At 42.8% G+C, this 126,500-nt stretch overlaps 3 protein-coding genes across 8 annotated transcripts; all 3 read left to right on the top strand.

Moving 5' to 3' along the window:
• Positions 1-20,951: 20,951 nt before the first annotated feature.
• Positions 20,952-25,513, top strand: LOC110491677 (phenylethanolamine N-methyltransferase). Its single transcript, XM_021565302.2, has 3 exons — positions 20,952-21,373; positions 23,342-23,552; positions 23,968-25,513. The coding sequence occupies exons 1-3, from the start codon at positions 21,172-21,174 to the stop codon at positions 24,407-24,409; spliced, it is 855 nt and encodes a 284-aa protein (XP_021420977.1). The 5' UTR covers positions 20,952-21,171; the 3' UTR covers positions 24,410-25,513.
• A 3,008-nt stretch (positions 25,514-28,521) lies between these two features.
• On the top strand, positions 28,522-70,959 carry LOC110491676 (integrin beta-3). 2 transcript variants are annotated; one of them, XM_021565300.2, is made up of 15 exons: positions 28,522-28,711; positions 31,826-31,911; positions 33,672-33,879; positions 34,219-34,471; positions 48,321-48,483; positions 48,581-48,742; positions 48,881-48,976; positions 49,133-49,222; positions 53,030-53,164; positions 58,111-58,570; positions 61,044-61,266; positions 61,657-61,757; positions 62,263-62,382; positions 68,046-68,212; positions 69,288-70,959. In XM_021565300.2, exons 1-15 carry the CDS (start codon positions 28,630-28,632, stop codon positions 69,357-69,359), a joined length of 2,418 nt encoding a protein of 805 aa, XP_021420975.1. In that variant the 5' UTR covers positions 28,522-28,629; the 3' UTR covers positions 69,360-70,959. The 2 variants fall into 2 exon arrangements, with proteins under 2 accessions (XP_021420975.1, XP_036802463.1); XM_036946568.1 differs by lacking the exon at positions 28,522-28,711 and adding an exon at positions 30,804-30,942.
• Positions 70,960-86,522: 15,563 nt separating this feature from the next.
• Positions 86,523-125,942, top strand: LOC110491674 (serine/threonine-protein kinase tousled-like 2). 5 transcript variants are annotated; one of them, XM_036946564.1, is made up of 21 exons: positions 86,523-86,817; positions 93,276-93,637; positions 101,382-101,464; positions 109,095-109,166; positions 110,325-110,426; positions 110,631-110,729; positions 110,839-110,961; positions 111,299-111,391; positions 112,329-112,439; positions 113,141-113,277; positions 113,449-113,658; positions 116,175-116,241; positions 116,360-116,457; positions 117,009-117,090; positions 117,492-117,583; positions 118,133-118,222; positions 118,377-118,546; positions 121,513-121,651; positions 122,723-122,834; positions 123,168-123,275; positions 124,770-125,942. In XM_036946564.1, the coding sequence occupies exons 2-21, from the start codon at positions 93,568-93,570 to the stop codon at positions 124,947-124,949; spliced, it is 2,238 nt and encodes a 745-aa protein (XP_036802459.1). In that variant the 5' UTR covers positions 86,523-86,817; positions 93,276-93,567; the 3' UTR covers positions 124,950-125,942. The 5 variants fall into 5 exon arrangements, with proteins under 5 accessions (XP_036802459.1, XP_036802462.1, XP_021420971.1 ...); XM_036946567.1 differs by lacking the exon at positions 110,631-110,729 and having other exon boundaries at positions 86,528-86,817; XM_021565296.2 differs by lacking the exons at positions 86,523-86,817; positions 93,276-93,637 and adding an exon at positions 95,464-96,169.
• The last annotated feature ends 558 nt before the right edge of the window (positions 125,943-126,500 follow it).

Below are 126,500 nucleotides of genomic sequence, written 5' to 3'. Positions count from 1 at the left end.
GAATGCTCAAGGTTCTTGTATATCTTTGTAATGAGTGATATTCAAGGCAGTAACACCAAATGAAATAAAACTTAGGGACACATCTTATATTGGTTTTAATATCATTCTTATAAAAGTATTCTAATAGCATTCGTTGTTTTTATTGATCTATACAATATTTAAATAATTTGGTTGACTTTCTAGCATTTAAAATAATTGATAGATATCTCTAAATCCCCAAAACATGTCACTACTACTCTACTTATCGCTACTGGGACAAGCCAATTTGCTTGCCCTAACGACTTTAAACAATGCATACAGGGCATTCGGGAAAGCATTCAGACCCCTTGACTTTTTCCACATTTTGTTACATTACAGCCTTATTCTAAAATGGATTAAATCGTTTTTTTCCCCTCACCAATCTACACACAATACCCCATAATGACAAAGCAAAAACTGTTTTATAGGAATTTTTGCAAATGTATTATAAATAAAAAACTGAAATATGACATTGACATAAGTATTCGAACCCTTTACTCAGTACTTTTTTGAAGCACCTTTGGCAGTGATTACAGCCTCGAGTCGGCTTGGGTACAAGCTTGGCACACTTGTATTTGTGGATTTTCTCCCATTATTCTCTGCAGATCCTCTCAAGCTCTGTCAGGTTGGATGGGGAGCATCACAGCACAGCTATTTTCAGGTCTCTCCAGAGATGAATGATCGGGTTCAAATCCGGGCTCTGGCTGGGCCACTCAAGGACATTCAGAGACTTGTCCAGAAGCCACTCCTGCATTGTCTTGGCTGTGTGCTTAGGGTCGTTGTCCCGTTGGAAGGATAACCTTTGCCAAAGTCTGAGGTTCTGAGTACTCTGGAGCAGGTTTTCATCAAGGATCTCTCTCTCTGTACTTTGCTCCGTTTATCTTTCCCTCGATCCTGACTTTTCTCCCAGTCCCGGCCGCTGAAAAACATCCCCACAGCATGATGCCATCACCATGCTTCATCGTACGGATGGTGCAGGTTTCCTCCAGACATGACGCTTGGCATTCAGACCTAAGAGTTCAATCTTGTTTCATCAGAGCAGAGAATCTTGCTACTCGTGGTCTGAGAGTCCTTTAGGTGCCTTTTGGCAACTCCAAGCGGGCTGTCATCTGCTTTTTACTGAGGAGTGGCTTCCGTCTGGCCACTCTACCATAAAAGCCTGATTGGTGGAGTGCTGTAGAGATGGTTGTCCGTCTGGATGGTTCTCCCATCTCCACGGAGGAACTCTGGAGCTCTGTCAGAGTGACCGGTGGTCACCTCCCTGACCAAGACCTTCCTCCCCAGATTACTCAGTTTGGCCGAGCGGCCAGCTCTAGGAAGGGCCTTGGTGGTTCCAAACTTCTTTAAGAATGATGGAGGCCAGCCTCCCGGGTGGTGCAATGGTTAAGGGCGCTGTACTGCAGCGCCAGCTGTGCCACCAGAGACCCTGGGTTCGCGCCCAGACTCTGTCGATGCACAATTGGCCTAGCATTGTCCGGGTTAGGGAGGGCTTGGCCGGTAGGGATATCCTTGTTTCATCGCGCACCAGCAACTCCTGTGGTGGGCGGGGCCCAGTGCACACTAACCAAGGTTGCCAGGTGCATGGTGTTTCCTCTGACACATTGGTGCGGCTGGCTTCCTGGTTGAATGTGCGCTGTGTTAAGAAGCTGTGCGGCTTGGTTGGGTTGTGTATCGGAGGTCGCATGACTTTCAACCTTCGTCTCTCCCGAGCCCGTACGGGAGTTGTAGCGATGAGACAACATAGTAGCTACTAAAAAAACAATTGGACCCCATGAAATTGGGGAGAAAAAGGACCAAAAAAAAGAATGATGGAGGCCAATGTGTTCTTAGTGACCTTCAATACTGCAGACATATTTTGGTACCCTTCCCCAGATCTGTTTTGCTCTGACATGCACTCTCAAATGTGGGACCTTATATTGACAAGTGTGAGCCTTTCCAAATCATGTCCAATCAATTGAATTTACCACAGGTTGACTCAATCAAGTTGTAGGAGCATCTCAAGGATGATCAATGGAAACAGGATGCACTTGAGCTCAATTTCGAGTCTCATAGCAAAGAGTCCAAATACTTATTTAAATAAGGTATTTCTGTTTTTTTAATTATACATTTGCAAAAATGTCTAAAACCTGTTTTCGCTGTGTCATTATGGAGTATTGTGTGTAGTTTGAAGAGGAATTGTTTTTATTTAATCCATTTTAGAATAAGGCTGTAACATAACACTGTGGAAAAAGGGGTCTGAATACTTTCCGAATGCAGTATATGTTTATCATTGATAAACAGCTCGTGATAAACAAAAAAAACATGTATGATGTGTAACTATTTGACATTTTTTAAGTGTTTTTCATGGTTGCAAACGCGGGGGACACATATGCCTGACGCAATTCAAGAAAGACCCTTCTCCGGGCTTTGTGAGTTCTGATTTTCTGCACAGTGCATATGCAATAAACATGGCCTGGATCGCGACCATTACATTGAGGGCTAGTTTCATCTGCTTTGATATGTAGAAGTTGTATTCTTTATTTTTTTTAAACTTTGTTGAAAGGGGTCCTGAACTCACAGTGCATGCTCTGTGCACAGTTAGCATGTAGCCTAGCGTGTTGTGCATGGTACTGAAGAAAAGTGAAAGTCATGTTTTGTTTAACCATGTCTGCATATTTAAAGTATATGGATACTCCAATCTCTGTTAACAATACAATTTCTATGTTACTATAATGTGTGTGGGTGTGGGTGCTTTACATTTCCAGCACAGTCTGTATTATACTACTGTTGGCCACTAGATGTCAGTCTACATTAGTAGCAGGACAAATAATTGACACTATACTCCCCCTCTTCTCAAGTCAGTGCATCTGATTTTTCGGTGTAGGGTGAAGTTGCCCCTATACACTGATCTTGGGTCAGTTTTGCATTTACTTCACTAATGGTTAAGGTTAGGAATAGTGAAGGGGAAGTTAATCCTAAAATCAAATCAAATCAAATGTTATTTGTCACATACACATGGTTAGCAGATGTTAATGCGAGTGTAGCGAAATGCTTGTGCTTCTAGTTCCGACAATGCAGTAATAACCAACAAGTAATCTAACTAACAATTCCAAAACTACTGTCTTATACACACAAGTGTAAGGGGATAAAGAATATGTACATAAAGATATATGAATGAGTTATGGTACAGAGCGGCATAGGCAAGATACAGTAGATGGTATCGAGTACAGTAAATACATATGAGATGAGCATGTAAACAAAGTGGCATAGTTAAAGTGGCTAGTGATACATGTATTACATAAGGATACCGTCGATGATATAGAGTACAGTATATACGTATACATATGAGATTAATAATGTAGGGTATGTAAACATTATATTAGGTAGCATTGTTTAAAGTGGCTAGTGATATATTTTACATAATTTCCCATCAATTCCCATTATTAAAGTGGCTGGAGTTGAGTCAGTGTGTTGGCAGCAGCCACTCAATGTTAGTGGTGGCTGTTTAACAGTCTGATGGCCTTGAGATAGAAGCTGTTTTTCAGTCTCTCGGTCCCAGCTTTGATGCACCTGTACTGACCTCGCCTTCTGGATGATAGTGCGGTGAACAGGCAGTGGCTCGGGTGGTTGTTGTCCTTGATGATCTTTATGGCCTTCCTGTAACATCGGGTGGTGTAGGTGTCCTGGAGGGCAGGTAGTTTGCCTCCGGTGATGCGTTGTGCAGACCTCACTACCCTCTGGAGAGCCTTACGGTTGTGGGCGGAGCAGTTGCCGTACCAGGCGGTGATACAGCCCGCCAGGATGCTCTCGATTGTGCATCTGTAGAATTTTGTGAGTGCTTTTGGTGACAAGCCGAATTTCTTCAGCCTCCTGAGGTTGAAGAGGCGCTGCTGCGCCTTCTTCACGATGCTGTCTGTGTTCAGTTTGTCTGTGATGTATATGCCGAGGAACTTAAAACTTGCTACCCTCTCCACTACTGTTCCATCTATGTGGATAGGGGGGTGTTCCCTCTGCTGTTTCCTGAAGTCCACAATCATCTCCTTAGTTTTGTTGACGTTGAGTGTGAGGTTATTTTCCTGACACCACACTCCAAGGGCCCTCGCCTCCTCCGTGTAGGCCGTCTCGTCGTTTTTGGTAATCAAGCCTACTACTGTTGTGTCGTCCGCAAACTTGATGATTGAGTTGGAGGCGTGCGTGGCCACGCAGTCGTGGGTGAACAGGGAGTACAGGAGAGGGCTCAGAACGCACCCTTGTGGGGCCCCAGTGTTGAGGATCAGCGGGGTGGAGATTGTTGTTGCCTACCCTCACCACCTGGGGGCGGCCCGTCAGGAAGTCCAGTACCCAGTTGCACAGGGCGGGGTCGAGACCCAGGGTTTGGGTCGAGACCCAGAGCTTGTTGACGAGCTTGGAGGGTACTATGGTGTTAAATGCCGAGCTGTAGTCGATGAACAGCATTCTCACATAGGTATTCCTCTTGTCCAGATGGGTTAGGGCAGTGTGCAGTGTGGTTGAGATTGCATCGTCTGTGGACCTATTTGGGCGGTAAGCAAATTGGAGTGGGTCTAGGGTGTCAGGTAGGGTGGAGGTTATATGGTCCTTGACTAGTCTCTCAAAGCACTTCATGATGACGGAAGTGAGTGCAGGCTGCCCAATTCGCAGGCTGCCCAATTCTGACATGTTTTTTCAAAAATCGGCCTTTTGACCAATCAGATCGTCTCTGAAAAAGATCTGATATGATTTGTCAAAATACCAGTTAGTGTGGTAGTCGTTTAGCTCAGTTACCTTAGCTTTCTTGGGAACAGGAACAATGGTGGCCCTCTTGAAGCATGTGGGAACAGCAGACTGGGATAGGGATTGATTGAATATGTCCGTAAACACACCAGCCAGCAGGTCTGCGCATGCTCTGAGGGCGCGGCTGGGGATGTCGTCTGGGCCTGCAGCCTTGCGAGGGTTAACACTTTTAAATGTTTTACTCACCTCGGCTGCAGTGAAGGAGAGGCCGCATGTTTTGGTTGCAGGCCGTGTCAGTGGCACTGTATTGTCCTCAAAGTGGGCAAAAAAGTTATTTAGTTTGCCTGGGAGCAAGACATCCTGGTCCGTGACGGGGCTGGTTTTCTTTTTGTAATCCGTGATTGACTGTAGACCCTGCCACATACCTCTTGTGTCTGAGCCGTTGAATTGAGATTCTACTTTGTACTACTCTGGTTGCGCAATCGATATGCTGATAAAATTTAGGGAGTCTTGTTTTCAGATTAGCCTTGTTAAAATCCCCAGCTACAATGAATGCAGCCTCAGGATGTATGGATTCCAGTTTGCAAAGAGTCAAATAAAGTTTGTTCAGAGCCATCGATGTGTCTGCTTGGGGGGGAATATATACGGCTGTGATTATAATCGAAGAGAATTCCCTTGGTAGATAATGCGGTTGACATTTGATTGTGAGGAATTCTAAATCAGGTGAACAGAAGGACTTGAGTTCCTGTATGCTTTTGTGACCACACCACGTCTCGTTAGCCATAAGGCATACGCCCCCGCCCCTCTTCTTACCAGAAAGATGTTTGTTTCTGTCGGAGCGATGCGTGGAGAAACCAGCTGGCTGCACCGACTCCGATAGCGTCTCTCCAGTGAGCCATGTTTCCGTGAAGCAAAGAACGTTACAGTCTCTGATGTCCCTCTGGAATGCTACCCTTGCTCGGATTTCATCAACTTTGTTGTCAAGAGACTGGACATTGGCGAGAAGTATACTGGGGAGTGGTGCACGATGTGCCCTTCTCCAGAGTCTGACCAGAAGACCGCTACGTTTCCCTCTTTTACGAAGTCGTTTTTTTGGGTCGCCGGCTGGGATCCATTCCGTTGTCCTGGGTGAAAGGCAGAACACAGGATCCGCTTCGCGAAAGTCATATTCTTGGTCGTACTGATGGTGAGTTGACGCTGCTCTTTTATTCAGTAGTTCTTCTCGACTGTATGTAATGAAACCTAAGATGACCTGGGGTACTAATGTAAGAAATAACACGTAAAAAAACAAAAAACTGCATAGTTTCCTAGGAACGCGAAGCGAGGCGGCCATCTCTTTCGGCGCCGGAAGTACCTGGGGGAAACTTCAGCCTGGGACATTATTCTCTCTTATCAGGGACTGATTCAGACCTGGGACACCAGGGCTGCGTTCACGCAGGCTGCCCAATTCTGACATGTTTTTTCACAAATCGGCCTTTTGACCAATCAGATCGGCTCTGAAAAAGATCTGATATGATTTGTCAAAATACCAGTTAGTGTGGTAAAATATAATAATTGGGCTGCCTGCCTCTCATACAGTATGACTAATAAAACCTTACCTTGAACTTGCACGTGTATAAAGCAGCCTATGTGATTGGAATCTGGCCAATCCCTGATATTAAAGGAATAATTCAGCCAAATTACACATTTACAGATTTGTTTCCTTACCTATAGTCAGGGAGAGACTGCAATTGGTTTTGCAAAACAAGTAACTGCCAGCAACTGATAATATTTAGGAAAACTAATATTCAAAAACCACTAAGTCAATGTCCCACCAGTGAGCATGTGTTACGTTTCATACCCAAATCATCTCAAAGTAACTTCAAAGTCATTGAGCTGCACAATACATTTCGGAAATGAATTTGACGTCTGCTTTCAGGTCATTGAGTCTAATTAACATCCATTATTTCTTTATCTGCCCTCTCTTTTTCATCTGTCCATTTCTGCTCTATTATCATTGTCTGCCTGTTTCTTATCTTCCTCCTTTCTCTACCTCCCTACCGCTCGCTGTCTATCTCTCCATCTCCCTCTGTCCTAAGGGGAACCCAACTCGTACCTGGCTCTGTGTGTGTGTGTGTGCGTGTGCACAGAGCCTCCTCTTCCTATAGGCAGACTAAGCGCTGTGTGTAGAGCCCCTAACCACTAGGGAGCCAGACCATTTAAAATATATATATATATAGGATTTTTAAGCAATAAGTCCCGAGGAGGTGTGGTATATGGTCAATATACCATGGCTAAAGGCTGTTCTTATGAACAATGCAACCCGGAGTGCCTGGAAACAGCCCTTAGCTGTGGTATAGTGGCCATAAACCACAAACCCCAAAAGTGTCTTATTGCTTCATAACTGGTTACCAATGTAATTAGAGCAGTAAAAATACATGTTTTGTCATACCTGTGGTATATGGTCTGTTATAAACTGGGTGGTTGGTTGGCTGATTGGCTGACAGCTGTGGTATATTAGACCGTATACCACAGGGCACTAATGCAGAGTTGTAATGTACTGTGGCTGGAGGGTATTTTGGAAGGATTTGGTCTCCCCCATTGTAATCCCATGTGTGTGTGTGTGTGTGTGTGTGTGTGTGTGTGTGTGTGTGTGTGTGTGTGTGTGTGTGTGTGTGTGTGTGTGTGTGTGTGTGTGTGTGTGTGTGTGTGTGTGTGTGTGTGTGTGTGTGTGTGTGTGTGTGTGTGTGTGTGTGTGTGCGTGCGTATGACAGCGAGTTCTCCGTCTTTGCTGGTTTCCCCTTTCCCCGACATCTCTCTTATTATCTCTGGTGTGTGTGTTCCAACTTTTTAAATTGGTGTACAGTGTCACCAATCCCAGGGTGTGCATTGTGCCCCTCTAAAATAGCAGCAGAGGGGTATATAATCCTCTCAGTACTCATAGCTAGCACACACACACACACAGCTGACAAAGTTCTCCATCCACACATCTACAGTGGGGAGAACAAGTCTTTGATACACTAACGATTTTGCAGGTTTTCCTACTTACAAAGCATGTAGAGGTCTGTCATTTTTCATCATAGGTACACTTCAACTGTGAGAGACGGAATCTAAAACAAAATCCAGAAAATCACATTGTATTATTTTTAAGTAATTAATTAGCATTTTATTGGTATATAGCCAGCCGGCCAGCAAGAACTAGGGAAAGACCGACAGACAGAGACAAAGAGACAGACAGACATAAGGAAGGACAGACGAACAGACTGAGCGACAGACAGACATTGTGACAGACAGACAGAGACGGACGGACAGACAGATAGACGAAGTGGGAGAATGCAGAGCGTCAGCATGCTGATGGGTAAGGCAGGGGGCAGTGTGCGGGTGACCGAGCTGGACTGCAGTGTTCAGGAGGACTGGGAGAGATGTCGGAGCTATAGCATTCATTGGCACAGCCTCAGCCTCATCTCGCACCCACAGGACAGGTAAGTGGCAGCTTCCATGCACACACACTAGCCTAGTGGTTAGAGCATTGGTCCAGTAACCGGAAGGTTGCTGGATCAAAATCCCCGAGCTGACAAGGTAAGAATCTGTCGTTCTTCTCCTGAGCAAGGTGCATAACCCACTGTTCCCTGAGTGCTGTGGATCTCAATGAAGGCAGCTCTTTCATTCAGAGGGGTTGGGTTAAATGCAGCAGACACATTTAATATATTATGAATACTTTCAGTTGGACATCTGACTAGGTATCCTTTCTACTGCAGGCCCACCCACTCATGTTTTTCTATAGAAATGTTATGCTCTTTACTTGTCAGTTTTCCAAATAGGACATTATTTTTATTTTTACCTAGACATTTAAAAGCCATCAGATAGAATTCATAGCAAGCAGTGCACTGGGTTAGTCAGACTTGATGAAATGTAACAGAACAGATGACCTGGAATGACATTCACTCTCACTGGATGGGTTGCCAAAAATAACTAACTGAAAGGCATATGTCACTGTGCTCCTATGGCTATATGCACCATGCCACTGACTACTTAATTTGTTCATTTAGCAAACAAGACAGCTCATAATCCAGCGCCTGTATCACAGTCAACACACCTACTGTATATTTTAGCTTTAATTAGCTTTATAAATGCTAAATGTTCACTCAGCCTCATGGCAAATTGTGTAGAATACCATGAGATGAGCAATAAAACTGCACATTTTCCACTCTGCCCCATGGCAAAATGTGTAGAATTGCAGGAAATTTGTTTAAAAATGGCAACATTATATTTCAGCCTGAATGGCAAAATGTGTAGAATAGCATGACATTAGCTATAAAAGCCACACACATTTCTGCAGGCCCACCCAACTAACACGTTTCTGGCTACGTCATTGGGGGGGAAGTCTTTGATAGAAGACAGTGTATCTTCTCTATTTTATTTTACTAGGCAAGTCGGTTAAGAACAAAATCTTATTTTCAGTGATGGCCTAGGAACAGTGGGTTAAGTGCCTGTTCAGGGGAAGAAGGACACAACCTTGCGGTTAGTAGTGCAACACTCTGACCACTGGGCTACCCTGCCACCCCTGTCAGTGAGGATGCAGAGCCAGGGCGGCTCTGGCAGTGAGGATGCAGTGCCAGTTCTATGCTGTGTCTAAGCATTTAAGTGGTCAACAGAAATGTGCATTGCACCCCACAGTGTTATGACATGTCATGTAATATTCTAAATTGTACATAACTTCCTTAATGTTGCTGGACCCCAGGAGGAGTAGCTGCTGCCTTGGGTGTAGTTAATGGGGATCCATAATAAATACAACATACAAATACTTTTTTTCACTATAGACCCAGATTTGTACTGTTTCATACACCCCCCCCCCCCCCCCCCCCCCCCTGCAGACAAACAGTGAGCGAGATGGATCTCTCCCTTCGCCATTCCCTCTCCAGATATTGGGAGGCCCGCAGACTCCCAATGGAGGAGGTGTGTTTCATCAGTGGGCTGAAAATGGTTGATTTCTGTAACTTCTTCTTTAAGAGTCTCCTCTGTCCTCCACTCGTTACCTGTATTATTGGCACCTGTTTGAACTTGTTATCAGTATAAAAGACACCTGTACACAACCTCAAACAGTCACACTCCAAACTCCACTATGGCCAAGACCAAAGAGCTGTCAAAGGACACCAGAAACAAAATTGTAGACCTGCACCAGGCTGGGAAGACTGAATCTGCAATAGGTAAGCAGCTTGGTTTGAAGAAATCAACTGTGGGAGCAATTATTAGGAAATGGAAGACATACAAGACCACTGATAATCTCCCTCGATCTGGGGCTCCACGCAAGATCTCACCCTGTGGGGTCAAAATGATCACAAGAACGGTGAGCAAAAATCCCAGAACCACACGGGGGGACCTAGTGAATGACCTGCAGAGAGCTGGGACCAAAGTAACAAAGCCTACCATCAGTAACACACTATGCCGCCAGGGACTCAAATCCTGCAGTGCCAGACGTGTCCCCCTGCTTAAGCCAGTACATGTCTAGGCCCATCTGAATTTTGCTAGAGAGCATTTGGATGATCCAGAAGAAGATTGGGAGAATGTCATATGGTCAGATGAAACCAAAATATAACTTTTTGGTAAAAACTCAACTCGTCGTGTTTGGAGGACAAGGAATGCTGAGTTGCATCCAAAGAACACCATACCTACTGTGAAGCATGGCGGTGGTAATATCATGCTTTGGGGCCGTTTTTCTGCAAAGGGACCAGGGCGACTGATCCGTATAAAGGAAAGAATAAATGTATCGTGAGATTTTGAGTGAAAATCTCCTTCCATCAGCAAGGGCATTTAAAAAAAAATTGTAAACCTTTATTTTACTAGGCAAGTCAGTTAAGAACAAATTCTTATTTTCAATGACGGCCTAGGAACAGTGGGTTAACTGCCTGTTCAGGGGCAGAACGACAGATTTTGTACCTTGTCAGCTCAGGGATTTGAACTTGCAACCTTTCGGTTACTAGTTTAATGCTCTAACCACTAGGCTACCCTGAAGATTAAACGTGGCTGGGTCTTTCAGCATGACAATGATCCCAAACACACCGCCCGGGCAACGAAGGAGTGGCTTCGTAAGAAGCATTTCAAGGTCCTGGAGTGGCCTAGCCAGTCTCCAGATCTCAACCCCATAGAAAATCTTTGGAGGGAGTTGAAAGTCCGTGTTGCCCAGCAACAGCCCCAAAACATCACTGCTCTAGAGGAGATCTGCATGGAGGAATGGGCCAAAATACCAGCAACAGTGTGTGAAAAGCTTGTGAAGACTTACAGAAAACGTTTGACCTCTGTCATTGCTAACTAAGGGTATATAACAAAGTATTGAGATAAACTTTTGTTATTGACCAAACACTTATTTTCCACCATAATTTGCAAATAAATTCATAAAAAATCCTTCATTGTGATTTTCTGGATTTTTTTCTCCTCATTTTGTCTGTCATAGTTGAAGTGTACCTATGATGAAAATTACAGGCCTCTCTCATCTTTTTGAGTGGGAGAACTTGCACAATTGGTGTCTAAATACTTTTTTGCCCCACTGTAGATGACATTTTCTTGTGTTAGAAGGTACAGTATCATGTATGTAGCAGAACGTATCACTACACTCAAAGTGGGTTGGTGATTAAAAAAAAGCCTTTTGTGTGTTTATTGTATTTACAGTCGCCATGAGCAAAGGCAATACACTACTAGCACAGCTGTCCCATGTTATGCAAGTGGAATATTTTTGCAGATAGAGCTTTAGAGCCTTATCAGCCATGCTAAAAATGGCAGACATGCAGTTGTACTGTGCCAACCACTTAGTTCAAGGGTTTAAGCCGGCATCTGTTTTAAGAGTGTATATTGTTTTACTGTACGATTGGGTATCAGTTACTTGCAATACACTTCAATCAGTCTTTAATATAGTAAGGTTTAGCTTATTTTTATGATGTACAACATTGGCAGGTAAAGCTGATTTGCAGTGTTATAGCCTTTTATTTTGTATTACTGTGATAACCTTTTGATAGCAACTTTCATCTGCCATCGTAAAACAAATAAACAAGCTAACTTTAAGCAACTTTCAAGAATGGTTTGCTGTAGGACTGTTTCCCGTAATAAAGCTTGTCTTCGCTAGGAAAAGGTGTGATATTCTGCACGGTGCATGCAATAAACACAGCCTGGAACGTGACCACGACATTGAGGGCTAGTTTCGTCTGCTTTGATATGTGGAAGTACTATTTTTTGTAACATTGACGAAACAGTTAGCATGTAGCTTGTTGCGCATGGTACTAAAGAAAAGTAAAAGTTTGTTTTTTGTTTAACCATGTGCATTGTCTGCATTTTTTACAATTATATGGATACTCCCATGTTTGTTAATAATACAATTGCTATGATACGATAATATGTGTGTGCGTGTGCAGGCGTTACATTCACAGGACAAAGTATGTGCGATATCACTGTTGGCCACTAGATGTCAGTATAGGACAGTAGCAGGACAAATGACTGACAGTATACCTCTTCTCAAGTCAGTGCAGCTGATTTTCGGTGTTGGGTGAAGTTGCCCCGAGACACTGATCTTGGGTTCATTCACCGCACTAAGGCTTTAAGGTTAGGATAGGTGGAGGGGAAGCTGATCCTAGATCTGTACCTAGGGGAAATGTCACCACGGCCATTGTTCTCTCTAATCAGGGATTGATTCAGACTTCGGACACAAGGGCTGCGGTCCAAACACTTAAAAGACACCCTCGTCCACTTACCCTTGCCATATGCCCTTGGGGGAAATCCCTGTCGCCATCTTGGAGGGTGGTCTAAATGATTAGCCAAGCAAGGGAAGTTTGCAACGTAAGCCCCATATCCCTAATTTTTTGTCTGTTTTACGAGTGTACAATTATGTTCACTGCAGAGATAATCTGCAGAGATATAGCCAGTGGTGGAAAAATTATTTAATGTCGTACTTTAGTGAAAGTAAAGATACCTTAATAAAAATGACTCAAGAAAAAGTGGAAGTCACCAAGTAAAATACTATTTAAGTAAAAGTATTTGGTTTTAAATATTCTTAAGTATCAAAAGTAAATGTAATTGCTAAAATATACTCAAGAATCAAAAGTAAAAGTATAATTATAAATAATTTCATATTCCTTATGTTAAACAAACCAGACAGCACAATTTTCTTGTTTTTTTTATTTACGGATAGCCAGGGGCACACTCCAACACTACGACATAAACATTTTGTTTGCGTCCGCCAGATCTGAGGCAGTAGGAATGAACAGGGACATTCTCTTGATAAGTGTGCAAATTGGACCATTTTCCTGTCCTGCTAAGCATTCTAAATGTAACGAGTACTTTTGGGTGTCAGGGAAAATGTAAGGAGTAAAAAGTACATTGTTTCTTTAGTAATGTAGTGAAGTAAAAGTAAGAGTTGTCAAAAATATAAATAGTAAAGTACAGATACCCCAAAAAACTACTGAAGTTGTACTTTAAAGAATTTTTACTTAAGTACTTTACCCCACTGGTTAGCATGGGTTACATTTCATACCCAAATCATCTCAAAGTACTTTCAAAGTCATTGAGCTGCCCAATCCCTTTCAGAAATGAATTTGACGTCTGCTTTCAGGTCATTGAGTCTAATTAACGTCCATTATTTCTTTATCTGCCCTCTCTTTTTCATCTGTCCATTTCTGCTCTATTCTCATTGTTTGCTTGTTTCTTATCTTCCTCCTTTCTCTACCTCCCTATCGCTCGCTGTCTATCTCTCCATCTCCCTCTGTCCTAAGGGTAACCCAACTCGTACCTGGCACTGTTAGAGTGTGTGTGTGTGTGTGTGTGTGTGTGTGTGTGTGTGTGTGTGTGTGTGTGTGTGTGTGTGTGCAGAGCTGCTGCTTCCCATGTGCAGACCACACACTATACATTGTGTAATTAACTGATGGACCTTAACCTGCCCCATAGGGATATTGAATTCCTAACCAAATTGACCATGGGCATTACATTTGGGTTGCATGCAGCTGTGCTCCGAATTGACGATTACTTGGGTGCTGCCACTGCCAGCTGTGGGCATGTGAGAAGGATTGAAATAAACCCAACCCAAGGTTGGAAAACTGTTACGGTGTCACGTCCTGACCTTAGATCCTTTTTTGTCTCTATTTTAGTTTGGTCAGGGCGTGATTTGGGATAGGCATTCTATGTTTTGTTCTGTGTGTTATATTTCTATGTGTTTGGCCTGGTATGGTTCCCAATCAGAGGCAGCTGTCAATTGTTGTCTCTGATTGAGAACCATACTTAGGTAGCCTGTTTTCCCATTTTTGTTTGTGGGTGGTTATTTTCTGTTTAGTGTGTGTTGCACCTGACGGAGCTGTTTCGGTTGTTCTCTTTTGTTACTTTGTATTTAGTGTTCAGTAAAGTTTATTAAAATGATGAACACTTACCACGCTGCACCTTGGTCCTCACCTTCTTCTCCCAACAACAGCCGTTACATACGGTGCCCTTCCTTACGTGACAGACTGACTTTATGACCAAAATAATACTATTTACATTTTGCAGTCAATTTTTGACATTAGAATAAATGTTTCTGACTCATATCGATGCGACATAGCTCATTTGTAAACAAGAAGTTGCTTTTTAGGGGCAGTCGCTCAACACGGTGTAAGTCATGGCAAAATGTGTAGAATTGCAGGAAAATAATTTTGAAACTGCAAAAATATCTCTCCACCCCCATGACAAAATGGGTAGAATTGTAAAATGCTTGCTTTAAAACAAACATTTTCTGTACATCCATAGCTAAATGTGTGGAATTTCAGGAAATGAAGGGGGGCCACCAAAAGGTTTAGCCCCCCTTAGGTGGGGGGGGGGGGGGGGGTCCCCAACCAAATCTCACTTAGGGCCCCCAAAAGGCTAAGGCCGGCCCTGAATTGGTGGCTGTGTAAACATGGATTCAAAAGCTAAATGTATAATATAGCTCTCATTAAAACCTTACCCACCCGACATGCCCTGATTGGACGCTGGCTGTGGCACGTTTGGACGTGTTCATTGAGACACTCAGTGGTGTGTTTGATAGAAGCTTATCCCATATAGCTTATCCCAGCACAGATTCTGGGTCAGACACTAAGGATGAGAGAGGTGTTAGAACTACTTTGCTGAGACAGGTTTAAAATAAATGACCAATTCAACTACCATTCTATAAACGGTATGCTGCAGGTGTCCTAGAATGGACACAGTACAGGATCAGGGATGGGCAGTTCTGAAGGGGGTGGGGGCCACAAAAACTCATGAGGAGCCGCTGTGGTTTGTGGGTCTGCATCCATACCCACACATGCAGTCAGACCAGGCCCTAGCCTTTTGGGGGCCCTAAGCAAAATTTTGTTGGGGCCCACCCCACCTTGCGAGCCAAACATTTTAGCGGCTCCCCAAGTTTGCTGCAATTCTACAAAATGTTCCATGGGGTGCAAAATATAACTAATTTCATGCAATTCTACTAATTTTGCCATCCCTGAGCTAAAGGAACTAACCAGGGTCATATTCATTAGTGCACAACGTAGCGAAACATAGAAGAAGAAAAAATATATGCAAAATGAAAACAAGTGTTTCTTAAAGGGGCAATCTGCACTTGAAACAATAGCAAAGCGGGCACCCCACCACAGTTTTAGTGAAAGCCAAGGGATGGGGCTGGAGAAATGTAACCACTCTCAATTTCATTGACAGAGCTCTGGATGCGAGGACTGACCACCCATGATATCAACATTATAGTTTGAACCACGTTTTCAGGCTATACAGTGTTTGTTTACGTTGTGAACTAACATTAGAGTAGATCAAGATTATATTTTGGGTTGTGATGGGATACGACAGTTGGTCAGGCAGTCCTTCCTTCTTTCAATATGTTTTCGTCCGTTTTGGTGCCTAGTGAATACGACCCTGGATCTCTTTGATATATAAAACAGATTTTGGAGAAAGCCTGCATTTATGCCTAATGGCTCTCAACTGTTGTGTACTTTGGGCTGGATTCAATCGTCTATCTGCGTTTCCCACTGTTCAGGCGGTGAAAACCTTCATATCAAACAGAAGTAAGTAAATGTGCTTGCGTGGATGTGTACCCCTTTCCCTCTGCCCCTTGTCTACAGTATGTTTACGGCTACTTACATACCCCGGATCTTTGTAAGCTTTATGTTTTGACGGGACACTCAATCTACACAAAAAAAAGAATGCACACGCGTTGACCTCTCTATGATCTGACCTCATACCATTGAAGCCCAGAGTAAGCCCTTTAAATTGGATCTCTGTGGCATCTGACTGAGGGGATTTTCTGAGTAACGGGGGAAAATGTGGAGACAGGACCATCGTTGACTGTGGTGGAAATTGAATAAGCTACGCACATTTTTCCTGTCGTGCTTTGACGCCCTCGCACTGTTGTCTTTCATAGCTTTGCTAAATTCATGTCAATAGAGTCCCTGTGTGTGTGTGTGCGTGCGTGCGTGCGTGTGTGTTTGGCGTGTGTGTGAGACAAAGAGATCTTAGACCGTCTCAGTGCCGATGAGATTGGAGAGGGAAGCAGGTGTTATTTATTGCTTAAAATGCATTTATTGCACGTTTATTCATATACTGTAACAGTAATTCATAAATTGCAACATTTACGAGCCTTTGAATTTGACTACCTAGCAACATACGTTTGTAATATGCGTTCATATTAGCATTTTTTTTTTAAAGCTTTAGAATGGCAGTGTACAAGCGTTCCACATTTACTGGCGTCATACAACAGACAACTTCAACTGGAACACTCTTAGTAACTAGTGCACAAATAAACTCTTTGCAAACTACGCCACCAAATTTGAATTAACCCCGACCGATACAAGTGAGTGGAACAGCATAAAATACTTTCCCCCATTGGGACGATGCTATTCTACCCGCACACGCATGGTCCAATGACCATAACCGTTGAACCAGCATGGAGCCCGTGTTTGGCTTGGTGTGGGCTAGCCTGTGATGAGCTAGCCCGTGTTTGGCTTGGTGTGGGCTAGCCTGTGATGAGCTAGCCCGTGTTGGGCTGGTGTGGGCTTGGTGTGGGCTAGCCTGTGATGAGCTAGCCCGTGTTGGGCTGGTGTGGGCTTGGTGTGGGCTAGCCTGTGATGAGCTAGCCCGTGTTGGGCTGGTGTGGGCTTGGTGTGGGCTAGCCTGTGATGAGCTAGCCCGTGTTGGGCTGGTGTGGGCTTGGTGTGGGCTAGCCTGTGATGAGCTAGCCCGTGTTGGGCTGGTGTGGGCTTGGTGTGGGCTAGCCTGTGATGAGCTAGCCCGTGTTGGGCTGGTGTGGGCTTGGTGTGGGCTAGCCTGTGATGAGCTAGCCCGTGTTGGACTGGTGTGGGCTTGGTGTGGGCTAGCCTGTGATGAGCTAGCCCGTGTTGGGCTGGTGTGGGCTTGGTGTGGGCTAGCCTGTGATGAGCTAGCCCGTGTTGGGCTGGTGTGGGCTTGGTGTGGGCTAGCCTGTGATGAGCTAGCCCGTGTTGGGCTGGTGTGGGCTTGGTGTGGGCTAGCCTGTGATGAGCTAGCCCGTGTTGGGCTGGTGTGGGCTTGGTGTGGGCTAGCCTGTGATGAGCTAGCCCGTGTTGGGCTGGTGTGGGCTTGGTGTGGGCTTGGTGTGGGCTAGCCTGTGATGAGCTAGCCCGTGTTGTGCTGGTGTGGGCTTGGTGTGGGCTAGCCTGTGATGAGCTAGCCCGTGTTGGGCTGGTGTGGTCTTGGTGTGGGCTTGGTGTGGGCTAGCCTGTGATGAGCTAGCCCGTGTTGGGCTGGTGTGGGCTTGGTATGGGCTAGCCTGTGATGAGCTAGCCCATTTTGGGCTGGTGTGGGCTTCCATGAGATCACAGTAATGATAGTTTTAACCATATTTTGAGGCTGTATATGTTATGTTTACAATCTTCTTCTTTGTAAACAATGAATAAAACCTTCTATTTTGGGTTATGATAAAGATAGACGGTTAAACTAAGCTCATGAGTTGAGTTACAGTATATCCTTCAAAATATAAATGGGCAAATATCAGGGATGATTGAACAGCTTCCCAAAACCCAGACCATAGCTTTATTGTGATGTAGTTATTGGATGGGACTGGGATTGTGTTACGAGGGTTTGGACCTTTAAAACCAATTATCTCAGAATCATCTTTTTGCAGAACCTTATCATCCCCTCTCTCATAATGACTGACCAAGCTCTACCGTATGTAGAATAAAAGGAAGCCTTTACCGTAGCCTTGCTATCACCAAATACCAAATGCACCACATCATTTTATAACCAAGGACACCGCCATATTTGACATAGATTACTTCAATGTAGTTTTTTCACTATTGATATTTCAAAAACTTTTAACAAAATTAGCAGAATAATGTCAATGAAGCTGCAATGGTAGATTGTAAAATAAATACTACTGCTTTTTTTAACCTTTAAGAAAAATACTTTATTCATCTACTGTATTTTCCTTACAGTTCTTTATCCTAACCCTTTCGAAAGACTTACACACACACACACACACAGGTATCCTGGAGGTTAGAGTGTTTGGCCAGTAACTGAAAGGTTGCTGGATCGAATCCCCGAGCTGACAGGAAACAACTCTGTATTTGGTTTTAAATATATTTAAGTATCAAAAGTAAACGTATAAATCATTTCAAATTCCTTATATAAGTAAACCAGACGGCACAATTTTCTTGTTATTTTAATTTTTTTGGGATAGCCAGCAGCACACTCCAACACTTAGACAATAATTTACCAACGAAGCATGTGTGTTGAGTGAGTCCGCCAGATCAGAGGCAGTAGGAATGATCAGGGATGTTCTCTTGATAAGTGCGTGAATTGGACCATTTTCCTGTCCAGCTAAGCATTCAAAATATAACAAGTACTTTTAGATGTCAGGGAAAATGTATGGTGTAAAAAAAAAAATATATATATATATATATATATATATATATATATATATATATATATATATATATATATATATTAGGACTGTAGTGGAGTAAAAGTAAAAGTTGCAAAAAATATATAAATAGTAAAGTAAATGACAGATTCCCCCAAAAAGACAACTTAAGTAGCACTTTATAAAGTATTTTACTTAAATACTGTCCACCACTGGATATAGCTCCCCATGTACTCACCTACGATTGTACTTTTTCTATAGCACATATCACATGACAGTATACAAAACCAAAACTACATCATTTTTTGGCATATACAAATTTGCCAATGGTATACAAACTCTGTAAATGGTATAATTACTAGATAGAACTGCAATACAGAACTCAGATGCACTCCAAATCTACAGTGCTGTGAAAAAAGGTATTTGCCCCTTTTTCAAATGTTCCCTGTTTTTGCATATTTTTGATACTGAATATTGTCAGATCTTCAACCAAAACCTAATATTAGACAAAGGGAACATGAGAGATGCTTTGCTGACTCTGGATCTGGACGACTTGCCTTAGTAGGAATCATGAATTCTGCTCTGTATCATAGAATTCTACAGGAGAATGTCAGGCAACCCGTCTGTGAGCTGAAGCTGAAGCACAGCTGGGTCATACAGCAAGACAATGATCCAAAACACATAATCAAGTCTACATGAAAAAGGTTAAAAAGCAACAGATTTGAAGTTTTGGAATCGCCTTGTCAAAGTCCAGACCTCAATTTATTTTCATATATTTCTTTTCAACCTTTATTTAACTAGGCAAGTCCCAATTGAGATGTTATGGACAGACTTGAAACAAGCAGTTCATGATTGAAAACCCACACCTGTTGATTATTAAAGCAGTTCTGCATGCAAGAGTGGGCCAAAATTCCTCCACAGCGATGAGAGATTCATCAACAACTACAGGAAGCATTATACCAGCTACCCTGGTATATGCACACATAGTGCTGTGTTGGTGTTTATTCTCCTATAATATCCTTAGATATTCTATATATGTGTATTTTTATGGTATTTGGGTTGCTATACCATTTGGTTTGAAGTGTTTTTTGAGGATAGGTCCCGCCCTACCATTCCCATTGTTTCACAAGCAGCGATGCTAATGCTGGCTGTGGGGTAAGTAAATAAAGAAAACAAAGACATATTTTTGGTCATTGTCTCTCAGGATCAACAGATGAATTACTTTTTGTCAGTAAAATTATGTATATTTCAAAATTAGATGTACAGTGGGGCAAAAAAGTATTTAGTCAGCCACCAATTGTGCAAGTTCTCCCCCTTAAAAAGATGAGAGAGGCCTGTAATTTTCATCATAGGTACAATTCAACTATGCCAGACAAAATGAGAAAAAAAAATACAGAAAATCACATTGTAGGATTTTTATTGAATTTATTTGCAAATTATGGTGGAAAATAAGTATTTGGTCAATAACAAAAGTTTATCTCAATACTTTGTTATATACCCTTTGTTGGCAATGACAGAGGTCAAACGTTTTCAAGGTTTTCACACACTGTTGCTGGTATTTTGGCCCATTCCTCCATGCAGATCTCCTCTAGAGCTGTGATGTTTTGGGGCTGTTGCTGGGCAACACAAACTTTCAACCCCCTCCAAAGATTTTCTATGGGGTTGAGATCTGGAGACTGGCTAGGCCACTCCAGGACCTTGAAATGCTTCTTACGATTTGTTTTTATTTCAGATTACATTAATTACATGAATATTTATGTTTTGATAAGAATTAAGTTAATATTTTGCTATGATTGTTGCTTTTTCTAATAGTTTCTTCTTGGTGTCAAAATGACCCCCCCGTTGGTAATCCATGTGTGTAAAATATGTTGGTAGGATGAGGGTTAAATGGACACAACATTTCTCTAGACATTTTTCATTTGAGTTGTAGAAGTCTTAAGTGACATACAACCCACCCATACAACAATCCTTGCCTTCCACTTCAATATCTCTCAAAACAGCCCAACTTTCCTCTCCGTCTCCCCCTGTACAGCATAACAAAATGGCCATCTGACTGATAATTCACAGTGATTAAACCTCTATGTTTGTTTTTTTTGCCTGAGAGCTCTTTTTTAAGATGGGGGAGATAAGAGAGTCTATAAGAGCAGGGATTGCTGGCCTTGAAGTGCTTGTGTGGGCAGCCATTAGTGGATTTCCTTGGGGAGAAAGCCCTCTGTATGATGGTATCACTACCCCGTGCTAGGAGAAGTGGAATAGTGGATGGCCCAAAGGTATCAGGTGGTCACACTGTCCGAGAAAGAGGCAGAGGGGATCGCTATCTCGTCTGATAAGAAAGAAAGAGAGAGAGAGAGAGAGAGAGAGAGAGAGAGAGAGAGAGAGACTACCCCAAAGCATAGGAACACAGACAGACATAAACAAAGCACACGCACAGACTGACCACACACACACAACACGACACACACAGGTATTAATACTGGGGGAGACAGAGACTGTTTTCCACCCACCTTCCCTGACCCACTGATAGAAAGGCAGAAAAGGGAGAACAGGAAAGAAGTGGCACGAGTGGGAAAGAGGGGTTCTGATAGAGAGAAAAAGGCATGGACAGGGAGGCAAAAAATGAAAAAGAAGAGAACGATAGAGAGAGAGAGAAGGGGGTGGCGGCGATGGTAGCTTGTTACCAAGGCTTTGATCCAGCAGCCTATCTACAGTATAACTACATGCCACCGCGGGCGGACTTTGACCGACAAGACAGCATCGTACCCTGGAAACTAGGATGTCTGCACAGAGCTTTTACCGAGGGTGAGTGAGAGTGTGTGTGTCTAACAGGATCAGTGTGCTGATAACAGCTTTTTTATTTGAGTTTATTTCACTTTATTTAACCAGGTGTCCAGGTTGAGAACAAGTTCTCATTTGCAAATGTGACCTGGTCAAGATAAAGCAAAGCAGTTCGACACATGCAACAACACACAGAGTTACACACGGGATAAACAAACATGCGGTCAATAATACAGTAGAAAAAGTCTATATACAGCGTGTGCAAATGAGGTAGGATAAGGGAGGTAAAGGCAATAAATAGGCCGTGGTGGCGAAGTAATTGCAATCTAGCAATTAAACACTGGAATGGTAGATATGCAGAAGATGAACGTGCAAGTAGAGATACTGGGGTGCAAAGGAGCAAGATAAATAAATAAATACAGTATGGGGATGAGGTAGTTGGATGGGCTATTTACAGATGGGCTATGTACATGTGCAGTGATCTGTGAGCTGCTCTGACAGCTGGTGCTTAAAGCTAGTGAGGGAGATATGAGTCTCCAGCTTCAGTGATTTTTGCAGTTCTTTCCCGTCATTGGCAGCAGAGAACTGGAAGGAAAGGCGGCCAATGTAAGAATTGGCTTTGGGGGTGACCAGTGAGATATACCTGCTGGAGCGCGTGCTACGGGTGGGTGCTGCTATGGTGACCAGTGAGCTGAGATAAGGCGGGGCTTTGCCTAGCAGAGACTTGTAGATGACCTGGAGCCAATGGGTAAGCTTAGCTTACTCTACTGTCTGACTGCCCCATACTGGGCTCGAATCAGTGATCCTCTTCTTCACAAACACACTTGACCGCCCTCCTTGTCAACGTTCCAAAGGCTTGAGCCACAGAAAAAAGAATCTATCTCGATAGCTCGATCCGCGACATTTCAAGCGTGATGTGGTACGTTCTTAACTCCTTTACACTCACCCCTTCTTAACTCCGTTACACTCACCCCTTCTTAACTCCGTTACACTCACCCCTTCTTAACTCCGTTACACTCACCCCTTCTTAACTCCGTTACACTCACCCCTTCTTAACTCCGTTACACTCACCCCTTCTTAACTCGCCACACAGTGAGCTACTCCAGCCGTTGAGTTGAGCCCAACTGCCAAGCCATGCCACCGTACCACTGTCTGTGCCAGGGGTCAGTCAGCATGTTGCTAACAGCTTCCTACATGTTCCAACTGCCCCATACTGGGCTCAAACAAGTGAGCCTCTGCTTCACAAACACACGCGACCGCTCTCCTTGAAAACGTGGCAACGGTTTGAGCTGTCGGAAAAAATATCTAATTCGATAGCTCCTCGACATTTTAAGCTTACACGTGCTTGTTTGCGTCATTGTGTGTGTGGAAGAAAACTGTTTCAGTCAGTTTTATTCCATTTAGTGCTGATACAATTTGAGGTGTTAAACTCAACCCCTGTGTGTGTGTGTGTGTGTGTGTGTGTGTGTGTGTGTGTGTGTGTGTGTGTGTGTGTGTGTGTGTGTGTCTGTGTGTGTGTGTGCGCGCGTGTGCGCGCGTTTGTGTGCATCAGTCTGTCTGTCTATGAGCGACTGTATGAATAACATTTTTCAGGGTGGGTGTGATATTTGAAATATGTACAATATCTGTGTTTTTGTGCATGTACAGTAGATTTGTAAATGGGAAGGGTGAGTATGTTTAATGTTGTATCACTTCTCTCTCTACTCCTCTGTCTGTCGACTCCTTCGGTCATCTCCATCTCTCTCCCACCATTACTTCCCTGTCCTCTCCCTCTCTCTCCCACCCTTACTCTATTTCCTCCCCTACTCTCCTCTCCCTCTCTCTCCCACCCTCTTATCTCTACCCTCCTCTACCCCCCTTCCCTGCCTCTCCCTCCCTTTCTATCTCCCCCTCCTCTACCTCCCTTTCTCCCCCTCCTTCTCTCTACCCCCCCTTCCCCCAATCCTCAATCTCTTTTCCTCTTACCCCTCACTTCCCCGCCCTCTCTGTCAGGTGACATGGGAGGTGACGTGTTGGTGGACGTGGGTTCAGGGCCCACTCTATACCAGGTGTTGAGCGGCTGTGAGGTGTTCGACACTGTGTTTCTCACAGACTTCCTGGAGGTGAACAGGCAGGAGCTGAGGCGTTGGCTGCAGGGTGAGGGCTACAGCAGCCTGGACTGGACCCCCTACCTGCAGCATGTCTGCAAGCTGGAGGGCCGACGGTGGGTGCTGATGTTAGTGTTAGACCAGTGTCGTACTCATTAGTGCGTACCGTCGCAAAACGTTTTGCAACGGAAAACAAAGACAAGCGTTTCATATTGGACAAGTTAAACAGGTTGAACAGGTTGCCCCTTCGTGTTTCAATCAGTTTTCTTCCATTTGGTGCCTAATGAATATGATTTGAGGAGTTAAACTCAACTCCTTGAGGGACGCATCAACAGAGTCTGCTGCTTTTCACACTTGCCTATAAACTCTCTAACAGATTTAGACCTGGGGAACCAGGTGCGGGGACTGACTTCCTAGCATATATTGATTGGTCAAGTAAGTAAGTGCTGGCTTTTGAGGACAGACATTAAATAATGTATGTTTATTGTTTTTAATTGTTTGTATTGTTTGTTGTTTTATTGTCCTGATCAGCCCTTCAGCGTGGACCGAGAAAGCTGCGCGCCTGCGTTCTGTTGTCTCCGACATTCTCCCCATCGACGTGCATCTCCCCCGCCCCCTACACCCTGACTCCCAGCTCCCCACTGCCGGCGCCGACTGCCTGGTGTCCTGCTTCTGCCTGGAAAGCGTCAGTCCTGACCTGGCCTCCTTCACCCGGGCCCTGGGCCACATCAGGGGCCTTCTCCGGCCCGGGGGCCACCTGCTCCTCATCGGGGCCCTGGGTGAGAGCTACTACATGGGGGGGCCCGGTGTGCGCATCCCTGTGGTGCCCCTGGATGAGGCCCAGGTGTGTGCCAGCGTGAGGGCCAGTGGGTACACGTTGGTGAGGCTGGAGGTGTACACGCTGCCCCAGGGCATGATGGTGGGGGTGGACGACGTGACGGGCGTGTTCTTTGTGAAGGCCAGGAAGCCATAGAGGAGAAGGAGGAGGAAAGGAGAGGAGGAGGAAAGGAGAGGAGGAGGAAGGTGGGTGAAGGTGGGAGGGGAGGGAGAGTAGTGGAAGTAGGAGGAGGAGGAGGATGTGAGAGGTTGGAAGAGACTAGGATGAGTAGAAGTCTAAAAGAGATGAGGTCAGAAAGTAAACAATAGATGATGAGGAAGATACGGAGTTCAAAAAGAGAGAGAGAGGTAGAGGATGTTGGAATAGTGAGCAGGCAAACTGTATTTAAAAAGAGGAGAAGGAGAGAGGGGAAAGATTGGATCAGAACAGTGAGGAAGTAAACAATAATATGAGATTAAAAACACATAAAGAAAATAGTATTTTTAATGGGAGAAGTGAAAGGGAGAAAGAGTAGGAGAGGAAGATTGCTAACAATTTCCACAATAAATTACATTTATGGCCCTTCACTGACATTTGACTTAAAGAATAAAAGGTCTACTTCTGCCCCCTACTGTTGAAATGAACTCACTGACGTGTCATGATCTTAGTCTTGATCCCACTGGTTGCATTTACATAGGCAGTCCAATTCTGATCTTTTGCCCAATTATTCGCAAAAGAGCTGATCTTATTGGTCAAAATAATTGGACTGCCTGTGTAAATGCAGCCACTATTTGGGTGTGCACCCAACGCATTCAAAGGCAATTACTTCATAGAGCCTGAATTGGACTAGCTTGGTGGAAGACCCAAGTATGTTTTCATACTTGAACTTCGACCCGAGAAGTCATGTAAATCTAACAGTGAAGTTATTTTCTATCAGGATTATGGTTAGCCTTTTAGGGTTACTCAGCGATTGGCCATGTTGTTAGCTGTTTAAAAAAAATTGTTAGTTTGTCACGGAAAGGACTAAATAGGCTTTTAGTCATAAATTGAGTTAGATTTTATTTTATTTTTTACATCAAAGTTCTATGCTCTCAAAACCATTAACAAATCCTTTTGTATGTTTAAAATGTATTTTTATTGTTGTCTCTTATTGTGTTATGTGTTATTTTCTCTGGCTACTTTTGGCTTGTTGGTCAATGTTAACTTGGCTTGTGGCTTCACTGACTTTGCCTGAAGTGAAATAAAAACGTTGAACTGTTACCTGTTTCTGACTGTCCCATTTCATTCCAGTTCAACTACTACAAAGAACTTGTATATTCCACTTAATTTATACTCCAGAGCAGTGGTTCCAAAACTGTGGGTTCGGGGCCACACGTGGGTAGCAGCAGAGGTCCAGGTAGATACAGGGGATGAAATGTGTTGTGGGTTGTAACAAAAAATGTACTCAAAACACTCAAATCTACATTCAGTTGGATGTTTTGAATAAGAGGGTTCATTATTTGTATGATTTTTTTGGTCTTAGTTTGTGTTTTCACCGCTCAACCCTTACGGTAGGTCACGACTACATAGAGACCTAAATTGGTTGGGTCACGAAGCAAAACAGTTTAGGAAACCCTGCACTAGAGAGCGCTATATGTTGGGTCATGGGTCACTGGTCACATAAAGGCACACAAGTGACAAAGAAGTGAAAATGCACAGGTATGGAGAGCATAAGTAACTAAAGGAATACTACACAATAACATTGAATTTCCTTTACCTTCCGGGAACAACACTGACTGAAACATTTAGAAAGAGTTGTTGGGATTCCTTATTTTATTGGAGAACTACAGGTGTTTCTGTAGATTAGAGGAACTGCTGAATACTTTTGGCTTAGACGTTTCTGGATACAATACTGCCTCCTAGTAGTACTGCCTCTTATTGGAGCTGTCGCCGATTCCGAGGCAGAGGTCATCTTTTGAACAACAGGTGGTCTAGCGGTCGGTCTGACATTGGTCTATAGCAGTCACCGCCGAAGCCCACAGCACATCTATGTCTGTTTTGGCGTGCTCTCGAATCCCAGCCCCATCGCTCATCCGCTCTGTCCAGCTCCTCCTGCCTGCCTGTCTGTCCTGTCTGTCCTGTCTGTCTGCTCAATCAAAAAGAGTGGTAATTTCCAGACAGACTCAGGTCCCTTGGTGCATCACACCACGGAACGCTTCACGTAGCCAGCCAGTACAGTGCCTTTGAGCCGGTGCTTGGTGGAGTCATAGACCCCCCGTCTATGAGAGAGCTTGGCACAGATCTCGCTGTGTTTCTCCAGGCGACTAGGATCAAAGCACCGGCCACAGTGCTCACACTGCTTCAGCTTGGAGTTGGCTGCACTCATCCTCAGTCTAGGTTTTGTGTCCACCTGAATGAAGGAATTCATTTGTTTATATACTGTATGTGGCAAATTTAAAACAGGCTACATTGAGTTGCTTCAGCCATTGTGAATACAACACTACTCACATGAAAATTCTCAAGGACAAAAAACACAAAGTCAAAAGACATTTCCATTGTGGTACTCCTCGTTATCAGATGGACACATGATTGCACAGCTCATGCCAGATGGTATATTGGGCACTCTAAAGGCACTTTACATACAATTAAATTGGAAAAAGACATACAATATACAGTATGTAATACAAATAAGCCTAAAACATGATCACAACACTGAACTAGATCAGCAGTGCACTAATGTACCTCTCCGTCCTTCATTGTCTCATCCTCCTCTTTCACACTCTTCTCGACTTGGACCCTGTCCTTGCTCAGGTGTCTCCTGGCTGCTTCGGCTTACTTGCTATGCTTCCCTCTTCCCCTCTGGTTTCCATCACCTCTTTCTTCCTCTCTTCCTCCTCTTCGTTATCTCTTATCATCTCCCATAGGTCAGAATCCACCTTCATCAGGCAGATCTCCTGGATGAACTTCTTCACCTTGACCTTGAACTGCTCCTTTGCTTTCCTCTCCTCCAAAGCCTGAGCATCCATCTTGGCCCCACCTTTGATCAGGTTTAATTCCTGGGTGACACAGATATTCCATCACCTGCTCAGCCTCCAAGTTGAAGACAACCCATACCATCTTATCAGGGCATGGTGGTAGATCCTGTACAGTTAGGGTCTGAGTCTTGAACTGGACGTGTTTCTTCACAACCTGCCTTCTGAACTTTGAAGCGGGACGAGGGCTTCCCTCTGGTCTGACAGTCCGTAATGACTCCTTCTTGGCATCATTGTTTGGCACAGTGACTCTGACTCTAATGGGAGGCAGTTGCATCTTGGCGACCATATTGGCTCCATGGACTGCCTTCAATGGCTTGGCGCTATGGAGGTAGATGTCTTTCACCACGCAGGTTTGATCCCTCTTGGTCCGGATGGGTTGCAGTGGCTTCCGGATGGGAGGAACAGTAGCCTTCCCTGACTGCTGAGATGTTGGAGCTACATGCAGTCCTTGACTCTTCCCATTGCAGATGGCCCTCTCCTTCTGCAGTACTGGGATTCTGGAGGGAGGATGGGGCCTATTTTCCTCAGTCTCAACCTTTTCCACAGGCTCCAAACTGGATGGGCCATATCATAAAGTAGCTTCATAATCAACACCTTATCATACTGACTCAATGTGACCATGTCAGCAGAATTAACTGATGACTGTGTTCACTATGGGATATTGTTCTGACTAAACTTTTTTAACTAGGTAGCGCTCTGTTATACTAGGATGATTTGTAGCAACACTGTCGGTAATCACTTTACAATATTAGTTGACTTGAGTAAACCAAAGAAAATTCACATTTTAGAGTCATACAGTCAGTGACTCACACCATCTCCAACTTCAAAGCCAACCATTTAAAACCTAGCTAACTTAGTATCACGTTACTCTATATGTTTCATACATGTATTGTAATCGTATTTAAACAACTTTATTTAATATAACAAGACATAATAATAGCTATTATTTTATTATAGCTATGATATAGGCCTAATACAAATATTCAACATATTCAATACAAACACTTTTTTTAAAGCTTAAACATGAAAACATACTGTTCTAAAACGTGCTTAAACAACTGTATATTGACTGATAGGCCTACATTCGGATTAATGTTATTTTACGATAAGAAAAGGGCATGAAACGCTTGTGATTTTTTTTTTGCTCTAAAGACCCCCTCCCCCTTATAAACGCCACACCTCGTTGTAGGCTATGACTTTCCGTACAGAGGAAAACAGTGCTTTTGAGTTTACTCTATTTGGAGTTGTGTCAGATCGCAGACTGAGCGAAGGCGGAAGGGAGGGGGGGTATTTAAACTAGTCACAAAGAAATGTCTTGCCAAACGTCTGCGCCGTGCGTCCTGGCAAAGTACCCACGCCAAGATGGGTAGGCCTACTCACATAACGCAAAGGATTCAACTTTGGATAGGTTCTTTCGTTTTATTTGCAGTTACTGATGTTTTGGGTAAGTTTGAACTATATGATGTAAATGTGCTACTTCTAGCGGTGTGCGGTTGCTGCATCTTGAACATCGGTGTAATAATTAATCATTGTTGAAAGAGGGCGCAAAACGCAGTTCAGACAGGGAAAGATACTACAGCTAGAAATACACGTTAGACACTGTAGTGTCTTTAATGGTCGCATGAAATGGTAATATCGCTACAAATAACGGCATTTAATAGATGCAGTATCCTCAGTTTGGCTTTTATTATAGAAAATCATTGTAGTTTTTATTAAACTAAATTCATCATAACTGGATAAATGGATAAAAAATGTTAACTCCAAACTCGTTTTGTTGTAACTTCTCTAAATCTGTCAACGTAGCTCTCCGTGCTCTCCCCAGACTGTTTGAGACTGGCCTCCAGTTTCCATCTTTCCCCTTATGACTCCTTACCACCTGATGAGATGACAAAATGGAATTATAGGCTTAGCATTCTGCTAGTAAGAGGACCATGTTAATTGTGTGTGTGTGTGTGTGTGTGTGTTTGTGTGTACATGCGAGCGCGTGTGCAGGTGTGTCCCATTACTTGAGGTTCAATAAGCATGTCAAAAGTGATTCGTTTGATTGACAAGAATAATCACTATTTATTAAAAAGGTGACTTAAGTCATAAACACACATATACACACCAAATTACTGTAGGCTATCTACACCCTTACAAAAAAGCCTTAAAGGAACCCTGCATGAAGAATCCTACAGGATTCCTGCAGGATATATATTCTGCAGGATTCTGTAGAAATCATGCAGGAAGTCCTTCAAGTAAACAATCCTGCAAGAATCCTGCAGATAGTCATTTTCCTGAAGGACAACCAGCAGGAATTGTCCTACAGCAAAATGGCCCCAAAATCCTTTTGATATCCTGTAGATAAGATTCCTGAAGGTAATTCTAAAATATTTTCAGGGCCATTTTCCTGCAGGACAGACAACCTGTGGGATCTCTTCCTCATCCTTTAAAATAATGGACACAAAGCATAAGATATCTGATTGCATAGGAATGTTATTATTCATTGCAGCAACAGCGGGCGTGTTTGATTGTCCGTTTCACCAGCACTGCATTAAACATGATTCCTAGGAGAAAGAAAATGAGATTCTGAATAAATATGGCAGAATTATAGGTAAAAGAGTGAGAGTAATGGTGACGTCACATGAACAGCTTATGTGTATTGGTGTAAAGGGAAACAAATGACTGCAATGGTAAACCTGGTGATAGTTGGTTTTAATATGGCAGGTACCAACAACTTCTGTGAGTACTGCTATGCGTGTGTGTTAGGCTCCATTTTAAAGGGAGAAATGAGAGGCTGAAACTATGTGTGGTGGTACCTTTGCCTGCAGGACTGTCGAGTGCTGCTTTCTGTGGTAGTCAGTCTCACTTGTTTATAGGCTCTGTCTTAACTGGGGAGGGGAGGAGAGAGATGAGAGCGAGAGAGTTCCGAATATAACTGCAGAACTGTGTGTGTGTGTGTGTGTGTGTGTGTGTGTGTGTGTGTGTGTGTGTGTGTGTGTGTTACATGAAAAACAGCAACAAAATAGTGCAAATTATATACTGTAATAGTAAAGGAAACCGTATCACCTTTAAATAGAAGACTACTGGACTAATGGAGCTGCAAATGAGACAAAGATTCAGAAACAGAAACATGATTTTATTATAGCTATTATTGTTATGATATAGGCCTAATACAAATATTCAACATACTCAATACAAAAACTATTTTAAAAGCTTAAACATGAAAACATAGTGTTCTAAAATGTGTTTAACAACTGTATATTGACTGGTAGAACTACATTCGGATGAATATTATTTAAGGATAAGAAAAGGGCATAAAATGCTTGTGCTTTTCTGTTGCTCTAAAGCCCTTATAAACGCCACACCTCGTTGTACAGTAGGCTATGACTTTCCGGACAGAGGAAAACAGAGTTTACTGTATTTGGAGTTGTGTCAGATCGCAGACTGAGCGAAGGCGGAAGGGGGGGGGGGGGGGGGGGGGGGGGGGGGGGGGGGGGGGGGGGGGGGGGGGGGGGGGGGGGGGGGGGGGGGGGGGGGTATTTAAACTAGTCACAAAGAAATGTCTTGCCAAACGTATGCGCCGTGCATCCTGACAAAGTACCCACGCCAAGATGGGTAGGCCTACTCACATAACGCAAAGGATTCAACTTTGGATAGGTTCTTTCGTTTTATTTGCAGTTACTGATGTTTTGGGTAAGTTTGAACTATATGATGTAAATGTGCTACTTCTAGCGGTGTGCGGTTGCTGCATCTTGAACATCGGTGAACTAATTAATAATTGTTGAGAGAGGGCGCAAAACGCAGTTCAGACAGGGAAATAGACTACAGCTAGAAATACACGTTAGACACTGTAGTTTCTTTAATGGTCGCATGAAATGGTAATATCGCTACAAATAAGGACATTTAATACATGCAGTAATATCATTTTGGTTTTTATTATAGGAAAGTATTATATTTTTAATTAAACTAAATTCAACATAACTGGATAAAAAATGTTAACTCCAAACTCGTAACTTCTCTAAATCTGTCCACATCGCTCCCCGTGCTCTCCCCAGACTGTTTGAGATTGGCCTCTAGTTTCCATCTTTCCCCTTATGACTCCTTACCACCTGATGAGATGACAAAGGGGAATTATAGGCTTAGCATTCTGCTAGTAAGAGGACCATAAGTCATAAGTAGCTGTACCGTGTGTGTGTGTGTGTGGAATGTGTGTATGTGTATGTGTGTGTGTGTGTGTGTGTGTGTGTGTGTGTGTGTGTGTGTGTGTGTGTGTGTGTGTGTGTGTGTGTGTGTGTGTGTGTGTGTGTGTGTGTGTGTGTGTGTGTGTGTGTGTGTGTGTGTGTGTGTGTGTGTCCTGCAGGAGCATTGGGGATTTTGTCAATCCTACAGGATTCCTGCAGGACACCTTCACAGAGGGTAGAATTCCTGCATGATTCCTGTAGGACTTTTTGTTCGTGTGCGCCCTTGCACATTTAAATATGTACGATTGCTGTATGTATACTATGCATATGTGGGTGCACGTGTGCGCATGCTATGTTTACGTAGAGTTTGGTGAGTGACTCTACTGTCATTTCAGGTTCCAACATCTGTACATCCCGAGGGGCCAGCACATGTAAGCAGTGTCTGGCTGTACATCCTACCTGTGCGTGGTGTTCCCAAGAGGTGTGTCTAAATTCTCCCTGATATCTCCTTCAATTCTCCTTTCCTGAGGGATCACTGATCCGTGTAACAGAGGTGGTTTGCCTATGACCTAAATATGCGCGCTAGCTCCCCTGAGCTAATGCCTAGGCTTAAATCAGAAGGCTAACACAGTCTTGTGGCACGCAGACGACTCCTGTTTGGACATGTTGTAATCAATCTGATGATTGACATCAAGGAAATTGGGCCACAGAATAGTGTTGTAATTGTAGTTAATGGCAATGGATGGGGACTGCACTTTGGCAATTCCCTGGCATGTGTTACTCCCTTCCTCCCCGAAATGTTTATTAATTTTCTCCACCAATTCATCCCTATGATTATATTTCTGGGTTGCTCCACCAATTCTGTGTTTTTTGAGAAGTGTAACTTGGTCAAAAATACTTGAATTGACCTAATTTTGTACATTGTGTCAGAAAGAGAACATGTTCAACCTCGTAAAAAACACCTTTTCACATCTCAAGATGTTAAATAAAAAAATGACTATAGTAAGTGCCTATTAAGTGCCAAATAAAGTAACAGGGTTGACCGTAACAGGGTTAACGATTTCTTCTTAAATCAACCATGAATCCACTTGTGACAGGGGGAATTTAAGCTTGTTGTGTGCAGCAGGTAGTGGCAATTGAATCCAAGCTAAAAGAGAATACATGTGAAATTGTTAAAACAATTTTAGCCTGTCTATTTCTAGGTAACAGGGTTGATGTGCTATGCTCGGCCCACTCAGTTTTCCACCACAAACAATCAGAAATGGCCAAAAAGAGCTCACTTTTACTCTATGATTTTGATTATTAGATGTTCATATTTCAAAATATTTAAAAAGGAATCGTTTCACTGTATCATAGAGATACTTCGGGATTTTGGCAATGAAGCCCTTTATCTACTTCCCCAGAGTCAGATGAACTCCTGGAAAACGTTTTTATTTCTCTGTTTGAAGGAAGTTGCTAACTAGCGTTAGCGCAATTGATAACTAGCGTGAGCACAATGACTGGAAGTCTATGGTAACTGCTAGCATGCTAGTTAGTTTTGACTCACAAAACTACCTCTAACTTCCTTCATACCAGATGCAGAAACATAAAACATGTATTCATGAGTTTCTGGCTCTGGGGAACTAGATAAATAACTTCATTGCCAAAATCCCGAAGTATCCCTTTAAAACGAGAGTTCAGTTCATGTAAGAGGGTTGACCTTAAAATGAGGAACAGAAGTAAATGATTCACTAATCACATGAAATAAATAGTCATCTTCAACGAAATGACTTTGTCAAAGCAACAAAATAAATAGGGCCTTACAAAGATGGTGACATTTTGAGACACTTTGGGATTAAGTGGGTTAAAATCTTCCTAGAAGTGATACAAGTTGACGTAGGGACATGTCAAAATGAAGAATTTTGGCACTTTAGCAAGCATTTATTCATATAAAAAATATGATTTTTGGAATTCTCCATATGGTCTATATTAAGTAGCAAGTCATTTACTATAACAGGCTTTTAAATTCAATATTGGTCCACAATTTCTAATCCAAATATTAAAGTGGAACGACCCTTCTATGGCATGGGGCATGTCAGGACTTGCCCTTTCACCTCCATGGCCTGGCCAAAAACAAGATGGCCTACCCCAAACAACACATAGGCTGTGTTAGAACTGCTACTTCTAGCTTTTTTGAAGGGAATGGTAGAGATTATTAACAGTTCCTGTTTCTCTCACTAACTTCCTGAATTGTTCCATCAGGACTTTGGGCAGGGTGTGGCAGGCTCGTCTCGTTGTGACCTGAAGCGTAACCTATTGGTGGCGGGCTGTGCTCCTCCGACCGCCCTTGAGTTCCCCACCAGCAAGCTGCAGGTGAAGGAGGACCGGCCCCTCAGCAACAAGGCAGCCGGAGACACGGCCGACGCCACGCAGATCCAACCTCAGAGACTCCACATCACCCTCAGACCAGGTGAGATTATTAGGCTGAGACCAGGTAAAATTATTAGACCAACACCAGGTGAGATTATTACACATAGATCAAAAGAGATTATGCCTATTACATTTAGGCCAAGTGGGATTAACACAATGAAACCAGGTGGGATTATTACACTCAGACCAGGTGAGATTATTACACGGACAACAAGTGAGATTATTACACTGGTGGGATTATTGCACTCAAAACAGGTGAGATTATTACACAAGTGAGACTTCATGTCACCCTCAGACCAGGTGATATTATTACATGAGACCCGATGAGGTTATTACATGCAGACAGCTCATGCCAAATTTCCACCTCTCCCCCTGTCAGATGACTCCAAGCGGTTCACAGTGAAGGTGCGCCAGGTGGAGGACTACCCGGTGGACCTGTATTACCTCATGGACCTGTCCTTCTCCATGAACGATGACCTGTTCCGCCTCCGCACCCTGGGGAAAGGCCTGGCCAAGGAAATGGGACGCACCACCAGCAACCTGCGCATGGGCTTCGGAGCCTTCGTGGACAAGCCACTGTCACCTTACATGTACATCTCCCCCAAGGAGGCCCTGCTCAACCCCTGTCACGGGTAAGCCAGGGTTATTAAACCAGGGATAACTTTGTTTTCATTTTTGTTTATCCTTAATTTAAACAGGTTCATGACATTAAAATGGGGAATATACCTGTATATCCACATTGACACCAAATTTGCACCCTTCTCTCAATAAAACACCAAGAACTATCAGTCCTTGTATGACTTCCTCTTTAAACTTGAGAGTGGTCACGTTTCCCCAGCCCCGTCCTTCTTCTCACCAAACAGTGGCAAGGTCAGGCTATTGAAATTGTAGGTTGTGCCTTTAAACTGTCATGTATAAAAGCTAGCTGTTGGTGTTGAGTCATTCTGAGACTCTGTGGGTGATGATGCTTAGTCAGCGTGTAGGAGTCAGACACAAGTAATCCAGAGATCTCGACGGGGGTTTAAGGAGTGATTACAAGATTGGCTGTCTCCACCCTGGTTTAGCTGAACTTTTCACTGGTTTGAGGTTTTGCTCCCTCACACTCCTGTTATCTTCTTCTCTGTCTCACACACTCTTCTCTCTCTCTCCCTCCCTCACGTCATCTCTCTCTCTCCCTCACTCACACACACACGTCATCTCTCTCTCCCTCACTCACACACACACGTCATCTCTCTCTCCCTCACTCACACAAGTCATCTCTCTCTCTCCCTCACTCACACAAGTCATCTCTCTCTCCCTCACTCACACAAGTCATCTCTCTCTCTCTCCCTCACTCACACAAGTCATCTCTCTCTCTCTCCCTCACTCACACAAGTCATCTCTCTCTCTCTCCCTCACTCACACAAGTCATCTCTCTCTCTCTCCCTCACTCACACAAGTCATCTCTCTCTCTCTCCCTCACTCACACAAGTCATCTCTCTCTCCCTCTCACTCACACACACCATCTCTCTCTCTCTCCCTCACTCACACACACCATCTCTCTCTATCTCCCTCACACACACCATCTCTCTCTCTATCTCCCTCACTCACACGTCATCTCTCTCTTTCTCCCTCACTCACACTCATCATCTCTCTCTCTCTCCCTCGCGTCATCTCTCTCTCTCTCTCTCTCTCCCTCACTCACACAAGTCATCTCTCTCTCTCTCCCTCACTCACACACACCATCTCTCTCTCTTTCGCTCTCCCTCACTCACACACGTCATCCCTCTCGCTCTCTCTCTCTCTCTCTCTCTCTCTCACACAAGTCATCTCTCTCACACAAGTCATCTCTCACTCACTCACACAAGTCATCTCTCACTCACTCACACAAGTCATCTCTCACTCACTCACACAAGTCATCTCTCACTCACTCACACAAGTCATCTCTTTCTCTCTCACCCACTCACACAAGTCATCTCTCTCTCTCTCCCTCACTCACACACGCCATCTCTCTCTCTCTTTCTCCCTCACTCACACTCATCATCTCTCTCTCCCTCGCGTCATCTCTCTCTCTCTCTCTCCCTCACTCACACACGTCATCTCTCTCTCTCTTTCTCTCTCACTCACACACATCATCTCTCTCTCTCCCTCGCGTCATTTCTCTCCCTCTCTCACACACATCAGGTTTTTAGAATTTTTTGCAAATGTATTCAAAATAAAAAACACGACCCTTTGCTATGAGACTCGAAATTGAGCTCAGGGTCATCCTGCATCCATTGATCATCCTGGAGATGTTTCTACAACTTGATTGGAGTCCACCTGTGGTAAATTCAATTGATTGGACATGATAAGGTCCCACAGTTGACAGTGCGTGTCAGAGCAAAAACCAAGCCATGAGGTCGAAAGAATTGTCCGTAGAGCTCCGAGTCAGGATTGTGTTGAGGCAGAGATCTGGGGAAGGATACCAAACATTTCTGCACCATTGAAGGACAACGACTCTAAGCACACAGCCAAGACAATGCCGAAGTGGCTTCGGGACAAGTCTCTGAATGTCCTTGAGTGGCACAGCCAGAGCACGGGCCTGAAACTCCCCAAATACAGGTCTCCCATGCTTGTAGCACCATACCCAAGAAGACTCGAGGCACACTTACAAAGGTGCTTCAACAAAGTACTGAGTAAATGGTCTGAATACTTAAGGAAATGTGATATTTCAGTTTTGTATGTTTAATAAATTTGCTAAAATGCCTAAAAACCTGTTTTTGCTTTGTCGATATGGACTATTGTGTGTTGGTTGGATGAGGGTAAAAAACTATTTAATCAATTTTAGAATAAGGCATAACAAAATGTGGAAAAGGTCAAGGGGTCTGAATACATTTCGAATGCACTGTAAATCAATTTATTTTTATTTACCTTTATTTAGACTGTAAATCAATGAGATGATAGAGGACACCATTTTTTGATGAGCATGGCCTTATTTCTATTGTAGCATATTGGATGACTGTCATTCATATTCCATTCACATTGCTAGGTTTATGATACTAAAATTTTCCCTATACCCATCATGAGGTCGTTACAATCTAGCATATCATTTACAACGTAGGTGCACAGGTTGTGAGAAAAAAATGTGAGTAATTAAGGTGACAGAGAGTGACACGTTTAATACCGCCTTGCACACTCTTGCCTGCATCAACAGAATTGGCGGAATGAATACACCTCTTATCACACGGAAACACAGTTCACTTTCATAACAGCCACATAGTTACAGCATGAACATTTTGCTCGTTGCATAATTCCTTCTCGCATCTACACACTCTCCTCCTCTCACCTTCTCCCTTTGCTTGTGGACTTCAGTACACAACAAATCAGCTGTCCGTGACCAGACTAAAAAAACCTCTCAAGACAAACCTTCATATCATAACTGCTAACTGCTACGCATAGCCTACATCGTTGTCACCTTATTAGCTAATAACGTCATAGTTAACATACAGTAGCTTGCGACAGTATTCACCCACCTTGGCATTTTTCCTATTTTGTTGCCTTACAACCTGGAATTAAAATTGCTTTTTTGGGGGGTTTGTATAATTTAATTTACAAAACATGCCTACCACTTTGAAGATGCAAAATATTTTTTATTGTGAAACAAACAAGAAATAAGACCAAAAAAAACTTGAGCGTGCATAACTATTCACCCCCCCCCCCCCCCCCCCCCCAAAGTCAATACTTTGTAGAGCCACCTTTTGTAGCAATTACAACTGCAAGTCTCTTGGGGTATGTAAGCTATAAGCTAGGCAGATCTAGCCACTGGGATTTTTGCCCATTCTTCAAGGCAAAACTGCTCCAGCTCCTTCAAGTTGGATGGGTTTCACTGGTGTACAGCAATCTTTAAATCATACCACAGATTATCAATTGGATTGAGGTCTGGGCTTTGACTAGGCCATTCCAAGACATTTAAATGTTTCCCCTTAAACCACTTGAGTGTTGCTTTAGCAGTATGCTTAGGGTCATTGTCCTGCTGGAAGATGAACATCTGTCCCAGTCTCAAATCTCTGGAAGACTGAAACAGGTTTCCCTCAAGAATTTCCCTGTATTTAGCACCATCCATCATTCCTTCAATTCTGACCAGTTTCCCAGTCCCTGCCAATGTAAACATCCCCACAGCATGATGCTACCACCAGCATGCTTCCCTGTGGGAATAGTGTTCTTGGGGTGATAAGAGGTGTTGGGTTTGTGCCAGACATAGCGTTTTCCTTGATGGCCAAAAAGCTCAATATTTGTCTCATCTGACCAGAGTACCTTCTTCCATATGTTTGGGGAGTCTCCCACATGCCTTATGGTGAACACCAAATGTGTTTGTTTATTTTTTTCTTTAAGCAATGTTTTTTTTCTGGACGCTCTTCCGTAAAGCCCAGCTCTGTGCAGTGTACGGCTTAAAGTGGTCCTACGGACAGATACTTCAATCTCCGCTGTGGAGCTCCTTCAGGGTTATCTTTGGTCTCTTTGTTGCCTCTCTGATTAATGCCCTCTTTGCCTGGTCCGTGAGTTTTGGTGGGCGGCCCTCTATTGGGAGGTTTGTTGTGGTTCCATATTCTTTCAATTTTTTAATAATGCTCTGTGGGATATTCAAAGTTTGGGATATTTTTATAACCCAACCCTGATATGTACTTCTCCACAACTTTGTTGCTGACCTGTTTGGAGAGATCCTTGGACCTCATGGTGCCACTTGCTTGGTGGTACCCCTTTCTTAGTGGTGTTGCAGACTCTGGGGCCTTTCAGAACAGGTGTATATATACTGAGATCATGTGACACTTAGATTGCACACAGGTGGACTTTATTTAACTAATTATGTGACTTCTGAAGGTAATGGGTTGCACCAGATCTTCTTTATGGGCTTCATAGCAAAGGGGGTGAATACATATGCACGCACCACTTTCAGTTTTCTTTTATTTATTAGAACTCTTTGAAACAAGTTATTTTTTTCATATCACCAATTTAGACTATTTTGTGTATGTCCAGTTTTTAAAAATCTGTTATTTTACCAGGTAAGTTGACTGAGAACACGTTCTCATTTACAGCAATGACCTGGGGAATAGTTACAGGGGAGAGGAGGGGGATGAATGAGCCAATTGTAAACTGGGGATTATTAGGTGACTGTGATGGTTTGAGTGCCAGATTGGGAATTTGGCCAGGACACCGGGGTTAACACCCCTACTCTTACAACAACTGCCATGGGATCTTTAATGACCTCAGAGAGTCAGGACACCCGTTTAACATCCCATTCGAAAGACGGCACCCTACACAGGGCAGTGTCCCCAATCACTACCCTGGGGTTTTGGGATATTTTTTAGACCAGAGGAAAGAGTGCCTCCTACTGGCCCTCCAACACCACTTCCAGCAGCACCTGGTCTCCCATCCAGGGACTGACCAGGACCAACCCTGCTTAGCTTCAGAAGCAAGCCAGCAGTGGCATGCAGGGTGGTATGCTGTTGGCAAATTTACATGAAATTTAAATAAAAATTAATAAAAATTACAGCTTGTAATGCCACAAAATAGGAAAAACGCAATGGGGGATGAATACTTTTGCAAGGCACTGTAGCTGCTAGCTAGGAAACCCGCTACAATAATGTAGAACAGTGTGCAGTCAGCAAGCAGTTTAGCTTACCTTGATTTGGAAGATTTTCAGTATTGGAAAGCCATAGCCAGCTAGCTAACATAGCATCTCTCTCTATTTGAGCCTGGTGTTTGAGTAGGCTTAACTAGCTAGCTGGATTCACTAGCTAAGTGAAAGTGAAAAAAATACAATACAACAAAATATAGCTAGCTCTGTCTCTATCTCTCTCTCTCCTGCTTCTCCTTCATTTTTAAAGAAATGTATTTGTTCAAAACTGTGTCAATATTGTCTTTCTCTTTGAGTTAACAACTCACCACATTTGCACAGCAGGGCCAGTGTCACGTGTGCTTCCTCTCAGGCCTCTAAGTCATCAGGCTGCTAGTTATGGCGCACACCTGCCACCATCGCTATGTGAAACTCCGCTTCATTAGACTTACCTGGACTCCATCACTTCCCTGATTACCTTCCCTATACAGTTGATGTCAGAAGTTAACATACACCTTAGCCAAATACATTTAAACTCAGTTTTTCACAATTCCTGACATTTAATCCTAGTAAAGATTCCCTGTCTTAGGTCAGTTAGGGTCACAACTTTATTTTAAGAATGTGAAATGTCAGAATAATGGTAGAGAGAATGATTTATTTCAGCTTTTATTTCTTTCATCACATTCCCAGTGGGTCAGAAGTTTACATACACTCAATTAGTATTTGGTAGCATTGCCTTTAATTTGTTTAACTTGGGTCAAACGTTTCGGGTAGCCTTGCACAAGCTTCCCACAATAAGTTGGGTGAATTTTGGCCCATTCCTCCTGACAGAGCTGGTGTAACTGAGTCAGGTTTGTAGGGCTCCTTGCTCGCACACATTTTTTCAGTTCTACCCTCAAATGTTCTATAGGGTTTTGTGATGGCCACTCCAATACCTTAACTTTGTTGTCCTTAAGCCATTTTGCCACAACTTTGGAAGTATGCTTGGGGTCATTGTTCATTTGGAAGACCCATTTGCAACCAAGCTGTAACAAGACTGATGTCTTGTCTTGAGATGTTGCTTAAATATGTCCACATCATTTTCTTTCCTCATGATGCCATCTATTTTGTGAAGTGCACCAGTCCCTCCTGCAGCAAAGCACCCCCACAATATGATGCTGCCGCCCCATGCATCATGGTTGGGATGGTGTTCTTTGGCTTGCAAGCCTCCCCCTTTTTCCTCCAAACATAACGATGATCATTATGGCCAAACAGTTTTATTTTTGTTTCATCAGACCAGAGAACATTTCTCCAAAAAGTACGATATTTGTCCCCATGTGCAATTGCAAACCATAGTCTGGCTTTTTTAATGTTGGTTTTGGAGCAGTGGCTTCTTCCTTGCTGAGCAGCCTTTCAGGTTATGTCGATATAGGACTCGTTTTACTGTGGATATAGATACTTTTGTACCTGTTTCCTCCAGCATCTTCACAAGGTCCTGTGCTGTTGTTCTGGGATTGATTTGCACTTTTCGCACCAAAGTACATTCATCTCTAGGGGACAGAACACGTCTCCTTCCTGAGCGGTATGACGGCTGTGTGGTCCCATGGTGTTTATACTTGCATACTATTGTTTGTACAGATGAACGTGGTACCTTCAGGCATTTGGAAATTGCTCGTAAGGATGAACCAGATTTGTGGAGATCTACAATTTTTTCTGAGGTCTTTGCTGATTTCTTTTGATTTTCCCATGATGTCAAGCAAAGAGGCACAGAGTTTGAAGGTTGGCCTTGAAATACATACACAGGTACACCTCCAATTCACTCAAATGATGTCAATTAGCCTATCAGAAGCTTCTAAAGCCATGACATAATTTTCTGGAATTTTCCAAGCTGTTTAAAGGCACAATCAACTTCTGACAGACTGGAATTGTGATTATAGTGAATTATAAGTGAAATAATCTGTCTGTAAACAATTGTTGGAAAATGTACTTGTGTCGTGCACAAAGTAGATGTCATAATCGACTTGCCAAAATTAGAGTTTGTTAACAAGAAATTTGTGGAATGGTTGAAAAACAAGTTTTAATGACTCCAACCTAAGTGTATGTATGTCACTCCCTTTTGTTCCTTCCCCAGGCGTTGTTGCCTCTCTCATCCTCACTCAATGCCTAGGTTTACCTCCACTGTACTCGCACCCTACCATGCCCTTGTCTGTGCATTATGCCCTGAATCTATCCTACCACGCCCAGAAGTCTGCTCCTTTTACTCTCTGTTCCGAACGCACTAGACGACCAGTTCTTATAGCCTTTAACCGTACTCTTATCCTACTCCTCTGTTCCTGTGGTGATGTTAAGCTTAACCCAGGCCCTGTGTGTCCCCAGGTGCTCTCATGTGTTAACTTCTGTAACCGGAAAAGCCTTGGGTTCAAACATGTTAACATCAGAAGCCTCCTCCCTAAGTTTGATTTATTCACTGCTTTAGCACACTCCGCCAACCCTGATGTCCTCGCTGTGTCTGAATCTTGGCTTAGGAATGCCTCCAAAAAATCTGAAATTTCCATCCCCAATTACAACATTTACCGACAAGATAGAACTTCTAAAGGGGGCAGAGTTGCAATCTACTGCAGAGATAGCCTGCAGAGTTCTGTCCTACTATCCAGGTCTATGCCCAAACAGTTCGAGCTACTACTTTTAAAAATCCATCTCTCCAGAAATAAGTCTCTCACTGTTTCCACGTGTTATTGACCCCCTCAGCTCCCAGCTGTGCCCTGGACACCATATGTGAATTGATCGCCCCCCCCCCCCCCCCCCCATCTATTGTCAGAGTTCGCACTGTTAGGTGACCTAAACTGGGATATGCTTAACACCCCGGCCGTCCTACAATCTAAGATAAATGCCCTCAATCTCACACAAATTATCAAGAAACCTACCAGGTACAACCCCAAATCCGTAAACATAGATATCATCCTGGCCAACTTGCCCTCTAAATACACCTCTGCTGTTTTCATCCAGTATCTCAGCGATCACTGCCTCATTGTCTGCATCCGTTATGTGTCCACGGTCAAACGACCTGGCCCGGGTATCCTGGAAGGATATTGACCTCATCCTGTTGGTAGAGGATGCCTGGTTGTTCTTCAAAAGTGCCTTACTCACCATCTTAAATAAGCATGCCCCTTTCAAAAAATGTAGAACTAAGGACCGATATAGCCCTTGGTATACTCCAAACTTGACTGCCCTTGACCAGCACAAAAACATCCTGTGGCGCACTGCACCGCACTGCACTGAGGCTAGGAAACACTGTCACCACCAATAAATCCACGATAATCGAGAATTTCAATAAGCATTTCTCCACGGCTGGCCATGCTTTCCACCTGGCTACCCCAACCCCGGACAACAGCTCTGCACCCCCGGCAGCAACTGGCCCAAGTCCCCCCCCCCCCTGCTTCTCCTTCACCCAAATCCAGACAGTTGATGTCCTGAAAGAGCTGAAGAATATACAGTGCCTTGCGAAAGTATTCGGCCCCTTTGAACTTTGCGACCTTTTGCCACATTTCAGGCTTCAAACATAAAGATATAAAACTGTATTTTTTTGTGAAGAATCAACAACAAGTGGGACACAATCATGAAGTGGAACGACATTTATTGGATATTTCAAACTTTTTTAACAAATCAAAAACTGAAAAATTGGGCGTGCAAAATTATTCAGCCCCCTTAAGTTAATACTTTGTAGCGCCACCTTTTGCTGCGATTACAGCTGTAAGTCGCTTGGGGTATGTCTCTATCAGTTTTGCACATCGAGAGACTGAAGTTTTTTCCCATTCCTCCTTGCAAAACAGCTCGAGCTCAGTGAGGTTGGATGGAGAGCATTTGTGAACAGCAGTTTTCAGTTCTTTCCACAGATTCTCGATTGGATTCAGGTCTGGACTTTGACTTGGCCATTCTAACACCTGGATATGTTTATTTTTGAACCATTCCATTGTAGATTTTGCTTTATGTTTTGGATCATTGTCTTGTTGGAAGACAAATCTCCGTCCCAGTCTCAGGTCTTTTGCAGACTCCATCAGGTTTTCTTCCAGAATGGTCCTGTATTTGGCTCCATCCATCTTCCCATCAATTTTAACCATCTTCCCTGTCCCTGCTGAAGAAAAGCAGGCCCAAACCATGATGCTGCCACCACCATGTTTAACAGTGGGGATGGTGTGTTCAGCTGTGTTGCTTTTACGCCAAACATAACGTTTTGCATTGTTGCCAAAAAGTTAAATTTTGGTTTCATCTGACCAGAGCACCTTCTTCCACATGTTTGGTGTGTCTCCCAGGTGGCTTGTGGCAAACTTTAAACGACACTTTTTATGGATATCTTTAAGAAATGGCTTTCTTCTTGCCACTCTTCCATAAAGGCCAGATTTGTGCAATATACGACTGATTGTTGTCCTATGGACAGAGTCTCCCACCTCAGCTGTAGATCTCTGCAGTTCATCCAGAGTGATCATGGGCCTCTTGGCTGCATCTCTGATCAGTCTTCTCCTTGTATGAGCTGAAAGTTTAGAGGGACGGCCAGGTCTTGGTAGATTTGCAGTGGTCTGATACTCCTTCCATTTCAATATTATCGCTTGCACAGTGCTCCTTGGGATGTTTAAAGCTTGGGAAATCTTTTTGTATCCAAATCCGGCTTTAAACTTCTTCACAACAGTATCTCGGACCTACCTGGTGTGTTCCTTGTTCTTCATGATGCTCGTTGCGCTTTTAACGGACCTCTGAGACTATCACAGTGCAGGTGCATTTATACGGAGACTTGATTACACACAGGTGGATTGTATTTATCATCATTAGTCATTTAGGTCAACATTGGATCATTCAGAGATCCTCACTGAACTTCTGGAGAGAGTTTGCTGCACTGAAAGTAAAGGGGCTGAATAATTTTGCACGCCCAATATTTCAGTTTTTGATTTGTTAAAAAAGTTTGAAATATCCAATAAATGTCGTTCCACTTCATGATTGTGTCCCACTTGTTGTTGATTCTTCACAAACAAATACAGTTTTATATCTTTCTGTTTGAAGCCTGAAATGTGGCAAAAGGTCGCAAAGTTCAAGGGGGCCGAATACTTTCGCAAGGCACTGTAGATCCCTACAAATCAGCTGGGCAAGACAATCTGGACCCTCTCTTCCTAAAATTATCCGCCGCCTTTGTCGCAACCCCTATTACTAGTCTGTTCAACTTCTCTTTCGTATCGTCTGAGATTCCTAAAGATTGGAAAGTGGCCGCGGTCATTCCCCTCTTCAAAGGGGGAGACACTCTAGACCCAAACTGTTACAGACCTATACCCATCCTGCCCTGCCTTTCTAAAGTATTCAAAAGCCAAGTGAACAAACAGATCACCGGCCATCTCGAATTCCACCGTACCTTCTCCGCTATGCAATCCGGTTTCCGAGCTGGTCACAGGTGCATCTCAGCCACGCTCAAGGTCCTAAACGATGTCATAATGACCATCGATAAAAAACAGCACTGTGCAGCCGTCTTCATCGACATGGCCAAGGCTTTCGACTCTGTCAATCACCGTATTCTTATCGGCAGACTCGACAGCCTTGGTTTCTCTAATAACTGCCTTGCCTGGTTCACTAACTACTTCTCAGATATAGTTTAGTGTGTCAAATTGGAGGGCCTGTTGTCCGGACCTCTGGCAGTCTCTATGGGGGTACCACAGGGTTAAATTCTCAGGCAGACTCTTTTCTCTGTGGATATCAATGATGTCTCTCTTGCTGCTGGTGATTCTTTGATCCACCTCTACGCAGACGACACCATTCTGTATACGTCTGGCCCTTCTTTGGACACAGTGTTAACAAACCTCCAAACGAGCTTCAATGCCATACAACACTCCTTCCGTGGCCTCCAACTGCTCTTAATTGCCAGAAAAACTAAATGTGTCATGTATTGTCATGTTGTGTCTTGTTTCTGTCCTTTCCCTTCACCCTGTCTCCCTCTGCTGGTCGTTATTAGGTTACCTTTTCTCCCCCTCTTTCCCCCAGCTGTTCCTTGTCTCCTCCTAACTACCTCGTCACCCCTTTTCCCACCTGTTCCCTTTTTCCCTCTGATTAGTCCTCTATATCTCTCTCTGTTTTTGCTTCTGTCTTTGTCGGATTCTTGTTTGTGTTATTCATGCCTGAACCAGACTATCGTCATGTTTGCTGCAACCTTGTCCTGTCGGAATCTGCCGGTCCATCTGAGCCTACGTATGTTTTGTTATTAAAGAAGCTCTGTTTACGTTAATTCGCTTTTGGGTCCTCATTCACGCATCGTAACAAAATGCATGCTCTTCAAATGATCACTGCCAGCACCCGCCCGCCCGCCTAGCATCACTACGCTGGACGGTTCTGACTTAGAATATGTGGACAACTACAAATACCTAGGTGTATGGCTAGACTGTAAACTCTCCTTCCAGACTCACATTAAGCATCTCCAATCCAAAGTTAAATTGATAATCGGCTTCCTTGCAACAAAAGCCTCCTTGCCTCCTTCACCCATGCTGCCAAACATACCCTCATAAAACTGACTATCCTGCCAGTCCTTGACTTCAGCGATGTCATTTACAAAATATCCTCCAACACTACTCAGCAAATTGGATGCAGTCTATCACAATGCCATCCGTTTTGTCACCAAAGCCCCATATACTACCCATCATTGTGACCTGTATGCTCTCGTTGGCTGGTCCTCACCACATATTAGTCGCCAAACCCACTGGCTCCAGGTCATCTATAAGTCTTTGCTAGGTAAAGCCCCGCCATATCTCAGCTCACTGGTCACCATAGCAACACCCACCAGTAGCACACACTCCAGCAGGTATATTTCACTGGTCATCCCCAAAGCCAACACTTCCTTTGGCCACCTTTCCTTCCATTTCTCTGCTGCCAATGACTGGAACGAATTGCAAAAACTGAAGTTGGAGACTTATATCTCCCTCACTAACTTCAAGCATTGGCTGTCAGAGCAGCTTACCGATCGCTGCAGCTGTACACAGCCCATCTGTAAAAGCCCATCCTACCACCTACCTACATCATCCCCATATTTGTTTTTGTTTTTTCTCTGCTCTTTTGCAAACCAGTATTTCTACTTACACATCCTCATCTGCACATCTATCACTCCAGTGTTAATTGCTAAATTGTAATTACTTTGCCACTATGACCTATTTATTGCCTTACCTCCTTACTTCATTTGCACACACTGTATACAGATTTTCTGTTGTGTCATTGACTGTATGTTTGTTTTTGTCGCACTGTTTTGCTTTATCTTGGCCAGGTCATAGTTGTAAATGAGAACTTGTTCTCAACTGGTCCTACCTGGTTAAATAAAGGTGAAATAAAATTTTAAAAAATTAATTGTTTCTGTTCCTGTATCATGTCTGTGCATTGTTTGTCTTTCTTATTTTGTATTATGTTGTGTTTATTTATTAAAACACTCACTCCCTGAACTTGCTTCCAGACTCCCAGCGCACATCATTACAGAATAACGCCTCACCTAAGGGAAGCATCAGGGAGTTTTTTTGGTGGGAATGACGTCGGGTCTGGGAGCTGCTACAGGCTCTCATGCCTCAGACAGATCGCCAGGCTCCCCTGCCTCCGCCGGTTCGTCAGACTCTCATGCCTCAGCCAGATCGCCAGACTCCCCTGCCTCAGCTGGCTCGTCGGGCTTCCATACCTTCACCGGATCGCCAGGCTCCCCTGCTTCCACCGGCTCGTCAGGCTCTCATGCCTCAGCCGGATTACCAAGCTCTCCTGCCTCAGCCGCTTTGTCAGGTTCCCGCACTCCAGCCAGCGACAGGTTCCCATGCATCAGCAGGGGTGACTGGTCTGCTCCTGATCTCCGGGATCGTCCATTTGGTTGGCGTCCTGCAGCTGGAGCCGAACGGGCCGGGGAGGGGGTTCCGTCACGTATGCTCTCTCTCCGGCGCTCTAGGTCGCCATGCTCCCGCGTCTCAGACGGACTGACAGGTTTCCCGCGCCTCAGAAGAGGTGACCGTTCCGCTCCTGATCCTGGGATCGTCATTTTGGTCGGCGTCCTGCGGCAGTAGCCACGCGTCGGTGAAGGGGTACTGTCACGTGTGCTCCCTCTCAGGCCTCTATATCACTAGGCTGCTTGTTATGGCGCACACCTGTCACCATCATTATGCGCACCTGCACTTCATCAGACTCACCTGGACTCCCTCACATCCCTGATTACCTTCCCTATATATGTCACTCCCTTTGGTTCCTTCCCCAGGCGTTATTGTTTCTGTTCCTGTGTCATGTCTGTGCGTTGTTCGTGTTTCTTATTTTGCATTATGTTGTGTTTATTTATTAAAACACTCACTCCCTAAACTTGCTTCCTACTCTCACTGCACATCGTTACAACTAGCTAGCTGTAGCTTATGCTCTCAGTACTAGATTCATTCTCTGATTCTTTGATTGGGTGGACAACATGTCAGTTCATGCTGCAAGAACTTTGATAGGTTGGAGGACGTCCTCCGGAAGTTGTCATAATTACTGTGTAAGTGTATGGAAGGGGGTGAGAACCATGAACCTCCTAGGTTTTGTACCGAGAGGAGGACTGAAGCTAGCTGTCCTCCGTCTACACCATGGTACTACCCTACAGAGTTCTGTTGAGGCTACTGTAGACCTTCATTGCAAAACAGTGTGTTTTACTCTATTATTTAGTGACATGAATATACTTAATATAGTTTTATCTAAAAAGGATAACTTTTTAATGTTTCACTATTATTTTGTTATGAATATCACTGAGGATGGTCGTCCCGTTCATCCTCTGAGGAGCCTCCACTGATGTAAATGTAAATCATTTTCCCCTCTTTGTATAACTAGAACAGTGGGGTGAATGGATGGATGGATGGATTGATTGATTCATTAATTGATTCACTGATGGATTATTTAATGAATTCATTGATTGGCAGGATCAACACCACCTGCCTGCCCCAGTTTGGCTACAAGCATGTGCTGTCTCTGACTGAGGAGGTGGGCCGCTTCACTGAGGAGGTGAAGAAACAAATTGTGTCCAGGAACAGAGATGCCCCCGAGGGAGGCTTCGACGCCATTATACAGGCTGCCGTGTGTAATGTGAGGCCAGTGTAACGTCACGCACACACACAGTGTCTTACTCTTTATCTTTCTACCATTTTTGTTCACTCACCCATCCTTTGTTGGTCAACCTCAGGAGAAGATCGGTTGGCGTCAGGGTGCCTCTCACCTCCTGATCTTCACCACCGATGCCAAGACCCACGTGGCGCTTGATGGGCGCCTGGCGGGTATCGTGCAGCCCAATGACGGGAAGTGCCACCTCAACTCAGAGAACATGTACAGCATGTCTACTATCATGGTCAGTCGGGTGGGCAGATCATGTGTCGCTTGTGTGTATGTGTTCGTGTGTGCGTGTGTGTGAGTGTGTGTGTGCGTGTATATATGCATGTGTGTGCTCATGTGTTTGAAACTCCTCACTCTGCTCTTCCTCTTCCAGGACTACCCGTCACTGGCTCTGATCACAGAGAAGATGTCAGAGAACAACATCAACCTCATCTTTGCCGTCACCAGTCCTGTGGTGCCCCTCTACCAGGTCAGTAACAATTAATTGAGCCATCCAACCAACCAATCAATCAACCAATTACATTTGATTTACAGTGTCTTTGGAAAGTTTGCACCAATTTTCACGTTCACATGTTTTGACTTACAATGGAATTCAAATGTATTGAATGATTTCTTTGTTTGACAGAACTACAGTGAGCTGATTCCTGGGACCACTGTGGGCACCCTGTCCAATGACTCAGGCAATGTCATCCAGCTCATATTAAATGCCTATGCGGTGAGTGGACCTGCGTGTGTGTGCATGTGTCGATCTGTGTGTGTGTGTGTGTCTTTATGTCTGTGTGTGTGTCTGCGTGTGGGTAGGTGCGTGCATGAGTCTGTGTGTCTTTACATCTATAGTGCCTTCAGAAAGTATTCACACCCCTTGACTTTTTCCACATTTTATTGTGTTACAGCCTGAAATTCGATTTTATTTTTCTGTCACTGGCCTACACACAATACCCCATAATGTTAAATGGAATTATGTTCTTAGACATTTTTACAAATGAATAAAAAATGAAAAGCTGAAATGTCTTGAGTCAATAAGGATTCAACTCCTTTGTTATGGCCAGCCTAAAGAAGTTCAGTAAACATGTGCTTAACGAGTCACATCACAAGTTGCATGGACTCACTCTGTGCGCAATAATAGTGTTTAACATGATTTTGTAATGACTACCTCATCTCTGTACCCCACACATACAATTATCTGTAAGGTCCCTCAGTCAAGCAGTGAATTTTAAACACAAATTCAATCACAAAGACCAGCCTCGCAAAGAAGGGCAACTATTGGTAGATGGTTAAAAAAAGCAGGCATTAAATATCCCGTTGAGCATGGTGAAGTTATTAATTACACTTTGGATGGTGTAGCAATACACCAAATCACAGATACAGTCGTCCTTCCTAACTCAGTTGCTGGAAATTAAGGAAACCGCTCAGGGATTTCGCCATGAGGCCAATGGTGACTTTAACACAGTTCTAGAGTTTAATGGCTGTGATGGGAGAAAACTGAGAATGAATCAGTAACCTTGTAGTTAATAATACTAACCTAATTGACAGAGTGAAAAGAAGGACGCCTGTACAGAAAACAAATGTTCCAAAACATGCATTCTGTTTGCAGCAAGGCACTAAAGCAATACTGCAAAAAAACGTGGCAAAGCAATTCACTTTTTGTCCTGAATACAAAATGTTATGTTTTGGGGAAAATCTAATACATCACATTACTGAGTACCACTCTCCATATTTTCAAGCATAGTGATGGCTGCATCATGCTATCAAATCAAAATCAAATCAAATCAAAAATGATTTATCACATGCGCTGAATACAACTGGTATAGACTTTACAGTGAAATGCTTGCTTAAACTTTCCCAATGATGCAGAGTTAAAAAAAATATATACAGCATTTTAAAATAGTAACCAACACAAGAGGAATAAAATAGAATACACAAGAATGGAGCTATGTATAGTACCAGCTATATACCAGTACCAGATCAATGTACAGAGGTACCTGAGGTAGATATGTACATAAAGGCAGGGTAAAGTGGCTACGCATCCGGATAGATAATAGTAAAATAAAATAAAAAGAACAGAGTAGCAGCAGCAAATTATGAGTGTGTGTGCATGTTTGTTTGTGTTGTGTCGGTATGTGTGTGTGTGTGTGTGTGTGTGTGTGTGTGTGTGCGTGTGTGCGTATGTAGTGTTTGAATGTGTGAGGGATTTGTGTGGGAGTGACAGTGTAGTGTGTGTGAGTGTCTATGTATATAATGCCTAGTGAGTGTGTGTAGGGTCAGTGCAAGATAGTTTGGGTACCATTCATTGACTATTGAGCAGTCTGGCTATTTAACGGTCTTATGGCTTGGGGGTAGACGCTGTCTTGGAGCCTGTTGTTCCGAGCACCGATGCTCCGGTACTGTTTACCGGACAGTAGCAGAGTGAACAGTTTATGGCTTGGGTGGCTTGAGTCTTTTGTCGGGCCTTCCTCTGACACCGCCTGATATAGAGGTCCTGGATGACAGGTTTGGGAGTTCTGCGTCGCTTGTCAGCTCCTGGCTGGGTTTCCCTTCATAATCCGTTATCGTCTGCAAGCCCTGCAACATACAGTGAGCATCGTAGCCGGTGTAATAGGTTTCCACCTTCCTCCTATAGTGTCCTTTTGCATGTTTGATGTCTCGTCGGAGATCGTAGTCGAATTTCTTGCATGTCAGTGTCCTGTTTAGTGTAAGTGGATAGCTCTAGCCTTTAGCCAAAAATGGATGTTGCCTGTAGTCCATGGTTTTTGGTTGGAACACGTTCTTATAGTCACTGTGGGGATGACATTGTCTATGCAGTTATTGATGAAACCCGTGACTGTTGTGGTAAACTCCTCAATGTTGTTTTTTTAATATGTTTTTTATTTAAACTTTATTTAACTAGGCAAGTCAGTTAAGAACAAATGATCAGATGAATCTTGGAACATATCCCAGTCTGTACGAGCAAAAAAAAATGGTAAACCCGAGTCTGCTTTGTCCGACCACTTCCGTATTGAGCGAATCAGTGGTACTTCCTGTTTGAACGTTTGTTTGTAAACAGTATGCAGGAGAATGGAGTCATGGTCAGATTTGCCGAAGGGAGGGCCTTGTACGCGTTTCTATGGGCGACCCTAGTGACCCTAGTGGCGCAAAAGCCTAGTGACCCTAGTGGCACAAGAGACGTGTTGGCATGCTTGTAATCGTTAAGGACTGGAGAGTTTTTCAGGAGAAAAATTAAATGGAAAGGAGCTAAGCAGAGGCAACATTCTAGAAGAAAACCTGGTTCAGTCTGCTTTCCATCAGACACTGGGAGATGAATTCACCTTTCAGCAGGACAATAACCTAAAACACAAGGTCAAATCTACACTGGAGTCACTTACCAAGAAGACAGTGAATGTTCCCGGCTGGCCACGTTACAGTGTTGACTTAAATCTGCTTGAAAATCTATGGCAAGACATGACAATGGTTGTCTAGCAATGATCAACAACCAATTTGACAGAGCTTGAAGAATTTTGAAAAGAATAATGGGCAAATGTTACACAATCCAGGTGTGCAAAGCTCTTAGAGTCTTACCCAGAAAGACTCACAGCTGTAATAGCTGCAAAGGTGATTCTAACATGTATTGGCTCAGGGGGTTGAATTCTTATCCAAATCAAATCAAATTTTATTTGTCACATACACATGGTTAGCAGATGTTAATGCGAGTGTAGCGAAATGCTTGTGCTTCTAGTTCCGACAATGCAGTAATAACCAACAAGTAATCTAACTAACAATACCAAAACTACTGTCTTATACACAGTGTAAGGGGATAAAGAATATGTACATAAGGATATATGAATGAGTGATGGTACAGAGCAGCATAGGCAGGATACAGTAGATGGTATCGAGTACAGTATATACATGAGGTGAGTATGTAAACAAAGTGGCATAGTTAAAGTGGCTAGTGATACATGTATTTCATAAGGATGCAGTCGATGATATAGAGTACAGTATATACGTATGCATATGAGATGAATAATGTAGGGTAACATTATATAAGGTAGCATTGTTTAAAGTGGCTAGTGATATATTTACATCATTTCCCATCAATTCCCATTATTAAAGTGGCTGGAGTTGAGTCAGTGTCAGTGTCAGTGTGTTGGCAGCAGCCACTCAATGTTAGTGGTGGCTGTTTAACTGTCTGATGGCCTTGAGATAGAAGCTGTTTTTCAGTCTCTCTGTCCCAGCTTTGATGCACCTGTACTGACCTCGCCTTCTGGATGATAGCGGGGTGAACAGGCAGTGGCTCGGGTGGTTGATGTCCTTGATGATCTTTATGGCCTTCCTGTAACATCGGGTGGTGTAGGTGTCCTGGAGGGCAGGTAGTTTGCCCCCGGTGATGCGTTGTGCAGACCTCACTACCCTCTGGAGAGCCTTACGGTTGTGGGCGGAGCAGTTGCCGTACCAGGCGGTGATGATCTCCCAATGAAGATACATTAGTGTTTTATCTTTCATGTGTGTGTTTTATGGTTGTTTCATCTGTGTGTAATTCTGTGGACAGAAAATCCGCTCAGTGATTGACATGGAGACACAGGGGGTTCCTGAGGAGCTGTCTCTCTCCTTCAACGCCACCTGTCTCAATGGAGAGGTCATCCCTGGCATAAAATCCTGCTCTGGACTCAAAATAGGAGACACGGTAAGAGGGCCTTTTCTCAGATAATTTCATCTTTCCTTATTTTTCTACTTTTCCTGAGAGGTCATCCCTAGCCTATACACTCCTGCTCTAGACTTCAAACAGGAGACACAGTATTTTGCCGGGGCCCTTATCAAATTATGTTTTTTTTTAAGCCATCCTCAATCCCCACTTTACTGATGACCTCATATGGGAGAACTGTCTGTCTGTCTGTCTGTCTGTCTGTCTGTCTGTCTGTCTGTCTCCCTGCCAGCCTGCCTGCCTGGCTCTCTCTCTCTGCCTCTCTCTCTCTCTCTGCCTCTCTCTCTCTCTCTGCCTCTCTCTCTCTCTCTCTTCTTTGTTCTGCCCAGGGCTACCCTGTTTGAATACTTTTAAAAAAATGCACCTTTCCTTCCTCCCTTCCTTGAACTATTCACTGATCTAACCCAAATTGATAGACTAGGAAGGGTTCCATTAAAACACTTTCACCTATCTAGTAATGTCAGATCAACGATTACTTCAAGGAAGGGACGAAGGAAGGGTGTATTTTGTAAGTATTCAAATAGGGTCAAGGACCCCTATACTATATCACTCCGTCCTTCTTCTTATTATTATTATTTCACTTTCTTGGGAGGTCATTTTGGATCTGCATGCGCTCCTCCAGGGAGCTTGCTTCCTTCCCACTTCTATTCTCTCTACTTGTTTTATTTGTTTATTCCCATTATGAGGGAGGGGGTATGTTGCTCTCTTTCGCCTTTTCTTTTGATGGGTGTGTTACTAACTGGTGTGTGTGTGTGTCTGTGTTTGGGCCTGGCACCAGCCCGTTTCCTGTACACTTCCCCAGTGCTCTGATTCACTCGTGCCAGCCTCATGATCCATGTCCAACTGTCTAGCTTGGAACAGTCACACACGCACACTCGCATGTGGAGGGGGTCAGTCATATGCACACAGAAAACATCTGAAAAGAGAAATGTGTGCGTACACACTGCTCATATACTCATAGACACCCTCAGTCCCACACCCAAGACCAGGGTTGGGGAGTAACAGATGACATGTAATCCGTAACATGTAAGGGATTACAAAAAATCTGTAAACAGATTACAGATACTTTTGAAAAACTAGATTACTTCGAGGATTACTTTTAAATTCAGAAAGGAGGTTTGACACTTCTCTGTTTTCTCAATGACATTCAAATCAGCATTGAAAAAAGGTGCAACTTTAAGTTTGTTCCACCTGAGCGAGTCTGACCACAAGTCAGAGACCACTATAGTGACACACCAAATGGGTTTGATCGATCGCGGGAAAAGAGCAGGAATAGGTTTTTGTAAGCTACAGTCCAAGCTATGTCTTCCAATGGTGCGACTGCTGTCAGCATCCAAAGATTATCCAATTTGAATAAACGCTTGGAGGTAAGGATGACAGCAGTGGTGTAGTCTACGGAGATACGGATATCACTTATTATTGTTATCTACATTGCAAATTGATGTGAATCACACTGTTGCTCTCTCATTTAGCTATCTGCCCCTTACGGATTGTGGTTGTTCTGGATGGCTGTTCACAAATCTAAATGTGTATTTGAACCCAATAGTGGTTGATTTCAAGAGGATTAACCTGCCTATCATTGTTTTTGAAACCAGTGGAGAGCCAGTGAAAAATGTACTCTTGCAACAGATGCACATTGTGGAACCCAGCCTATGGAATACAATTGTGGCTTTTATTGCTCAATCTAATTCATGCTGACAAAAAAATGACATCCATAGGCCTAACGGACACATGCTCAAACTCGCACACTTAAGGGGCAGTCTGTAGTTGCGTCATCCATTTTTGTACATACAGTGGAAGTCGTAAGTTTACATATACCTTAGCCAAATACATTTAAACTCAGTTTTTCACAATTACTGACATTTTGTTTTTATAAAGTAAAAATTCCCTCCTGTTTTAGGTCAGGTAGGATCACCACTTTTATTTTAAGAAATGTCAGAATAATAGTAGAGAGAATGATTTATTTCAGCTTTTATTTCTTTCATCACATTCCCAGTGGGTCAGAAGTTTACATACACTCAATTAGTATTTGGTAGCATTGCCTTTAAATTGTTTAACTTGGGTCAAACGTTTCGGGTAGCCTTCCACAAGCTTCCACAATAAGTTGGGTGAATTTTGGCTCATTCCTCCTGACAGAGCTGGTGCAACTGAGTCAAGTTTGTAGGCCTCCTTGCTCGCACATGCTTTTTCTGCCCACAAATGTTCTATAGGATTGAGGTCAGGGTTTTCTGATGGCCACTCCAATACCTTGACTTTGTTGTCCTTAAGCAATTTTGCCACAACTTTGGAAGTATGCTTGGGGTCATTGTCCATTTGGAAGACCCATTTGCGACCAAGCTTTAACTTCCTGACTGATGTCTTGAGACGTTGCTTCAATATATCCACATAATTTTCCTGCCTCATGACGCCATCTATTTTGTGAAGTGCACCAGTCCCTCCTGCAGCAAAGCACCCTCACAACAGGATGCTGCCACCCCCGTGCTTCACGGTTGGGATGGTGTTCTTCAGCTTGCAAGCCTCACCCTTTTTCCTCCAAACATAACGATGGTCATTATGGCCAAACAGTTCTATTTTTGTTTCATCAGACCAGAGGACATTTCTCCAAAAAGTATGATCTTTGTCCCCATGTGCAGGTGCACACCGTAGTCTGGATATTTTATGGCGGTTTTGGAACAGTGGCTTCTTCCTTGCTGAGCGGCCTTTCAGGTTATGTCGATATAGGACTCGTTTTACTGTGGATACAGATACTTTTGTAAATGTTTCCTCCAACATCTTCACCAGGTCCTTTACTGTTGTTCTGGGATTGATTTGCACTTTTCACACCAAAGTACGCTCATCTCTAGGAGACAGAACGCGTCTCCTTCCTGAGCGGTATGGTGGCTGCGTGGTCCCATGGTGTTTATAATTGCGTACTATTTTTGTACAGATGAACGTGGTACCTTCAGGCATTTGGAAATTGCTCCCAAGGATGAACCAGACTTGTGGAGGTCTACAATTTTTTTTCTGAGGTCTTGGAGGATATCTTTTGATTTTCACAGGATGTCAAGCAAAGAGGCACCGAGTTTGAAGGTAGGCCTTGACATACATCCACAGGTACACTTCCAATTGCCTCAAATTATGTCAATTAGCCTATCAGAAGCTTCTAAAGTCATGACATAATTTTCTGGAATTTTCCAAGCTGTTTAAAGGCACAGTCAACTTAGTTTATGGAATCTTCTGACCCACTGGAATTGTGATACACTGAATTATAAGTGAAATAATCTGTCTGTAAACAGTTATTGGAAAAATGACTTGTGTCATGCACAAAGTAGATGTCCTAACCGACTTGCCAAAACTATAGTTTGTTAACAAGACATTTGTGGAGTGGTTGAAAAACGAGTTATAATGACTCCAATCTAAGTGTATGTAAACTTCTGACTTCAACTGTGTATAACAATATATATATATATTGATTCTTGATTCTTGAAGAATATAACTTAGAAATGCCTCATGATGGCCTCCCGGGTGGCGCAGTGGTTAAGTGGCTTCAGCGCTAGCTGTGCCATCAGAGTCCCTGGGTTCGCGCCCAGGCTCTGTCGTAACCGGCTGTGACTGGGAGGTCCGTGGGGCGACGCACAATTGGCCTAGCGTTGCCCGGGTTAGGGAGGGCTTGGTCGGTAGGGGTGTCCTTGTCTCATCGTACCAGTGACTCCTGTGGTGGGCAGGGTTCAGTGTGCGCTAACCAAGGTGGCCAGGTGCACGGTGTTTCCTCCGACGCATTGGTGCGGCTGGCTTCCGGGTTGGATGCGCGCTGTGTTAAGAAGCAGTGCGGCTTGGAGGACGCTGTGACGTTGTGTATCGGAGGACGCGTGACTTTCAACCTTCGTCTCTCCCGAGCCCGTACGGGAGTTGTAGCGATGAGACAAGATAGTAGCTACTAAAAACAATTGGATACCATGAAATTGGGGAGAAAAAGGGGTAAAAAAAAATTAAAAAATGCCTCATGATTTTAGTTGAACACTCCGTAAGAACCCAAAATTTAAGCTAGTTTTTCTCCAATGTTTGTAAATGTTTGTAAATGTAACATAACATGGTTAAAACAATCATTTTAATATCATGGATGGTCAGTCCTTAAATCCATAGCTCTGTCTATTAATCTGAGAGTGGTTACATTTCTCCAGGCCCATGCATTTATCAAAACAGAGGCGGGGCGACAGTATTGTTTCATCTGTGGATTGCCCTTTAAACAGCTGCATATTATCAAGATATCAAAGTGTCACCAACAAAAAGGTAAACATGCCTATTGCAAATGTAGCATATGGCATTCATTTTTCACATGTAAATAGCACTTTCAGTAGTGCTCAAAGCATGCCATTCCATGAGCACAACATTTATTTTTCAACTCGAATCAATGAGCCCAATCTGTCCTCCATGACAACAAAATCATAAACAACAGAGTAGGGCTGAATAAAAAAATCCTTAGTTTTGGGGTTATGCTCAGGTTAAACAATTTGGCTAATCTATACTTCCATATTTCCAAATTTAGCATCCATATATGGCCAGCTATGTAAACTTAAAAATGGATTTATCCTGCAATAGATGTGGTTCAATTGATAACATACATTTTTTTCTTCTTCTAATGCCTCTTAAGGGGAAAGTAATCTAAAAGTACCTGGGCCCGCAGTGTAATCAGATTACATTACTGCGTTTGGGTAATCCAAAAGTTATGTTACTGATTACAATTTTGGACAGGTAACTAGTAACTATAACAGATTACATTTCGAAAGTAACCTACCAAAACCCTGCCCAAGACACACACTTTACTGACCTACATCCCCTTCTCTAGAACCACATATTCACATTACACATTCCTCCTGTGTGCTACCCATCTACTCACTGCACTAACCTCTTCTACCTCCACACCTCCACCCTTCTACTCCTCCACCCAGGTCTCCTTCAGCGTGGAGGCGCGGGCGCGCGGCTGCCCCAAGGACAAGCGCAAGACGTTCGTCATCAAGCCTGTGGGCTTCAAGGACTCTCTGACCGTCACTGTCACCTTCGAGTGCGAGTGCAAGTGCCAGGCCCGCGCCGAGCCACTCAGCCCTGTCTGTAACAATGGCAACGGCACCTATGAGTGTGGCATCTGCCTGTGTCACCCGGGGCGACTGGGGCCGCGGTGCGAGTGTGCCGAGGGTGACTACAGCACCACGGAACAGGACCGGTGTAGTGTACCCTCCACCGTGGGCATTGGGGGTGCAGGGGGTCCTGGGGCAGCGGTGTGCACTGGGAGGGGCGACTGCGTGTGCGGGCAATGCGTGTGCCACAGCAGCGACTTTGGCAAGGTGTGGGGCAAGTTGTGCGAGTGCGATGACTTCAACTGCCTGCGCTACAAGGGCGAGCTGTGCTCAGGTGAGAGGAGAGGGAAGGAGGGAGGGGTTTCAAAGTGCTTAGTGCCTATAACTACAGCCCAGACTTGTTGCTGGTCTGGTCTGGCCACATGTTTACATTTCAGTTAGCTGGAAAATTATTTCTGGCAAGTTCTATAAATGTATAGGTTTTTCAGTGTTTGTGGCCTACAATCTTTCATCACAATCTGACCTTTAATAATTACATTTAGACAACTTATAGCACTTTTTATCCAAAGATTAACTTAGACATTCTCAAAACAAATTCAGTTGTTTCTGTCAGAGTTTCTGGGGAAAAATCTGTGAGCTTTTTCCAGGCCAGTACTAGCCATCCTCAATCCTCACCTTACTGAAGACCTCATATGGGAGGAATTACCAACCATAACAGCCAGCCAGACTCTCTCTCACTCTCTCGCTCTCTCTCTGTCTGCCTCTGTTCTGCCCAGGGCTAAGGGCTAGCTCCATTCACAACAAACATGTGGCTCTGTGCTGTGAGCTGTGGCTGTGTGGGCTAAGACATGCGTTCGACTGGTGTGTTTGTGTTTGAGCTGAGCTACTGAGGTAATGATAGAACAAGTGCCTACCAAGCTCCGACTTTGCATATGTCACGTAGAAAGAACAAGTAGTTAAAGGTTTATTGTTTGCGTGTACGTAGTTAGTGTGGGTTGGGTTTTAGCTAATAAGGCTAATCAGGGGGTCTTACATGCTTATGTATACATTATAACTGCACCACAAGTTGAAGTAAGCTTTAAAAAAAATGTGTTAACAGTAGTTCTTACAATAAGTAGTTAGTGTGGTGTGAATTTGAGCTCAAGTTTGGGTGGTTCGGCGAAAGCAAATGTCTAGTGTATGACCATCCTTAGAGTTTAGCTCTAATGCTAGAGGTCATTCACTGTAAGCGATGCCAGAGTGGGCGCCTTGTGAGGTAAGGCAACAAGGCTGCTGAACACAGGGAACACATGTAAAGCCTGCATTATCTGTGCCCTGGACCCTGGACCCTGCCTGCTTCGTGGTACATTTGCCCTCTCCAATTCTATCCTCACAACCTTATTTGCTCTATTCCCCAAAGTGCAATGATGATTGAGGAAAATACCTCTCTGCTTTGTCATTGGCTGATGCTGTCATAGAGCTAAAAATAAACCTGGTCTGGTAAAATGGGCCTGAGGTAACGAGCTGGAAATGCAGTTGATGTGTATGTGTGTGTGTGTTATGTATTGTTCAGGGTGGGAAACAATGCCCACATAACACAGTTTTAGAGAGAAGCAGTTAGAGAATGGCATAATGACAGGAGAGTGGTGGTTGGAAGGCTTGTGGCTTCCTTCATGTTTGTTTTTGACAAGTCATTTTGTTATCCAGGCGGTTCACTCACTTGCTCCCATTGTTTTCCTGTCCGATTGTTTATCTGGAGTCTGGTCTGTGGTGATAAACCAACAACAGCAGATGTATGTTCTGCACTGTAACTGTCTTACTGGCAAGGGGTCCAAAAAAACCACACACATATACATGCACGCGCACACACACGCACGCACACACAGGCTAAAAAAGCACCCAGACACCGCTGACACACCATATTTTATGTTCTAGAGAAACAACAATGGAATTAGTTCCACTTCCAGCGCTCCAACTATTACAGAAACAGGACTTGCTACTTCCCCATATTTGGCTTAAAATTCCTGGAATTCCTCACCATTCCAATACCTGTTTTTTTTTCCAGATGGATTTAGGGTGGATTAGCTATGTTTGATAACACCCAAGTATGCTTTATAGGGTTCAATGCACTTCGTACAAAATGGTACCCTATTCCCTATTGAGTACACTACTTTTGACCAGTGCCCACTTTTGACCGGGGCCCATAGGGCTCTGATGAAAAGTCGTGCACTATATAGGGAATAGGCTGCCATTTGGAAAAAAGACAATGTGTGTGGAATGTATGGCAAATCTCCTTATGTAACCAATGATTTATCAAATATGTTATCAAGAGATTGGAAATGCAAATAGATTGTTGATGAAATGACTGTATTCAACATGGTTCAGAAATAGTGTTCATTCGTACCATTCTCTAATGTCACATTCACTGGGATTCATCAAAAAGTGCACCGAAATATTATGAACTTCTGTAAATATATTATAGGAAGAACACATTTGAGACTATAGTCACCTGAACGACTACCCATGTTTTGACTTTCTCCGCCCCCTCTCAACTTTCCACCCTTCCTTCTCCCTCAACCCTACTCACCTTACTCCACTCTCCTCGTCTCCCTCTCCTCTCTCACCTTCCTGTCTTTGCTATACCCTCTTCTTCTTCTCCTCTTCCCTCTATTCTTCCCTCACCCATATTTCTGCATCCTCTCTATCCTCCTCCCCTCCCCTCTTCCTTCCTTCCTTCCTTCCTTCCTTCCTTCCTTCCTTCCTTCCTTCCTTCCTTCCTTCCTTCCTTCCTTCCTTCCTTCCTTCCCTCTCGCTCTCTCTTCCCCCAGGCCACGGCACCTGTGATTGTGGGTTCTGCCAGTGTGACTCGGACTGGCAGGGGGAGAACTGTAACTGCTCCCGCCGTACTGACACCTGTATGTCCAGCCTTGGCCTGCTGTGTAGTGGCCGGGGCCAGTGTGTGTGCGGGGCCTGCGAGTGCACCCAGCCGGGGGCCTATGGGGCCACCTGCGACAAGTGCCCCACCTGCCCCGATGCCTGCACCATGAAGAAGTGAGTGTGGTATCCACACACACTCACAGACAGACAGACACACACACACACTCACACAGAGAAAAGGTCTACAGTGTTGTACCTAAGAAAAAGTACTGTACAGTTCAACTCAGACTAGACTGACTCACAGACAGTTGAGTCATTTAATAATTGTAATAATGTAATTGCCTCATGTTGAGAAGAACGTGAGTAATAGATGCTGACGTGTGTGTGTGTGCGTGTGCGTGTGTGTGTGTGCGTGCGTGCGTGCGTGCGTACGTGTGTGTGTGTGTGTGTGTGTGTGTGCGTGCACGTGTGTGTGCGTGCACGTGTGTGTGTGCGTGCGCGCGCGTGTGTGTGCGCGCGTGTGTGTGTGTGTGTGTGTGTGTGTGTGTGCCTGGACTGGTACAGAGAGTGTGTGGAATGTAAGCATTTCAAGCGAGGAAAGCTGTTTGATGACAACACCTGCACACGCATCTGCAGAGACGAGATTCAGCTCGTGGACGACCTTGGTAAGACAAATCCATTTCAAATCCCATTTGATTTAAGTATCCCTTTTTACAGCTACATTCACAAAGTACTTTACAGTAACCCAACCTTGACCCCCAAAGCAAGCAGCAGCACAGTAGTAAGGCAAAACTCCCTAGAAGGAAGAAACCATGAGTGGAACCAGACTCGGAGGTGGGGCCCATCCTCCTCTGACTGTGCCAGGTCGAAGTTTGGAGTACAAATGACCGGCTAGTCCACACAGTTCACAGCATATGTGACCAACAAAGCCAAATGGTTGTCCATTTAGGCAAATAAGAAGCCAAATATTTGACTGAAAAACACGCTTCAAACCACCTCTGTTTAATATCCAACATGAATACCCAAATGAACATCATGACGCTGTCTTGAGATTGTCATTAGCATGACACTATTTACAGTCAAGATGGCTGACATTGTATCAAATGATAGGACTATTTTGTGTGAAGATAAGAGAAAGATGATTCCCTACTCCTTCTCTCTGCCTCCCAGAGTTCCATGATAAAAATGCTGTGAACTGCACCTATAAGGATGAGGATGACTGTGTGGAGCGCTTCCAGTATTATGAGGACGCCAGTGGCAAGTCCATCCTATTTGTGGTCAAAGAGCCTGGTAAGAATCATACAAACACACGCACACAAATACACACACACCTTTTTGAGGACATGTTTTGTGTCTGCAAAATGCTAAATGGTATTTTCCAAAATGCTAAACTTCAGATTTCAGTAGGAGTGTGTTTGAACACTAATGGCTGTTGTTATTTTATTTACCAAATGTAAAAGTCACCACAAGACACTACAACCACAAACCAACACATCCAGGCCCACTCTCTTTGGAGCCTCATGTTCAATCAGTGCTCCCTTTTGATCCCACCTACCCCCATCCATCGCCATCCATCCCCATCCATCCATCTGCTTGTTAAGCGGCCATGTTGAAAGAGTCGTCGGTTGCAAAAAGCTGTTAACAGCCAGCGCCCGCAGAGAAAGCCTGTCCCTGGGCCTGCTTTTAGTGGACCCACGTGTGGACCCTTACCTTGTAAAAAGACGCTCGTAAACAAGCACCCGGCTCCCGAGGAACCCGCTGACGCTTCACAATCCTCTGGGGAGGAAGGAGGGATGAGGGAGAGAGAAGTGGGGGGGTAGTGGTGGGGAGAGAGAGGGAGAGAGGGAGAGAGAACACTAAACAGAAACAGCCATGTTGAACTTGCCTCAAATAGTCGCCAAAAGTATTTTGGGTTGTATTAGGTTTAGTTGATGTGTAGGGCCTGCCAGAACTGGAATTCCTGAAGTCCAACTCACATAAGCAGAGGTAGAATAAACAAACCTTTGGTTAGCACAAAATTACTATATCCTTCACTTTCTATGTGTACACTCAAAAAGGTGCTATCTAGAACCTAAAAGGGTTCTGTAGCTGTCCCCATAGGAGAACCCTTTGAAGAACCCTTTTTAGTTACCGGTAGAACTCTTTTGGTTCCAGATAGAACCCTATTGGGTTCAATGTAGAACCCTTTCCCCAGAGGGTTCTACATGGAAGCCAAAAGAGTTCGACCTGTAACCATAAAGGGTTCTCCTATGGGGACAGCACAGACAGATCTGAGACCAGGCTAAATAAAACCAACTTGTGGAATCAAAATGTATTCTGATGAGGAGACGGGGATCATATCACCCATTCAAAGCCATACAAAGACACTTGAAATGCTAGAATGGGGTAAGACTTACTTATTTAAGTCGTGAAGCGGCACAAAAAAAAGAGATAACTTTTAACCAGTGTAACTGTGTGTCCAATATTTAAAATCATATCCTATAACCATATCCTAACAGTGTCCAGGCTCATCTTATTCAGCCGTGAAGATGGGAGGATGGATAGAGCAGTGAGATGAGAGAAGTGAGTAGGAGAGGTAGAGCGACAGGAAATTGAGTTAGAGCGAGGGAGGTATAGAATGAGAAGAATGATGCATAAGAGGGGAGGGAAATCGGAAAGGTGGGAGAAAAGAAGTTGCTTTGATGTAGCTGTAAAAGTACACCCCTGCCTGCTTCCTCGGGAATGTTGCGCAACAAACGCACGCACGCACACACACACCCACAAACAAACGCACAGACACACACACGGATGGACCCAAACGAGGGACCAGAATGAGGGAGAGTAGGTATAACTCATCTGGTATAGGTCATCCCTTCCTCATGTTCATCACTAGCCGTTTCGCTATGTAAGGGATAATCAAGGAGGGGCGTTCTATGGAATATAATGCACGACGTGGAAGGTGTGTTCCACGAGGCGCTAGCGTAGTGGCACTAACCTTCCACGGAGTTGCATTATTTTCCAGAGAACGCATAGAGCCACGAGTTGATTATCCCCGGGTATAATTTAACACATTTGCTGCTGGAAATGTGTTCAGTTTCCGGTAGAAATGTGTTCAACATTCACTGAAGTAGCTAACCTGCAAGTTTACTAGATCGCTACAATAGTTGCCTTGGTAACCAAACAAACAGACTTGCTAGTTTAGCTAACTAAACCATAAATCCTAGCTCAAACAAAGAACATGTAAGAATGAACTTCATAGCCATTGAATTAGACCCTGCATTATTTAAGTGATAATGCCTGAGAAGCTGGTGTTTGGAGGATATACAGTGCATTCGGAAAGTATTCAGACCCCTTGACTTTTCCACATTTTGTTACTTTACAGCCTTATTCTAAAATTGATTAAATAGTTTTTTTCATCAATCTACACACAATACCCAATAATGAAAAAGCAAAAACAGGTTTTTAGAAATGTTTGCACATTTATAAAAAATAAAAATAAATTAAAAATGGAAATATCACATTTACAGAAATATTTACTTTGTTGAAGAACCTTTAGCAGCAAATACAGCCTCGGGTCTTCTTGGGTATGATTCTATAAATTTGGCACACTTGTATTTGGGGGATTTCTCCCATTCAACTCTGCAGATCCTCTCAAGCTCTGTCAGGTTGGATTGCTAGCGTCACAGCTATTTTCAGGTCTCCCCAGAGATGTTCGATCGGGTTGAAGTCCGGGCTCTGGCTGGGCCACTCAAGGACATTCAGAGACTTGTCACAAAGACACTCCTGCATTGTCTTAGCTGTGTGCTTAGGGTTGTTGTCCTGTTGTAAGATGAACCTTCACCCCAGTCTGAGGTCCTGAGTGCTCTGGAGCAGGTTTTCATCAAGGATCTTTCTGTACTTTGCTCCCTTCATCTTTCCCCCGATCCTCACTAGTCTCCCAGCTGCTGAAAAACATCCCCAAGGCATGATGCTGGCACCACCATGCTTCACCATAGGGATGGTGGCAGGATTCCTCCAGGCATGACGCTTGGAATTCAGGCCAAAGAGTTCAGTTTTCGTTTCATCAGACCAGAGAATCTTGTTTCTCATGGTCAGAGTCCTTTAGGTGCCTTTTGGCAAACTCTAAGCGGGCTGTCATGTGCCTTTTACTGAAGAATGGCTTCTCTACAATAACGGCCTGATTGGTGGAGTGCTGCAGAGATGGTTGTCCTTTTGGAAGGTTCTCCCATCTCCACAAAGGAACCCTGGAGCTCTGTCAGAGTGACCATCGGATTCTTGGTAACCTCCCTGACCAAGGCCCTTCTCCCCCGATGGCTCAGTTTAGTCAGGTGGACAGCTCTAGGAATAGTTTTGGTGGTTCCAAACTTCTTCCATTTAAGAATGATGGAGGCCACTGTGTTCTTGGGGACCTTAAATACTGCAGGAATTTTTTTGGTATCTTTCCCCATATCTGTGCCTCGACACAATCCCGTCTCAGAGTTCTACGGACAATTCCTTCGACCTCGTGGCTTGCTTTTTGCTCTAGCATACACTGTCAACTGTTGGACCTTGATATAGACAGGTGTGTGCCTTTCCAAATCATATCCAATCAATTGAATTTACCACAGGTTGACTCCAAGCAAGTTGTAGAGCTGAGGGATGAGGGATGCTCAGGGATGATCTATGGAAACAGGTTGCACCTGAACTCAATGTCGAGTCTCATAGCAAAGTGTTTGAATACTCATGTATATAAGGTTTTTATTTATTTTTTATTTATAAAATTGCAAACATTTCTAAACCTGTTTTTGCTTTGTCATTACGGGGTATGTTAGAGTTGCGTAAATTCGAATCTGGTATCAGGATAAATATGACAATGAGTCACCGATTGTATACTATGTATTTTTTATTAACTAAGCAATAAATGGCAAATGCAACTTTCGTATATACGGGCTCACTGTAATACCACGCAGGGCAGAACAGGGAACTGACAGGATGTACGTAAACAGTGTTCTTATACTGTGATAGACATAGTTCCAACCCATCTGTTGGCCTATCACAGTAGAGGCTGAGCGTGGTTTAGACTTGCTCAGCCTATCGCAGGCCATCAGGCTGGTCCCCGCCTCTTGGCGCTTCTTACAGTCCTCCCTCCGTCAATGTATAGATTCTCACTGTTCTGGTATCACACCCTAGTTATAACAGTTGCTCAGTTCCTGCTATTGTGTTGTTCAGTATTTCTCCATCTCAGTTAGACCTCGTGATGACCACCCCTCTCTATACCTGATTAACCACAACTTGGTAAGATACAGCAAGTCACACCATGTGCTCAATATTGTTACATACAAACACAAGGACAAAGCATCTGCTGGGCTGTTATCTACAGTTTTGCAACATGCATGTCACACCATGTTATTCAGTTCTTGTCACACACAAACAGGCAAGTAGATGTAGCAAGCAGTTGTTTAATCTCATGATGATGCTCAAGTGCACAAAATGCAGATACTTCACACAGCCAACATCAGATAATATTTAATCATATATATATGGTAATGGCTATAATGTAAAACACAGAATTCCACAGGTATTGTGTGTAGATTGATGAGGGAAAAAAAGATTGAATGAATATTAGAATAAGGCTGTAATGTAACAAAATGTGGAAAAAGAGAAAGTGTCTCAATACTTTCCGAATGCACTGTATTGGCAAGGGTGTTGCGGGAAACCGTGCCAATAATATCCACCTAACACCGGCTTCGAGAGCATTATCACTTTTATACAACGAGTTACCAACGTATTCAAATGATGATTTACATAGTTTCATTCAAAACTTTATTTTGATTCATTTATTCATACTATTTCATCCTTCCACAAGATATAGTCCCGACACAAACCTAGGGGTGCTACCCAAGTCTGCTGGTTGTTCTATTGATTCAGTTGCCAGAGACGCGACCCAGTCGTTCATTCTTTTTGTTCTTTATCTATGGACGCGACCCAGTCGTTCGTTCTAAATGTTCCATTGCCATACTGGCTGGCAACTATCTTATCCCTTGCATGTTAGCTAGCCAACTATGGCTAACTTACAGTCACGTCAAACAGTGCAGCCAGAATAACAACAGTAGCTGCGTTTGCATTTGTTTAAGCTGTTTTCTAGTGACATTTATTTGGATACACCCATAACAATGAGCTAATGAGGATGTACTTGAGCTCAATTTCAAATCTCATAGCAAAGGGTCTGAATACTTATGTAAATAAGGTATTTCTGGGTTTTTTTCCCTAAAAACCTGTTTTCGTTTTGTCATTATGTGGTATTGTGTGTACATTGATGAGGAAAAAAAGTAGTTTAATCAATTTTATAATAAGGCTGTTATGTAACAAAATGTGGAAAAAGCCAAGGGGTAGTCCGGGTAGCTATTTGATAGTCCGGGTAGCTATTCGATAGTCCGGGTAGCTATTTGGTTAACCATTTAACAAACTATTTAGCAGTTAGTTCAGTATCATAAACGAGTATTCAACAAAGCCACGGTATAAAATACCTTACAGTTCCTCCTGTTGTTCCTTATAATGCCTTAATAATGCCTTTATAATGTAAACATATTTAGACCAGATACACTAACATAATCATTATTACCAGCTCTCACGCTCAAACAGAGTTATTGGAGACATTTGGTATTGTTTTCAGCCTGATCTAAGAACAGCTTCTCCTAACCAAATCCCAATCCTAACCATATGCGCAAAGCGTAAAACTTACTTGCGAACAGTGCTTAGGGACAATAGGCTTTGTGAAGGGCTCAAATGTTAAAAGCTTGTCTTTCTGTGCTTCTGGCAACTGATGTTTGATGTCTTGCCCTCATGTGTTGCTGTATTGTGTTATGTGGAAGTTTGCTGACATTTTATTATTGTAGACAGGGCTCTCTCACAAAGGAGATTCCTATCTCAATTCGATTTCACCTGAATAAAGGATAAATAAAATAAACATCCCTTGGTTGCCCCTCTTCCCCCAGACTGCCCTAAGGGTCCAGACATCCTGGTGGTGCTGCTGTCCGTAGCCGGGGCCATCTTGGTTCTGGGTCTGGCCGGCCTGCTCATCTGGAAGCTGCTGGTCACCATTCATGACCGCCGCGAGTTCGCCAAGTTTGAGGAGGAGCGTGCTCGCGCCAAGTGGGATACGGTAAGAGGCTGCATCACATCCGACCGTGAGTCCCATAGGGCGGCACAATTGGCCCAGCGTCGTCCGGGTTTGGCCGGGGTAGGCCGTCATTGTAAATAAGAATTTGTTCTTAACTGACTTGCTTAGTTAAATAAAGGTTCAATTCAAAGAAAAAAGAAAAAGAGGGCACTGGGCACACACACATTTGTGCACACACACATTCTTGGCTTGCTAGGCTGAAACCAACCCATAGTCCATGGGTGGCCAACAACGCCAGTCCTGGGGAGCTACAACCATTCAACTGGACACAATCTTCCATTTAGAACACAAGTAGATTAATCGGATGTGGGATTCAATTAATCAGCCAGCTTTCTATGCTTAATTTTTTATTTGAGGGTGTCACAGTGCAAGGCTATGAACTACCAGGTATACCATTGTGTCTACTGCTCCCCTACCATACAAAGCAATGTATTAAAGAAGGCAAAAAGATCATAAATATTTGTTCATTTGTGTTGTTGAAACATCTATTGTTTGGTTGGAAGCAGAGGTCGGGTCTCTCACTCTCTCTCATTATGCTTTTTATGATTTTTTTTCGCTGCAATGTTCCTCCCTATACAGAAAAAAAAGCAGCCTCCACTCCCCAGGGGTGGCTTGGTTGGCACTGAAATTAGCTAACGCTAATTAGCTTTTACAGGCAGTGGCAGGGGCTGCCTCACACACACACTCTTCCCATCAGACATCCCGTCCTGAGCTCATCTGGAGTCCCTAATCCTGCGCATGGGATGCCAGAACTCCCATCATCCTCCTTGCTTAAATGTGCTCAATTTGTTGTAACTCGAGTGTGAGCCACAGGAGTGATAGGTGTACCGTGTGTCTGAAGTAAGGCTACTGTTCATAACTCGTCATAGACCTCCTGAATTCCCACGTTCAACTCACAACCCACATTCAGGTCAATTCAGGAATGGGTGGATCTTGAAATCTAATGCACGCTAATAAATTCCTGAAATGAATTTCAGTTCATCAACTGAATTGACTTGAGCTGAATTGTAGTTGACGCCATAACATTCATTCTGAAACTCTCTGTTTTGAATTGTAGGTCCATAACCCCCTGTACAAAGGAGCCACCTCAACCTTCACAAACATCACATACAGAGGCAACAAGGAGTGATGGCAACCAGGATCACTGAAATGACTGCATCATTTGAAGGATCACTGAAATGACTGCATCATTTGAAGGATCATTAAAATAACTGCATCCCATTGGATTCTTTCAATTTCCTCTGGAATGTTACGATTTCATGTGCTGGCTCTACTGTCACAAGACGAAGATGTAATATTTGTGTAGTGGTTTGTTGTACATATGTATTTAAACGGTACCAAATATGTTTTTCCGGAGGCATTTCAACATGAACTACCAACAAGTTCATTCAAAATCCATAATTGTAACTTAGGCTGTCCATTAATGAAAGTAGAGTCGGCTACATTGAGAGATAAATGTACGACAGTAGACGTGACTCGAGTTAGGCACATTACTTTCTTTAGTGACAGAGAAGCGAAGGACAAATAGAAGGGGACGGCCACCCCTCAGAGTCTGGTTCCTCTCTTGGTTTCTTCCTAGGTTCTTGCCTTTCTAGGGAGTTTTTCCTAGCCACTGTGCTTCTACATCTGCGTTGCTTGCTGTTTGGGGTTTAGGGCTGGGTTTCTGTACAGCACTTTGTGACATCGGCTGACGTTAAAAAGGGCTTTATAAATACATTTGATTGATTGACTGATAATGATACTCATAGCATACGCATGACATCACTTACTCATCAGCGTGTTGTCATTTCCTGTTTGTAAGAGTCTGGCATGATAAGCACATTGTCCAAATAACATTTCTGAGACATGTGGTTTAGCGATCTGTCACTTTGCTAAAACAAAAAAATGCCTTTGGGTTCTCCCGCATTCTCATTTCACAGATAAACAGTTTCCTTCAGCTGTTGGCATTGACTTGCAACATCTCTCAGATATGCAAAAAAAATGATGCTTAAATGTTTTTACGCCAGCCGTGTTGTATATTATGATTCTATGTACCGCACATTGCCCCATATCCATAGCGTATTCGAGTAGGAGTGCTGCTGTAGGATCAGATCATAATGAATAAGATTACATGGATATGGGGAACCTGATCCTAGATCAGGACTCCAACTCTGAAACGACCGTTTGGTAAAGAGGTGTGGCGTCTTTGTTTGTATGTGAAACCAGCACTCTCTTCTTACATTCCCAGTTATTGTCAATATAATGTTCAGGTATACCATCAACACCACAAATCATCTCTCAATCACATGAATACATTTCCTCCTTTAGTGGAAGCATCATAGTCGGTGTCTTGTATTCATAAATGTGACGTGTTATTAAGATATTTGTTCACTGTATATAATGTTGCACTTGTTTCCTTTAAATCAACTGCCCTTGTGGATTATGGGCCAGTTAAGCTGTCAATCATTTGTAAGACTTAACTTTAACTGGACCTCCAGCCAAGATGTCACTGATGACAGGTTTCACTGACTCCGGACACCGTTTTTATTTGCTCAAAACATCCCCATTACCAGAAAAGGAAGGAAGCACAGAGTACGCTCTTACTCTTACTATGATGACATCATTCCATATCCAATTCACAGGGTCTGCATTGTAAAAAAAAACGTTTGTAATGCTTTTACATTGTTTTTCATATCCACTTTTGCAAGGGACACATTTAAATAAATACATAAATAATGGGTTTAAATGGATACTGACTTTGTCTGATATGTATTTCTTATTATAAACTGGGCCGTTCGTGCCCTCGAATGCTGATTAGCTGAAAGTTGTGGTATATTAGACCGTATACCACGGGTGTGACAAACCATTTATTTTTACTGTTCTAATTACATTTATAACTAGTTTATAATAGCAATACGGCACCTCTGGGGTTTGTGGTATATGGCTAAGGGCTGTAGCCAGGCACTCTGCGTTGCATCATGTGGTAGAACCGCCCTTAGCTGTAGTATATTGGCCATATACCACACCCCCTCTGTCATTATTGCTTAAGTAAGTAATTGTTGTAAAGTTAAATATAGCAGAACACTGCATGCAAAATGATTGGCTACTTGGTTTTAAAGTTAAAAAAAACTTTCATATTGCGCTGTGAGAGTGCATGATTGGAATACTCAACAAAATAGTGTTTACAGAGTAAAACTAAATGAATATATTAGAAATATATTAGGTTGACTATGGTTTCTTGCAGTGTGTGAAGACTGTTGTCTAGTTTACCCCTGAAAGCGGGTTAGCAGTTTTGGTGAAATAAACCCCTCAATATTTTGACTTGTGAGAGGGGCCTGTCAAAGAGCCTTTCCTCCTCTTTGGGCTTCTGTTTCAGGGGCCAAAGCGAGGAGGCCAAGGGCCAGTTTGTTTAGCATAATATTCATATTGTGTAGAACAATGCTTCCCTCTTCTGGCCTGTATGCAAATTGCAGGCCTTTTGGTAGACATGTCATGCACGACAGATAATTGCAATGACTGATGACCACCCCAAACCCTGGAATTAGTGACGTACTCAGTCCCAACCCCTGGAATCGATGTAATTAGTTAGTGACCACATTTACATGCACGCCAATATCCCGTTATTACATGGGATAGGCCTACTCAAGTATTCTGTTTTTGAGTTTACACATAAACATAATATCCTGTTTACAATAAAAGTATTGTATCCCGGTTATCAGAAACCGGGATAAAATGCCTGAGATATGCAGATTTTTCTACGGGATACTGTGGCATGTAAACATCTTATCCCGTTTCCTTTTGTTTTTCCGCAGTCTGCGCAGAATCGGTTTCGCATATCGTGGGTGTTGTGTGGTGATATTTTCATCTGATTGTCAAAAGAATCACTTAGAAAAACATTTGGTAGGACATTTGTTTTTCAACTAAAGTTAGATACATGGGGCTTCCCTTCTGTCATAACTTGTTGCCTCAGAAGACTAAATAAAGTAGTGCTCACCAGAATAATGTCTTACATTGATGTTCACCCGACCTAGAATACCTCACAATCAAATGCCGACGGTACTATCTCCCATTAGAATTCTCTTCGATTATTGTCACAGCCACATATATTCCCCGCATATATTGTGTTCAAATCACCAACGAACTATCATGGTCCAAACACACCAAGACAGCCATGAAGAGGGCACGACAAAAAACCTTTTCCCTCTCAGGAGACTGAAAAGATTTGGCATGGGTCCCCAGATCCTCAAAGTTCTACAGCTGCACCATTGAGAGCATCCTGACCGGTTGCATCACCACCTGGTATGGCAACTGCTCGGCATCTGACCGTAAGGCGCCACAGGGTGTAGTGCGTACAGCCCAGTACATCACTGGGTCCAAGCTTCCTGCCATCCAGGACCAAAAGGCTCCTTAACAGCTTCTATCCTCAAGCCAAAAGAATGCTGAACAATTAATCAAATTGCCACCAGACTATTACATTGACCCCCCCCCCCCCCCTGACCCCCTTGACATTCTCTGTGGCCAAAGAAGGACATTTAAACGTGTTAACCCTTGCAAGGCTACCGGCCCAGACAGCATCCCTAGCCGCATCCTCAGAACATGCGCAGACCAGTTGGCTGGTGTGTTTACAGACCTCTTCAATCTCTCCCTTTCCCAGTCTGCTGTCCCCACATGCTTCAAGATGGCCACCATTGTTCCTGTTCCCAAGAATGCTAAGGTAACTGAACTAAATGACTTTCGCCCCGTAGCACTCACTTCTGTCATCATGAAGCGCTTTGAGAGACTAGTCAAGGATCATATCATCTCCACTTTACATGTCACCCTAGACCCACTTCAATTTGCTTACCGCCCCAATAGGTCCACAGACGATGCAATCGCCATCACACTGCACACTGCCCTATCCCATCTGGACAAGAGGAATACCTATGTAAGAATGCTGTTCATTGACTATAGCTCAGCATTCAACACCATAGAACCCTTCAAACTCATCATTAAGCTCAAGGCCCTGGATCTGAACCCCGTCTTGTGCAATTGGGTCCTGGACTTCCTAACGGGCCGCCCCCATGTGGTGAAGGTAGGAAGCAGCATCTCCTATCTCCTGCTCAGCCCCCTCCTGTGCTCCCTGTTCACCCATGACTGTGTGGCCATGCACGCCTCCAACTCAATCATCAAGTTTGCAGACAACACAACAGTAGTAGGCTTGATTACCAACAACGACAAGACAGCGTACAGGGAGGAGGTGAGGGCTCTGGGAGTGTGGTGTCAGGAAAATCTCTCATTCAACGTCAACAAAACAAAGGAGATGATCATGGACTTCAGGAAACAGCAGAGGGAGCACCCCCCTATCCAAATCGACAGCACAGCAGTGGCGAAGGTGGGAAGTTTTAAGTTCCTTGGCGTACATATCACTGACAAACTAAAATGGTCCACCCACACAGACAGTGTGGTGAAGAAGGCTCAACAGCACCTCTTCAACCTCAGGAAGCTGAAGAAATTTGGCTTGTCACCTAAAACCCTCACAATTTTTTTCAGATGCACAATTGAGAGCATCTTGTCGGGCTGTATTACCGTCTGGTATGGCAACTGCACCGCCCACAACCGCAGGGCTCTCCAGGGGGTGGACACCTACAGCATCCGATGTCACAGGAAAGCCAAAAACATAATCAAGGACAACAACCACCCCCCGAGCCACTGCCTGTTCACCCCACTATTATCCAGAAGGTGAGGTCAGTACAGGTGCATCAAAGATGGGACCGAGAGACTGAAAAACAGCTTCTATCTTAAGGCCGTCAGACTGTTAAATAGCCATCACCAGCACAGAGAGGCTGCTGCCTACATACACACACTTGAAACCACTGGCCACTTTAATAAATGGAACACTAGTCACTTTAATAATGTTTACATATCTTGCATTACTCATCTCATATATATATATATATATACTGTATTCTATACCATGTACTGTATCTTAGTCTATGCCGCTCTGACATTGCTCATCCATATATTTATATATTATAAATTCCATTCCTTTACTTAGATTTGTGTGTATTAGGTATTTGTTGTGAAATTGTTATATACAGTGCCTTGCGAAAGTATTCGGCCCCCTTGAACTTTGCGACCTTTTGCCACATTTCAGGCTTCAAACATAAAGATATAAAACTGTATTTCTTTGTGAAGAATCAACAACAAGTGGGACACAATCATGAAGTGGAACGACATTTATTGGATATTTCAAACTTTTTTAACAAATCAAAAACTGAAAAATTGGGCGTGCAAAATTATTCAGCCCCTTTACTTTCAGTGCAGCAAACTCTCTCCAGAAGTTCAGTGAGGATCTCTGAATGATCCAATGTTGACCTAATTGACTAATTATGATAAATACTATCCACCTGTGTGTAATCAAGTCTCCGTATAAATGCACCTGCACTGTGATAGTCTCAGAGGTCCGTTAAAAGCGCAGAGAGCATCATGAAGAACAAGGAACACACCAGGCAGGTCCGAGATACTGTTGTGAAGAAGTTTAAAGCCGGATTTGGATACAAAAAGATTTTCCAAGCTTTAAACATCCCAAGGAGCACTGTGCAAGCGATAATATTGAAATGGAAGGAGTATCAGACCACTGCAAATCTACCACGACCTGGCCGTCCCTCTAAACTTTCAGCTCATACAAGGAGAAAACTGATCAGAGATGCAGCCAAGAGGCCCATGATCACTCTGGATGAACTGCAGAGATCTACAGCTGAGGTGGGAGACTCTGTCCATAGGACAACAATCAGTCGTATATTGCACAAATCTGGCCTTTATGGAAGAGTGGCAAGAAGAAAGCCATTTCTTAAAGATATCCATAAAAAGTGTCGTTTAAAGTTTGCCACAAGCCACTTGGGAGACACACCAAACATGTGGAAGAAGGTGCTCTGGTCAGATGAAACCAAAATTGAACTTTTTGGCAACAATGCAAAACGTTATGTTTGGCGTAAAAGCAACACAGCTCATCACCCTGAACACACCATCCCCACTGTCAAACATGGTGGTGGCAGCATCATGGTTTGGGCCTGCTTTTCTTCAGCAGGGACAGGGAAGATGGTTCAAATTGATGGGAAGATGGATGGAGCCAAATACAGGACCATTCTGGAAGAAAACCTGATGGAGTCTGCAAAAGACCTGAGACTGGGATGGAGATTTGTCTTCCAACAAGACAATGATCCAAAACATAAAGCAAAATCTACAATGGAATGGTTCAAAAATAAACATATCCAGGTGTTAGAATGGCCAAGTCAAAGTCCAGACCTGAATCCAATCGAGAATCTGTGGAAATAACTGAAAACTGCTGTTCACAAATGCACTCCATCCAACCTCACTGAGCTCGAGCTGTTGTGCAAGGAGGAATGGGAAAAAATGTCAGTCTCTCGATGTGCAAAACTGATAGAGACATACCCCAAGCGACTTACAGCTGTAGCAAAAGGTGGCGCTACAAAGTATTAACTTAAGGGGGCTGAATAATTGTGCACGCCCAATTTTTCAGTTTTTGATTTGTTAAAAAACTTTGAAATATCCAATAAATGTTGTTCCACTTCATGATTGTGTCCCACTTGTTGTTGATTCTTCACAAAAAAATACAGTTTTATATCTTTATGTTTGAAGCCTGAAATGTGGCAAAAGGTCGCAAAGTTCAAGGGGGCCAAATAATTTTGCAAGGCACTGTATATTTTAGCAATTACATTTATATTTTGATACATAAGTATATTTAGAACCATATATTTTTAGACTTTTACTCAAATGTATTTTACTGTGTGACTTTTACTTCTACTTGAGTAACTTTCTATTAAGGTATCTATACTTTTACTCAAGTATGAGCACATCAGCACATCATACATAACACCATGGAATGTCTAGGGGTGTTATGATGTGCTAGCTGTCATTCAGATGCGAGGGGCTGAAGCTCATTGGCTAGAACTCAAATTGCTAGGGGGCTGGCTGGCCTATGTAGGGAGAAATGTAGAGAAAATGGCGCGGCACAGCTTCAAAAAACCATTCCACTGAATCTACTCCAGCCATTACAACTAACCTGTCCTCCCCAATTAATGAGCCACGAACTTACTATGAAATTGACGGATTTTGATGGAGATTTTTTTATTATGTTACTTAGATTGAGGCACCAGTGCGTAAATCAACTCTAGGGGTTAGCGGGGTTTGAGCTAATATCTGGAATTCCTTGCACATGTAGACATGGTCATTGTGAGGTGAAACGTTAACTTTGCACATAGAAATGTAACAAATAGAGCTGACACGATTCCCTATTCTGCAAGACAGACAAGCATATCTGTTCTATGTTATAATATATTGTAAAGTTCCGTAACGTTGCACTGTCCTGAAACGAGACCCTGCTCCAGTAGCCTACAGACCTGCACACCAGCATTTACATTATGCACTTAACTGTGAGCACAGGAAATCAAATAAAATAAAATTGTATTGGTCACATACATATATTTAGCAGATGTTATTGCAGTGTAGCGAAATGCTTGTGTTCCTAGCTCCAACAGTGCAGCAATTCACAACAGTACATACAAATCAATGTCAGAGTGGCATTGACTAAAATACAGTATAATAGAATACAGTATATACATATGAAATGGGTAAAGCAGTATCTAAACATTATTAAAGTGACTAGTGTTCCATTATTAAAGTGACCAGTGATTCCATGTCTATGTACAGTTGAAGTCAGAAGCTTACATATACTTAGGTTGGAGTCATTAAAACTCATTTTTCAACCACTCCACAAATTTCTTGTTAACAAACTACAGTTTTGGCAAGTCGGTTCGGACATCTACTTTGTGCATGACACAAGTAATTTTTCCAACAATTGTTTACAAACAGATTATTTCACTGCATTCACCATCAACCATCAACCATCAAACTCAGTGCCTCTTTGCTTGACATCATGGGAAAATCAAAAGAAATCAGCTAAGACCTCAGAAAAAAATGTAGACCTCCACAAGTCTGGTTCATCCTTACGAGCAATTTACAAATGCCTGAAGGTACCACGTTCATCTGTACAAACAATAGTACGCAAGTATAAACAACATGGGACCACGCAGCCATCATACCGCTCAGGAAGGAGATGCGTTCTGTCTCCTAGAGATGAACATACTTTGGTGCTAAAAAGTGCAAATCAATCCCAGAACAACAGCAAAGGACCCTGTGAAGATGCTGGAGGAAACAGGTACAAAAGTATCTTTATCCAAGGTAAAACGAGTCCTATATCAACATAACCTGAAAGGCCACTGCCACTGCTCCAAAACCGACATAAAAAAAAGCCAGACTACGGTTTGCAACTGCACATGGGGACAAAGATCGTACTTTTTGGAGAAATGTCCTCTGGTCTGATTAAACAAGAATAGAACTGTTTGGCCATAATGACCATCGTTATGTTTAGAGGAAAAAGGGGGCGGCTTGCAAGCCGAAGAACACCATCCCAACCGTGAAGCACGGGGGTGGCAGTATCATGTTGTGGGGGTGCTTTGCTGCAGGAGGGACTGGTGCACATCACAAAATAGATGGCATCATGAAGACGGAAAATTATGTGGATATATTGACGCAACATCTCAAGACATCAGTCAGGAAGTTAAAACTTGGTTTCAAATGGGTCTTCCAAATGGACAATGACCCCAAGCATACTTCCAAAGTTGTGGCAAATGGCTTAAGGACAAAAAAGTAGGTATTGGAGTGGCCATCACAAAGCCCTGACCTCAATCCCATAGAACATTTGTGGGCAGAACTGAAAAAGCAAGCAAGGGGGCATACAAACCTGATTCAGTTACACCAGCTCTGTCAGGAGGAATGGGCCAAAATTCACCCAACTTATTGTGGGAAGCTTGTGGAAGGCTACCCAAAACGTTTGACCCAAGTTAAACAATTTAAAGGCAATGCTACCAAATACTATCTGTATGTAAACTTCTGACCACTGGGAATGTGATGAAAGAAATGAAACTGAAATAAATAATTATTTACTATTATTCAGACATTACACATTCTTAAATGTGGGGAGAAAATGTGTAATTTTTTATACATCAATTATTTAAGAGCCTCCCGGGTGGCACAGTGCTTAAGGGCGCTGTACTGCAGCGCCATCTGTGCCAGCAGAGACCCTGGGTTCGGGCCCAAGTTCTGTTGTAACCGGCGACGCACAATTGGCCTAGTGTCGTTAGGGAGGGCTTGGCCGGTAGGGATATCCTCGTTTCATCCCGCACCAGCGACTCCTGTGGCAGTGCACGCCAACCAAGGTTGCCAGGTGCACAGTGTTTCCTCCGACACATTGGTGCGGCTGGCATCCGGGTTGGATGCGAGCTGTTTTAAGAAGCAGTGCGGCTTGGTTGGGTTGAGTATCGGAGGACGCATGACTTTCAACCTTCGTCTCTCCCGAGCCCGTACGGGAGTTGTAGCGATGAGACAAGACAGTAGCTACTAAAAACAATTGGATACCACGAAATTGGGGAGAAAAAGGGGTAAAATAAAATAAAAACATAAATGATTTAATAAAAACGGATATTACATAAGAACAAGTTTACGTGATTCAAATTGAAGACAGCTACTGAATACTATCAAAAAGTAATAGAACAAACGTGACATGATAACATGATACCCTTCCTACAGAGGAAGTATCAACGTCACGCAACGCAACCGTTTCGAAAAAACACGGCAGTGACCCAAACCACAAGGACAATTCGAAATGCATGTTTACTGTTCTCCCTCTTTATATGTCAGATACTCAGTTGTAGTTATGATCCTAACCTGTCAAATGTACCATTAATTTCCTCTCATTTTAATAATTGTGAGCTTTACTAGCAAACGTCGCTGTTGCCAAAAATACAGGACCTGTTCAGCAGGGCACAACGTTACAGAACGGTAATGTAGAAATGTAGAGGCAATCGTGTCTGTGGTACAATCAAACTATAACAATAATTCAAAATTGACAAGAAACATACCGATGAAGTATGACTTATTGCCAGCTAATGAATGTAGGCCCTATACATATTTTAGCAGTTTAGAGACCTAAGAATATTCTTGGGATTTAATCAAATTTCAATATAAGTACATTTTACTATGCCTAACCCTGATTGTAGACTAATTTTGATGCTAGGCCAATACTTTGGTAATATATTGGTAAACTAATATTAATATGGTAGATTTCAACAATTGCAGTGTAATGGAGGGACACCTTGTCCTCCCTGGTCCCATTGCATATTGACAGGCTACATGTCTGACATCTACCATTGTGTCCTCCTGGCTCTGCTGACTGCTGTATCTGCTGCTTTCCTGATTCATTGTACAACTTGTAGATCTGTCATACTGCATGTACATGTTTATGCCATTAATATAGGATTCTAATTCTTCACAATGTCTTCATAAAAGCACAGACCAATGAAGAGGATTTATTATATGGAGATTAACAGGTATAGCGACAGGAGGGGGTTTTAGGTGATAGTGAGTAGATGGACCCAGGTGCTCCACCATTTTCTGCCACTGCAATGAAACCAACAACAACAACAAAATGAACAAACCACATCAAGATAGGTCAAATGGAAGAATTCAATAAATAACCTTTATGTTAGAATACATAACTTACATACTCCTCTGTTTTGGGACACTTGTGCATATGACAGAGGCGCGAGTGAATGCACAAATGGAGGGGTGAGGGAAGAGACATTTTATTTCAGTCATCCTTCATTTTATTCTTAAACCTGATAGAATGGTCATGTATTTTAGTAATTGCCTCAAACATAGCAATACATGCTGTTGAAAACTTAAGTCGACTTTCACGGTCATTGCTGGTACGATGACAAACAACTAAGATAATGTGCTATACTATAGAGATGACAGCCTACACTCGCATTGTGGACAGTGGAGACAAAGTAAATAGATAGGTCCATGTACCTTTGCACTTCTTCAGTTCAGTCTTTTCTGGCACTCTGCAGTGCCAGTGTTCTCCACCATGGTCACAGTGGACCCCTGCATCTTTTCCAATGTGAACTTCAACCTCAATGAACACACACAGACATGATTGGTATTGAAACTCTTAGGTGGCACATACACATCATTTGCTGGTCCAAATTCACTCCCTACCCCTCCTCCTTGGCCCTGAGCTAACCTTTAGATTTTTCTGAAGGGTCTGGATAGGTATAATCAGGAACGTGGTGGAGCTGACACCATGTTAATCTGCATCCATCCCTTATGGGACTTTATTTGACTCCCTTATAGAGAGTCATATGATGTTGTTTGTAAAATGCTATGTTCTCATTGTAATATGACAAGTTGCATATAAAACATTGAGAACACCTTCCTAATACTGAGTTGCACTTGCACTAGCTCCCCACCCCTCCCTCCTTTGCCCTCAAAACAGCCTCTATTTGTCGGGACGTGGATTCTACAAGGTGTCGAAAGAGTTCCACTGGGATGCTGGTCCATGTTGTCACCAATGCTTCCCACAGTTGTGTCAAGTTGGCTGGATGTCATTTAGGTGGTGGACCATTCTTGATACACACAGGAAACTGTTGAGTGTGAAAAACCCAGCAGCGTTGCAGTTCTTGACACACTCAAACCGGTGCTCCTGTCACCCACTACCATATCCCATTCAAAGGCACTTACATATTTTGTCTTGCCCATTCACCCTTAATGGCACACATTCATACACAATCCACGTCTCAATTGTCTCAAGGCTTAATAATCCTTCTTATTTAACAAGTGACATACAAACACACTATACACACACGTACACCTGTATTGTGCTGTAGTAGAGTAGCGGCCGGAGGGCTGACAGTTAATGTATTGTGCAGTTTGTTGTAAAATAGATTTTAATGTTACAATTTCTAAATATATTGTTCATTACTACCTTAATGTTTTGGTGGACACCAGGAAGAGTAGCTGCTGCCTTGGAAGGAAATAATGGAGTTTCATAATAAATACAATTACATCAATAAGGGATCATAGCTTTCACCTGGTCAGTCTATGACATGGAACGAGCAGGTGTTCATAATGTTTCGTACATTCAGAATATATCAATCAAGTATGAGTACAGTAGAGTAACAGTAGAGTAACTTTTCAAACACAAATCTAAAGGCAGCGTGATCCACCGTCTCCTCCTCTGACAGGTTCCTAGAGGGGGAGAGAACCTGGGCTTTAGAGTCAGTCCTGGGCCCCTTGTTAGATTCCCCCCCTATTTTTTCAAACCTCAAGCTGTGGGGCCCCACAGAACTTACTTTTTTTTGCCCTCACCCCAATGGTTTGGGCACAGTTTGGACACGTTTCTTTTTGTTGATCTCGCCATTTCTGAAATTGTAGATAATGTGCATCTTTATAATATGTCAATATGAACACAAAAGCCTAGGCTAATTGTTTAATAGCATACTCATACCATCATGTCATATTATGTGAATCATAATTCCAGACTGAGGTAGTAAGGGTTATTTTGGATATTACATTAAAAAGGCTGATTCAGTTATTGGAGTTAGTTATTGGCCTCACTCCAGACTCTCTGGAGGTCATGACTGAGTAGAGAACCAGACAGAAACTGGATATCTGTATAGTACTTCCAATGACCCTAGGAGTACTTGTAGCAACTGGCTTGTAATGCCAAAGTGCTCAACATAAATATTTAGGAGGTCCATTATACCTAAAGCAACAGTTTTTTAAATATTGCCCTATGACCGTACTTGAGGGGTAGCCTACTTAGACTGGGTTAGACAGTGAGCTGTGGGACAATGAATAATCTACACTCTCAAAAATAAAGAGTTTTATCTAATCTTAAAGGATTTTTTTATTTTATTAAATTTTTTTATAAAAGAGGGTTGCCCTACAGGTACAAGTGGTGCCCCAAAGCACTCTTTTTTTCCTGAGTGTAGTGTGAATAACATCTCAATATACTGTCAACAATGTTTCACTGAGCAACTACTACGGCACAAAGGATTTTCTCATTTTTTTTCTCTCTGATCATTTTAATGGTCGTGCAGACAAGACATACCAGTAATTTGTCTATTGAACACATACAGGCCAACTAAAAAAAATTAACTACACTATCACAGATCTAATTCAAATGAAAAATACAATTGTTCTTGGGGAAGCTCTAAAAAGCTTCCTCATGCTTTCACCCAGTCTTCCCCTTTAGACCCCAGGTCCCGAGAGGTGTTCCCAAGTCGTGTCATTTTCACTTTGTTCCCCATCTCCTCCATTTCAACTGATAAGCACATCACCGGATATGCAAGTACGTATCCCTAATCCACGTCCCATCCTCTTGAGGTAACTCAGCACTGTATCTGCTTTCACATCAATGCCTTCAACATTCTGTTCACAGTACAATTACCCCTCTATCCTCCGTCATATGATGCATTAACCAATAAAGCAGCTAAACCCCAAACCAACTATGATGTTTATAGTAGCTCCCAGACCCAACCCATCTGTATGTCTTACAGTGGACTCTAGTCTCTCTCTCGCTCCGCTTCCTCTGTCTTGGCATCTTCGCTCACCCATTTAGTTGGACCTCACTTCACGTGAAAACTATGCACCCCCCCACCCAAGGAGAGACATGACGATCTTTACCGCTGCAGGTACTGTACGGAGTAGTCTCTCTCAAACCAATGCTGTCCCAACAGCCTGGTGTCTCTTGATGTACACTCAATCTCCAGAATTCAGCCCGTGCCCTTGGTTATATCTCTGCTTCCACCTGAGGATATACACACTGCAACACATGGGTCATTTCCTGACAACATAATTTGTGAGATTTGAATAACCACATCCTCTGTCCTTCCATTGGTCCCCCAGTTACCAATCCATGTGACATGAGTTGTCATAAACTGCTATCCCAACAATGCTACTAAAGTAACCATTGCTACTTCCAACATAGCCCATGACTATAGTCTAACAATACCCCTCATTTGCGCAGTAGTCCAATTCCATGCTATCAATATAGCATCCTTTGCTACTAGTACTGCGCCTTCAGTTACTGTCCCTACAGCGCCTGCCATGAGAATACCTCCTGCATGTAATCTGTCAAATGTTCGCCGGCTGTTAGAAATTGGAGAAAAACCAAATGAGTTGGGAATAATATCCAACCTAACAAAACTGAGTCACAGGTGTCCTGAAAGTTTACCATAGTGTCTGAAATGCCACCACTATCTCTTCTACTCTCACCATGATCTAGGTATGTGTAATGTTCAATTAAATCCCCATATTGTGTACAGTTAGCTCATAGAAGAGGGAGAGCAGCTATCTCCTGCAACAACACAGTCTCTAGGGAATGATACTCCTCTGTCATTACATCTAACCCATAACACACTGTACTCCTAATGCATTTTCTACAGTTATAAACATACTAACACATTCTCAAATCAGTTAGTCAATATGCATCATTCCCTCCTCTGGAACAATGAACACCCTCATGTTCCACCAAACCTAAAAACATATTGACTTGAATAGAAAAGAGAAACAAAGTACATGTTTAATAACTTAGCACCACTCATTGATGCGATGTAACAAAAAAAAACTCTGAATACAGGGTAAAACAAAAACAACTTTCATGGTTGTCCCACGCTATCATCCAGTGATTCCCCCAAACAAACCACCTCCCCTCGGGATAACACTTAGAGAGAAGAGTCTGGAGACTCTCTCGGCTACATAAATGTTAGCAGTGCCCCCACCCCTCATCGTGCTTTATCAATTCTCTCTCGCTGTATCCCAATCACAACTAAAACATTTTTATAAATGATCCAACTCGAATTTAGAATGACTGACCTTAGTGCTTACTCTGAGACTAAGGCTCAAATTCCAGTTGATCAATTTCGCACACTTCCTCCCAACTTTTTATTGCCGGTCATTACTCTTCTCATTACAGCCTCCTTTTATCCGTTTCCCTGTCCTGAGTGGCCTGGTAAAGAAAGATCAGTATCTCAATGCATTCTTAGTTTAAATAGTTAGCAGGGCGTATACCCCGGACTCAGATAGGAGTGGTAAATCACTGTCTCTCATTGCACGCCTTTGTCGCTCTTTCTTCAGCCGGTCAGGGAGGGTTTTGAGGTTTACACACACCGTCTATGGTCAAATTGTTTCTACCATGCATTAAGACACGATCTGACATCACCTTCCATGATAAGCTAAAAAAAAAAAAAAACACACAGATCATAACAGTTAAGTTCATTAAATTTCTGTTTCATGAAACCAGACAAACATTGACTATGACGAATTATGACATTAACCTTTTCTTTATAACATCTTAGACAAATGTCAAAGAGCATAACAATGTTACTGCTAAAAAAACATTCTGAATTAGTCTGTACTCCCTTATTCTACTGGCGACCTCTAGGAAGAGTTACCAAATCATGAAGATAACACCTGAACCCCTCACAGAATTCCCACACACGATCCCAATCTGGTGAAATTTGTATCAAAACAAAAACACAACATGAAATCAGCAATACATATATCACAATCCATGTGAAGTAACTGTCACCCCTTATTAACATATTTTCCTTCCTATATGCAGCCTGAACACAGACAGTACCACTGTACAAATACCCCAAAGACCAGGACAACAGGGAACTGGTAATTTTCCCCTTTTAAACACGTGATTAAAAAAAAAACATGTTAAATCAAAAATAAACCAATTCGAATAACTAATCAACTTATAATTACTACTCTTTATAACTCCCTACGGAAATAATACTAATCTCCTAAAGTAATGGTACAATGTGGATAGAGAATGGTGTTTCTCATGATTTGATACTGAAATCCCCCGTCTATTTATTTCATAATGAGGTTGATCATTCTTTAAGAATGTTTCATATTCAGGGCTTTCGATACCATTCAAATGTTTCCTCTTTCTTTCCCTGTCCTTCGGAAACCATTTAAATACCTCTTCAAAACATGTTATCTTCCTGCTGGTTCTCCATAACCATCATACCACATAAAAAAATAAAACATTTTTTTAGGTTTGGTAACCCCAATGCTAATTCCTCGTGAACCATCCACTCTTTCGTCCATTCTAGGATCCCATTCTAGAATAAGACGACATCAAACGTAAATGCATTTAAAAATAAAACCACAAAATGTCTAATGATTTAAACAAATCCTAAGGCCTTCTGCATTTGCAAGGAGTGTTTGGCCATATAATTTAAATGTGTTACCTTTAGAATCCATTCCCCTGGCATTTCACCTAGAATCTTCAACCCAAAATCCGTTTTTGTGCGGCAAATTTAGCCAATCTCTCATCGTAAGGAATCCGCAATATATACACATGTCGTTTTCTAACACTTTCTCTCCCCAAGGCAGCAGCCGTAGCCATTCAGTCTGCTAATCTAAGCTTCACATTTCACCAATGCTAATTTACTGGGTAACTGACATGCTTCTAATAATACCTCTACCTCCAGACCATTTTTATTGGTGTTCCTGTCACTGTTAACATGCCCGGTGGTGACCACAATGTACCCGAAATCATGAACTACACCAAATGCCAAATGGTCACGTTCTGACCTTAGTTCCTTTGTTATGTCTTTGTTTTAGTTGGGTCAGGGCGTGAGTTGGGGTGGGTAGTCTATGTTATTTTTTCTATGTTGTGTTTATGCGTTTGGCCTGGTATGGTTCTCAATCAGAGGCAGGTGTTCTTCGTTGTCTCTGATTGAGAATCATACTTAGGTAGCCTTTTCCCACCTGTGTTTTGTGGGTGATTGTTCTGTTTTAGGTTGTTTCCCTGACAGAACTGTGCGCTTTAATTTTCTCCATTTTGTTTGTGTTTTTTTGTGAACATTAAATATGAACAATTTCCACGCTGCGCTTTGGTTTCATTCCAACGACGATCGTTACATGCATACCACACACAGCGTACCCCTTTTACTCGATTCCCGTCTGTGTTCATGTAACTAGAGCCATCTGTATACAATAATTTTCCCTATTCCAATGCTGTCTCTTGCAAATCAGGTTTAGGTTTTAGAGTACTCTGATCTGGGTCACATCTATGCGATTCACCCTCCCCATGCATTAACGACGCAGTATTCAAAGCACCAATCTTTAAAAAATGTAGATTTTCCCCATTTAATGTTAACTTCCATTTTGTCCATCTTGCACTAGTAACACGTGATTTTGTGCTGTTCACTATGGTTGCTACTGCATGTGGAACATACACATCTACCTTTTTACCCATCGTAATGGAAGCCGTGTTATGCAACACCATTTCAGTCGCCTGTACCACCGTAAGGCATGGTGGTATTCCTTTTGCCACCGAGTCTAGCGATTTACTCCAGTACATTACTTGTCTCTCTCCACCCCCATGATTTTGCGTAACCATCATGCTACTATGTCCCTCTTGTTCATGAACAACATTTTTAAAATGTCCTTTTAAGTTTGGCAATCCCAATGCTGGCACTTAACCCAATTGCTTATTTAACTCGACAAACGCGTCCTCACATTCCTGGGGACCCTTCCCCCTTTTCCGCCAACTCTGTAAGTGGCTCAGCAATTTCAGAGAATTACAAAATAAAATGTCTAACAAAATTGAAACTCCTAAAGTTATCCTGGACGTGCGAGGAGTGTTTGGCCGTGCCAAAGAACGCGTGGTTTCTACCCAATCCCAGGTAATTTGTATCTTGCCCTCAAAAATCGAAAACCCCAAATATGTTACCTCTTGCTTTGCTAGTTGTGCTTTCACATACGATGCTATATGACCATGTTCCGCCAAATAGTCTACTAACGTGGTGAGGTCTCGCATATAAATGTCTTCGTCTTTCGACGCTAATAACAAATCATCCACGTATTGTACCAACACAGAACCTACAATAGACACCTTTTTTTAACGATTGTTTCAATGCAAAATGATACCATGTGGGACTATTTGTAAATCCCATCGGTACTCGGTAAAACGTGATCAAAACGTCTTCCATCACATAGAAACTGTAATCTCTATGAACCACTTATCGATCGAACAGAAACTATACACCGCTAGGTGAAAGTTCCATTCTTGCTAACCTCAAAACAATTAGTTGTTGCTCTTTTGAAAAATATGCAAACTCTTGTATAGCGGCATATCCTGCTAATGCAGTAGGTTCCAGTATCACCTTACACTCATTATTCCAATGTCCGATAGTCCCACATCTAAAACAGGGAGCTGTCTCCTTACGCTCTGTTTTTCACTACGTTTCTTAGTCATCTCTGCCATTGAAACTATAGTTAGTGCTTTTTTTCTATGGCCCTATTAACCCCTCGAGGTGAGGCGAGGTGAGCGGAGTCATATTCCACTCTCAAAAAACATCGTCTTGAATTAACTCTACTACCCCCGCAATTATCGTTTTGATTACAGGGTTCAAACCCGTCATCAAAGCAGAAGCGCAAATTCTATCAATACACTTCTGTTCGCAGTCCTTCTGTGTTAGTGTACGGGTGTTACACTTTCTGGGTTTATCATTATGCATTTTCTGTTGATAGAATGCTGTCATCAACACTGGTATATTGAGGTTTTGATTCTGGTTTTATGTCCTTGTGCCAAGTCATAATTGCCTCCCTGAATTCTTTATTTGATTTGAATTCACCGTCAGCAGGAAAATGTTGTCCAATTTTATCTAATTTGCTAAATTTTTCCATATTCCAGCTGAATTGGTAGAATGCGTGTGCACTTATTTTAGCGCCTCCATGGCTTTATTAAATTCCCTATCTCTATATTACAGGGATCAACGAGTCCGTTTGTCGCCATATCAATAGTTATTATTCCCTGAACACTCCCGACGGTGTTCAGGTTATTTTAGATTTCTTCATTCCCGTCTATAATACACACATTCTATTAACTATTTTCTAAGATAGCACTACACACATCCCCAGATAATAATTAATTGGTCAGGGCACTTAATACCTTGTTTTATAACCAATACCATAGTGTCTGCGAATCTATTACTGGAGAATATGGACAGGACTTTGTCTTATTCCAGTACTTCCTCAAATATCACTATTATTGATAACCCACATCATCTCTCATGCGCCCTCTCCCCATGACTTGGCACAAGGACATACAACCAGATTCAAAGCCTCAATATACCAGTGTTTTGAAGTCAGCATTCTATCAACAGAAAATGCATAAACCAACCTCTTTCACACACACTCTGCGCTCTCACGGCCACTGTTACTGGGCCTTTTGCCCTTCTTACGGGTCTATATACTGTTACACTATTGTTTTACCCTCCACAGGATTACCCTGTTCAGGACATCCCCTCTCTCTATTAGATTTTACCCTCCACAGATCTATTCTGCTCGGGACTTGCTCGCTATAAGACTTACCCTCCACAGGATCTATCCTGCTCGGGACTTACTATATACTTATATGGCTACTACAACTAGGCTCTCACCCCCTTGTAGTTTATGCAGGGAACCAACCCCGCTGGTATTTTCCCCATAGGACTTAACCTTCGCAGGTTCTAACCTGTGCGGGCTTACCTTCCGGGACTCACCCTATATTAATAGTAAATCACAGGTATTAACCCACTGGGATTTACTATGGACTTTATAGTACTAGCAGGAACCAACCTACTAGGGAGTTACCCCCTAGGACTTACCCTACAGCCTGTATGAGTTTACCTTCCGGGACTGACCATTTACTATAAAGTGACGACCGGTCGTTCCACAATGGGCCTATAGAATTAACTTTGGCTCTCCAGGTCCGTATCCCATAATTAGTTCAGCCAACGATTCTCATCTCCCTAAGATGTCAAAAAGAGTGGAAACAGATATAGGAATTAGCCTACCTTGTTAGTAGCCAGCTCTGCTCCACTGATCTGGACTCTTTGGTTTGACTACAAATCGTGTTGAACTCCTGGCAAGCTCACCATCTGTTAGGTTCTTATTTTTCAGAGTAAATAACTCACGGACACTAGAGAAGCTTTAACCAAGTTAAATTCTTCCCAAAGGTTCAGTACAGCTGTATTCAGACACCAAAACATTTCTCCATCACAGTTATATACATCCTACTTAAGACACGCCTTCTCTCCAATCCTTACATCTTATGGTTCAACAGAAAGAGGGTAACAGGATACCAAACCCTTTTTACTCCCTTAAGGGACTCAGTCCTCACCTCCGGACCTCAACCCCTCCATCAAATCCACAGATGTCCATCTGTCTCCCCTGATTCAACACGGTGCTCTGCTCCCGTCCCCAAACACGTTCCAACATACTCCACAGCTATCTGTCTTTCTACAGAGGCCCAGTCTCTTTCTCCTTTGATTCTATGCTTTTTTCCCTATCATTTATTTAATATCTCAATGTTCAAAATGCCAAATCCTACATTAGGAAGAAATGGTCTTCACACAGTTCTCAACAAGCCAGGCGACCCAAAATGCTGCATATTTGTATTTATTTATTTAACCTTTATTTAACCAGGTAGGCTAGTTGAGAACAAGTTCTCATTTGCAACTGCGACCTGGCCAAGATAAATGTACAGGTAGAGATATTGGTGTGCAAAAGAGCAGAAAAGTACATATAAACAGTATGGGGATGAGGTAGGTAAATTGGGTGGGCTATTTACCGATAGACTATGTACAGCTGCAGCGATCGGTTAGCAGCTCAGATAGCAGATGTTTGAAGTTGGTGAGGGAGAGAAGTCTCCAACTTCAGAGATTTTTGCAATTCGTTCCAGTCACAGGCAGCAGAGAACTGGAACGAAAGGCGGCCAAATTAGGTGTTGGCTTTTGGGATGATCAGTGAGATACACCTGCTGGAGCGCGTGCTACGGGTGGGTGTTGCCATCGTGACCAGTGAACTGAGATAAGGAGGAGCTTTACCTAACATGGACTTGTAGATGACCTGGAGCCAGTGGGTCTGGCGACGAATATGTAGCGAGGGCCCGCCGACTAGAGCATACAGGTCGCAGTAGTGTGTGGTATAAGGTGCTTTAGTAACAAAACGGATGGCACTGTGATAAACTGCATCCAGTTTGCTGAGTAGAGTATTGGAAGCTATTTTGTAGATGACATCGCCGAAGTCGAGGATCGGTAGGATAGTCAGTTTTACTAAGGTAAGTTTGGCGGCGTGAGTGAAGGAGGCTTTGTTGCGGAATAGAAAGCCAACTCTAGATTTGATTTTAGATTGGAGATGTTTGATATGAGTCTGGAAGGAGAGTTTACAGTCTAGCCAGACACCTAGGTACTTATAGATGTCCACATATTCTAGGTCGGAACCATCCAGGGTGGTGATGCTAGTCGGGCGTGCGGGTGCAGGCAGCGAACGGTTGAAAAGCATGAATTTGGTTTTACTAGCGTTTAAGAGCAGTTGGAGGCCACGGAAGGAGTGTTGTATGGCATTGAAGCTCGTTTGGAGGTTAGATAGCACAGTGTCCAAGGAAGGGCCGTAAGTGTACAGAATGGTGTAGTCTGCGTAGAGATGGATCAGGGAATCGCCCGCAGCAAGAGCAACATCATTGATATATACAGAGAAGAGAGTCGGCCTGAGAATTAAACCTTGTGGCACCCCCATAGAGACTGCCAGAGGACCGGACAGCATGCCGTCCGATTTGACACACTGAACTCTGTCTGCAAAGTAGTTGGTGAACCAGGCAAGGCTGTCATTAGAAAAACCGAGGCTACTGAGTCTGCCGATAAGAATATGGTGATTAACAGAGTCGAAAGCCTTGGCCAGGTCGATGAAGACGGCTGCACAGTACTGTCTTTTATCGATGGCGGTTATGATATCGTTTAGTACCTTGAGCGTGGCTGAGGTGCACCCGTGACCGGCTCGGAAACCAGATTGCACAGTGGAGAAGGTACGGTGGGATTCGAGATTGTCAGTGACCGGTTTGTTGACTTGGCTTTCGAAGACCTTAGATAGGCAGGGCAGGATGGACATAGGTCTGTAACAGTTTGGGTCCAGGGTGTCTCCCCCTTTGAAGAGGGAGATGACTGCGGCAGCTTTCCAATCCTTGGGGATCTCAGACGATATGAAAGAGAGGTTGAACAGGCTGGTAATAGGGGTTGCGACAATGGCGGCGGATAGTTTCAGAAATAGAGGGTCCAGATTGTCAAGCCCAGCTGATTTGTAAGGGTCCAGGTTTTGCAGCTCTTTCAGAACATCTGCTATCTGGATTTGGGTAAAGGAGAACCTGGAGAGGCTTGGGCGAGTAGCTGCGGGGGGGGGGGGGGGGGCGGAGCTGTTGGCCGAGGTTGGAGTAGCCAGGAGGAAGGCATGGCCAGCCGTTGAGAAATGCTTGTTGAAGTTTTCGATAATCATGGATTTGTCAGTGGTGACCGTGTTACCTAGCCTCAGTGCAGTGGGCAGCTGGGAGGAGGTGCTCTTGTTCTCCATGGACTTTACAGTGTCCCAGAACTTTTTGGAGTTAGAGCTACAGGATGCAAATTTCTGCCTGAAGAAGCTGGCCTCTGCGTGTATTGGTTCCTGACTTCCCTGAACAGTTGCATATCGCAGGGACTATTCGATGCTATTGCAGTCCGCCACAGGATGTTTTTGTGCTAGTCGAGGGCAGTCAGGTCTGGAGTGAACCAAGGGCTATATCTGTTCTTAGTTATTTTTTGAACGGAGCATGCTTATCTAAAATGATGAGGAAGTTACTTTTAAAGAATGACCAGGCACCCTCAACTGACGGGATGAGGTCAATATCCTTCCAGGATACCAGGGCCAGGTCGATTAGAAAGGCCTGCTCGCAGAAGTGTTTTGGGGAGCGTTTGACAGTGATGAGGGGTGGTCGTTTGACTGCGGATCCGTAGCGGATACAGGCAATGAGGCAGTGATCGCTAAGATTCTGGTTGAAGACAGCGGAGGTGTATTTGGAGGGCCAGTTGGTCAGGATGACGTCTATGAGGGTGCCCTTGTTTACAGATTTAGGGTTGTACCTGGTGGGTTCCTTGATGATTTGTGTGAGATTGAGGGCATCTAGCTTAGATTGTAGGACTGCCGGGGTGTTAAGCATGTCCCAGTTTAGGTCACCTAACAGAACAAACTCTGAAGCTAGATTGGGGGCGATCAATTCACAAATGGTGTCCAGGGCACAGCTGGGAGCTGAGGGGGGTCGTAGCAGGCGGCAACAGAGAGAGACTTATTTCTGGAGAGAGTAATTTTTTTAATTAGTAGTTCGAACTGTTTGGGTATGGACCTGGAAAGTATGACATTACTTTGCAGGCTAACTCCTCCCCCTTTGGCAGTTCTATCTTGACGGAAAATGTTATAGTTGGGTATGGAAATCTCAGAATATACCCTGACTGTGCTTACACTGAACGCAAGAGAAGTGACACAATTTCAGACACCGCATTGATTATATGCAACGCAGGACAAGCTAGTTAAACTAGTAAGATCAACCATTTGTAGTTAACTAGTGAATATTTTAAGATTGATTGTTTATTATAAGAAGTTTAATGCTAGCTAGCAACTTACCATGGCTCCTTGCTGTCTGCACTCACGTAACAGGTGGTCAGCCTGCCACACAGTCTCCTCGTGGATTGCAATATAAATCGCCCATAATCGGCATCCAAAAATGCAGATTACCGATTGTTATGAAAACTTAAAATCGGCCCTAATTAATCGGCCATTCCGATTAATCGGTCGACCTCTAGTTGAAACCCAAACAAAAGAGCGAGGAGTACCTCAAATAAATAACTCAAGCGCACAATGATTATCACACAGGACGAGACCCATAATAATCTGCACAATCCACAAGGGCACGAAAGCCCAAAACACACAGCATAGGTACTCACACGCACCAACGGACATAGTAACAATAATCGACCCCACCATGGTGAACAAAGGGCACATATATACAAATACAATCAGTGGGAATAGGGGCCAGGTGTGCGCAATGAAAGTTCCAGAGGGATCCATGACACTTCGCACCCAATAGGACACCCCCAGCACCTCCACCATCCCCATCCAAGCTTCCTCAACCACAAAACACAATAATGATAATAATAAATAGAAACTAAATAAAAAAATATATATACCAAGAGATATATATGTATATATATATATACACACACACACGTACAGTACATATACATAAAACATATTCACAGGACACTCAACTTCCCTCTTATCTCTTTTCCTACATCAGATATGCAGGTGACATTTCCACCTGGATGACAGCACATAATCAGCAAGACGGAGATGCTCTTCATCCGAGGGAATGCCTGCCCATTCTCAGATGTTAGATGATCGCATGTCATTTACATTCCAGCCCTTGTCAGCTCCAGATTTGTATTACTTTTCTGCTGGAATCCCTGCATTCTCAGATTACCCTCTGTTAATCTCTATACTGTAATCAATAAAGTGTTTCAAAATGCTGTACTTGTATTAACATATATGCTCCGATCATTCCTGAGAGAGAAGGGGTGTAATATCTCCAGATGGGCGTGTGGTACCCTTCCTCACACATGCCAACAAGATGTTACTTCTTGTGGGGTCTTTGCCTTGAAAGTAAGTATGAGAGTATAAGTAATGTACAATGAACCTACTGAAAGTATACTGACTAAAAGGCAAAACAGAACTGTCATTATATTATATTATAGCTGTGTCGTTGTATAGTTGCGAATTAGAATCTTAAGTGTTACATCATTTTGTTGGGGAAAACTGAAATGCCCATCAAATGTTTTCCCCAGTTTGCTGAATGTGTTCTGAAGGAGTAGTCGATTGTAGTAGTAGCAGTCACTCTCCTCCAAAACACTGGTATGTTACATCTTTAATTTAATATAATTGTAGATTTAAAAAAAAAAACCTTGAAAGATCTGTATAAATGTTATCTTTGATCCAACTTCTGACTAGATGGCCACTAAAACACATGTATTTAAATAATTATGTTACAAGAAACCTATACTATTCCCTTGTTCCCTGTTCCCTATTCGGCAGGCAAGAAAATAATAGCCCTGCCGAAATCCTCCCCACTTCTAATTTTCCTTCATTTTGAGGCTAGAGTCAAATACTTTCTGTGGCACACATCAGTCAAATACTTTCTATAGAAAAAACTTCACGTAGGCAACCGAATATAATAATTAATGTACGTGTGTTATATTAAACATGAGGAGGAAGTAAAATGTAGGCAAGCAATAAACATTTCAGAACAATTACCAGTCGAATAAGACATGGAAGACAACGCATTTTGGCAAAGATATTTATTTATAGACTAATACACTTGAAACAATAGCCAGACCGAAAACTGCAGACATTACTAGTGCATCCCCAACGACCAAACCGACACAAATAAAATGAAACGCAGCCGAACGTGATCAGAAATCTTAACGAGCAAGCAATCCGCAGCAATGAAGAATTGAGTGCGTGCGCGTTCACAAGAGGGGAGGGAGGGGGAGGGGGAGGGGGGGCTTATAGGCACAACACCGTTATTAATATTATGGAAAAATGAGTTTCACAGTCCGTCACTCACAACCCGCCAATTCAGTCATTGAGTCTGAAATAAATTCTTCGCTAACAAGTATTTCCATGTGCTTACACGATTGATATTATTGACTGTCATGTTACCTAAATTATAGCAACAGCGAGTATATGTTTAAACCGTTACTGTAGCTAAAACACCTACACGCTTCAAGGAGCCGGCAAGTTAACGTTACATACAACAACGTTGTCCAGAGTGAATAAAGATCACTTCCAGTGAAGAAGATGACAATGCAATAAACATAACTGATTACAATACAAGTCTAGAATGACAGAAAATACTAAATAATTGGTCATGTCTTATCCGATAATTTACCTCGCTTTCACTGTAAAATTGCTAGCTACGTCCAAATTCGCAGTTATGTTTATTTGAACTAATAGCACAAACTGCGAGAGCATCGAGTTAAGGAATTCAGAAGGGGTGTGGGTGGCATTGATGGAGTTCGATGCGGCATGAGTTTGTGCTATTAATACTGGGTTGCCGCTCAGTAGTGGGAATAGTCCATTCTGTCTGGACAGGCGAGCATTGAGCAACATCATTATTGACATCGTTATGTAATCCAGGAACACTTTGACAGAGCTCAGGCATATTAAATCACCCTGTAGTACGGCCCACTACAACTTCATTTTTTGAATGCAAACTGCAACCACTCTACTATGGGTTTGGGTTGTGCGCTCTCTTGGGCAGCGTTTACACAGACAGACCAATTTAGATTTTTCCCCCCCACTAATTGGTATTTTAAGCAATGACATTAGACATTATTAAATCGGATTTTTACCAGAGCTGATCTGATTGGTCAAAAGACCAATTAGTGAAAAAAAATATCAGAATTGGGCTGCCTGTGTAAACGCAGCCAGTGGCTCCCCCTCCCTGTTCTATTCAGACCGAACAAATTGCATCACACTTGTTGTTTACATTGCATAAACAGTCTCAGAATCTAATTGATCTGACTGAATTTGGTGGGAGTTCGGGGTCATGTCCGCAGCAGACTGTCGATGCGAGGTAGCTAGCACACCCTGTCTGTCGAGCACGCAGATGGATTTAGTCCACCCATCTCTGGTCTTTCATCGATGACTCGCGAATGCTAGCTAATTGTGTAGCTAATTCAATCTAATGTTAACCAATTTATCGCAAGAGAAACAAGTTAAAGTTTTATTATTTCAGCGGCAGATTAAGAATTTCGACATTCAATCGCCAAAACAAATTTCATATTAATTAAACTTTTTTTTAAAAAATTATTTACCAAAGAAGAAAGGCCCTTTCCAAAGAAACTACAACAACAACCCTCGAGCTGGGAGTTGCTTGTGCATGGGCTACAGCCTGCAAGGCGGGCTTGGAAACCCCGAGGATTCTCGGCCTCCTGGTGTTCCGAGGGAAAGAGAAGTCACCTGAAGTCAACAGATGGACAATGCTGAAGTGGACGTTTTTTGGGGGTGTTTAAGTGTAGGGTATTTTTGAGAGACAACGGGATATCAGCAGCTAGTTAACTTCGCTATCGCCTGAGCTCGAGAGACTGAAAGACCCCCCCCCCCCCACGGACCTTGCAAGCGATAGCGCTACAGGTAAACAAAGTTGTTTCGACTGACTACATACGTTAGCCAGCCTCCTCAATAACTAACTATAGATAGCCTAGCTAGCTATTAAAGTAGTGCTTTAGACAGAGTAACGTAATTATAACTACTAGTAGCCAAATTTAAGTAGTAATACTTTTTTTCCATTCCTACAATCAATATGTGGCTGTACTAGCTGGTGTTAGCTAACGTTATGTATTATAGCTAACTAGAGTACTGACTTGGTTAGTTAACTAACCAAGTCTAACTAACTTACCCACAAGTTACGGACCTGGCTGAGGTTCGTTAGGTTAACCGTGCATTGGAAACTGAAATCTCAGATCTAGTTAGTTAGCCTAACTAAGAAAATGGCAAATGCTATACACAGCAGACCACCACAGTGCCACACCATGCTGTCTGGTGTGGCACTCGCATAGTCTATGTGAGTGCCACACCAGACAGCATCCTCAGACAAAATGTAGTGGCGATAATGTCATACATTGCTTTGTCAATCTTATAATGATTAGTTTACCATAATCTCTCGTGGACAGGTGCATTTAGTTGACACAATCGAGCATCTGACGCAATAACACGATATTTTAGTTCTTGGTTTGAGAGTACCATCTAGGTAACTATATAGTTATCAAACTAACTACATAACTTGTATGCATGTTTGAGGGTGAAGAGAGGGTGAGTGGATGTTCTAGCTACATGCAGTACCAGTCAAAAGTTTGGACACCTACTCATTCGAGGGGTTTTCTTTATTATTTTTTACTATTTTCTACATTGTAGAATAATAGTGAAGATATCATAACTATGAAATAAGAAAAACCCTTGAATGAGTGTCAGTTTTTGACTGGTACTGTATGTTTTAAGATTATTTGTCTTGGATACATTTTTAGCCAGGTGGATCATAACAGATTAGAGCGTGTTTAGACAATAAAACATTAGTCAGAAGAAATTTGCCCTCAAAATTATCTTGGGCACAGGGCCACAAGAAATGGTTTGTTGAAATCTCAACGGTAAACAGGGTTGCCAGTTGTAGCTAACAATTCTAATCCAATGACCATTCAAAACCTGCCCAAAGGGGCTGATAACGAGCTAAATTGCCACATTTTATACAATAATTGTTTTCCCATTACATTATTGAGCCAGTTAAGGAATACCAACGTAACTTGTACCTACTTTAGAAGCAAAATTAGGTTTTCATCAAAGTTATAATTCTTGTGAACTGACATGACATAATATACTAATTTGAGTATATCGCAAGAGAAAAGATCATTCACCCCGTTTAAACTCACCAGGTCATTTTCCATCAATGGTTGTTGATTTAACTCGTTTCACTGCTATGATCACTGCACTGCTATGATCACTGCTATAATTAAGCAATAAGGCATGAGGGCCTTATTACCGTACCGTATCGTACCGTACCGTATGGTATGTAGCCAATATACGATGGATATGGGCTGTTCTTAAGAATGATGCAATGTGGTGTGCCTGGATACAGCCGTTAGCTGTGGTATATTGGCCATGTACCACAACCCCCCGGGGTGGCAGGTAGCCTAGTGGTTAGAGTTTTGGGCCAATAACCGAAAGGTTGCTGGATCGAATCCCCAAGCTGACAAGGTAGAAATCTGTCGCAAGGCAGATTCCCCCGGTGCTGAAGACGTGGATGTCAATTATGGCAGTCCCCCACACCATTCTGAGGGGTTGGGTCAAATGCAGAAGACACATTTCAGTTTCAACTGACCTCTTTCCCTGTTTTAAACTGGTTACCAAAACACTTATTTTTACTGCTATAATTACGTTGGTAACCAGTTGATAATAGCAATAAGGCACCTCAGGGTTTTGTGATATATGGAAAATACACCACAGCTAAGGTCTGTCTTCGGGTCTAATGGTCGTCTCGCACCGAACTGCGCATGTGCAGGCCATCAATTTAATATAATGTATCCAGGCACTCCACGTCGTGCGTAGAACAGCCCTTAGCCGTGGTATATTGGACATATACCACACCCTCCTAGGCCTTATTGCTTAAATAAGTCCCTTTTGTGCATGACTAGATAAATCCGACAGGGGAGTTTGAGTGATGAAAGTTGTACAGAAGATCTCAATCTTCGGCGCAAGAAACACCCAGATGAACTTTAAAAAAATATATAATAATGTTAGGCTATTTTCTGGCAATTGTGACAGATGTTGAGACTACAAACAGTTATAAATGTCCTATTTTGCGAGATTGACTTGTCATTTCAATAGGCATAGGCTACAGGCAAAAATCTGGGTGTATGATTGTAATTCAACTTTGCCTTGGTTTGCTTAGATGCAGGTAGCCTACAGCCCTTGATAGGCCTACATCAGTCTACAGTAACCCAGGCAAGATGTCAACTGAATGATCTATCAGCCTGCTTAGTCCAAATTAAGACTCATTTATTCAACATTAATAGTTTGGCGATTTCGATGTAAGAAATGCTTGTTTCCCAATAGCAGCCTGCTGGAATAGGCTGTGGATGGGGTTGTAATTTCAATCGCTGAATTAAATATGAATGATATGTTTGATCTGAATATGCTTGTCAACAGCAGCCAGTATTTAGATTTGATTTTTTACCTGTAGCCTATTTGGACTGTTAAGTCAATCTAATGCCTTCTAACAATTGCAGATAGAGCTTTGATAACTTCCAATTTAATTAACTAAACATGGTTGTTAATAATTGCATAATAACACAAGGCGAATGTAATATTACTCTCAAGTTATAGGCTATTTATTAAATCAGCTTGATAGCTCCAGGTAGGCTACACAAGTGGCACAAATTGATTTGCTAGGACTCGTCATGTCAACATTTTTATTGTTTCAAATGATAGCCCTGCTCACCATTTCACTCAGCAACAGCCTCACCGCCTGATAGTCAGCAGCAGCATGTCACAGTGAAATATAAATATACAGTGCCTTGCAAAAGTATTCGGCCCCCTTGAACTTTGCGACCTTTTGCCACATTTCAGGCTTCAAACATAAATATATAAAACTGTATTTTTTTGTGAAGAATCAACAACAAGTGGGACACAATCATGAAGTGGAACAACATTTATTGGATATTTCAAACTTTTTTAACAAATCAAAAACTGAAAAATTGGGCGTGCAAAATTATTCAGCCCCTTTACTTTCAGTGCAGCAAACTCTCTCCAGAAGTTCAGTGAGGATCTCTGAATGATCCAATGTTGACCTAAATGACTAATGATGATAAATACAATCCACCTGTGTGTAATCAAGTCTCCGTATAAATGCACCTGCACTGTGATAGTCTCAGAGGTCCGTTAAAAGCGCAGAGAGCATCATGAAGAACAAGGAACACACCAGGCAGGTCCGAGATACTGTTGTGAAGAAGTTTAAAGCCGGATTTGGATACAAAAATATTTCCCAAGCTTTAAACATCCCAAGGAGCACTGTGCAAGCGATAATATTGAAATGGAAGGAGTATCAGACCACTGCAAATCTACCAAGACCTGGCCGTCCCTCTAAACTTTCAGCTCATACAAGGAGAAGACTGATCAGAGATGCAGCCAAGATGACCATGATCACCCTGGATGAACTGCAGAGATCTACAGCTGAGGTGGGAGACTGTCCATAGGACAACAATCAGTCGTATATTGCACAAATCTGGCCTTTATGGAAGAGTGGCAAGAAGAAAGCCATTTCTTAAAGATATCCATAAAAAGTGTCGTTTAAAGTTTGCCACAAGCCACCTGGGAGACACACCAAACATGTGGAAGAAGGTGCTCTGGTCAGATGAAACCAAAATTGAACTTTTTGGCAACAATGCAAAACGTTATGTTTGGCGTAAAAGCAACACAGCTGAACACACCATCCCCACTGTCAAACATGGTGGTGGCAGCATCATGGTTTGGGCCTGCTTTTCTTCAGCAGGGACAGGGAAGATGGTTAAAATTGATGGGAAGATGGATGGAGCCAAATACAGGACCATTCTGGAAGAACCTGATGGAGTCTGCAAAAGACCTGAGACTGGGACGGAGATTTGTCTTCCAACAAGACAATGATCCAAAACATAAAGCAAAATCTACAATGGAATGGTTCAAAAATAAACATATCCAGGTGTTAGAATGGCCAAGTCAAAGTCCAGACCTGAATCCAATCGAGAATCTGTGGAAAGAATTGAAAACTGCTGTTCACAAATGCTCTCCATCCAACCTCACTGAGCTCGAGCTGTTTTGCAAGGAGGAATGGGGAAAAAATTCAGTCTCTCGATGTGCAAAACTGATAGAGACATACCCCAAGCGACTTACAGCTGTAATCGCAGCAAAAGGTGGCGCTACAAAGTATTAACTTAAGGGGGCTGAATAATTTTGCACGCCCAATTTTTCAGTTTTTGATTTGTGTCCCACTTGTTGTTGATTCTTCACAAAAAAAATAGTTTTGTATCTTTGTTTGAGCCTGAAATGTGGCAAAAGGTCGCAAAGTTCAAGGGGGCCGAATACTTTCGCAAGGCACTGTGTATATATAAAAATGTAAAATTATTGAGAAATGCCATGGTGTGCGCTGTGAAACTTATAAGTAGCCCAAAAACCCGTAACCTGCGACCAATACATTTTCCTAAGTACTCCAATTTTGCAGTAAAACTGCTAACATAGCAACCCTGACGGTAGAGTTAATTTTACATGGCCTGGTGCCCCGGGAGGACCAATGGAATGTTCTAAAATGAACAAACTCCGCTACCTGGGGCATCAGGCCATGTCAAATGAGCGCAATTAAATTGATGGCCTGCACATGCGCAGTTTGGTGCGAGACTACCATTAGACCCAAAGACATGTTTCTGCGCATGAGCTTAGCAAGCCAACGTCTCCATGACATCACCTACAAGTGTGATCGGGGATTCATATTCGAGAAGCAGCTTCTGCCTATCTTCATACTGTACAGTCTTTTATACCAGTGTTTTCGTCATAATACCCATAAAACCTAGCGGTCAAATGCGGAAATGGGTCCAATGGTTTTTTCAAAATACATTTTTCCCATAGGGGAGTTTAGTACTTACAACAAGGTCTTTTTCATGAACGCTTTCCCTAGCTTGATGTTTTGACAACCGTGTAGTTGCTAGACGGAAGCCACTCCTCAGTAAATGCACATGACAGCCTGCTTAGAGTTTGCCAAGATTCTCTAGTCTGATGAAACCAAGATTGTACTCTTTAACTAACACATTCTCTCTCCTCTCCGTAGACACGATGGAAGAACTGCACAGCCTGGACCCTCGGCGGCAGGAGCTGCTTGAGGCTCGCTTCACAGGAGTCGGAGTGGCCAAGGTCTGTCTCTCCATTCAATTGTGTCTGCATCCATTCTGTGTGTGTGTGACAGTGCTGCCCTGGCATCCAGTTTGCATTTTATCAATCATCAGCTGTCTCAGCAGCACTCTGTGGCAAGACACTCCACCGGTCACACACATGCACACCCACCCACCAATGGAATAGTCAGCAAGACAAGGAGCCCACACTGCTTGATGTTACCAAGGGCCAGTGTTGCTAATTAAAGTTCACTCCAACCCCAAATTAATAGGGGAGACAGACTTGTACCATATTAAGTCACACCTACTCATTGTGTTTTAATTTATTTTGTTTTATTTACTATTTTCTACATTGTAGAATAGTACTGAAGACATCCAAACTATGAAATAACACAAGGAATCATGTAGTAACCAATAAAGTGTTAAACAAATCCAAAATGTATTTGAGATTCTTCGAAGTAGCCACCCTTTGCCTTGACAGCTTTGCACACTCTTGGCATTCTCTCAACCATCTTCACCCGGAGATGATTTTCCAACAGTCTTGAAGGAGGAACCACATATGTTGAGCACTTGTTGGCTGCTTTTCCTTCACTCTGCGGTCCAACTAATCCCAAACCATCTGAATTGGGTTGAGGTCGGGTGATATCTGGAGACGAAGTCATCTGATGCAGCACCATCACTCTCCTACTTACACAGCCTGGAGGTGTGTTGTGTCATTTTTCTGTTGAAAAACAAATGATAGTCCCACTAAGCACAAACCAGATGGGATGGCATAATGCTGTGGTAGCCATGCTGGTTAAGTGTGCCGAACACACCACCACCTCCATGCTTCACAGTGGGAACCACACATGCAGAGGTCATCCATTTACCGACTCTGCGTCTCACAAAGACATGGCGGTTAAACCAAAAATCTCAAATTTGAACTCATCAGACCAAAGGACAGATTTCCACCGGTCTAATGTCCATTGCCCGTGTTTCTTGACCCAAGCAAGCCTCTTCTTATTGGTGTCCTTTAGTAGTGGTTAATTTGTAGCAATTTGACTTTGGAGGCCTGATTCACGCAGTCTCCTCTGAACAGTTGATGTTGATGTGTCTGTTAGTGAGGCTCGGTACTCTAATGAACTTATCCTCTGCAGCAGAGGTAACTCTGGGGCATCATTTCCTGTGGCGGTCCTCATGCGAGCCAGTTTCATCATAGCGCTTGATAGTTTTTGCGACTGAACTTGAAGAAGCATTCAAAGTTCTTGCAATGTCCGGCATTGATTGACCTTCATGTCTTAAAGTAATGATGGACTGTTGTTTCTCTTTGCTTATTTGAGCTGTTCTTGCCATAATATGGACTTGGACTTTTACCAAATAGGGCTATCTTCTGTATACCACCCCTACCATGTCATAACACAACTGATTGGCTCAAACACATTAAGAAGTAAAGAAATCCCACAAATTAACTTTTTAACAAGGCAAATCTGTTAATTGAAATTAATTCCAGGTGACTACCTTATGAAGCTGGTTGAGAGAATGCCTAGAGTGGGAAACACTGTCAAGGCAAAGGGTGGCTACTAAGAAGAATCTCAAATATATTTTGAATTGTTCAACACTTTTTGGTTACTACATTAATCCTGTGTTATTTCATAGTTTTGATGTCTTCACTATAATTCTACGGTGTAGAAAATAGTAAAAATTTAGAAAAATCCTTTATTGAGTAGGTGTCCAAACTTTTGGCTGGTATGTACAGTGCCTTGCGAAAGTATTCGGCCCCCTTGAACTTTGCGACCTTTTGCCACATTTCAGGCTTCAAACATAAAGATATAAAACTGTATTTTTTTTGTGAAGAATCAACAACAAGTGGGACACAATCATGAAGTGGAACGACATTTATTGGATATTTCAAACTTTTTTAACAAATCAAAAACTGAAAAATTGGGCGTGCAAAATTATTCAGCCCCCTTAAGTTAATACTTTGTAGCGACACCTTTTGCTGCGATTACAGCTGTAAGTCGCTTGGGGTATGTCTCTATCAGTTTTGCACATCGAGAGACTGACATTTTTTCCCATTCCTCCTTGCAAAACAGCTCGAGCTCAGTGAGGTTGGATGGAGAGCATTTGTGAACAGCAGTTTTCAGTTCTTTCCACAGATTCTCGATTGGATTCAGGTCTGGACTTTGACTTGGCCATTCTAACACCTGGATATGTTTATTTTTGAACCATTCCATTGTAGATTTTGCTTTATGTTTTGGATCATTGTCTTGTTGGAAGACAAATCTCCGTCCCAGTCTCAGGTCTTTTGCAGACTCCATCAGGTTTTCTTCCAGAATGGTCCTGTATTTGGCTCCATCCATCTTCCCATCAATTTTAACCATCTTCCCTGTCCCTGCTGAAGAAAAGCAGGCCCAAACCATGATGCTGCCACCACCATGTTTGACAGTGGGGATGGTGTGTTCAGCTGTGTTGCTTTTACGCCAAACATAACGTTTTGCATTGTTGCCAAAAAGTTCAATTTTGGTTTCATCTGACCAGAGCATCTTCTTCCACATGTTTGGTGTGTCTCCCAGGTGGCTTGTGGCAAACTTTTTAAACGACACTTTTTATGGATATCTTTAAGAAATGGCTTTCTTCTTGCCACTCTTCCATAAAGGCCAGATTTGTGCAATATACGACTGATTGTTGTCCTATGGACAGAGTCTCCCACCTCAGTTGTAGATCTCTGCAGTTCATCCAGAGTGATCATGGGCCTCTTGGCTGCATCTCTGATCAGTCTTCTCCTTGTATGAGCTGAAAGTTTAGAGGGACGGCCAGGTCTTGGTAGATTTGCAGTGGTCTGATACTCCTTCCATTTCAATATTATCGCTTGCACAGTGCTCCTTGGGATGTTTAAAGCTTGGGAAATCTTTTTGTATCCAAATGCGGCTTTAAACTTCTTCACAACAGTATCTCGGACCTGCCTGGTGTGTTCCTTGTTCTTCATGATGCTCTCTGCGCTTTTAACGGACCTCTGAGACTATCACAGTGCAGGTGCATTTATACGGAGACTTGATTACACACAGGTGGATTGTATTTATCATCATTAGTCATTTAGGTCGACATTGGATCATTCAGAGATCCTCACTGAACTTCTGGAGAGAGTTTGCTGCACTGAAAGTAAAGGGGCTGAATAATTTTGCACGCCCAATTTTTCAGTTTTTGATTTGTTAAAAAAGTTTGAAATATCCAATAAATGTCGTTCCACTTCATGATTGTGTCCCACTTGTTGTTGATTCTTCACAAAAAAATACAGTTTTATATCTTTGTTTGAAGCCTGAAATGTGGCAAAAGGTCGCAAAGTTCAAGGGGGCCGAATACTTTCGCAAGGCACTGTATGTATGTATGTATGTATGTATGTACAGTTGAAATAGGAAGTTTACATACACTTTGGTTGGAGTCATTAAAACTCATTTTTCCACCACTCCACAAAATTTCTTGTTCACAAACTATAGTTTTGATAAGTCGGTTTGGACAAGTAATTTTTCCAACAGTTGTTTACAGACAGATTATTTCACTTATAATTTTCTGTATCACAATTCCAGTGGGTCAGAAGTTTACATTCGCTAAGTTGACTGTGCCTTTAAACAGCTTGGAAATTCCAGAACATTATGTAATGTCTTTAGAAGCTTCTGAAAGTCTAATTGACAACATTTTGAGTGAATTGGAGGTGTACCTGTGGATGTATTTCAAGGCCAACCTTCAAACTCTGTGCCTCTTTGCTTGACATCATGGGAAAATCTAAAGAAATCAGCCAAGATCTTAGAAAAAATTGTAGACCTCCACAAGTCAAATCAAATTGTATTTGTCACATACACATGGTTAGCAGATGTTAATGCGAGTGTAGCGAAATGCTTGTGCTTCTAGTTCCGACAATGCAGTAATAACCAACAAGTAATCTAGCTAACAATTCCAAAACTACTACCTTACAGACACAAGTGTAAGGGGATAAAGAATATGTACATAAAGATATATGAATGAGTGATGGTACAGAGCGGCATAGGCAAGATACAGTAGATGGTATTGAGTGCAGTATATACATATGAGATGAGTATGTAAACAAAGTGGCATAGTTAAAGTGGCTAGTGATACATGTATTACATAAAGATGCAGTAGATTATATAGAGTACAGTATATACATATACCCTACATTATTCATCTGATATGTATGTAAACATTATATTAGGTAGCATTGTTTAAGTGGCTAGTGATATATTTTACATTTCCCATCAATTCCCATTATTAAAGTGGCTGGAGTTGAGTCAGTGTGTTGGCAGCAGCCACTCAATGTTAGTGGTGGCTGTTTAACAGTCTGATGGCCTTGAGATAGAAGCTGTTTTTCAGTCTCTCGGTCCCAGCTTTGATGCACCTGTACTGACCTCGCCTTCTGGAAGATAGTGGGGTGAACAGGCAGTGGCTCGGGTGGTTGTTGTCCTTGATGATCTTTATGGCCTTCCTGTGACATCGGGTGGTGTAGGTGTCCTGGAGGGCAGGTAGTTTGCCCCCGGTGATGCGTTGTGCAGACCTCACTACCCTCTGGAGAGCCTTGCGGTTGTGGGCGGAGCAGTTGCCGTACCAGGTGGTGAAACAGCCCGACAGGATGCTCTCGATTGTGCATCTGTAGAAGTTTGAGTTCTTTTGGTGACAAGCCGAATTTCTTCAGCCTCCTGAGGTTGAAGAGGCGCTGCTGCGCCTTCTTCACAATGCTGTCTGTGTGGGTGGACCAATTCAGTTTGTCTGTGATGTGTACGCCGAGGAACTTAACTTACCACCCTCTCCACTACTGTTCCATCGATGTGGATAGGGGGGTGTTCCCTCTTCTGTTTCCTGAAGTCCACAATCATCTCCTTAGTTTTGTTAACGTTGAGTGTGAGGTTATTTTCCTGACACCACACTCCGAGGGCCCTCACCTCCTCCCTGTAGGCCGTCTCGTCGTTGTTGGTAATCAAGCCTACCACTGTTGTGTCGTCCACAAACTTGATGATTGAGTTGGAGGCGTGCGTGGCCACGCAGTCGTGGGTGAACAGGGAGTACAGGAGAGGGCTCAGAACGCACCCTTGTGGGGCCCCAGTGTTGAGGATCAGCGGGGTGGAGATGTTGTATCCTACCCTCACCACCTGGGGGCGGCCCGTCAGGAAGTCCAGTACCCAGTTGCACAGGGCGGGGTCGAGACCCAGGGTCTCGAGCTTGATGACGAGCTTGGAGGGCACTATGGTGTTAAATGCCGAGATGTAGTCGATGAACAGCATTCTCACATAGGTATTCCTCTTGTCCAGATGGGTTAGGGCAGTGTGGTTGAGATTGCATCGTCTGTGGACCTATTTGGGCGGTAAGCAAATTGGAGTGGGTCTAGGGTGTCAGGTAGGGTGGAGGTGATATGGCCCTTGAATAGTCTCTCAAAGCACTTCATGATGACGGAAGTGAGTGCTACGGGGCGGTAGTCGTTTAGCTCAGTTACCTTAGCTTTCTTGGGAACAGAAACAATGGTGGCCCTCTTGAAGCATGTGGGAACAACAGACTGGGATAGGGATTGATTGAATATGTCCGTAAACACACCAGCCAGCTGGTCTGCGCATGCTCTGAGGGCGTGGCTGGGGATGCGTCTGGTTCATCCTTACGAGCAATTTCCAAATGCCTGAAGGTACCACGTTCGTCTGTACAAACAATAGTATGCAAGTATAAACCACGCAGCCGTCACACCGCTCAGGAAGGAGACGTGTTCTGTCTCCTAGAGATGAACGTACTTTGGCACGAAAAGTGCAAATCAATCCCAGAACAACAACAAAGGATCTTGTGAAGATACTGGTGGAAACAGGTACAGAAGTATCTATATCCACAGTAAAACAAGTCCTATATCGACATAACCTGAAAGGCCGCGCAGCAAGGAAGAAGCCACTGCTCCAAAGCCGCCATAAAAAAGCCAGACTACGGTTTGCAACTGCACATGGGGACAAAGATAGTACTTTTTGGAGAAATGTGCCCTGGTCTGATGAAACAAGAATTGGTTTGGCCATAATTACCATTATGTTTGGTGGAAAAATGGGGAGGCTTGCAAGCTGAAGAACACCATCCCAACCGTGAAGCACGGGGGTGGCAGCATCATGTTGTGGGGGTGCTTTGCTGCAGGAGGGACTGGTGCACTTAACAAAATGGATGGCATCATGAGGGAAAATGATGTGGATATATTGAAGCAACGTCTCAAGACATCAGTCAGGAAGTTAAAGCTTTGTCACAAATGGGTCTTCCAAATGGACAATGACCCCCAAGCATACTTCCAAAGTTGTGGCAAAATGGCTTAAGGACAACAATGTCAAGGTATTGGACTGGCCATCACAAAGCCCTGACCTCAGTCCCATAGAAAATATGTGGGCAGAACTGAAAAAGCGTGTGCGAGCAAGGAGGCCTACAAACCTGACTCGGTTACACCAGCTCTGTCAGGAAGAATGGGCCAAAACTTATTGTGGGAAGCTTGTGGGAAGCTACCCGACACGTTTGACCCAAGTTAAACAATTTAAAGGCAATGCTACCAAATACTAATTGAGTGTATGTCAACTTCTGACCCACTGGGAATGTGATGAAAAATAAAAAAATAATAAATCATTCTCTCTACTATTATTCTGACATCTCACATTCTTAAAATAAAGTGGTGATCCTAACTGACCGAAGACAGGGAATTTTTACTCTGATTAAATGTCAGGAATTGTGAAAAACTGAGTTTAAATGTATTTGGCTAAGGTGTATGTAAACTTCTGACTTCAACTGTATGTATTTGTGTGTGGTTTAATTGTGTGATACTCATTTAGTTAACCTGTCTTACACACAGTGCCTTCAGAAAGAAAGTTAAAAAACGTTGGAGAAAGTTAAACATGTTTTTAGAAATTTTTGCAAATGTATTGAAAGTGAAATGCATAAATATCTCAATTACATAAGTATTCACACCCCCGAGTCAATACATTGTAGAAGCACCTGGCAACAATTACAGCTGTCTTTTTAGGTTAATCTCTAAGAGCTGTGCTCATGTGGATTATATAAAATTTGCCCATTATTCTCATAAACATTCTTCAAGCGCTGTCAAATTGGTTGTTGGTTTTTGCTAGAAGACCATTTTCAGGTCTTGTGATAGTTTTAAGTAGATTTGAGTCTAACCTTTAACTAGACTATTCAGGAACATTTACTTTTTTTTTTCTAAAGCAACTCGTGTAGATTTTGTCTTGCATTCAGGTTATTGTGCTGTTGAATTAATTTCCCAGTGTCTCGTGGTAAGCTGACTGAACCCGGTTTTCATGTAGGATTTTGCCTGTGGTTATAGCTATGTTCTGTTATTTTCATCCTAAAAAAACTATATTCCTTGCCGATGACAAGCATACCCATGGCATTATTCAGCCAACACCATGCTTGAAAATATGACCAGTGGTACTCAATGAAGTGTTGTTTTGGATTTGCCCCAAACATAATGCTTTGTATTCAGGATGAAAAGGTTATAAAAAATAAATAAGAAATACATTTAAAACTTCAGTCTAACACAACAAGATGTGGCTAAAGTAAAGGGGTCGGAGTACTTTCTGAAGAAATTGCAGGACAGAAGGGTTTAGCATCCATTTTCTTGTTGACCAATGTATTGTTGTTTCCTCCAGGGTTCGGGAATAAATGAGTCGTCCAACCAGAGCCTGTGCAGCGTGGGCTCTCTGAGCGACAAGGAGCTGGAGGTCAGTATGACTACATGCGTGTGCCAGGGGCGGCCTTATTTCTAGTATAGCAGATTGGCTGACTGTCATTCATGTTCCATTCACCCAGCTCAATGTAACGTCGATAAGTTTAGGCTACTACATGATACTCAAATGTTCCCTATACCCATCATGAGGTCCCTACAACAGGTAGAGAGAAACATTTGAGTAATCCAGGCAGCGACACATTCAATACCACTTTGCACACTCTTCCCTGCATCTAGCTGGTCTAGGGTGTAATCATTAGTCCAACAGTTTGAAGGGAAGTCAATGTACCCAGAGGGGGACGAAAACTAGCTGTTCTCCGGCTATATTTATTTATATATTTATATATTTATATATATATATTTATTTATTTATTTATATATTTATTTATATTTACTTATTTATATATTTATTTATATATATTTATTTATTTATATATTTATTTATTTATATATTTATTTATATATATTTATTTATATTTATTTATATTTATTTATTTATATATGTATTTATTTATATTTATTTATATATATATTTATTTATATTTATTTATTTATTTATATATTTATTTATTTATATATTTATTTATATATATTTATTTATATTTATTTATATTTATTTATTTATATATGTATTTATTTATATTTATTTATATATATATTTATTTATATATATTTATTTATATTTATTATTCATATTTATTTATTTATATATATATATATATATGTATTTATTTATATTTATTTATATATTTATTTTTATATATATATATATATATATATATAAAAATTCACTGCGGATGGTCCTCCCCTTCCTCCTCTTAGGAGCTTCCACTGGCGCGTGTGTGTACACACACACACACAGTCAGTCTTGCTTAACTAACCTTGTGGGGACACACAATTCAGTTCCATTCAAAATACTATTTTCCCTAACCTTAACCCAAAAACCTAAGCCTAGCTCCTTAACCTTGTGGGGACTAACAAAATGTCCCCAGTTGGTAAATTTTTCTGTTTACTATTCTGGTGTCCCCACAAGTATAGTTACACACACGCACACACGATCAATGGAAATTAGGTAACCCAGAAAAGATTGACACAAGTTATTCTGTAGTTGTCTTTCCTCCAATGGTGTGTACTGTGTGATTCTGTTGCTTAGACACCAGAGAAGAAGCCCAGTGATCAGAGAACCAGGAAGAGGAAAGGAGAGCAGTACGATAAGGGAGGCGCCAGAAGTCACAAAATTAGCGATTATTTTGAGGTGAGTGAGAAATTCATGATGTGTGTAGCTTTCTTTCTAACATATGGCTGTCTTGATATCTCATTACCTTCACGTGAAGCACTTTAACACGCTTGATTTGAAATACAGCGTTTCTTCAGGCTCTTTGTCTGTCCTTGTACTTTCATCCTTCAATGGCTCAATCATTTCTCTCTGTTTCTCTCATGCGCACATGCTTTGACTCAGTTTGCTGGTGGTAGTTGCCCTGCCACCAGTCTGGCGCGGGGCATCCCTCCCCTGGTGCGCTCCTCCTGTCAACACTCACACTCTAACCCCCCAGTGGCGGTGAGCACCAGCCCTCTTTATGCTCCCTCACTTAACGACTAACATGACTCTCAGTGTAGATCGATGGGAACAGTCTGAAATATTTCTTCCCCCCCTTCTATCTCATTAGGTGCAGCAGGGCAGTCCGTCGTCCACAGGCTCAGCAGCTCCCGCCGAGCCCTTCTCCTCCTCCTCCAGCTCCCTGAAGCCTGTTCTGCTCCATTCCTCCTCATCCTGCCACAAATCTACTCAGGTAAACAACCCTGCCTGGCCTCACACCTTACCTGGCATGGCTAGACAGTTGTCTCCCCTTGGCACAGCTCACATCCACTTCTGCCATTTCAGAACGCACTGTTGTTGTGCCACTCCATACTAGGCAGTTGAAGTAATCCTATCCTTAACTTGGAAATAATTGGAAAGCTGGTTATTGACCACCAGCCTAACTACGCATTTGTTGATTAATCAACCCTATTGATGGATGGATTGTCCCTTCTGTCATTAGTGCCTTTTGTACTAATCACTCTCCTCCCTCTTTTCCCATCTCTTTTTCTCTCTCTCTCCTCCCACTCACTCACTCTCTCACACCACAGTCTGACTTGACGCTTGAGAAGCTGACAGCATTAGAGAACAACAAGAACTCTGACCTAGAGAAGAAGGAAGGTCGGATAGACGACTTATTGAGGGTAAGACATTGTTTCACATCTTTATCTCTTTATACAGCATTGGAGTTACCCGTTAGAAGAAAAACTGTGTAGGAGAATCCAAAATGTTTAATGTGACCAAAACGTTGCTTGTTTATTTGCAAATCTTCTGAGTTTACCTTTAAAAATATATATATAATAATCTAATTACATCTCAAAGTAATTGTCGAATGATGTTGGGTAGTTCCTGTGATAGTAGCTGTAGGTGTCTGATAACTAGGGAGGCAAAATTACTACTGTATACAAACACACAGGTGTCATCGGAATTTCATAATTCCTAAATGTGTACATTAATTAAATCACTGTCTATTTTATAAGAATTTGTAAGATTCCTATTAGCATAAAATAGACGGAGACCAGTCTTACCAAAATTAGATAATAGTATTTATTCTCGGAGCTCTCTGCCATGGAACCAAAAACAACAGTTTATATACAAAATATGACGTCATAGGTTATAAAATGTCCTTCCTCCGATCGACCAGGACAAAACAGGTTCAAAAGTTTATTCCAACCCCCCCCCCCCCCCCCCGCTCGCTCACTCCAGACACACACTTATCAAGATTCACTTCTGGAATCTTCACCTTCATCCATCACTATTTAGAAGACAGTTCCAGATAATGGAAAACCCAGGAAAACACTCGCTGCCTTATCTAAACATCCCAGAGCTAAGTTGAGTCGGTTCAACCATAGGTTAACGATCCTTTCTGCTTACTTAAAACCCACAATCCATTTCCTCCCCAACCTAGCTGGAATGGTATTTATTATGTTTCAATCTACACAATCCCTTCCTTATGAATTAATATTATTAATCAGATATAATAAAACAGAGTAGTTTATTTAGTTATAGTTCTATTTAAAATGTAGATATTGTTTAGTCATTATTCATAAAATTCCTAACAGGGTTCTTTTTTTTTTTTAGGCTAACTGTGACCTGCGGCGCCAGATAGACGAACAGCAGAGGGCGCTGGAGCGGTACAAGGAGCGCCTCAACAAGTGTGTGACCATGAGCAAAAAGCTGCTTATCGAGAAGGTGAGTGTCTGTATTTCCATGGATACCCTTGATTCTAAATGTCCAAAACAACAAACTGATATGGTTAAACTTTAAAAAGAACAGTACTTAGTGCAAAATCGATACCGAGTGGCATAAGGGTCTGTTCACACCGCAGAAGAAGCACAACCTGGCTCAAGGTAAATTCTAACCCTTGGAGGTCCAGAGTACTAGCTACCTGGTAGTTAAATGGCAGTTCCACCACTTTTCAATCTCATGTTCGTTATATCCAGCACAATACCAGTGTCTACATATGTAAAAAGGTGCATTTCTATGTTTTGTAGGGAGAAAATATATAAAGTTAAGTTCTACCCGATGACATCATCAAAAGTTAAAACAGTGGTTTTCAAACTTGAGTTTCATGTAGATGTGGAGAGCAAGATAATATCCTTCTGGCTAGAAACATATTGCAGGTTTTGAAAATCACTTGTTTTTCTTACTTCAAAGAACCATTTTTTTTTTTAGGAACTCTTTTTATTTTTTATTTTTTACCATAGATCATAGAAACATGCTGTTTTCACATGTGTAGACACTGATATGGTGCTGGAGATAATGATTGAGGTTGAAAAGTGGCGGAATTGCCATTTTAATTAATTGGCCTGAGATTCTACTCACCTGGTGTCATAGGTCAAAATCAGACCCTGATTAGAAGTAAATAATTGTAATCATCGGTGTGTGTCCAGTCGAAGCAGGAGAAGAGGACGTGCCGGGACAAAAGCATGCAGGACCGCCTGCGACTGGGCCACTTCACCACCGTGAGACATGGAGCGTCCTTCACCGAGCAGTGGACCGACGGATATGCCTTCCAGAACCTCATCAAGTCAGTACACACACAACCTCTTCAAGTGAACACACACAACTTAGAGTCACACATACATACACGTTACTCCTAATGCATAGAAATAAATAGGACTATGATTTCAATGGCCCAGCCCAGCACTGTGCCATCCTCATTGCCCCTCATTGTGTCTGCCTCTGTGTGTGTTCCCAGGCAGCAGGAGAGGATAAACTCTCAGAGGGAGGACATAGAGAGACAGAGGAAGCTGCTGGGTAAGAGGAAGCCTTCTACCACCACCACCACCACAACGGCCCAGAGCCTCACCCTCCTCACCACCCCCAACACCATGGAGCCTCCAACCGCCCCCAACAGCTCCGGTACCAACAAACGCAAGAGCAAGACCAATGGACAAGACAACGAAGCGTAAGGACGAATTGTACCTCTGGCTTATCTTTGTGGGTCATGTTCATTAGGAACAAAATGGAATAAAACAAAGGAAAACAGGGAGGGACTACATGAACTTGTCCAATAAGAAAGGCTCCTTCTCATTTTCTGTTGCAAAATGTTTACCCTTGAGTGTCCTTATGAACACGACACAGATATAGGGAAAGGGTGTCCCAATGCCCTTTTAGGAATTTTAGACGATTTGATTTATATAGGCAATATGGTGAAACTTCCACCTAGCTTATTAGAGGACAAGTTGAAGCTATTACGATATTGCTTACACCTGTTAAATCCTCTCAGATCTCCACAAGTGCAGAGGGTCTAGGGGTCGACATTTGGCCAATGTCGTTGACTTATGCCAAGCCCCCACAGTAAGAGTTTGGAACGATAGTGGCACGATTCATGTGTCGCAGCTGTTTTTCATGATCTTTAGGTCGTTTGTGAAAAACGGGACCTCATGAGTCACAGTATGGCAGGGTCAACGACATCCAATTTATTGCACTTGCGAGCTCCGGACAAATGTCTGAATTTTCTGTCACAGTTCTGCAGGAGTTGGCAAGGTAACTTTGTTAAATTCTAAGTACTTGGGATAACCGGTACCATGAAAATGTCTCACCTTTTAGCCAGGTAAATGTCTATGGCAAAGAAACCTTTGAAACTAACCTGCTCTGGGGCAGGCTAACTCCATTTATCTTGAATGAAGTGTCTGAGCTGCGAGTTGAGGACCAATGAAAATGTCCTACCTTTTGCAAAGATTGCGTCATTTGAGGAAGACGACTAAGGCGAACCGAGAGGGACAACTGGGCCCAAAATCTTCTCCAGAAGTTGGTGCATCTTATTTCATTTTTTCCCCACTAACCAAGCAAGACGTTTTTATATATGGAGGTCATTGAGAGCGTGTCAAATTTGGTCCCAGAAAATTGCAATGGCTTATTTGCTACGTGAGGCTTATTTTAATAGATCGATGTTTTGTAATGTTTAGATTGTTACTGGTGTATTGATATAAGTAAGACCCATGGCATCCCTGCAACTTTGAAGGGGAAAAAAACACTTTATATCAGAGTTGTCTATTCACATGCGTATCTGCCCTTTCGTTGGCTAGAATGGTCCAACTCCCACCTGATCTTTCCTCCCGACTGCCTTCCGTTTTTGAAGACATTTAATTAAATTGTTAGAGCGCCCGCTTGAGTATCTGGTCAACAGAATGGATGATCTGCGACAATATCCACCGTCGTAATACGGATGAATCCTGAGCTGGAATGTGACATTAACTGAAGCTGGCTAGCTTTTGAAAACCCTAAGTGGATTTAGCTTCTAATGTAGTATGCCACTCTGATCTTTTGTCCAATTATTGGCAAAGCACTAATCTGATTTGGTCAAAATACTAGTTAGTGGCAAAAGATCCAAATTGGACTGCCTTTTATTAACATAGCCGTTGTTGGCCGACTAGAATGTATACATTATGACAGATTTGAAAAATAAGCCATTCATTTGGTTTGAATCTGCTATTTTGAATTATGAAATAAAATCAAACTTGATTCATAATAGTGGAAAGGACACGGACAGAGTCATAGCGGCTGAGTCGCAAAGTGTGAGCACTCTTCTGATAGCAAATCTTCAAAATGTACCAGCTGTTCTTTCTCTCTTACAGTGGAGGATATCAAAAGACATTAGCCTTTACAAAAAATCACAGCGTGTGGGAGAGCCATTAATAAAGAGGGTGTTAGGTTCTTAACAGAGTTAAAAACTCAAACGGATGACTAGGAAAAGCTCAAATCAAGTTTATTCACCCACTGGATCATATAGCTGTAAAGACCAAGACATTTCTACACAGGCACATATATTTATACCCTCCTACTAGGCAGAGTCAACTACTTGCACATCTAGACACCCAATACTTCTCGATTGCTAGTCAGGAACTTAATTGGTTCCTCTCACTGGTGTAGTCATGGCCACGCCTCCCTGCTAGAACCTTGGTGGGCGTATATGTGTGTAACAGAACTGTTCCTTCTCACTTCATCTGTCCTGACCTCGGCCCAAATTCCTCACTCCTCCCTACTCCATGGCTGTCCTACCTTTATCAGTAACTAAAACCAGACTGTTGCCCTTTGCCTTCCTCCATAGGATCCATGAGATTGAACAATAACATGTTTGACCGACTGTAAACGTCCTGCCTCCTCCGCATTTGTCTCACTCAGTAACTTTCCATACACCTAGTTCTTATCCACCCTCCACTGACACAAACATATACATTCATTATACATGGAAAGTAATCAATAAGTTCTAGTAAGGTAGCATGAATAAAGATATTTCAAGCTAGAATCTAACAAGCGTCAAATATGCACATCCAAGTTGTTCAGGTGCTGAACAGCAAGCTTCCACACAGGTGTAGCTGGTCCGTTGATTAAGCGCCTGAGGCAGTCTTCAATAGGGACGAAAACCGAAAGAAGATGACTTTGTTTTATAGTTGCCCATTTTGTCTTTGAACCACACAGGTTGTCGCTTGCAGAATATCACGAGCAGGAGGAGATTTTCAAACTCCGGCTTGGGCATCTAAAGAAGGTACTGTCCGTCTCTGCTGAAAAGAAACAAATCCAAACAGTACTGTCATTAGACATGATTGTTATATGAAGAGTGTGTGTGATACTGAGTGACTAACAAGTGTGTGTGTCTCCTGTAGGAGGAAGCAGAGATCCAGGCAGAGCTGGAGAGGTTGGAGCGCGTCAGGAACCTCCACATCCGGGAGTTGAAGAGGATCCACAACGAGGACAACTCCACGTACGCTCCCCTTGGCCTTCCTCTCTTTTTCTGCATTCCATTCCAATTACCAAACTCGTTCTCACTACAAAGTAGAATAATCTTATCATGGTCCTGAAGATTGAAGGCAGGTTGATGTTTGTCATGAATCTTGCCCTGGAGGCAGAACTGAGAGATTTCCGCTAGCTGGGCCAGCTGTAAAGGCTATATTGTAAAAATTAATGAATACAAAAATGTAACCATAATTTAAGGTTAGGGTTAGGCATCAGAATTGGCAGTGTGGTTGGGGTTAAAATTCGATTTGTTGACTTTGTGGCTGCCTCCAGGGCAAGATTCATGACAATTCATGACAATAAATGCCAACCTGCAGATTGAAGACCTTGATTATTTGAATCTAGTGGGTTAGTGGAGCAAAAGCCAGCACATCCTGTAGCTCTCCAGGACCAGCAAGAGTACAGAACATTTTGGAGTGGACTGTCCTGTTATGCTTATCCTCCTGGAATGTAGCATGTACCTGTTCCTTTGCTCAATCCTCATTCAGAAACTGACCAGTGGTCTCCCCCTCTCATCAGATTTAAAGACCACCCCACGTTGAACGATCGATACCTGCTATTATATCTACTGGGACGAGGTGGCTTCAGTGAAGTTTACAAGGTGACCACTTTTTAGTCTTGGTGTCAGTAAACGTCGGCGAACAGCTTTGTCACTGAACCTATATAACATGAAAACAGTCTAACCAGCTCTGCTAGGATGAGTAAAATGGTCAGAGGTGTTCTCTGATTTTGTTTCTGGAAGTAGCTAGCAAACTAGCCAATTTAAGCCAGTTAACTTGAGAACCCTCAGATTAACCCTACTCCTTGGCCAGAGCGTCCAGTGTGCCCTCTATGCACTCCGAGTGAACGGACAATCTGACAACGCTCTGAATTTACGAACGACCCAGAGCGCACTCTGTAACACTGGAGGCAATTTCCGAAAGGCATCCTAAGTCCATACATGTAATGAACTGAATATTGCTCTATAACATTGTTTTGGTCTGACTCCGTGTTCATCCTTAGGCCTTTGACCTAACGGAGCAAAGATACGTGGCGGTTAAGATCCACCAGCTCAACAAGAACTGGAGGGACGAGAAGAAGGAGAACTACCACAAGTAAGGAAACCTGTGGCTGGACTGACATTTTGTGTCTGCCAAACAGCCGTCTCGGCACACAGAATAATAATTTGAAGTAGACTGGAAAGCACTTTATGGAAAACAAGTTTGATGTGCTGCTGTTGCCGGTTGTATCATATACAACACAGTTTCTCGCTTTTACTTTAGATTTGAGTAAATAATTGCTGCCTTCTCATAGATATCATCCAAGAAAAATTCAAAGATTAAATCAGTTGTTTTGCGTATAGAAAATGTTGCCTCCAACTCCGCTACCTCAGTCGTTGGCAGTGTTTTAAATATTTTAATCAGCCCATAAAATAATAGTTTAACTTAAATCACACACACACCCCTTGGATGGTTGATGTAATACCCCCTTAATCTGTACATCCATTATCCGGTTGTAGGGATTTTCCAAGATGTTCTCGGCTGTGTGTCTTCATGTGAATGCTTAGGTCCGACACTGTAGACATCGCGTGTGTGTGTGTGTGTGTTGTGTGCTGTGTTGAGTCACTACAGTGTTTGACCGTAGTGCATCCATGTTTGTTTCAGGCATGCCTGCAGAGAGTACAGGATCCACAAGGAACTGGACCATCCCCGAATAGTCAAACTGTATGACTACTTCTCACTGGACACAGACTCGTAAGTCACTCCATCACTAACCCATGGATGGATAGGAACTTTCATCCATGCTTTTATTCATAGTCAATCTAGTCAATTTAGCCCTTAGTTCAGTGTCTGTATGGTGACTTCCATTATTCTAGTTTTTTCTCCTAACCTGTGTTCTCTTCCACAGGTTCTGCACAGTGCTGGAGTTCTGCGAAGGCAACGACCTGGACTTCTACCTGAAGCAGCACAAGCTGATGTCTGAGAAAGAGGGCCGCTCCATCATCATGCAGATCGTCAACGCCCTCAAATACCTCAACGAGATCCGTCCGCCCATCATCCACTATGACCTCAAGCCAGGTCAGTCAGGCCACGGTCAGCTCCTGACAACCCTTACTCTAACCTGCCCCCGATAACCCTAATCCTAACCTTAATCGTTGCAGGAGTAGGCTTGAGCTGTACAGGAGTGACCGGGTCAAATATATGTTTGTGTGTGTGTGTCAAACACTTTTTCAACAAATCAAAAACTGAAAAATTGGGCGTGCAAAATTATTCAGCCCCCTTAAGTTAATACTTTGTAGCGCCACCTTTTGCTGCGATTACAGCTGTAAGTCGCTTGGGGTATGTCTCTATCAGTTTTGCACATCGCGAGACTGACATTTTTTCCCATTCCTCCTTGCAAAACAGCTCGAACTCAGTGAAGTTGGATGGAGAGCATTTGTGAACAGCAGTTTTCAGTTCTTTCCACAGATTCTCGATTGGATTCAGGTCTGGACTTTGACTTGGCCGTTCTAACACCTGGATATGTTTATTTTTGAACCATTCCATTGTAGATTTTGCTTTATGTTTTGGATCATTGTCTTGTTGGAAGACAAATCTCCGTCCCAGTCTCAGGTCTTTTGCAGACTCCATCAGGTTTTCTTCCAGAATGGTCCTGTATTTGGCTCCATCCATCTTCCCATCAATTTTAACCATCTTCCCTGTCCCTGCTGAAGAAAAGCAGGCCCAAACCATGATGCTGCCACCACCATGTTTGACAGTGGGGATGGTGTGTTCAGGGTGATGGGCTGTGTTGCTTTTACGCCAAACATAACGTTTTGCATTGTTGCCAAAAAGTTCAATTTTGGTTTCATCTGACCAGAGCACCTTCTTCCACATGTTTGGTGTGTCTCCCAGGTGGCTTGTGGCAAACTTTTTAAACAACACTTTTTATGGATATCTTTAAGAAATGGCTTTCTTCTTGCCACTCTTCCATAAAGGCCAGATTTGTGCAATATACGACTGATTGTTGTCCTATGGACAGAGTCTCCCACCTCAGTTGTAGATCTCTGCAGTTCATCCAGAGTGATCATGGGCCTCTTGGCTGCATCTCTGATCAGTCTTCTCCTTGTATGAGCTGAAAGTTTAGAGGGACGGCCAGGTCTTGGTAGATTTGCAGTGGTCTGATACTCCTTCCATTTCAATATTATCGCTTGCACAGTGCTCCTTGGGATGTTTAAAGCTTGGGAAATCTTTTTGTATCCAAATCCGGCTTTAAACTTCTTCACAACAGTATCTCGGACCTGCCTGGTGTGTTCCTTGTTCTTCATGATGCTCTCTGCGCTTTTAACGGACCTCTGAGACTATCACAGTGCAGGTGCATTTATACAGAGACTTGATTACACACAGGTGGATTGTATTTATCATCATTAGTCATTTAGGTCAACATTGGATCATTCAGAGATCCTCACTGAACGTCTGGAGAGAGTTTGCTGCACTGAAAGTAAAGGGGCTGAATAATTTTGCACTCCCAATTTTTCAGTTTTTGATTTGTTAAAAAAGTTTGAAATATCCAATAAATGTCGTTCCACTTCATGATTGTGTCCCACTTGTTGTTGATTCTTCACAAAAAAATACAGTTTTATATCTTTATGTTTGAAGCCTGAAATGTGGCAAAAGGTCGCAAAGTTCAAGGGGGCCGAATACTTTCGCAAGGCACTGTATATATATTTTTTTAGGTCAATCTGTTTCCCATTAGTTTTCTATGGCAAGCCCGATTTAATAGAAATATGCTTGCAGTTCCTAGCGCTTCCACTGGATGTCAACAGTCTTTAGAAATTGGTTGAGGTTTTTCCTTTTGTGTAATGAAGAAGTAGCCCTGTTCAGAACGAGGGTAGTGTGAAGTGTACTGTTTTGAAAGAGGCGCGTGACCTGAAAGCTCGCTACACTTTGTTTTCCTCCGGTATTGAACACAATTTATCCCGTCTTAAATTTGATTGATTATTTACGTAAAAAAATAAAAAGATCTTCAAAGGTAAGGCATGAATTATATCGTTATTTCTCAGTTCTGTGTCGCGCCTGGCGGGATGAAATATGATTGTCTGTGTTTGTTTCATGGGGTCCTTAGATCATCACATGGTTTGCTTTCGTCGTAAAGCCTTTTTGAAATCTGACACCGTGGCTGGATTAACAAGAAGTCAAGCTTTAATTTGACATATTGCATGTGTATTTTCAAGAATGTTAAATATTTACAATTCTGTAGTTTGAATTCTCGCTCTGCAATTTCACTGGATGTTGGCCAGGTGGGACGCTAATGTCCCACGTACCCTAGAGAGGTCCATTTAAGACAAAAGCTCTTTACCTGACTCGATTTGATGGCTAGAAATGATGGCTAGAAATGTACACTCCCTTATTGCTGACTACAAATCATCTATAACTGGGTTAATAACACCCTAACTAGCAAAGAATATTAACAAAATGTGCACGTGGCTACATGCAGTTCCTGCTTTGATCTCAAAACAAGCGCATCTACTCACAACCGCTCATGGTGTAAACAGTCCAGTTCAAAGTAAGTGGCACAGATCCATACATGGCAATGGTTTATTTGCATTTAGGCCCACTGCAGCTCTGATTGGTTATGCCGCACTGGTCTGGTCTATGTAGAGTGCGTGCTGAGTTGTACATGTCAATGCAATAGAATCCTATTCCAATGTGTTCTGCCTACAACAAAATCTCTTGCTTAGTTAGTTAGTTAGTTTTGCATACTAATAAGTCTTGCAGAGTTTGTTTTTGTTTCGGTATGTTGTGTTGAAATTGGCTAGTATTGTTGATTTGATCACAACTGCCACAGTAAAGGGAAATTGATATTGTTAACTAACAGGGAAAACTCTGACCTTTTTTAGAAAGTTGATTAATCTCGTGCTTCTCTCCGTGGGCTAATACTGTATTTCAGGGCTACTACGCGCTGAAATACAATTAACTGCTTACCACAAATAACCTCAATCAAAAGATGCATCACAATGTGTGTTATGCGTTTCACTACATTTCCCATCTCTCTCTCTCCATAGGCAACATCCTCTTGGTGAACGGCACGGCGTGCGGCGAGATCAAGATCACCGACTTCGGCCTGTCCAAGATCATGGATGACGACAGCTACAACTCTGTGGACGGGATGGAGCTGACCTCCCAGGGAGCAGGGACTTACTGGTACGCACTTTACACACACTTGCAAGCGTACATATCCATGCAAGCACACATACGCGTGCACAAGCAAAAACACTCATACAACAGCCAGCATTGGAAACTTTTTAACATTCACACACTCAATCTACAACGGAGAAAAAAAGAAAAAAACGACATATGCAACAATTTCAAAAGATTTTACTGAGTTACAGTTCATATTGGGAAATCAGTCAATTGAAGTTCATTTGGCTGTAATCTATGGATTTCACATGACCAGAAATATAGATATGCATCTGTAGGTCACAGATACTGTACCTTTTTTAAATTAGAATAATTTTTAAGGTAGGTGCGTGGATCAGTAAACCAGTCAGTCAGTGTCTGATGTGACCACCATTTGCTTCATACAGCGCGACACAGCTCATTCGCATAGAGTTGTTCAGGCTGTTGATTGTGGCCTGTGGAATGTTGTCCCGCTCTCCAATGGCTGTACAAAGTTGCTGGATATTGCCGGGAACTGGAACGCGCTGTCGCTCCAGAGCATCCCAAACAAGCTCAATGGGGGAAGAGCTGGGACATTTTCAGCTTCCAGGAATTGTGTACAGATCATTGCGACACAGGGCCGACATGGCGGTGGATGAATGGCACGACAATGGGCCTCAGGATCTTATCATGGTATCTCTGTCCATTCAAATTGCCATCGATAAAATGCAATTGTGTTCGTTGTCTGTAGCTTATTCCTGCCCATAGCAAACCTCTCACCCACACGACGCTATACTGACATCTGTCTGGTACAGTTGAAACCTGGGATTCATCCTCGAAGTGCACAATTCTCCAGGGAGCCAGTGGCAATCGAAGGCGAGGATTTGCCCACTGAAGTCGGTTACGACGCCAAACTGCAATAAGGTCAAGACCCTGATGAGGATCAAGAGGAGCACACTGATGTCTTTCCCTGACACGGTTTCTAACAGTTTGCGCATGGAACATTTCGGGGTTCTTTTTAAATCCGCTCGTGAAACACGAGACCAACACTTTATATGTTGCGTTTTTAAATATTTGTTTAGTATACATTACTAATTTATAATGCCCCCTCTGCAGGTACCTGCCCCCAGAGTGTTTTGTGGTCGGCAAGGAACCCCCCAAGATCTCCAACAAGGTGGATGTGTGGTCGGTGGGGGTCATCTTCTACCAGAGCCTCTACGGACGCAAGGTAAACACACCACGCTCAAGCAGAACGCTTGAATGGATTCCCCTTCGCAACGCTGTGCGTCCTTGCGATGTCTTGCTAACATCGTTCCTGACAAACGTCACCGTCTGAAACGTTACTCTAGAACCAGCTGTTCTAACGAGGCTACTGAAACTTTACACTTTGAAGTATTTATTTGCTAGTCCCTTCGACCGTTCTCCTTTTGTCCTTCTCAAGCAACAATGATCTTGAAAGTCTTGGCGTTTGTAGTCTTTCAAAGAAATCCTGCCTCTTTTCCCCCCCTCTATCGCTTTTGTCTCCCTCTGTAAATCTCTTTCATTTTATTCCTCTCTCCAGCCATTTGGACACAACCAGTCCCAGCAGGACATCTTGCAGGAGAACACCATACTGAAAGCCAAAGAGGTGCAGTTTCCCCCCAAACCTGTGGTCACCACAGAAGCCAAGGTACGCAACACACATTTGTAAACACACATACGTTTGCATGCACACAAACATTCTCTCTCCATGCACACACACTCACTCTCAAAGTCCGCTAAACCATGGAATCAACCTCCCATCCCTTTACAATCATTTACCCAGATTGAATTGTATCTTGAGTGAACCATCCACCATTCCTTTAACTTGTCACAAAATATTCAAAAGGTTTGGTCACAAAGGGGGACCAGCGTGTGTGTTTCAGGGTAGGAGGGTGTATCTGATCTCCATCAGCTAGGACTTGACATTGGATAATCAAATCTCCCCATTATTTTTGCCTATTTAAAAAATATATATATATCTCACACACACAGTACCAGTCAAAAGTTTGGACACACCTACTCATTTAAGGGTTTCTTTATCTTTGTTTTCTACATTGTAGAATAATAGTGAAGACATCAAAACTATGAAATAACATATGGATTCATGTAGCAACCAAAAAAGTGTTAAACAAATTTTCTTCTTCTTCAAAGTAGCCACCATTTGCCTTGATGACAGCTTTGCACACTCTTGGCATTCTCTCAACCAGCTACACCTGGAATGCTTTTCCAACAGTCTTGAAGGAGTTCCCACATGCTGAGCACTTGTTGGCTGCTTTTCCTTCACTCTGCGGTCCAACTCATCCCAAACCATCTGAATTGAGTTGAGGTTGGGTGATTGTGGAGACCAGGTCACCTGATGCAGCACCATCACTCTCCTTCTTGGTCAAATAGCCCTTACACAGCCTGGAGTTTTGTTTTGGGCCATTTGTACTGTTGAAAAACAATTGATAGTCCCACTAAGCACAAACCAGATGGGATGACGTATCGCTGTGGTAGCCATGCTGGTTAAGTGTGCCTTGAATTCACCAGCAAAGCACCCCCAAACCATCACACCTCACGGAGAGAACCACACATGCGGAGATCATCCGTTCACCCACACCGCATCTCACAAAGACAGTGGTTGGAACCAGAAATCTCAAATTTGGACTTGTCAGACCAAAGGACAGATTTCCACTGGTCTAATGTCCATTGCTTGTGTTTCTTGGCCCAATCAAGTCTTCTTCTTATTGGTGTCCTTGTAGTAGTGGTTTCATTGCAGCAATTCGACCATGAAGGCCTGATTCACGCAGTCTCTTCTGAACAGTTGATGTTGAGATGTGTCTGTTACTTGAACTCGGTGAAGCATTTATTTTGGCTGCAATCTGAGGTGCAGTTAACTCTAATGAACTCATCCTGTGTTCTTTGTTTAACACTTTTTGGGTTACTACATGATTCCATATGTTATTTCATAGTTTATCTTCACTATTATTCTACAATGTATTCTACATTTTTGACTGGTTGTGTGTGTATCTATGGGGGGATTTGGAAATGATCCAGACAATTACATTGATGGAAGCCACAATCTATATGCAATATTAAAGCTGATCTACCTTCTAAAAATACAAATAAACGTCTCACTTCGGTGCCTTTTTATCTCCATCAGGCCTTCATCCGCCGCTGCCTGGCCTACCGCAAGGAGGAGCGCATCGACGTGCTGCAGCTGGCCCAAGACCCCTTCCTCATGCCCCCCTTCCGCAAGGCCCTGGCCACTGGAGCCGGGCCATTGGTGTCGGGCTCCACGCCCTCCACCTCCAGCGCCTACAACAGCAGTGCCTCGAACTGAGGCACCCAACGCCACCCCAGAAGACCCCTGTGGGGGCCACATTACTCAAACGCCCTCCCTTCTGGATAGTGGGATGGGTGAAGGAGGATGGAGGGGGTAAAAACAGACTAAAGGATGGAGGAGGATTATCTGAAGTGACCTCCCTATCCCCACCCCTCCTAAGACATGAAGGGGCAGTGCCAGTCTATGGCTTCTCTGTAGGACCCAGTGGCTGTCCATGTACACACACACACACCTGCCACAAAGAAGAGAAAGACCTTGCTCTGACCAGTGGGCTGCTTCAGAGGGCTATAGGAAAATGGACTGAAGTTAGTGTGTGTTGTGTGCGTACATGTTTTTGGGAAAACAAAACAGCTCAAATCAATTTGTATTTGTCACATACACATGTTTAGCAGATGTTATTGCGGGTGTAGTGAAATTCTTGTAAGCTAGAAGCATGGCAGCCCTATCTGTCGGCACCATTTTCCTACATATCCATTCCATTTGTTTTGAGAGAGCTTTTACATTTTTTTTTGCTTTTGTTTTATTGTAAGTTGAACTCTATTTCCCAATAATATAATCCATTACACCCCCCCCCCCAATGGTGAGCCATGAACTTTTTTGAAGGACTCAAATGATGGGGGAGTTTCTATTTCTGATGACCTAAGTTGAAAGCATGCCTGGCTGATACAACTCTGTTAGGTTTACACTGAAAAGTTAAAGAAAGCGGTCATTTTCACTAGGATTGTCACTTTTGACTGATTTGATCAGATTTAAATATATTTTCTTGGATATTAGATTGGGAATTTACTTGTCTATTTTTTTCATTAGGCTTTTCTTCAAAATGGAGAGGGAGAGACTTAATAGAAATGCATATAAACCATTACACCAACTTTTGGTATGACTTTGTGGTTTGTTAGCAAGTAGTTACTTCAAAGAGAATTCTCATTCATTGTAAATTGTGCAGTATAACAATCTAAATTCCAACATGACTTAAATAATAGCAAAGTTATTTTAGTATATTGTGAAACATGATTTCAGCTTGAGCATAGGTGTGTTGTTTACCAGAGAAGAGTAGAATAGCCTAACTGGTAATACTCAAATATACACAGCCATACAGAGCTAGCTACGTGCTACTTACAAGGCTAGCAACCCAACGACTGCCTGAAGAGCCAATCTCAAAGTGCCTTCAGAAAGTATTCACGCCACTTGACTTTTTCCACATTTTGTTGTATGGATTAAATTGAATGGCCTACACACAATCCCCCATAATGTGAAAGTGGAATAATGTTTCTAGAGATTTTTACAAATGAAGTCTTGCGTCTAAGTATTCAATCCCTTTTATGGCAAGCATGAAGTTCAGGAGTGAACGTGCTTACAGTACATTGCGAAAGTATTCGGCCCCCTTGAACTTTGCGACCTTTTGCCACATTTCAGGCTTCAAACATAAAGATATAAAACTGTATTTTTTTGTGAAGAATCAACAACAAGTGGGACACAATCATGAAGTGGAACGACATTTATTGGATATTTAAAACTTTTTTAACAAATCAAAAACTGAAAAATTGGGCA

Source organism: Oncorhynchus mykiss, chromosome 16 (genome assembly GCF_013265735.2).
Source record: "Oncorhynchus mykiss isolate Arlee chromosome 16, USDA_OmykA_1.1, whole genome shotgun sequence".
Taxonomy (NCBI): Eukaryota; Metazoa; Chordata; class Actinopteri; order Salmoniformes; family Salmonidae; genus Oncorhynchus; species Oncorhynchus mykiss.
This window is presented reverse-complemented; position numbering and strand designations above follow the sequence as displayed.

What these genes read in the sequence shown, in the direction of transcription:
- LOC110491674 (XM_036946564.1), top strand. Translation starts at nt 93,568, where the DNA reads ATGGGCGTGTGGTACCCTTCCTCACACATGCCAACAAGATGTTACTTC. An exon ending in CACAACGAGGACAACTCCAC is followed by an intron (nt 116,458 to 117,008) that starts GTACGCTCCCCT and finishes CCCTCTCATCAG; the next exon opens with ATTTAAAGACCACCCCACGT. An exon ending in CAGGGAGCAGGGACTTACTG is followed by an intron (nt 121,652 to 122,722) that starts GTACGCACTTTA and finishes CCCCCTCTGCAG; the next exon opens with GTACCTGCCCCCAGAGTGTT.
- LOC110491677 (XM_021565302.2), top strand. Translation starts at nt 21,172, where the DNA reads ATGGACAGGGAGGCAAAAAATGAAAAAGAAGAGAACGATAGAGAGAGA. An exon ending in GCACAGAGCTTTTACCGAGG is followed by an intron (nt 21,374 to 23,341) that starts GTGAGTGAGAGT and finishes CCTCTCTGTCAG; the next exon opens with GTGACATGGGAGGTGACGTG. An exon ending in TGCAAGCTGGAGGGCCGACG is followed by an intron (nt 23,553 to 23,967) that starts GTGGGTGCTGAT and finishes TGTCCTGATCAG; the next exon opens with CCCTTCAGCGTGGACCGAGA.
- LOC110491676 (XM_021565300.2), top strand. Translation starts at nt 28,630, where the DNA reads ATGGGTAGGCCTACTCACATAACGCAAAGGATTCAACTTTGGATAGGT. An exon ending in GTGCGTGGTGTTCCCAAGAG is followed by an intron (nt 31,912 to 33,671) that starts GTGTGTCTAAAT and finishes TTGTTCCATCAG; the next exon opens with GACTTTGGGCAGGGTGTGGC. An exon ending in TACAGGCTGCCGTGTGTAAT is followed by an intron (nt 48,484 to 48,580) that starts GTGAGGCCAGTG and finishes GGTCAACCTCAG; the next exon opens with GAGAAGATCGGTTGGCGTCA.